This window comes from Ipomoea nil, unplaced genomic scaffold (assembly GCF_001879475.1).
Source record: "Ipomoea nil cultivar Tokyo-kokei standard unplaced genomic scaffold, Asagao_1.1 scaffold2926, whole genome shotgun sequence".
In the NCBI taxonomy this organism is placed as follows: Eukaryota; Viridiplantae; Streptophyta; class Magnoliopsida; order Solanales; family Convolvulaceae; genus Ipomoea; species Ipomoea nil.
Window position 1 is genome coordinate 2665053 of NW_017619354.1, and position 137131 is coordinate 2802183.

The window sequence follows — 137131 nt, forward strand, 5'->3', positions numbered from 1 at the left end:
ATAAATATTAGTCACAATAATAATTTATTTAGACACAATTTATTATCTCCCTAAGTTCTATAGTATATAATAAGACTGATATAGATAGCCTTCAAAAAAAGACTGATATAGATAATAAACACTTCAAATCCGTTACAATTTAATAAGACCGATATAGATAATAAGCACTTCAAATCCTAATCTCGTGTAGAATGTAATATAATGTAATATAACATGAACCTGATTAGAGCCATCACATGATGCTTTCCACTTATTGGAATTATGAATATACAGAGATGTGCTGTCTCCCACTTACTAGATTTGTACTTCAATGTACTCAAACTATGATATTATACTCTTTCCATAATTGAATATATCTAAACAAAATATCTTCTGATATTGTCATGTAAAAAAAATACAATAATTATTTTAAAAGTTAATAGTTTATAAATTTTCAACTACTTAATAGGACTAAAAAACAATCAAATTAATAAAACCAATCTCAACAAAGAAGGTCAATAAACCTCTCTAATAAGGAATTGCTTTTAAATTTTGTAATTATCATATTAATGAATCTGAATAATTTAACTGAGATTACCCTATACTAAAGTATATTTTAATTAAATATTTATAGAAGTTATATCATTAATAATTGAGATTGAGTGGATTAATAATTTGTAACGGTTTTATTATTTATAAATAAACGCGGTGTATTAATGTATTATTATAGAAATATGAGGCGTGTAAATGTGTAATATATAGGTAATAGGCGAGAGTAGAGTGGGACCAGAAAGCGGGAGAGGGGTCCACATGGTCAAGCAGCAGAGATTAATAAAAGAAACGTAAATAAAAAAGAAAAAGAGAAAAGAAAATGGGGGATTGGGAGACGCAAAATTGACATTAGGCATCAGCAGCAGCATCCAGCGCCCTCACCGACCACTGCAAAAGAGACACAAGAAGACACACACTGCCAGAGAGAGAGAGAGAGAGCTGTGCCGCACTGCCATTTTCTCTCTCTACAAAACCGTACCCTTTTATATTCTCTCTCCCTCTCGCCTGATTCCAAAAAGCATCAAAGACCCACACCCACCCCCCTTTGCTTTTTCTCTCTAGTCTCTGTTCAGAGTTTCACTACCCACTATCTCCTCTTCAGCTCCCATGAACACTTGAAGGTATATTCTTTTACATTCATCCCTTTCCGCTTCTCTATCTGTTTCCATCTGTAGCTGTTTCTGAAAAAAAAAAACAACATTGATATAGAGCAGACATTCTTGATTTTGCCACTTTTTTTTATTCTGCATTTGATACTGGCTCTCTCTCTCTCTTTCTTGTTATTATTATTATTTTTTAAAAAATTTATGGACAAGACATTCTTATTATTTTCTGTTTACCTACGTCTAAAGCAACATTTTTAAGCTGGTCTTTTCACTTCTTTTATTAAAAAAAAAAAAGAAAAAAGAAGCCCTCTGGGTTTCTAATGAGCTGCATTTTGCTTAGCGAAGTATAATCTCCATTTACTACAGCAATGTTCTTTGTCATTCTGTTCCTAGAGACCCATTGAAGTGTGTTGTTAAGTATGGGGTTACAACTTACAAGTTTGTTCTTTGTTGTTTTTGTTTTTTGGTTCACTGTTCTGTGTGGATTCTGTATTTTTTTTAGTGGGTTCCTTACCTCATTGATGTTACAGGTCTGGAGCCTTCAGATCTAACGTTTTGATAGGCTTTTGTGATTTTTCTTGTTATCACTGTATAAAGCTATCCTCTTTTCTTTTCTCCCAAACCTTATAAAATTTTGTCTGGCTAAGATCTTGGGTCTAATGTTGTTTAATTACTGAACATTTGGCTTAATTTTTTTGTTTTTGTTTGATCAGTGCGATAGAGATAATAACCTGAAGATGCAGAGGCCACAACATGAAGATTTTACTCTTAAGGAGACCAAACCCCACCTGGGTGGAGGGAAGGTCTCAGGTGATAAGCTTACTAGTACCTATGACCTTGTTGAGCAGATGCAATACCTCTATGTCCGGGTTGTGAAAGCCAAGGATTTGCCAGGGAAGGATGTTACAGGGAGTCTTGATCCTTATGTGGAGATTAGGCTGGGAAACTACAAGGGAACTACCCGCCATTTTGAGAAGAGGAGCAACCCTGAATGGAATCAGGTGTTTGCTTTCTCCAAGGACAGGATTCAGGCATCTGTGCTTGAGGTGTCTGTGAAGGATAAGGATTTTGTTAAGGATGATTTTGTTGGTCGGGTTTTGTTTGATCTGAATGAGGTTCCAAAGAGGGTTCCGCCCGATAGTCCTCTGGCACCGCAGTGGTATAGGCTGGAGGACAGGAAGGGGGATAAGGTTAGAGGAGGAGGGGAGCTGATGTTGGCTGTTTGGATGGGTACTCAGGCTGATGAGGCATTCCCCGAGGCATGGCATTCGGATGCAGCAGCTGTTAGCGGGGCTGATGGCCTCGCAAATATAAGGTCGAAGGTATACCTTTCGCCCAAGCTTTGGTACTTGAGAGTTAATGTAATCGAGGCTCAGGACTTGCTCCCGAACGATAAGAGCAGGTTTCCAGAAGTTTTTGTTAAGGCAATTCTGGGAAATCAGGCTCTGAGGTCCAGAGTTTCCATGAACAAATCTATCAATCCAATGTGGAACGAGGATCTAATGTTTGTCGTTGCAGAACCATTCGAGGAGCCTCTCATTTTGAGTGTGGAAGACAGGGTTGCACCCAACAAGGACGAGGTTCTGGGGAGGTGTGCTATTCCTTTACAGTTTGTGGACAGAAGGTTGGATCACAGGCCACTCAACTCCAGGTGGTATAATCTTGAGAAACATATAATCGTCGAGGGGGAAAAGAAGGAAATAAAATTTTCCAGCAGGCTTCACATGAGAATATGCCTGGAAGGCGGGTATCATGTTCTGGATGAATCAACACATCATAGCAGTGATCTTAGACCAACCGCAAAGCAGTTATGGAAACCCAATATCGGTGTTCTTGAAGTGGGTATTATTAGTGCTGGTGGGCTTTCGCCTATGAAGACAAAAGATGGGCGGGCGACAACAGATGCTTACTGTGTGGCGAAATATGGACAGAAGTGGGTTCGAACAAGGACAATAATCGACAGTTTTGGTCCAAAATGGAATGAACAATACACTTGGGAGGTTTTCGATCCTTGTACTGTTATAACTATTGGCGTGTTTGATAACTGTCATCTGCAGGGAGGAGAGAAATCTGGTGGGTCGAGGGACTCGAGAATTGGGAAGGTCAGGATTCGGCTTTCTACCCTGGAGACGGATCGTGTTTACACACATTCTTACCCGCTTCTGGTTTTGCATCCCACCGGGGTAAAGAAGATGGGCGAAATTCAATTGGCTGTTAGGTTTTCTTGCTCTTCCTTGCTTAATATGATGCATATGTACTCACAGCCCCTACTGCCCAAAATGCATTATATCCATCCCTTAACTGTTATTCAGCTCGACAGCTTGAGGCACCAGGCCACTCAGATCGTATGGACGAGGTTGAGTCGGGCTGAGCCGCCTTTAAGGAAAGAGGTAGTGGAGTATATGCTGGATGTTGGTTCCCACATGTGGAGTATGAGGAGGAGCAAGGCTAATTTTTTCAGGATTATGGGCGTTTTAAGCGGGCTAATTTCTGTCGGGAGATGGTTCGATCAAATATGCAACTGGAAAAACCCGATTACAACTGTTCTGATTCACATATTGTTCTTGATTCTAGTCTTGTACCCAGAGCTCATCCTCCCTACTGTGTTCCTCTACCTGTTCTTGATTGGAGTGTGGAACTACAGATGGAGGCCAAGGCATCCTCCCCACATGGACACGAGGCTCTCGTGTGCTGACAATGCCCATCCTGACGAGCTCGATGAGGAGTTCGATACGTTCCCCACCTCCCGCCCTCCCGATGTTGTGAGGATGCGATATGACCGCCTGAGAAGCATTGCGGGACGGGTTCAAACCGTGGTCGGGGATTTAGCTACTCAAGGGGAAAGGCTGCGGTCTCTGCTCAGCTGGAGAGACCCGAGAGCTACAGCGCTGTTCGTGCTCTTCTGCCTCGTGGCTGCCATTGTCCTCTATGTCACGCCCCTCCAAGTCGTCGTGCTTTTGATTGGATTCTACACCTTGAGACACCCGAGGTTCCGCTACAGGCTTCCCTCCGTGCCCCTTAATTTCTTCAGAAGGTTACCGGCTAGGACAGACTGCATGCTATGAATTGCATGCGTGCATGCCTTCATCTTTACATTCTAGTTCTTCTGTGTTAAGTTGTTGTTAGAAGTTGGGCAACTGATGCGAATCCAATCCATGTCTGTTTTTTATTTGTAGTGTTGTAGGTTGTTATGTCGTTTTCGGGAACCTTAATGTTATTTTAAGGGCTAAATGGCTAATAGCTTGAAAGAGTTATGTGCATCTGTGGTCAATTGCAGTTTTAGTCATATTTTACAATTTTTTTTTGAGTTCATTAAAAGTGATAATTGGACAAATTGCATGAAATAGATTAGTTTAGGGATTTAATTGTATTTTTTTTTTAAGTTCAGTGATCTAATTATATTATCGTGTATTCAGTTTAATGGTCTATTTGATTCTTAATCCAAAACAAAATGTATATATAAATTATTAGATGTTTTGGTAACTTAGTATTAAGTTCAGTGGTCTATTAGATGTATATATTCGTTCTCTGTTTTTTTTTGTTTAGAAAACTTGTTTACTAATACTTATCTTTTCAAAATTATTTTTTTGTTTAACGTTATAAAAGTAACACAATATTATTTTCGTGTGATTTTTAGATTTTAGATTTAATATATTTTTACATATGTTTGGTTTTATATTTAATATATTTTTACATATGTTTAGTTTAAATAAAATAAATTTATTTTTATTGTACTTTTATGTCTAATATATGTAAAATTTTTACATAAAAATTAATAAATATATTTGAACTAATAACTTACTTTTTTTTTTTAATACTACTGACTCTATTACAATGCAGTATCTGTTCATAACTATTTTCTCAACTTATTAAAGCACAAAGAGTCAATATCATAACGACTTTCTCAACTTATTAAAGCACAAAGAGTCAATATCGCCTCCACTGATGCTCGATCCCACAACCTCCCATATGGGGGAGTAACCCTAACCTATACTTAGTTCACTTAAAATTTAGTTTAGATAATATTAATATTTTTTTGAGCTAACATTTAAAATATTTTTTGGATATATTCATTTGAATGACATGTATATGAATATATAATTTTTACTTTGAATTCTAATATATGTGAGATTTTAATATCTCATATCTGGACCGAATTTGTATTACGATATAACATAATTAAAAATATCTTAACTAATAATCTATTGAGTTCTATCAAAATCTAAAACATTTTATAGAGTTCAATTCTTAATTTTGATAATATAAGTAATGCCTAACTTTAAAGTGTAAGCAAATAAGTTATGTTTAAATAAATAAAGTAAGTAGAAAAGATAGAAGATTGTGACAATTAAAAGAAGATGATAATAAATATAATCATAGTAATGTGGTTATAGTGACATATAACCAAATAGATGATAGATTATTCTGTTTTTCATTTAGAAAATTGTTTTTAAGAGTGTTCCTGTTTTTAAAATGAAAAACTGTGCTAGAAAATTTTCGGGACCCATTGAAACACAAAGAGTCAATACCTCCACTTGGGTTTGAACATGTGACTTCCTATTTGAGAGAGTCGCACTTATGTCACTCGACCATGTTTAAGAGTTTATGATTTAATTTATTTATTTTGTTTAATTTAGGGGTTTTTTTTTTTTTTAAATTTTGATTTAGAAATTCACTTTGAGTTTAATAGTTTAGTAGTCATAGTTATGATTTAAAGTGTGTAGTAACTCTATAAAATGCACATAGCAATAATATAAAGTATACTTAATAATGTTATAATAAAATATACCTAATAATGTTGTAATAAAGTGTAACTAATATGAAAGTAGAGTTCAACTTTAGTTTTTAATTCTGGGTTCACTCTATTCTAAAAAATGACATAAATGTGGGGCTTCGAATCTTATTGATGAAAGTTCCGCAAATTATGCCGTGGAAACGTGCTCACCATGCTTGGTGAACACGCTTCCAAACGACGTCGTTTTTGGCGTCGTTTAAAAAAAAAAAAAAAAAACACTGTTCTATTAACGGCGTTAGGAAGGCAGTTATGATCAGACAACTCTTTGCGTTTGATTATTTCCTATTCGCAAATCGCTGAAGGCAATTGTGATCCGACATTCGCGATTCTTTCCTATTCGTGATGGAGGAGACGATGGTTCGAGGAGAAGATTCAACCGATATGATTTCTGCGATTCCAGGTTGCGTTTGATTTTATGCGTTTGATTTCGTTTGATTTATGAGATCATGGATTGTTGAAGATTTAGTTATTTTTATTGATATTTGTTCAGTATCTATGCAGTTTGAATGTTCATAATGGCCGTAAATGTGTATTAGTTCCATGTTTCTGTTATGAATTTTACAAAATGCAATTATGTATTTTCTGTTACAGAGTTATGAATTTTGATACTCTGTTCATGCATGTGATATGAATATTCATAATGTAATAGTAATATGTCCATAACATATTAACTGGTGTGTTACACTGCTTGCATATACTCAGTGAATGAAGATTGTGTTGGTGATTCAATAAGCAATGATCAAGCAGAGTTAAACATTGACATTGATGGCTCGTCTTCAAGTCCAGGTTCTTTTTATTAGTTGGTGTATCATGAATGTTGTTTCTTGTAGGTGTAGGTACTGATTCATGGTGATTATATGCAAATTGAATGTTGTGATTGGTATTAATAATCTGTTCACGTTATGAATTTACAGTTTGAGGTTATGAATTTTCCGTTATGTTATTATGAATTTTCCATATGAGGTTATGAATTTTATGTTATGAGGTTATGCATTTAATGCCATGAGTATCTATGCAACTTTGAATGCTCATAATGTCACAAATGTTATTGATATCCGGTTTTTGTTATGAACTTTCTTATATGATGTTATGAATTTTATTCTTTGTGATTATGAATGTTCTCACATGAGATTATGAATTCTATAGTGTAGCATATTACATTCATTATAGGTGAAATCCACATTCATAGTTTAGTAGTTGGTATAGGTGTGGTTATATTTTTGTTGCAATTGCAGTTGATGAAGACTTGGTGGGTGTTGTAGTAAGAAATGTTGACGAAGCTTTTGAGTTATATAATGGATATGCATACAGAGTTGGTTTTAGTGTGAGGAAAGGCCAACAACGTTATAAGGCATCTACTAAGTCAATTCAGATGAAGAGGTTCTTCTGTGCTAAGGCTGGGTATAAGCAGAAACCAAACAGTGGTGTTAAGCTTTATTCAAAGATTGATATGAGGACTGGATGTGGTGCATTTGTTCAGTTTGATGTGGGGGGTGATGGGATGTGGACAGTTACAAAACACTTGAAAGAGCACAATCACGAGTTATGTTCATTTGGCAAGAGTCATCTGCTTCGGTCGCATAGAAGAGTGGGAAACAATCAGCTTGAATATTTAAAAGACATGAAGAGTAGTGGTGTTGCATTGGCGGATGGTATGAGGTTTTTGAAACATCAGTCAGGGGGCTCTCCATTGGTTGGCTTTACCAACCGCGATGCTTACAATTCGATGGCTTTTGTGAGTTTGAAGTGTTTGGATGGATCGGATTCAAATTCTTTGGTTGAGATATTCAGGAGGAGGCAATCTAATGAGGCTGATTTCTTTTTTGATTTCGAAGTTGATTTGGATGGAAGATTGTGTAGTTTTTTTTGGAGGGATGGTCAAATGAGAAGGGATTATGAGGTGTTTGGTGATCTGTTAGTGCATGATACAACATACCGCACTAACAAATATGATATGATTTGTGGTCCTTTTGTAGGGATGAACCATCATTGCATGAATGTAATGTTTGGTTGTGGTTTTTTGATGAATGAGAGGATAGAGTCATTTGCGTGGTTGTTTAGAGCGTTTTTAAGATCCATGGATGGCAAGTGTCCACAGACTATCATGACGGATCAATGTTCAGCTATGGCTGCTGGCATTTCCATGGTGTTTCCTACATCACGCCATCGTCTTTGCATATGGCATATTGGTGAGAATTCGAAGAAGCATATTAAGGCATTGAGGAATCATAAGGATTTTCTGGATATGTTTAATTGTGTGTTGAAATACACCGAGACTGAAGCTGAATTTGAGGTTTACTGGACAAGGTATGTTATTATGAATTTACATTATATAATTCTGAATTTTCTGTCATGTCATTATGGATTTTCTGTTATGTCATTATGTATTTTCTGTTATATGATTTATGAATTTTCTAATATGAGATTATGAATTCACAGTTATACAATTCTGGATTTCCTGTGTTATGTCATTATGTATTTTCTGTTATGTCATTATGTATTTTCTGTTATATGATTTATGAACTTTGTAATATGAGATTATGAATTCACAGTATTCAATTATGTATTTTCTGTTATGTCATTATGTATTTTCTGTTACATGATTATGAACTTTGTAATATGAGATTATGAATTTTCAGAATATGAGTAATAAACATGTGTTTTAACCTTTTCAGGATGGTTACAAAATATAATTGTCATAAGAATACATGGCTAGAGAAGCTTTATGACTGTAGGGAGAAGTGGTGTCCAGCGTTCAACAAGGATTATTTCTCCGGGGGTATTTTATCTTCGCAAAGGAGTGAAAGCACAAATCATGCAATTTCTAGGAGGCTGTCCAAGACTGCTGGTTTATGTGATTTTTATTCATCATTTGTGAGTGTTATATCTGAATGGAGAAGTAAGGAAAATGGCGAGGATTTCCGGTGTTCTCAAGGAGTACCCGCCATGATGTTGGATCATGTGAAACTCCTTTCACATGCTAGAGAGGTTTATACAATTGAGATATATTTTTTGTTCGAGGAACAATTTATGAAAGGTAGCTCTTGTTATCAAGAAATGGTGTTGAACGATGGTTGTATGTGCAAGTATCACGTGTGGCGACCAGACATAGATATCATAAGGCATGAAGTAACCTTTAAGGCAATCAATTTGGATATATGTTGTAGTTGCAAGCTGTTTTCAGAATTGGGAATACTTTGCTGCCACTGCTTACGTATACTTCATGTGCACTGTGTTTCCAGTATTCCCGATAAATACATTCTAAAAAGATGGACTAAAAAGGCTGTTGAGCGTACAAACGTGGACATTGCATCTGTGTTTTATAATGGTGGTGTCCCTTCTTCAATTTGGGCTGTTGAGATTAGTAGGAAATTTCAAAGGCTTATTGTTTCTAGCCAAGATAACAGTGTTGCTAGACAATTATGTGATGAAGCCGTTGAGAATGCAAGGAAAAACATTGAAGCTGAGATTGGGGATGTGAACACTGAGGAGGGTGCTGTGTCTTCGTCAAGTGGTATTGTCCAAGACCCCTCAAGCCGGAGGGGTAAAGGTGTGAGAAATAAAAGGAGTAGTAGTGTTATTGAGAAGAAGTACAATGCAGCAAGGGGAAGAAAGAGCGCTGCAAACAAGCTTGCTTCAATTACAAAGGGCTCTGTCCAATCATTGGTCTTGGAAAATATTTCAGAGATTGCTCGTGATGGATATCTTGTACATCCAAGCACCGGGGGTTCACAATTTGTTCATTTTAATAAGAATGTAGACCACGATGTAGCTATAGACTGAGATCATGTTAACAGTATGTACTTATGAATTTTATGATTTTTAGATATAGGTTGAGAATTATGTGTCAGATTATGAATTTTCCTTTGCCAGTTTATGAACTTTCATTTACCAGTTTATGAACTTTCCTTTACCAGTTTATGAATTTTCCTTTATGTGATTATAAATTTTCCTCTATGTCTCAGATTATGAATCTTCTTTTATCTGATTATGAATTTTCCTTTATGTGATTATGAATTTTCCTATATGTGATTATGAATTTAGAGTATGTGCTTATGTATTTTATGCTATTTAGATTTTATGAGAATTATGTGCCAGATTATGAATTTTCCGTTGCCAGTTTATGAACTTTCATTTACCAGTTTATGAACTTTCATTTACCAGTTTATGAATTTTCCTCTATGTGATTATGAATTTTCCTCTATGTCTCAGATTATGAATCTTCCTTTATCTGATTATGAATCTTCCTTTATGTGATTATGAATTTTCCTATATGTGATTATGAATTTAGAGTATGTGCTTATGTATTTTATGCTATTCAGATTTTATGAGAATTATGTGTCAGATTATGAATTTTCCTTTTGCCAGTTTATGAACTTTCATTTACCAGCAATAGATTGTGTATTCATAGGTGCAAAATATCTGTGCACATTACAAAATATCAACAGTCAAGATTTGCTTCATGTTCACAACATATTCAAACACCAAAAAGCGGTATAGTTTCACTTCTTCTTTGAGAGATCCTTGGCTGCCTTCATAACTCGCAATCTTTCAGTGTTCCTACCCCATGTGATAATGTTTGATGCGTATTTAGCTCTAAGCTCCCAAATGAAGTCAGCCTTCAAAAAAAAAAAAAAAAAGATGTTAAAAAACAAAACAAAAAAAAACAAAAAAAAGCAAATCTAAGTTGAAATTAATATATCTTATACTCTTACGTTTACATGGGTGCCTATCTTGAATCCACTGTCCCAATCTTGAACATTCCCCTTGTAGGACTCCATGTGTCGCATGACATATATGGCACAATCAATGACATTGTCAAGCTCCTTCCAAGGAATGGCCAAGTATGATACAGGAAGGTTTTGTATCTTACGGAGTAGGGGGGATTTTTCTGCAGTCAAGTACTCTTTCAAAGCATTCATCTGGACAAAAATGAAACTAGTGTGATTATGATTCACATGAAATGTATAACAAACGTTTGAAAGGTCAAGTTTAAGGTTAAGTTACCAGTAGATTTGGGCAATCTTCATACTTGTCAGCTTCAGTAACACCTTTCGGCAACATCTTGTTGTCAATGATTTCAACACTTTTTGAGATGGTGTTGATGCAGACAACAAAGTAGTGTTCGTGTCGAAGTACGGGGAAAAATAGCTAACATCAAAAGAAGTAGTTAGAATAGAGAAGAAATATGTAATTAATGAATAAATGTTGAAGGTGGGTAATTATAAATTACCAAATCAGCATCATTGACATCAAGATTTTCAAATTTTGAAATCTCATACTGTAATCGCTCATTGAAATTATCCTTCCGCTTTTGAAGCGGAAGATTCTTCATCCACTGTTCAGATGGGTCGAGTTGAAGCTAAGGGGAAAAAAATACGTATCAATGATAAGTTGTGCAATATGTAATGGCAGTCATACGTAATTCATGATATCATAACATAAAATCCATAATATTACAAAGAAAATACATAACAACAAAACAGAAAATTCATAATATCAAAGTTGTAATTTCATAACTCACAATAGAAAATTCATAATGCCATATGGGAAAATTCATAATCTCACATTAGAAAGTTCATAATATCAAAAATGTAACTTCATAAACTCACAATAGAAAATTCATAATATGATATGAGAAAATTCATAATCACACACAGAAAATACTTAAAATCCATAATATTACAAAGAAAATACATAACCACAGAACTGAAAATTCATAATATCAAAGTTGTAATTTCATAACTCACAAATAGAAAATTCATAATGCCATATGGGAAAATTCATAATTTCACACAGAAAATACATAATCTCACATCAGAAAGTTCATAATATCAAAAATGTATCTTTATAAACTCACAATAGAAAATTCATAATCACAAATATAAAATACATATTTACATGACATAAAATACAGAATGGTTTAACAGGAGATTCAGAAGTGAGCAGAGTAAAAATTGTTGTTATTAACTTACATGTACCAACGTGCTAAAATAGATACACTTTGGCTTCCCCAACGCCCGTTTTGTGTTGAGGAGTGTAAGCCTCAACGCCCATACATCTATGAATGTGTTAAAAATTTCACCGCTTCGGAGGGTGTGGAAATCTCCTCTTGTCATTGAGAAATCATCAAAGATAAACAGAGTTTCACTATATGAACAAAAAATTTTGATAAATAGGTAAATAAATTAATATATGGTTGTAAATGTGAAATATAAATGAAAATAAAAAGTTTTCTAAATGGTTAGAGTCAAACATACTCCACTGGATGATCTGTAGAAACATCCATGAAGGCGTAGTTTGATACGGCCCTCTCGGTCACACTGGCATTATGGACAAATGGCACATTCTTTGTCCAAAAAGGTGATCTCAAGTTTAACGGGATGTTTTTGTATTTCCGGACTGGTCTCTTTCGCCTGGTGACATCCTCGACATCAGATTCACTGTCCAGAAATGCACTGTAAACACACGAAGATAGTTAATATCATCATAGTTGCACAATTTCAGGTTAGAAAGTTCATAACTGCAGTACATAAAATTCATAAATACAGAACAGAAAATACATAACTGCATATCAGAAAGTTAATAATATCAAAAATGTAATTTAATACTCATAATAGAAAACTCATAATCTCATATGTGAAAATTAATAATATTTCAGAAGAAAAGTCATAATATAATATCAGAAAGTTCATAACACAATTTCATATTCTAATTAGTTTACCTATCAATATCGTCGAGGGTAGCAGGTAGTGTAGCAGCAGGCGTAGAAGTATTAGCAGCATCAGGGACATCTCTGGCGAATGGAACCTTGATCAATGGAGTTATTTCTCGTCTTTCAGAACTTGATGTAGCAGGGGTAGCAGCATATGCTTCAGAAGATGAAGCAGTAGGGGTAGCAGCAGTGGTAGGAACATGCGTAGGAGCAGGGAAAGCAGCAGGGGAAGAAACAGCCGTAGCACCAAGCGTATCAGTAGGGGTTGTAGCAGGGATAGCGGTAGGAGTAGTAGAGAGTGTAGCAGCATCAGCAGCACCGGGAGTGTCTTTCACAATGTTCTCAACAAGGGCATCCAATTCATCTTCATCCATTGCACTTTGCTCACGTGGTTCATCAACCAATGGTGCCGGGGTATAAGAGATCCCTAAATCAAATGAGGGAGGGTCAATCTCCATTTGCCGATTGGTCTTATGGAAGGCTTCAACCAAGGCATCAACAGCCTTTGTGAAAGACTCTTGGCCAAAGAAGATGTCGTCTAGTTGAGAGGAGGTTGGAGTTGGTGGTCTTTCTATTGTGCTTGCAACGCCAATCATGGTGGAAATTCCAGAAAATGCGGCCTTCATAACATCCACCGGTGCGTTTTGTCTGCCAACTTCAGCCATAGCCTCACCGAATTCCAAGACATCAGCAGCAAGGCGTTGTAGAACCCGCGTGACCCTATCAACACTAGACGGCGGCACAGAGATGGTTGGGACTGGTTGGGCGGAAGTAGAAGCGATACAATCAGCAGTAGGCTTTGCAATACGAGGGATAACTTTCCCTTTACCATATCCGCCCGACCTTTTCTCAGCGGAAACCCTTTGCCGTGCAAGTTTACTTGTCCATGCAGTAATGCTTGGATATGTTCTTTGAATGCTCATTCCTTTGAATTGGACCCGATCAAAGTAGAATAGCTACAATGTTGAACAAAAAGGTAAAATAAAAAAGTTATAATCACAGAATTCATAATTACACTACAGAAAATTCATAATATCATAATAGAAAATTCATAATCCATATGAACATTATATTCAACTATCATATTATGGATTTTATGTTATGCAATTATGAACTTTCTATTATGAGATTCATTATTGCATAATACTATAAGAACATTCATAATGATAACAAGGAAAATTCATAATTACATAAAGGAACATTCATAATCAAATAAAGGAAAATTCATAACCTGACAAATACAATTCTCACAAAATGTAAATAGCATAAAATTCATAAGTACATACTGTAAATTCATAATCACATAAAGGAAAATTCATAATATGACACATATAATTCTCATAAAATCTAAACAGCATAAGAGTCATAAGTACATACTCTAAATTCATAATCACATATAGGAAAATTCATAATCACATAAAGGAAAATTCATAATCAGATAAAGGAAGATTCATAATCTGAGACATAGAGGAAAATTCATAATCACATAGAGGAAAATTCATAAACTGGTAAAGGAAAGTTCATAAACTGGTAAATGAAAGTTCATAAACTGGTAAATGAAAGTTCATAAACTGGCAAAGGAAAATTCATAATCTGACACATAATTCTCATAAAATCTGAATAGCATAAAATACATAAGCACATACTCTAAATTCATAATCACATATAGGAAAATTCATAATCACATAAAGGAAGATTCATAATCAGATAAAGGAAGATTCATAATCTGAGACATAGAGGAAAATTCATAATCACATAGAGGAAAGTTCATAAACTGGTAAATGAAAGTTCATAATCTGGCAAAGGAAAATTCATAATCTGACACATAATTCTCATAAAATCTGAATAGCATAAAATACATAAGCACATACTCTAAATTCATAATCACATATAGGAAAACTCATAATCACATAAAGGAAAATTCATAATCAGATAAAGGAAGATTCATAATCTGAGACATAGAGGAAAGTTCATAATCACATAGAGAAAAATTCATAATCACATAGAGGAAAATTCATAATCTAACACATATAATCTACAATCTGAATATCATAAGATTCATAAGTGGAGCTAGAGCTTACCAATATGAATGTCATTGGTCCAGTAAAGAAGCTATTACTTTTCTTCCTGTACTGCTCGATGGACTTGATCAGAGAGTTGTAGGTGTAGCCACACCAGTTGTACTCCTTTATCTCGTCAACATTAATCAAGGAGTTGAGGATTCTGTTGTTGCAGTAGCGGTTCTGAAATCCCCTCATCATGCATGAAACAGTCAAGACCATGAAGTCTCTCTTAAAGTCATCTCCAGAATCTCCCCTCTGAACTATGACATCTCCCATCTGGGTAGTGACTGGGGAACCAAGCTTAATATTCCACCGTTCCCTCCAGCTTTTCAAGAGAGCCCTGTATTCTGGTGTCCCCTGTTCATCATATTTTGGGGCCTCAACAACCTTCTTTTCTCCTCTTGGAATGCCAAGAGTGTACTCAACGTCCTCTTCATCAACTGTGAGCTTGTCGTTCTCCAGCTTGAAATGTGTTTGGAAAACCTCAAAGTTGGCTATCAAATACTGAACTAATTGTGACTCATTTGCGCACAATTGAAGGTCCAACAGGGCTCCAAATCCAATATCACGGACATCTTGTTTTTGTTCTGGCAGTAGTTGTTGTACAAGCCTAAACATGGTCTTTGGTCCCATCCGTGTGCTGAAGTAGGGAGTAGAACTCCCCTCTGCACAATCACCTCCAATGTCTGTGTTGCCCCTATGTCTGTCATTTATTTGCTTTGACCTCTTTTCTCTAATAACTTCTTGCTCGAGCAGGTCATCAGAGTGCTGCTGGGATGGTTGAGCAGCCTGTGAGTCAAGTACAGCCCGTGTTGTTCTTTTTCTCTTGCTTTTTGTTGTAGGGGTGACTGCAGTGTTGTGTTCAGCCGCCGTCTGTGAGGGTTGTGATGGTTCTGCAGCTTGAGAGCTCAAGACTGCCTTTGTTTGTGAGCGTGTTGTCCTTCGTTGAGCAGTGTCCATTGCTTTTATTAAAAACGTTAGAAAGCAAGTAACTCATATACAACATATAATATAGATTGATGGAAGGAAAATATATTCCTTATTTCAGTAGAGGGGGGATGGGGAGTGCCGAATAAATCCAGCCATGCTCTACCGAAAAGAATATAATGTCCTTCAATAACAGTTACACATAATTGGTAATATAGTAACATAAAATTCATAATTTCACAAAGAAAATTCATAATACCAGAACAGAAAATTCATAACCTTAGAACAGAAAGTTCATAACTGCAATATAGATCAGAATCCATAATCTCATATGAGAAAATCCATAATTCCATATTGTCCATCAATAACAGTCACATATAATTGATAGTATAGTAACATACAATTCATAATATCTCACAAAGAAAATTCATAACCTCAGGACAGAAAATTCATAACTCCAAAACAGAAAGTTCATAACTGCAACATAGAAAATTCATAACTACAGAACATAAAATTGACAACTCACAATACAGAATTCATACTCTCATACGAGAAAATTCATAATCTCTAACAGAAAATACATAACCACATATAAGAAAGTTCATAACAGCAAAAATGTAATTTCATAGGCACAATAGAAAATTCATAATCTCACACAGAAAATACATATTTGCATGACATAAAATACATATTTGCATGACATAAAATACATAAGTGAATGGACGTTATGGACATTCAAAGCTTGCATAGAAAGTGAATAAACAGCAGTAAAAACCATATACGAATCAATTCATAATGGTTAATCTACACGTATATAATGCTACAGATATACATTCATAAGCTCATAACATTACATTCAAAACCCCATTTCAAAATTTCGAAATATGTACACAGAATACAAATACCCTAAATCATAAACACGAAAATACCTGTAATACAAGTGAAGGAACGTTGAGAATGAGCAATGGAGAGGCTGTATCCTTTGATAGCTACGTGAGAACGTCAAATTTTGTTTTACAAATGCGAGAACAAGGAATCCGAGAGCAGAGGTGAATGGCTGTGGAGCAGAGTGTTTGAGAGTGATCGAAGGAAATGGCTGGGGAAGATGAAGCGATAGAAGAGAGCTCGAGAGTGGTGTTCCAGAGAGCAGAGCGATGGAGGTTGCTTGGAGAGGAAGTGAAATGGCGTAGTGGAGAAGCGGAAATGCTATGGCGCGTTTAATTTTTAAAAAAAAAAAAAATGTGAGTGGTGGGAGTTAACGGTGCCACTTACGGGCACCGTTAGTCCCACTCACTCTAAACGGTGTCGTATGGAACCGTGTTCACCAACCATGGTGAACACGGTTCCATGGCATAACATCTCTGAAAGTTCCTTGTAGACTCAAATAACTCAATGTATAGATAAGGGTTGTGAACTAGGGGTGTAAATGAGCCGAGCCGAGCTCGAACTTGGGTAGGCTCATGCTCATGCTCGTGCTTGTTAATGGAGGTTCGGCTCGAGAACTGATGCTCGAGCTCGAGTTCGAGCTCGATTTTGACATTGAATTTGACATATTTAATACTTTTGATTTAAAATTCAAACTACTTTGTTTTACCAATACATAATTAATAAAAGGGAAAATGACACTTTTTTCCCCTGAGTTATATACTTATAGCACTTTTCCCCCCTGAATTATTTAAGTGGCTCTTTTCCCCCCTAAAATGTTAAATGGACATATTTACCCTTAAAATAAATATTTCATTTATTTTTCTTCTCCAACAAATTATTACTATAATTTGATTCAAACCAAACAGATATTATAGCAACCAAACCAAAATATTCCAATTACAATTTAGAATCAAAACGCGATATTTAGAGTTTATTAAAATCGCAAATCGAAATGGCCGGTTCATGTTCCGAACTGAAAAAATAAAATACATTTATTGTTGAATTTAGACTATTTTAAAATAAAAAATAAAATAAAATTTAAAATAAAGACGGTTCAAAATCACGAACCGGATCCGAAACCGCCGGTTCACGGTTCATGATCCAATTTTTTTGGTTCATAAATTTAATAAATTGAAATCTAAATATTGGATTCTAGATCTGAATCATAACCGGAAACTTTTAATTCGATTGCTATAGTGTCCGGTTCAGTTCGAACCGAACCGTGGTCATTGCTACATATACACAATAATTTGTTGGAGAAGTAAAATAAATAAAATATTTACTTTAAGGGTAGAAATGTCAATTTAATATATCAGGGAGAAAAACCACCACTTTTAAAATAATTGAGGGGGCTAATGTGCTTACATAAATAATTGAGGGGGAAAAAGTGCTATAAATATATAACTTAGGGGGAAAAAGTGCCATTTTCCCTTAATAAATTTTTTTTAGGAATTTTGAGTTTAAAATTTTAATTTCTAATTGTTATATATATATATATATATATATATATATATATATATATATATATATATATATATATATATATATATATATATATATGGTTCGCGAGCGGTTCGACGAGTCACGAGCCTAGAATATCTAGGCTCGGCTCGAGCTCGATTGCTAAACGAGCCGTTCGAGCTCGGCTCGAGCTTAATTTTGACCGAGCTCGAGCCGAGCTTTAACCGAGCCGCTCGCAAGCGGCTCGCGAGCTGCTCGGCTCATTTACACCCCTAGTGTGAACACACAAGTTATTGAGATTTATGATTAGTCGGCTATAATTGAATATATATATATATATATATATATATATATATATATATATATATATATATATATATATATATATATATATATAATGACTTAAAAATAGAGAATAGGTCCAGACGTCCAGTTGAACGTAAAACTCCGGGCAATGGAGTTGTGTGTTTATGCGCAGGTCAACGGTGTGCCACTGCCCAACTCCTAGCTCCCATTCTTCATCTCTCTATTATTTCCATTATCCGTTCTCCAGGCCGGCCGATTGAAGATTTCCTTTTCTACTGTATATCTATCTACGTACCTTCACTCACTGTAACACAAGCATGATCATCTAAATACTACAGACTAAATATATATCATATCCCTTCATTTCTCCTCCGATCCTCGATCAGTTTCAATTCCATCAAGCTCAGGTACACTTGTTTCTGCTTGCTCTCAATCTGTGAATAATTGTGCTAACAAAAATGTTCACTCTACATATCTACTGCTACGGATTGTTGCTAATTGCTAACCACATAATCAGGATCAAGAGATGGGCCCTTGCGCACTGAATTATTGATTGTTTATAACCAAAATGCATTCTGATTTTGTTTTATTTTTGCTTCTTACAGATTTACTGTTTTAAAAATCAAGATGGTCTTATTTGGTAATATAGTTAAACAGTTAATATAAATGTTTGATTAATTAGCTTTTTGTAACGCTCCAAAACGCTAAAATTCAAAAAGTTGCTTAAAACAGCTTTTTTTTTTGATAATCTTTTTGAGAAAGTCATTTTGTATGTAATCAGCTAATAGCTAATTTACCAAACATCTTTCTACAATCAGCTAATGCTATCAACTAGTCAAACTCACTAACTCAATCAGCTAACAACTATTTACCAAACACTCATATGTCTTTGCTTTATAAGAAATTAAGAACGAAAGATGCATAATTTATTTCTTTTTGGATTGCAGCCGATTTATTCTCTTTGATTTAGTATATTGACTTGGTTCTTTGTTACCCGCAAAGGTGAAATTCCCGCCCCACATCCCACACCCCAGCCTGGCTTGATAGGATAGTGGAGGCTAAATCAGGGTAACTTAGTAGGTGGGAGGACCAATGTGCGGTGCCCACAAGGAGTCCACGGGTGTAATTTTTAATTAAATTGTGGTAGCTAGTCTAACTTGATCCTATGTCTTAACCCACAATCTGCTACACAAGAGAGCTGCCCGTGCGGGCAACTTGATTCTTTGTTGATTATGTAGTTTATTGTTGGAGTTCTGTATTGTATTTAGCCTTTTTTGCTCGTTCTGTGTTTAATACTCTGCACTTGTTTGGGTAGAGAACAGAAAACCTTGAAATGCAGAGCACTTTAATTAAAGAGATCAAATCCAATGTTGGTGGAGGCAAGGTCACAGCTGGTGACACTGTTGAGGAGATGCAGTACCTGCATGTGTATGTTGTCAAAGCTAGAGATTTACCTGCTAAGGATATTACCGGAGATATTGATCCTTATGTTGAAATTAGGCTGGCTAGCTGTAATGCTATAACCCAACACATAGAAAAGAATAGCAATCCTGTGTGGAATCAGGTATTTTTGTTCTCCAAGGACGATCACATTCAGAGTTCTGTGCTAGAAGTGACCGTGAAAGATAAGGATTTTGTTGAGGATGATTTTGTTGGCTGGGTTTCATTTGATTTGAGTGAGATCCCATCTAGTATCCCCCGGGATGTTTCACTTGCACCGCAATGGTATAGATTGAAGGGCAGGAGGGGGGATAGGGCTGAAGGGGAGTTGATGTTGGCTGTTTGGATGGGTAGTGCTCAATTCAGTGACACATTCCCTGAGGCATCAAGTTCGCAACCTCGAGCTGTTAATGTTGCTGATGACTTTGTAAATACAAGGCCCAAGGTGTACTTCTCGCCCAGGCTTTGGTACTTGAGAGTGAATGTGATTGAGGCTCATGACTTGTTGCCAAATGATCAGAGCAGGCCCCTAGAAGTTTATGTTAAGGCAATTGTGGGATATCAGGTTGTGAGGACCAGAGTTTCTGCAAATAAATCCACCAATCCAATGTGGAATGAGGATCTAATGTTTGTAGTTCCAGAGCCATTTGAGGAGATTCTCATTTTGAGTGTGGAAGACAAGGATGAGGTTCTGGGAAGGTGTGCTATTCCTTTACAGTACGTCGACAGAAGGATGGATCATAGGCCAGTGAAATCCAAGTGGCATAATCTTGAGAAAGTTGCGGTAGAGAGGGAAAAGAAGGAAATAAAAATTTCCAGCAGGATTCGCGTGAGAATATGCCTGGAAGGAGGTTATCATGTTCTTGATGAACCAACACATTATAGCAGTGATCTTAGACCATCAGCTAAGCAGCTACAGAAATCTAATATTGGCATTCTGGAATTGGGTATTCTTAGTGCCCGCGACCTTTTACCTATGAAGAAACGTAGGCCATCAACTACAGATGCTTATTGTGTTGCTAAATATGGCGAGAAGTGGGTAAGAACCAAGACAGTAACAGATAGCCTTGCTCCCGAGTGGAATGAACAATATAGTTGGGAGGTGTTTGATCCTAACACAGTTATCACTATTGGTGTGTTTGATAACTGTAATCTGCAGAGTCCACAGGTTGGATATAGATCTTCTGCTTTGGCAAAAGACTCAAAAATTGGAAAGATCAGGATTCGCCTTTCCACTCTCGACACAGATCGTGTTTATGCATGTTTTTACCCACTTCTGGTTTTGCTTCCCAGTGGAGTGAAGAAGATGGGTGAAATTCAGTTGACTGTTAGGTTTACTTGCTCTTCCTTGCTTAATATAATGCGTATGTACTCACAGCCCTTGTTACCCAAAATGCACCATCTTCAACCCTTAACTGTTAGCCAGACCGACATCTTGAGGCACCAGGCCACTCAGATTGTATCAATGAGCTTGAGTCGAGCTGAGCCACCCGTGAGGAAAGAGGTAGTGGAGTATATGCTGGATGTTGGTTCCAGTATGTGGAGTATGAGGAAAAGCAAGGCCAACTTTTTTAGGATTATGAGTGTTTTGAGTGAGCTGATTTGGATATTGAGATGGTTTGATGGAATATGCAACTGGAAAAACCCGATTACAACTGTTGTGATACATATCCTGTTCTTGATTCTGGTAGTATATCCGCGAAATACCCTGGCTGTTATTTCCCTGTACATCCCCTTGTGTGTTGCCTACAACTACAGATGGAGGCCATGGCACCCTCCTGTTAACACTCTCATATCTCTCGATAATGTTCACCCTGATGAGCTGGATGAGGAATTTGATACGTTTCCAACTTCGCGGCCTGCTGATATAGTGAGGATGAGATATGACCGTCTGAGAAGCATAGCGGGAAGGCTTCAAACGGTAGCTGGCGATCTAGCAACTCAAGGAGAAAGGCTGGTAGGTTTAATGAGGTGGAGAGACCCCAGAGCTACGGTGCTGTTTTTGATTTTGTATTCTGTTGCTGGGATTGTGGTGTATTTCACACCCTTTCAAGTGGTGGCCACCCTTAGTGGATTGTTTGTGTTGAGACATCCGGTTTTTCGCCGCAAGCTTCCCTCTGCACCTGCTAATTTCATCAGAAGATTGCCATCCAGGACAGACGAAATGCTGTAGTACGTGAGGAATGCATGCATGGATATAATATGTAGAGACATACGAGGCTTTTGTTTATAGTATCTGGTGTCTAAGGTTGCCTTATTATATGCTTGTTGCTTTTGTAGGGGCCGGGGGATTGTTCAGTCTAAGGTTGTCAACTTGTCACACACGGGTGTTTAATTTCAAGCGTCAATTTTACACTTATTTTCGTTTTTTATTTATTTTAATTTTTACTCATGGTTAATGCGTCACACATAGATTGACTCGCACGGATTTGGGTCAATCATAAATATGAAAATCAAATCCACACAGCTTTGGATCCGAAAGAAAATGAAGAAGTATAGTATAGACCGTTAGGATATGATAAAACTTGTTATCAATATATAATGTTTTTCTTTGTACTAGTAAAATATATTTGTAATCTATTTTTATTTTCACGACGGTAAATCTTGTTTGTCTATTGTTTTAGCTATTACAAGGTTAGTTGGTGTTTATGGCCAACCTTAAAAATTGGTCGAAAAATTCTGATCATCAGTTACAATTGGTTAAAAAGTTGTAACAACTAATTTAAAATTTGAATTTAGTAAAATTATATATATAAGATCAAAAAAAAAAAAAAAAAAAAAACTTTTGGTCGGTTTCTTTGTCTCCATGGCCAGAGACGAAGAGTTTCTTCGTCACTCTTCGTCTCCGTCTATGGAGACGAAGCTTCGTCTAGACGGAGACGACGTTTCAATGGCTGGAGACGAGGAAACCCTTCGTCTCCGGCCATGAAAACAAAGAAACCGGCCGGAGACGGTTTCTTCGAGTTCTGTTTTTTTTTTTTTTTTTTTTTTTTAATTTTAATTTTAAATAATTATTTTTAAAAAATTATTTTTTAAAAAAAATAATTTAATTTGAGATGACCTGTTGAAAATCGACAAATTGGAGAAATTGCATGAATTTGATTAGTTTAGGGACCTAATTGTTATTTTTTAAATTCGGTGGTCTAATTGCATTATCGTGTGCAATTAGATAGCCTATTTGACCCTTATTCCTTAATTCAAAAACAATTTACTCAAAAAAAAAAAGTTCAAAATAATTCACAAACAATTAAGCATATACGTTTAAAGTTGTCCAATAAAAGCGAATTGAAATATCCTCCCTCTAGACTCTCACACTTCGACCTACAGAATAGTGGAGGGATAAATTACTATAACTCAATGGCTCGAAAGACCTGTCTGGTGTCTACAAGAAGCCCATTATATTGAGTATAACTCTTGCAGCTGTCACGCACAATCCTATATCATTGCCCTCTATCACCTAGGAACCAGATGAGGTGTATGTTACTTTTAAAGTTGCAGTAAGCTGTAAGCAATGTGAAGCATCATGCATACGCAGAAAACCTTAACAGTGCGTTCTGACATAACTGATGAATCTAATTAATTTGCAGCTAGCGATGAGGACAAGAGGGCAGTTTTCTGATGACGGAGAAGTTGGTATTCAACAGACAAGCTAGCTTAGGTTACAGTGCTGCATATATATATGTATATGCTAGCTTCCACTTCAGAATCTATCAGGCATATATTTCCCATCTTTTCAGGCCAACTGCACCCGCTCTGGCTTCACATTATATTCGCCGTTACTTTTCACTGCTTCCCAACTTGTCAAAACTTTTTAATTAAAATTTATACTCCGTATTTTTTTTTTTGTCATCCAGATAAGACATACATCCTCACATAAAACTTATCAAACCTAATATATGGATTACTAAAATTTATAGCCATTTGCACAAATTAAAAGTGATGTTAACTTCCCTACAATATATTTGTGTTTTTGGTTGAATTTTGGATGAAGCAATTGAATTTGAAGTCCTGCATGCTTGGAGCAGGTCAAAAATGCTACTCCGTATTATACGGAGTATTTAAGAGTATTGTTTTTTGAAAAAAAAAAAAAAAAGAAAAAAACTTTAAAAAGATTAGATCTCAACTAATCAGACTGACAAGACAACTTGCTACCGTGGACTGATGACGATGGACTAATTTTACGTGGCGCTTTGTCCCACGCAGGCACGCACTCTTAAAAAGACAACCAAAAAACAAGAGTCCTTTGCCATTTATAAGTGCAGTAAGTGTGCAGAAGCTTTCTGCATTAAATCGATCTGACTTTACGTCACGTACGTAATTAGTACTTCACGCATGCATGCTTGTACAAAGTTTCATGAAAGCGTTACGACTTGAATTGTAATGCGTAGTATGGTACTCCGTAGTTCATATGACGAGTTGACGACATTTTTTTTTTTTTTTTTGAGTCATAATCTACCAATTGATTAACAAACTCTAATATAATTGTGAGAAGCTAACTCGAAATACTAAATAGAACATTAGAACGTTGATAAGTTAATTAGTTTAGTAAAAATACATTTGATGATAAAACACAATGTAAAATGACTTCAAATGATTTTTTTTTTTTAATAATAACTTAAAAACATATGTTAATTTTAAATATAAATCTTATAAATTTATAATAACACGCGCACAAACATATTATATGGGAATTGGGATTATATGGGAGCTGGGAATGTTCATTTGATCTTGCCTATATGTGTGTGTGATAAGAGAAACTTGCGTTATATTGGTGTGTGTATCTTTGTTAAAATTTGGTGATTATTTATTTTATATTTTGCAAGGTTTATTAAAGGAGAGATCAGAGACAACAAGAGATTCACTAGCTAATTAAATTAATTCAAACAATTTATTAATAATGAGAATAACAGGAATTAATTAAAATTTATATTATGTTTATTATTTAAAAGTTACATTTATTGTTTTGTATTTACTTAATTTATAAAATTCTTCTATAAATTTGACTTTAATTTTTTGTTGAATATATTTCTTAATCAAGTTTTATAACATTTGAATTTTTTCCCTAACATTAAATTAATTACTCCCCTCTTGTATAAAATGGGACGGGGACTATAAAATATAAAACTATAAATAATTAGAGACAATTCTGATTAATTGATTATTAAATCAAAAACTTGAAATAAGAAAACTTTTATATTGCTGTATTCTATTAGGCATAATAATTATACAAGTGTAGTATCTACTATCTACTATCTAGTATATTATATAGTATACCATAAATATTAAAAGTAATTAACCGTATTTAATTAGTATTTGATATTTTGATTGTAAAATAATAATGAAATAATTAAGTAGTTGGGCCTTAGAAAACTTGGAAAATATTAGAGAGAGAAAGTGAAGAAGTAATCGATTCCATGCATTTGACCGAAAGAGGCCGGATGAGGCCTAAAGCTGTATACGTGTAAGCTCAGTACGCTGCATGAAAATTTCAAAGGTAAAAACTCGTAGAATACAAGGGTATTTGCGTCATTTAAATGCCAAGACTGAGATGGCCGGACAAGTAACCCTAGAATAGAAATGATATCTGTTTTCTCCGATTTGGACCCGGCCTGGTAATCATCTCTCTCTCTCTCTCTCTCTCTCTCTCTCTCTCTCTCTAACTTTTGTCTTCTTCCTTAAATGGGAGAGAGAGAGAGAGAGAGGGGTAGTTCCTGTGTTGGTATTCAAGTCTTGGGATATCCTAAAATTAAACAGGACTTATCTCCCCGTCGTCTTCAACTCGATAATCTTCCTTAAAAACAGCTATATTAATATTATCATCTTCAAAACCACCCATATATGATTTTGTTTCTTCGACTCGGTTCATTGTATTCAATTCAGTCCAACCCTCTTTAATTATCTCTTTCAAATTTACTGGATCCACCGTCTACCTCTCATCTGTACGTATTGATTATGGCGTTGGGCGTCCCCATCCGCCTATAAAACCCACACGCACGAACGCTCCCCTTAATTTCTTTAATTATCACATTCACAACAACAACATCATTTCCAGTTATTAGTAGCTTGCTAGTGCCTAGGGTTTAGTTGATAGATGATGGGTTCAGAGAATAATATTAATGGTAACGATGACAACAAGCTTTTGCTTGGGGTTGGGGTCCCTTTCATGGCCGCCGCTTCTGGTAGCAAAACCAATCAGGTCTCTGTTGCTCAGCCGCCGCCGTTTCAAGATCCGGCGGCGCTCAATAACCACACTTTTCTTGCAACTATGCAGTTACCCTCTTCATCTCCGCCTCCCGGGAATTCCATGTATATCTACATATATATATTGTATTAATCTCGATCTATATATCGTTTTGAATTGGTAGCTGATTTTTTTTTAATTTGCATTTGGCACAGGAACAAGGACAACAACGGAGCTTATGATCTGGGTGAGTTGGATCAAGAGTTTCTTCTTTTTCTCGGCGACGCTCAAGCTCAAGATCCCTCCTCATCAAGCCATGACCAACGACGACGTAAGCTCATCCTACTCTCTTTAATATTTCATATTTTCAACCAAAAAAACAAACTTCTTTTAGTTTTCTTTTTTATTTTAATTTTATATTAAATATTTCTGATATTAAAGGTGCAGAGAATTATGATGGGATGAGGCCACCAAATACTCTGAATATTTTCCCCTCACAGCCCATGCATGTCAACCCGTCATCAACTGCGGTAGTTAACTAGCTACTCTTTAAATCTTTCATTTTCTTGCTGTTAAAAATATAATTATATTAATTATGCATTATTTTATGTTGTTTGGTATATATAGGAGGCAATTGCTGGATTGGTCGTCTCTCCGGATACGCCCGAAGCTTCCAACAGACCATCCCTGCCGTTAATGGAACTTTCCAACCTTAAAAACAAAGCTGTTGTTGCTTCGGCTTCAGCTTCTGATCCTCCCAAACCTCTTAAGGTATCTTCCTACTTTTACCAATTCCTACGTATATATCATAATAATATTAATTTAACTCTATTAAAAAAACATATATAAACAAAATTCAACGTTTTGTTCTGTTCGCATTTCACTTTCATGACTATTTGCGTCATTTTCTTTGGTAGCTGGAAGCAAGTGGAAGTCGTAGAGGTTCGACTTCAAGCGGAGACCGTCACTGGAAGGTTGTTTTTCGGCTTTTTTTTTTCCTCCATTTTTATAAATAACTAAATCAGATATATAAAAGTGAGGAATAGAGTATTTGATATTACTTAATTTATGTAATAATATATTGTAACGTTTAATTACAGTATAGAATTTTTTACAATAATTAATCCCCGCTCTTCATTTGCAGACGTTAAGGAGGCTGGCGCAGAATAGGGAGGCAGCTAGGAGAAGCAGGCTTAGGAAGAAGGCATATATAATTATTTTTTTCACAAAATATTAATTAATTAATTTATTACTATTATTTTTTCTCTAATTTTTTTAATAAAAAATGTATTACTGCAGGCTTATATTCAACAGCTAGAGGAAAGCAGGATCACGCTCATACAATTGGAACAACAAGTGGCAAGAGCCATAGCTCGAGTAATATTATCCCAATATTATTTTATATATATTGTTTAATTCATCATTTTTCTTTTTATATATATTAATACACTCCATTTTTTTTTTTTAAAAAAAATATATTTAATTCAGGGAGTTCGTATTTCTGAAAATGGCAGTATAGTTGGGGCTCAACATGGGCATCCTCTTTCCATGACCAAAATAACCCCTGGTAGGACTTCAATTTCCATGACAAAAACCTTTTAAAAAAAGAAGAAGCTCTAATTGATGAGGATGCTGTAACGATTAATTAGTTAATTAATTAATTTGATGGAATAATATATATATAATTAGTATTATTATTATTATGTTGTGGAAATAGAAGCTGCAGCTTTCGAGATGGAGTATGGTCGGTGGGTAGAGGAGCAACATGGGATGATATGTGAGCTCCGAAACGCAGTTATTGATGAGCATGCGTCGGAGATTGATCTGAAGAGGTATGTGGATGCGTGTTTTGCACATTATGCAAAGATGACGCATCTCAAGTCCACGCTGGCAAAATCCGATGTTCTCTATCTCGTCTCCGGCATGTGCTGGACTCCCGTCGAACGCTGCTTCATATGGATCGCCGGTTTCCGCCCATCTCAACTTCTCAAGGTACCTACATTAACCTACCTACTTATAACACTATTTAATTTCTTCTTATTAATCGGTAATTTGAGTATATGTTATTAGGCGTTAGTTGATGGGTTACAAAACTAACAAAAGTAATATAATGCGTGTTTGGTATTAGCTGTTAGCTGATTGGGTTAATTAGAAGGTTGATAACATTAGCTGATTGTAGAATAATACTTATATATAGGTAATTATGAGGCAATTGGAGCTAGTGACAGAGCAACAAGTGTTGGGGATGATTGCACTGCAGCAATCAACCCAAGAAGCAGAAGAAGCCTTGTCACAAGGCATGGAAGCTCTGAATCAGACAATCTCTGATATTATTTCTTCTGATAATGCACTGTTCTACCCTTCCAATCTGGGTACCTGCATGGGCCAAATGGCTGCCGCCATCACCAATCTCTGTACTCTTGAGACTTTTGTTAGACAGGTACGTAATTACTATACATATGCATGCATGTCTACGTACCCTCATTTAATTTTACCTCTAACTCAATTTTAAAATTATGTATACACGCAAAGACACATATATTGAAATTCGTGATTGTTAATGATCGAGTATGTACAATCTGTCTAGTTGTAACGTGTACGCACTAAAATAGTCAACCTAATTTCTTGCATGTCCTTAAATAATGTACCTATACTTTATTCATTGACCAAACTCCGAACCAACGTAACCTAACTTAATAAACTTCAAAAACACCGGCCCATGTAAATAGTATTTGTGGGTGAGTGCAGGCTGATCATCTGAGGACCCAAACACTCCAAAGGCTGTATCAGATCTTGACAATCCGTCAAGTAGCAACCTGCTTTCTCATCATTGCTGATTATTTCCATCGTCTCCGAGCTCTCAGCTCGCTCTGGTTGGGTCGCCCTAGGTTGGACATTTGAGGATGATGCATGGATGTATATATATATGTTCATCATCCATATATCCGTCTATACATATCCCCGGATCATATGTATAGCAAAAAAAGAGAAAACTGTTGAGCTAGATAGTTATGTTGTTTTCTCTTTTGTTTTTGGTTGAATAGCCTCTGTATGTGTATGGGCTATAGTCTATAGATATAATAGACAGATATATAAATGAATTAGATGGAATATTAAACTCCAAGACCTCTCTTTAATTTTACAAGTTACAACTCGATCAATGTGTGCACTGTGGCATACATTTCAGGTGGTATTTGGTTGGGAGTGCCTATATATATACACGACTGGGAGAAGAAATTATATATATTAGGATCAAACAAAACAACACTTCTGGTAACAAGAACAATAAATATCAAATTATTAATTAAAGTACTTTAGGAATATTGCTTGCTCCCAAAAAATTTAATCATTTCTCAATGAAATATTACACCAACAAAGACATCCAGAAGACTTTTCCTTTGTTAAATCAACCACCATAGTCAACTCAATACTTTACATATTTAATTTGTATAGATTAAAAGAAAACAACTAATGAGCTTCGAAGACACTTTAAAGTGTGTCCTTTAAATATATTCCTAGATCAGAGAATAAGTGTGTTCATGCCTTGGCTAGAGCAATTCTTTCACAATCTGGTCCTTCTGTTTGGTTTTCTTCAGTTCCATCTTATATTCAACAGTTAGTTTAATAAAAGTTTGGATGTTTCCTTTCAAAAAATAAATAAATAAAACCAACTAATAATGTGAGTGTGTGCATTGCACGTGTCAAATAGGTGCGACAGAAGTGGTGAATAGTTATTTGTCATTTTCTTTTTTTTCTTCATTATTTTTATTTTAAGATACTATGTTAAATTGTTAAATCAACCATCATATAGTCAAATCATGTAAAGGTTTTAAAAAGGGAACTAATAATATGAGTGTGTTACTAGATCGAAATGAGCAAATTAAAGAGGGCAAAAAAAAAAAAAAAAAAAAAAAAATCTTCATGACTAAAAGCATAGCTATTTAAAAAAAAAAAAAAAATCATCTAGACAGATAACAGATTCAAACTCAAAATATGAAAGAGAATAAAATGTTGTCTTTTTTTTTTTTTTTTTTTTTTCTGTACTAAGATTTTCTACTGTAAAATCGAGCAATGAAAGGCTACAAATTAAAGATACAAAAAACCAAACAAATAATAATAAACGTAATTTTTTAACTAAGCTTTTCTGTAACAAACCTGGATATCTTTTCTTCATTCTTTGGATTTTCACCATCTTTAAACTTCGAACTCCTAAACCATTGACATTGAAGATGCCCTTTTATTCGTCACCGTACCCTGAGTTTGCTGAAAGTCGACGGCGCAAATAGATGAGATAATGCAAAGGGAATGTGGGTTTAATTAGGGCATTTCATATTTATATGCCATATTGTCTATAATTATAATTTGGCCCCAATAATTTATTATCATTTCAAATTCACCATCTTAATAACAATAACAATAACAATAACAATAACAATAACAACATCATCATCATCAACAACAACAATCAGAATCAACTAATTGTCAAACACCCCCTTAGATTATATGGGAGATAGAGAGAGTTTCTTTTTCTTGCATATTTCTTCTCTCTATCTTTGCAAAGGATGTATTACAACGATTAGATTTGATTGATCTAAAAGGTTTTGGTATTTAAAATTGAAAATCGAAAACGAATGATCAAGTTTTGCAAAATTTATTTGCCAAAATTCATATATTTTATAGCCACGAGTGTATGACTATCAAAAGAAATTTCTCTAGATGTAGATTTGGAGGAGAAACCCCGGCCCACTCTCAAGCTAGAAATGGGCAAAGAGGGCAAAAAAAAAAATATTTGCGGTAGATTTCAGGTATATGATAGCAAAAATAATTTCTCAAGATGTAGTTTTTGATCAAAGAACCATCTCTCTATGTAGAAATGAGCAAAGAGGGCAATAAATAAATAAATAAATCTTTGTGTTAGATTATGAGCATATGATTTTTAAAAAAAAATGTATAGATATAGATATATATTAAAGAGAGAACCCGCTTTTCGACTAGATCGAAACGGACAAAGAGGGCATTCAATTTTGCATGTTTGGTAAATGACTAGTCAATGAAAAATTAGCTAAATTGTCCAATTTTAGTTGTTAGTTTCACTTGATCAAACAACTAAAATTGGTGTTTGATAAATCGACTTATTGGGTCAGCCGATTGCACCAATTAGATGATTTATAAAACGCGGGTTACACCAATGTTTTTATAATCGCTGATAGTAATTTATGTTTTAAAGACAATTTTAGCCCAAAATCTTTTCTCATATTTCCATCTTCTCACAGGTAACCGTTTCTCTCATATTTTTACAGCAAGTTAAAAATTTTAGAAGAACAATGCCACTCTCTAAGTCATCATCTTGATTTACATCTCTAAAGTTCAGAGAACTACCAAAAGAGATGAAAATCATTTTTGTATTTGAGATTTCTATTCTAAAATTGAGCGATGGAAGCACAAAATGCAGAAATTCAAACCCAAAAAATGAAAGAGATCGAAGAAAACGCCTTTTTTATTTTTTGTACTAAGATTTTCTACTGCAAAATCAAGCAATGGAAGGCCACGAAGATATAGAAAACCAAACAAATAATAATAATCCTAGTAGGGTAGCAGTAGCAGCAGCAACAACAACAACAACAACAACAATACATAATTTTTATACTTAAATTTTCTGCAACAAACCTGGATATCTTTTCTTCTTTTTTCGGATCGATTTTCAGCATCGCTCAACTTCAAACCCCCAAACCATTGACGTCAAAGATGCCATTTTTTTCGCCACTCTGAGTTTGCTGAAAGTCGGTGGCGCAAATGGAGGAGATAATGGAAAGGGAAAGTAAGTTTAATTAGGGAATTTGGTTTTTATCTGTCATATTTTTTTAATTATAATTTGACCCCAATAATTTGTTTTAATTTCAAATTCACCCTCTTAACAACAACAACAACAACAATAATAATGACAATAATAATAACAATAACAATAACAATAATGCGCTTATAGGTCAATTTCACATGTAAGCCCTAGACTAGAAACGGGTTAAGAGGGCATCCAATTTTGAAAATGATTTAAACATAGCATTTATGCCATGATTGATAATTGACTAATTAACAAAAAATTAGCTGATTTGATCAATTTTAGCTATTTCATCACTTGGTCAACACAATTAACATTAGTGTTTGGTAAATCGACTAATTGGATCAGCTAATTGTACCAATAAGTTGATTTTCAAAACGTTAGTTGCACCAACATTTTCATATTCAATGGTAGCAAATCATTTCTAAAAGACAATTTTAACCCTAAATCTTCTTATCCTATTCTCATCTTCTCACAATTAAGCCAGACAATCGTTTCTCTAATAATTTTAGAGTAAATTGAAAAAACTGGAAAAACAACGCCACTCTCTAAGCCATCATCCTTATTTCCATCTCTAAAATTCAAAGAACTACCAAGAGAGATGATTTTATTATTATTATTATTATTTTTGTATTTTTGATTTCTATTGTAAAATTGAGCAACGGAAGCACAAAACGCAAAAATGTAAACCTAAAAAAATGAAAGAGAAGAAAATGTCTTTTTTTTTTTTTTTTTTTTTGGGTACTAGGATTTTCTACTACAAAATCAAGTAATGGAATGCCACAGAGATACAGAAAAACAAACAAAAAATAATAATAAATGTAAATTTTGTACTAAGATTTTCTGCAACTAACAAACTCGGATACCTTTTCTTCTTTCTTTGGATTTTTACCATCGCTCAACTTCAAACTCCCAAACCATTGACATTGAAGACGCCCGTTTTTTTTCTCCACTTTGAGTTTGTTGAAAGTCGATAGCGCAAATGTAGGAGATAATGGAAAAGGATGGTGAGTTTAAATAGGGCATTTGGTTTTTATATGCCATATTTTCTATAATTATAATTTAACCCAATAATTAGTTATCATTTCAAATTCACCTTTTTAATAATAATAATAATTACAATCACTACAAAAAACACCACAATAGCGACGGATGAATTCCGTCGCTAGGATAGTTTAAATACACATTTTTACATTTCTAGAGTTTGGTCATTTATTATAAATAAATACATGTGTTGTTGCCCTTCATTTGTGCATTGGAGTTAATAATTTATTTTTCATGAATTTCAACTAGCGCCTAGCGCCTACTGCAACCATGATTTTAGTTAAATATTGAGATCGTTTTTGATTTGTGTTGAATATCATGCATTAAATTTAGTCTTTTTAATTATTATTTCATAATTTTCTACATTTAAATGCACATATTTGCATTTATAAAGTTCTAGTGCACATTTTCCCTTCTTCTAGAGCACATTGTTGTGCCTTACAGTACACTACACATTGTTATGCCTTCAAACTTTATGATCGTAGATGTTATATGTATTTATTTTTAAAGAACATTTAATCTTGAATGAATTATTAATTACTAATTTTAGTTAAATATTGAGATCGTTTATGATTTGTACTAAAGATCTTGCATTAGATTTAGTATTTTAATGATTATTTCATAATGTTCTACATTTAAATGCACATTTCTGCATTTCTAGAGTTCCAGTGCACATTTTCCCTTCTTCTAGAGCACATTGTTGTGCATTACAGTGCACATTGTTATGACTTCAAACTTTATGAGCGTAGATGTCATATGTATTTATTTTTAAAGAACATTTGATCTTGAATGAATTATTAATTAGTAGTTTTAGTTAAATATTGAGATAGTTTATGATTTGTATTGACGAACATGCATTAATTAAATTTAGTCTTTTAATGATCATTTCATATAGTGAAAATCCAAAAATCCATTGCTAAAGTGTTTAGCGACGTCCGTCACAAAACCCCTCGTTGCTAGAATTTAGCGACAATTTTTTTTTCGTCGCTAGGTTTAGCGACGGAAATGTCCGTCGCAACACGAAATAAATCCATCGCTAGATTTCTTTCGAAGAGGAAATTTGTGAGCGAATAACGGCGGAATTTTCTGTCCCTACAATTAGCGAGCGACGGAAATTCCGTCGCTAAAACAAAAAATTATCCGTCGTTAATTTTCTACTACAACAATCCGGCGATGAGATTTGCAACGGCCTAGCTACGGAATTGATCCGTTGCTAAATCCGTCGCTATTCTCGCGTTTTTTTTGTAGTGAATAATAATAATAATAATAATAATAATAATAATAATTATTATTATTATTATTATTATTATTATTATTATTATAATTATAATTATAATTATAATGATAATTATAATTATAATTATAATTATAATTATAATAATTATTATTATTATTATTATAATAACAATAATAATAATAATAATAATAATAATAATAATAACAACAACAACAATATGAATGCTCTTATAGGTTATTTTTACATGTAATAAGCTAACAGTAAATAATTAATTTACCAAATACATTTCTATATATAACCAAGTAATACTTTTTGTTGGTCAAATCAACTAACACAATTAATTTGTGATCCACTGGTACCAAATTGCTCCCTTATGTAGGAGGTGGTGGATTTGAGTCTTGGTGGTGACAATTATGTTAAAAAACAATTAGCTAACATAATCAGCTTTCAATTAAACTTATCAGCTAAGAGTATGTATTATAACAATTAGGTTTGCTTGATCTAAAAACTTTTGGCATTGAAAATGAAAAATGGATGATCAAGTTTCAATGGAAAACAAAATATTGAAAATGAAAAGTGGATGATCAAGTTTTAATGGAAAACAAAATACTAAGAGATGAGTGAAAACTTTTTCTTTATTCTTTACAAAAACATTTTCTATTGAAATTTTTTTTCCTATAAGCAAACAGTGGAAAATATAATTTTCTTCAAAATCGGAAAAAAAAATTTCCATTTAACCAAACACTTCATAACTGTTAGGAACTTAAGACGGGATATTTTGAGATAGTATGACTTGATCGTGGTTAGCCCAAGCTAAGTGCAAATAGTGGACCGAGAAGGCATTGATCGACAATAAGTATAGGCCACAACCTAACCAAATTTGGAGCTTTTGACTAAAATCATACAAAATTGAAGTGAGTGGACAAAAATAAGATCATTTTAAAAGTTAGACAACTCAAAAAATTTCATTTGGGTTTGAGTTTCTAATAAAAAAAAAAAAACACAAATTCCAAATGAATTTGTCTCTTTTTCATCAAAAACATTAAGATAATTTAAAAATGTAACAAATTCAGTTAGGACTCACATTTTTTACTTAGAAACTCAAGTCCCAAACGAATTTTTCTTAATTTGACTAAGTTTTAAAATATCATATTTTTATCCGCTCACTTCAAATTTGTCTATTTTAGTAAAAACCCGGGTATCCAAATCCATGCCTGGAATCATCTCAATTGGCTTGAGATTGAAGACAATATATATATATATATATATATATATATATATATATATATATATATATATATATATATAGACAGCTCTAATCCAAAGTGCAGGTCACGTCACTGCGCAAAATATCAGAACGCAACTCTTCATCACAGTTCGCGCCTTTAGTCACTGCGTCTTCACAGTCCGCAGCGACAACCAGCAGTGCAGCAGCTTGGTTGACCGGCCGGCAGGTTCCAATCCTAACCCTAAATCCCTAAATATTATATGAGATTTGATTATTAGATTTGCACATTTTAATTTGTGAAATTCATTTACAATTCCTTAATTGTGTAATTCTGAATTTGTAAATTTGTTAAATTTATAATGTGTGCTAGAATTGTGATTGATAATTTGATATCAAATTGTGAAATTATTAATATATGAAATTGAATATATGAATTTCTAAATTTGTTAAATTTACGAGAGATAATTCCATTGAAATGTCCTTATCGATTTGGTTGATGTAGAAAAAAATGGTTATGTCACAATTATACTAGGACCAAAATGAGAGATTCGGATAAAAAAGAACTAAATGTGGACTGTTGGACTCTGACAAAAAATGGAATTAACTCAATTTATAATGTGTCCAGTTCGTCATATAATTTACTTTAACGTTTTATTTGTCTATAAAATATTAAAATTTTATAGTTGAACCCTTTTATTTGTGTTTGTCTTGAACATTTTTGAATTGCTCAAACTTACTGCGTACATGCATTGCTTCAGCAGTGCCTCTTTCACCTCACTACTCTCCGTCCAAACCTCAATGATAGCTACAGGTTGAGAGTCTCCTTTGGAGAAAATTAAGCCACCCTTTGAAGATTTCATAGTTGGAATCAGCTGTCACTCTGTTTGCAAGCTGATGCTCGAGGATTAGGTGTTTGACAAAATGTCTGAACAACCCAGAGATGAAGTGTAAATTTTTTATGCGATGGACACACAACCTCTGATTTCTGCCTAGTATTCTTCAGAAGCGACAGCTAGGATATAAAAAGAAATAAAAATGGAACTATCCTCTTTGTCTAAGTTTGGTTCACAAGCTCAAGGATGGGTGCTTATCATTTTCGGGTCGATTTCATTTTTGCTATTTGTATATGCTGCTGGTTTGTCCAAGTTTCTTCCAGCTTCTGGTAATCCTATAATAGCAGCCATTCAAAATGACAGGTAAATTTTCCTCATTTGATGTTAGATCGTTTTCATTGCTATGTTAATGAAATTGTGATTACCCTGCTTATACCAGTTCACTACCTATGGATTATCATTATAGTCTATATGTATACCATGTCACTGCAATTTTAAGTCCGAGTCATCAATTTTGATGGAACCCTGACATTGAAATGAAAAGGTTCTATGAATCTTTTTGTCAAGAAAGGCCCAAGTGGTGCATAAATGCCAACGGAAGATGTGAAGTTAGTACGGTTTAGGAAATTTCAGTTTGAAAAATGAGTTATATTGAATAGTAATTATATAGGGCTAGAAAAACTTTATTAAAGATTTGAAGTTGATCATTATACAACTTCAAACAATTGTCTTTCTAAGGTTATATAGTGAATCTCACTAAACTGAGTCTAACCTTGGGTTCCTTTTATTTCAGATACTACTGCTTTTTGGTTCCGTTAACACTTCCTGTCCTTCTTGTTGCTGTATATTTTCATTGGCTCAGCATGAAGCTCTTTAAGCATGCGTAATGTGTGATCAGTTACCAACCAAACGAGCCATCTGCCTACCGTAAAGGTGATTGTGTAAACCATGTTAGCTGATTGAGGATAATTGCCGTCATAGTTACTCATGCTAGTAGCCATTTCAACTCAAGAAACCTACCAAAGCTGGGATTTTCATAAACTTGTGCAGCATGGCAAAAGGTGCCTAAACCGTGAAGCAGAAAGACTGGTACATAGTAGTTACATGTGAAAAAGAAAACAGCATAAGTATATGTTCTGAAGCATTGCAGCCCCACTCCAATGGTTCCTTTTTTAGATTCTGAATCCACCAATAGGTAAAGAAATATGAAGAATCTTGATAAGGTTTAGAAATGGTCCTTCTTCCCCTGTTTTTAGCACCCTGCCTTCCTTAACATGGTGTGAACTCTTCAACAACCATCATAAAACAATAGTTTCTTGCTAAGGTGATATATCATAAGCATGCTTAACTACTAAGCTGGTAATTTGTTGGCTAGTTTCTATCTGCTTTAAAAAAGTAAAGAATGTTATGGCAGTAGTAGTTAGTTGGTCATCTTTTGTAGCCGTTGTATCATTTTCCCTCTGACTTTATATATTTTCTTAGACTTTGTGGGGAGTGTTGGTGCTAAAAATCAACAAAATTCATGATAAGTATAAAGTAGTGGTGAATAATCTATTAATCTATGATGTGCTCTCACTCTCACACACCCAACCCTGGCGGCCGGTTATTGAAAATTTTAATCAGCCATTGGAGACTTTTTAATTTCTTATCAATTGAAAATAAGATAATATTTAGTTTGTCAGCATATTTTGAAGTCAAAGTCATAATGGAAATCTGTACTTTTCTCCTCAAGTATATTATGTAGATATGATAGAATCACCTGGCGTCTCTATTCAAAATTATTGGAGTAACCATTGTATCATATACTAATTGGAATTCATTCAAAGGAGTAACCAATAGTTAACCAATTCTTCGAAAAAAAAGGTAGTTGGCTAGTTAAATTGGTTCTATTTGATTATAATAATAATAATAATTATTATTATTATTATAAAAAGTATCAAAACTTTTATTAAAAAAAAAAATAAAAGAACCTATCATCAATTCATCATACCATATTTGTAAAGCTGGTGGTAAAATTTTTGTCTAATCAACTCTTATTCTTCTTGGAATAATTTTAGGGATGAAAAAGAAGGAAATAAATAAAATTACAAAAATGATTATTTTCACTTCTGGACAAAATTCATTGATATGACAAATTTACAAGTGTAGTTAATAATACTCTATGATGGGTAAAAACAAATGTATGTTTGTTGAGGCCTTGAATACAAACCTATCTTTTAATGTTCATCACGATGTTAAAGCATCCCAGAAACAAACATGCAACTATGCAGCAATATAGAGTCAATAAATAACATAATATTTCACTATTTATCTGTCAATCAATCGCCAAGAAAAGAGAGGTAAGAGGCCTAATTATTGGGGCTAATTATTGTGAATAAAGAAGGCAAAATAAGTATTTTTCATGATTTTTTACAAGGTACTGTAATATTTATTTTATGTTTTCTCAAACATTTTCAGTCTAAAAAATTTAAGCCTTTACTAAATCAAACGAGTTTAAACCTGACCATGAAATAGTATGATAGTTGGCAACAAAATAAGTCATTGATTACAAAATTTCCACACGTCAAGAAATAGAGAGAAGACTGACAAGGAAGTCTTTTATAAAAGGAGAAAAGAAATACAAATTTTACGTTTACATTATCTTTGTATTCCTCTGTTTTCAGTTATCACCAATCCAAATCTTCTGTTGACCCTACAGATTCAGTATGTAATGTAAACACTTAAAAGAAGTTAGAATAAAATGGTATTGATCGGCTTGGCTCTTCATCCAAGTTTGTTAGCATATTCTATGGTTGTATGTATAGTTAACTGTTACTGCTGCTGCAGCTAGCCGAAGCCGGTATATAGTACTAGTTTTTCTCACCGGAGAAAATGGAGAAGCAGTCGTCGGATGAGGCCCGAAGACGGTGGAGGGAGGCTGTTACTCTCGTCCTAAATCGTCGCCGCCGCTTCCGTTACACCCCCAACTTTGAAAAACGCGACGAGGCTATGCAGATTATGCAGAAAACCAGAGTAAGGACTCACGTTTTACACATCTTATTTATTTATTTATTTTGTCTGTGAGAATTTCGGTTATTAACTTTAGTTGAATTTCCAATTTCCAATTCTCTGCGATAATAATGCTTCATTTGCTACATGTTCTTCAAGGAAAAACTTCGAGTTGGTTTTATGGCTTATTTGGCAGCTATCAAGTTCATTAATGGTGAGTAGATCATTTGTTATCTATGTTTCTACTCTTGCTTTTGCTTGCTTCTTCATATTTCACCTTTCTACTTTTGTACAGCCGGTGATCGTGCTAAGTCTCCAGAGGAGGTGGGAGATTTAGGAGATGAAATTGAAATTGAAATTGAAAGAGGGTTACTAGAAGTGGCCGGGGCAGCAAGCTTCAGAGTTCACCCAGATAAACTTGCAACTATTGTTGGCTCTTATGATATCAATGCCTTAAGGAAAATTGGAGGAGTTGAAGGCCTTGCAGCTAGGCTGGGAGTCTCCTTAAATGAAGGAATCCAATCTGGTGATGTGCCTATCAGACAAAGTGTATATGGATTCAACAAATTTACTGAAAAGCCTTTTCGGAGCTTTTGGACATTTGTGTGGGAGGCATTTCATGATTTAACACTCATAATCCTAATGGTGTGTGCTGTTGTCTCCATAGCTGTTGGCCTTGCCACTGAAGGGTGGCCAAGAGGCATGTATGATGGTTTAGGAATTATAGTTAGTATATTCCTTGTTGTAATTGTTACTGCCATAAGTGACTACCGACAGGCTTTGCAGTTTAAGGATTTGGATAAGGAGAAGAATAAGATATTAATCCAAGTTACTAGAGATGGATATAGACAGAAGGTGTACACGTATGACTTAGTTGTTGGAGATGTTGTTCATCTGTCGATTGGCGATCTGGTTCCAGCTGATGGAATATTCATATCTGGATACAGCTTGCTAGTCGATCAATCAAGCTTGTCCGGTGAGAGTGTTCCAGTGAACATACATGAAAGAAGGCCTTTTCTTTTGTCAGGAACCAAAGTGCAAGGCGGTTCTGCAAAGATGCTGGTGACTACAGTTGGTATGAGAACCGAGTGGGGTAAGTTGATGGGAACACTTAGTGAGGGAGGAGAAGATGAGACCCCGCTTCAGGTTAAGCTCAATGCAGTAGCTACAACTATAGGGAAAATAGGACTTGCATTTGCTATTTTGACATTTTTGGTGTTGATGGTCAGGTTTCTGGTGGAGAAAGGACTTAATCATCAACTTACCAATTGGTCTTCTGCTGATCTGCTAACACTTTTGAATTACTTTGCAACTGCAGTAACTATTATAGTTGTTGCAGTTCCAGAAGGACTTCCTCTAGCTGAAACACTGAGTCTTGCATTTGCAATGAAACAGTTAATGGACAACAAAGCACTGGTGAAGCATCTTTCTGCTTGTGAGACGATGGGATCTGCTACTTGTATTTGTACAGATAAAACTGGGACACTAACAACTAACCACATGGTGGTTAATAAGACATGGATTTGTGGGAAAGTTAACATGGTAAAAACTTGTCATGACAGGGGCAACATTAGTTCAGAGATTTCGGACAATGTGTTAGCCATTCTTCTGCAAGCAATATTCCACAATACAGAGTCTGAGGTGGTAAAGAATAAGGAAGGAAAGATATCCATTATGGGTACACCGACAGAATCAGCCATATTGGAATATGGATTGGGGCTGGGTGGTGATTTTGATGATCAACGGAAGGATTGCAAGCTTCTGAAAGTTGAACCTTTTAATTCTGAAAATAAAAAAATGTCTGTGCTAGTGGCTCTTCCAGATGGAACTATCCGAGCTTTCTGCAAAGGTGCAGCTGAGATTGTATTAAGAATGTGTGATAGGGCAATTGATGGCAATGGAGAATTTGTTCACTTGTCTGGAGGACAGGTGGAAAATATCACAAATGTCATTAACGAATTTGCCAGTGAAGCTTTACGTACTCTTTGCTTGGCTTTCAAAGACATTGAAGATGGTCGTCTTGAAAACAATATCCCTGATTACGGCTATACATTAATAGCAGTGGTGGGAATCAAGGATCCAGTTCGTCCAGGTGTCGAGGATGCAGTAAAGACCTGTCTTGCTGCTGGAATTAAAGTGCGAATGGTCACTGGTGATAATATTAACACAGCCAAAGCCATTGCTAAAGAATGTGGCATATTAACCGATGATGCCTTTGCCATTGAAGGATCTGAATTTCGCAGAAAAACTCCTGATGAGTTGAGGGAATTAATACCTAGAATTCAGGTGCACAACTGATCTTGTTATCTCACTATGTATGTGATGTTAATATATTGTTGCTAAACATTTAAACCGTCAATGCAGGTCTTGGCTCGGTCATCTCCCTTGGACAAACATGTGCTTGTAAAGAATTTGAGAGGCATGTTTAAGGAAGTGGTTGCAGTTACTGGTGATGGGACTAATGATGCCCCCGCCCTTCATGAGGCAGATATTGGTCTTGCTATGGGTATAGCTGGAACTGAGGTTGGTTTATGAAAATTCATGAACTATAGTTTGTTATAGTATTTTTTTTTTTAGCATACATAGTTATATTGCAAGATATTCTATTGAATTGTTTGCAAAGAGTTAAAACATACTGAAATCATCATCATTTTGTACCCTTGGCTAAATGACTTCATTAGGTGGCAAAAGAAAGTGCTGATGTAATTGTTCTGGACGACAATTTTACAACTATTCTTAAAGTGGCTAAGTGGGGGCGTGCTGTTTATTTAAACATCCAAAAGTTTGTGCAATTCCAGTTAACTGTCAATGTTGTCGCCCTCATGATCAATTTTCTTTCTGCATGTATCTCAGGTAAGCTGTACTTCTCTGGCTAGCTTATCTTACCATGAATGTCAGCTTATGCTAATAGAAGTGAAAAACACCTGTGGAATACTTCTAATCTTTTTAATTTTGATTTTGATTTTCAGGATCTGCTCCTCTTACTGCTGTGCAATTGCTTTGGGTCAACCTGATCATGGATACGTTAGGTGCACTCGCACTCGCTACTGAACCTCCCCATCAAGGAATGATGGAAAGGCCTCCTGTTGGGAGGGATGTAAGTTTTATTACAAAGGCCATGTGGAGAAACATTTTTGGTCAAAGTGTTTATCAACTGGTTATCCTTTTAGTCTTCAATTTCTCCGGCAAACAACTATTGAGACTTGAAGGAACAGATGCCCAGGCAGTCCTCAATACTTTTATATTTAATACCTTTGTGTTCTGTCAGGTATGTATATGATATCTCACTTGCCCCATATCTTGTTGGTTTCATTTGGAGAGTCATCATAACATATATTGCTGAAACAAAAACCCACCCTATTTCCTGGAACACTTATATTTGCAGAACTCCTGTGGGTTTCTTCTAACTATGTTTTCATTGGTTTCCTTTCAGGTCTTCAATGAAGTAAACAGCCGTGACATTGAGAAGTTGAATGTTTTCAGTGGCATAATTGGTAACTGGATATTTATAGGTGTCATGGTTTTCACAGTTATCTTCCAAGTTATCATCGTCGAGTTTCTGGGCACATTTGCTAGTACTATACCACTGAGCTGGCATCTATGGTTACTCAGCATCTTAATTGGCGCTTCAAGCATGATCGTCGGAGTGGTTTTGAAGTTGATCCCTATTACTGAAGGAACTGTTAAGCAACATGATGGCTATTCTCTATTGCCCAATGGTCCAGAACTGACTTAAGATGCAGGACTGAATATAAAGCCTTGATGATCATCAAATCATTATTGCCGGTGTAAGTCTATATACAGCAGATTTTGAAGTTTAGCATGTCCAGTACAGTTATCTTTTTCTGTTTCTTCATTAGTATTATTTTCTTGAACTGAATCTGTGTATCCTTTGTGTGATAAAGATCTTAACTTCAAATATTAATGAAATATTAAAATATCACTTTGAAACAACCACATTAGAATCTGTCACACACTGCTTACACATCCTATATGCAGGAAAAGTATAACGCTATAATGAAAAGTTATCCTCCACCTATAGTTTAACACCTATATATATATAACCCTACAAGGAGCTAGGAGGGATTACGCTTTAGCTGTACCTCCTCTTGGCTTCCCCATAAGCAACAACCCCCATAACTGTAATTGTATAGCCTGCAATTCCTATGAAGGTTACAGGGTTTTGGAAAATAAGTATTGAGATCACAACAGCAACTGCACCTTTTGCATTGCCTAAGACCTGCAGAGATTTAAGATGGAGAAAAATGTGTATAGTAGTTGGATGGTTGAATGAACTCAACACGTACTAAGCATTAAAGCAGTCTAAATTTAGAGCAGCTGCAAATTAAAACAGACCTGGAGTGTTAGTGCACTTGTATGCTTGGTGACCAGAAAGTTTAACAGGTTGGCTCCATATGCCATTGTGGAATTTACGAAAAGAAGCAACCACAGATGACTGTGGTTCGCCGCAAGTGATTGAATGACATCTATCACGTTGCGCTCCATCACAAGTGTTGCAGGCAATAGGACCAGAACTGCTATTGGTGACATGTAAAGAAGCAGGTTCATGGAGTTGAGCTTTTCCCTGAAAGGAAAAGCCAATTAAGTGATTTGTTTATGAGATAGATAGATGCAGAATATAGTGGTTGATAAATAGACAGTAGCAGCAGACAGATGAGAGCAATTATATTACTCTTCAGAGGAAAGGAGAACACCCTGAAGAACAGACTTGAAAGCTCTTGCAGAAGTTGATCCTATGCACATGATAAACCCATACCAATGGAAGCTCGGCTCACCCTGCCATTCAACAGATAAGTTAATGTTAAATCTTCCAAAACAAAAAAAAGTCCTAATAGCTAGTGGGAATTGAAATTAGATTTGTTTAGTAAAAGGGTTAGTTCCACTATTTTGTTCAACTTTCTTGTAGAAAATTGCAGATTTGAGGATTCCATCACAGCCAAAATCCTGCCTGAAAGTCTCTTCACACACACACACATTTCAATTCTTATATGTATCATGCAATGTATGTGCAGTGAATCAGTGACCTTTCAAATATAGACATCGACATCCGTGAATCAACAACTTTATTCTTCTTATGGCATGTTTGGTTTAGGGTATTTTATTCGTCAGAATCACAATTTCCCCTGTCTGTATCCGGAATAGGCATTCCCCAAGCTCCCATCACATGCATTACCATTACCATTACCAAACAAGGCACAGATGATGAGATAAGCATTCACAACATTTCCAGATCTGACGCCATTTAATTAATTTCACTTTTTTTAAAACTAGAAAAATGACAATATAGATAGATAGATAGATAGGGGTATAAAAAACATACTCCGCTGGCGATGACAACGCCGGCGACGACGGGGACGAGGGCGGTGTAGGTGACCCAGGCCTCCCTCTTACTAGTGATGAGGTAGGCAAAAAAAGCGGTGAAAAAAGGGGTGGTGGCGCCGACGGCCTGGTTGAAGGAGACAGGGAGGTAGCGGAGGGAGATGTTGCCGCCGACGACGGAGGCGCAGAAGACGACGCTGAGGGTGGAGATGCGGAGGAACTGGGAGCGGGACTTGATGTGCTGGAAATTGACGAGCTTGAGGAGGACAATGGAGACGTAGCTGAGGAGGGCGCAGGCTGTCATGTGGCACATGGTGAGGAAGATTGGGAAGGCGAAGCCATAATTGGAGAGGAGATATTTGTTGAGGAGGAGAACGCCGATGTTGGAGGAGTACCAGAGGAGGATGAGCGTCAACACCAAGAGGGCTTGCTTTCCTGAGTCGGAGGACGTGAAGAAGAAGACCATGGTGGATATATATATATATATATGGCAAGCTATCCTAGCTTAGCTCCTCCGTTACAGCCTTACAGGCGGCGGTGGTGGTGGTAATGGTAGGAAGCTCTCATGGATGGGAAGGTTTATTTAGTTTTTGGTTTATTAATTAGCTAGTGTATGTGCATGTGGAATTGATGTATGTGCATTGATCAGATCAGCTAGCTAGATGTAACATACATACATACATAACATACGTAGATACGTGAGTTATGTTGCATGCCAAAATATCCGATCCGATCCTAGCTAATATATGAAATTGCGGATTTGCCCGGGCACCTCAACTGGTCATAGAGGTGAAAGTTGAAAAGAATGACCAGGGATCGAGTCTCACCAGTCACAGATGAAAGGTCTAGTCTCTGTGCAGGGTTCATGTTCAGTTGAATTATCATGATTTACATCCTCCCAGATGCTCTGTCGGGCCGTAGGGACCTTAGGGTTGGGGTTCAACTTTTTGGAAAGAATAAAATTGCGGATTTCAAACATAAATCAAATTTTAAATTAGGCATTTATAGCTCACATGTGCTATTGCTATTGCTATTGCATCAACTACAATTACACATAATATTTTTTGTTTCACCAATATTACAAGGACAAGTGCATGCTAATGTACAAGTGTTTAGCAATTAGTGTGATTGTGTTGGTAGATAATTATACCAGTTGGTAATATCAGTGCTTATAAAAAATGTTTGGTAAATTAAATGTTTACATTCAGTTGACTAAATATGTAGTAAATTAGATGTTTATTTTCAGTCGGACGATAATATGTGAACCATTGAATCTATTGTTTTATTAATTGAAATATCTTTACATTATTTTATTATTTTAACTATTATTATTAATGTCATAATTAAAAAGAAGTAATTAATTATAATAATTTAACATTAAAATGTAAACTCAAATAAAAATTGAATACATATAAATATCACAACCAACAACTATTAAAGATAAAAATTAGACTTAAAAAAACAATTAGATAATACCAAAAGTTACTTCAACTATTTAATAACTTTTTCATTTTTTTGTATATATACTGTCATTAATTAATAAGCTTAGCTTAAAAAAAAAAAAAAAAAGGAGAGAGAGAGAGAGACTTTGTCTAACGCTTATTTTAGTTAGTCAAACAATTAAAGTTCATTAAATCAACTAAAATTTCATTGAAAAACTATATATCAAACACCCCTATCTAATACAAATATACAATCTATATACCATACATGATTACAGAAGACAATGGTGCAAAATAACACTAGAAATTCTGTAAAAAAAATAATATAAAATATTTAATCTTTATTTTCCTAAACTCATCACAATTTTAAAGTAATTAAGTATGTATTTATTATTTTAAAACTTATTGTTAACATTTAATTTACAAAAGTCATAACGGTTTTTAAGAAGTAGAATAGAGATATATAAAAGATAAAAGTTTATTAAATTTATATAAAAAGTATAATTATACATCTCAATTTAAAAATCTTACAAATATTAGACTTAAAAATAAAAGTTATATTTATTCCATTTAAACCAAACATATCCAAACTATTTTAAATGTAAGGTTTGAAAATCACTTGAAATTAAAATTGTGTTAATTTTATAACATTAATAAAAAAAATTAAATTTAAAAAAATAAATGTTATTAAACAAGTTTTCTAAACAAAAAATAGAAAATAGGAAACTGAAAAATTAAAAAATCACATAAAAACAGTTTTTGTTAATAAACCGGTTATATTCCATTGCCTTATCTTGATTTTTATATAATCAGTCAAGAGTAAGAATCAAAAGGGAGTTGATGATGAAATCTTGACATATTCTCAAGTAAGGTATTTTGGGAAGGTTTTTGAACTTTCAGGAATTTAAGTTTGAAAATAATTATAGTGATTTTTTATAATCTTCAAAATTCAAATGTGTGTGATGGAAGGATTTGACAAAATTATACTCCGTAATATCTTTCAAGAGAATTAATTATATTCGTTCACTCAAGGATATATAATCTATTTATTACGGTGGGTACTATACTTTGACTTTAAAGAAATCATCCTATCTTGTCTTTTTTAGAATGGAAGTTGCTTTTAATTTGAATGCCATAGGATTTTTGCAACATGGGTGAGTTGTGTTCTCACTTCTCACTGCTGAGACAGCAATAGTAAGATGTTGATTTCTTCAAACTAAGTCATTAACTTGCAGATAAGGAGGATTTAATTAGCATATTTTTGCAAGGTCATAAGATTAAAGCATAAATTACCAGAGTGCAGATAGAAACTACTGCACAAACTTCTTATATTGAATAAAAAATGCACATTATTTTAACAACCAGGGATCTGCCTGCTTAAACATAGTATATATGGTATCACATATCGAAACAGAGACACACACAAGATCGAGTAAGACGTGACTGAACTGTGGTTATAATAAATAAATTCAGTATACAAGATTTAGATTGTTGTTCAGAATGCAGCCATCCATCCATGGAAGACAATCTGTACATTTGTTGTTCTAAATCCGGTACCTCAAGGCTGTCCCAGGAGCGAAGGCCTGTAAAATGCATGGCTTTGTGCAATCTCTATTCGATCACGGGGATCGTTCAAGTTTTCATCCCTCAGTGCTTGGAGAATAGCCTGCACCCCTTGTTCCCTGGAATCCGAGAACTAACACTTTAGGTCATCTAGCCATCTAAGGAGCTGAAATTCAAAGCCGAATGAATTGAAGGACTTACCGTGTTATAAGCACTTTATATAATGTCTTCAAAATCGGGCAGAGCTCAACTGGAGCAACTGGTTTGTGCTCTCCTGGATGCAATACACTTAAACTCGATTGACTCAGAAGTTCATAAAATGCTCCAACAGCCGAAACTCCCTGTAAGGGTAGAAAAAAAAAAAAGCATAACAATCTTAAGATGAGTTATAATTCTGCATTTCGAGCTATAACAGACTGGGAAAATGGCACGAACTTTCGAAATAATTGAAGTTGTTCAGCAACGCTATCCTACATATCGAAACGAATACCTGAATTGTCCCTTTGCCAATAATGCTGTCACCCAAATCCAGGCTCAGTTCTCCCTTGGCTATCATTTGGCCATACCATGCATTACGACCTTTCAGTAAGGTCACGTAAGTGTCAGCTAGCAGAGGCCCTGCAAGCTTTTCGGGTTCTTCAGTTAACAGATGGGTGATAAATATCATTTCCGATGTGCAGTGAGCAAAATATACGGATTTGCTAGTAGCGCTCTCATTAGTCAATGCAGCTACCATTCCTGGGAATTAACGAAGCGTTTCAGAATTCACAATGAAATTAAATTATGATAAGTTATATCGTCTGATTCTATGGTGTGAGAATTGAAGCATGTACTCCATGGGTTATATGCTCAACACGTCCCCTCACGTGTGCGGTGGGTTCCAAGCAACACGTGGACCATAGTCGCTTATCGGGTGATGCCAAATTGAAGCATGTACTCCATCTCAACTAAAAGCTTAAGCTGATAGTTGGATTGCACATTAATGGTTATATGCTCAACAGTGAGAGTGTATGTAACTAAGAAACTCAGTGAATAATAGGTCTCGAATATTGCAAATCGAGATAAAATTTTAGCTTACCAGCTCCAATGGCATAAACATTTTTCAGACCTCCCATAACTTCGTGAGTCACCAAGTCACTATTGTCCCAGACAATAAAATGAGGTTGTCTCAAGAACTTTGCAAGTGGCTTTCTCCATTTTTCAGATCCACAGATCCGGGCGTTAGCATATTCCTTATTGTAAATCTCCGAGGCAATATTTGGACCGCCAAGATATAGGATATTCTCTATAGGCACTCCAGCTGCGATACAAATTAGACAGTCAAGAAACTGGAATATGCATCACAATTCACAACATTCTAGTGGCCTATATAGATTCTTTAAGGAAGTAACTTTTAGTTATAGATCAACTAGAGGCAACGAATAGTGAGAAAAAGATAATGGCTTACTTGCCCGATTAATCATCTGCGTGGGGGTAATTATATGGGGAGCTGGTACGAGTTCAGCCTCGATACCCTTTGCCAACGAGATGATGATTGGGACGGTCAATCTCTCTTTCCAATACTTACTGATCTCTCGAAACACATCTCGTGTTTCGGTTGAAGGTAGCCCGTTCACCACAATGTCAGCGTCCCAAACAGCCTCCTGCAAGTTGGTGACAACCTTCAAAGGACAAAGGGGCGTGTCGATCATGTTTAAGCAGAAGCCGTCTTTCAAAATCTCGTCAGCATAGAGGGTACGGTCGCCCAACCTTGCCTCGACATACTTGAGATAGGCACAACGCCTGATCAGCCTCCTCAACACGTCCTCCCTAGAATTGATCACCTCGAATAAGTGTTCTGCTGTCGCCCTGTCAACACCTCTTCCCGGCCTCCTCCAAATCCTGATTTGAACCTTATCTCGAAACTGGCCATAGCTATCCTGAAGCAAAGCTGCAAACACAGTGCCCCAAGCACCAGCTCCAATGCCAACAATCCTCAGCAAATCACCATCAACCTTGCCAAGAATTCGTCGAAGTTCATCCAGCTTCTCCTCTGAACCATTGTGGCCATTTATGCCCCCATTAGCATACACAGTATTCCCATTTTTCACCTCAATACTACCAACCATCTTGTCTCAAAACTCAAAACTACAAGGGCTCTACCAGGAAAATCTTTCTCAAAAACCAGAAAGACTAAATTTTTCCTCACAAGATCGCCCCCGAAACGAGCTAGAATCCCACTATGCTCAAATCTCAAACAGTAAATCAAAAAACCAATCTTGATTAGACAAACTCCCAGTTCCCAGAGGAATCAATTTATACCAAATGCCTTCAAAATATTGGTATTTTTTTAATTCCTTTCTTTCATTTCCGTAGAACCATATGTTTCCTTGCAAGTTAAGATCACTACAGAACAGAAATCTTTTTACTAGTAGAATTTTCACCTAAACTTGAACTAATCTCCCAACTTCTCTCTCTCTCTCGACCCACTTTGTTTCTCAAACCCACCAATTACAGTATTACCTCTCTCCCTCCTCCTAAAAATCCAAGAAATAAACGACAAATTGCAGTAAAAGATGATGGGTATAGCAACAAAACAAGCGAAGTACTATTATAAGCTATTATATGTTGATGTATTTAAGGATCAGAACCTGAATCAGCAGCTTTGTAATGTCCGTCTAAGGTTGTTCATCCACCCAACAGATAAAAATCCCAGAATAAATTAAGGAGAAAAGGGCAAAATTTTCCAGAAACCAAACAAACAAACCTTTGCGTGTGTGGAACAACAAAAAACTGAGTCAAAATCTCAGGAACAACCCCCCAAAGCAAAGGTTGTACAGAAACGCAGAGTGGCTGCCAAGTGTCAAAAAGAGTACAAGAATGAGAAATGCATGCACAGATGAGACCCAAATTCAAGGAAGTTGTTCGCAGTTGTCTGTGAATACTGAATAATGGGTGGTATGTATATTATATATAGGTGTTGGGGGGGAGCTATAAGGCTATAACTATAAGTGATTGAGTGAATATGCATAGTTGGAGACAGTTGTGCTTTGATGATGAGTAGAGGGTAACGTGCCATGCCAAAACTGCATTAATGAGTCGTTGTGGCGCTGCCAACCTCCTCATCGGCCATTAATTTGCAGGAAGGGAGGTGCTATGCTTCCATTTGCTCCTCCTTTACATTATAGATTTATGTCTTCAATTCTTGATATCATATGAAAAATGTTTTCCCTCTTCACTTATCTCTTCCGTAAGTAATAATCAAAACAAAGATCAAATATAAAAGTATAAAATCATCTGCTTTCAGAGAAAGTGAAGCATGACTCTTGTAAATACATATTAATGTACTATTAACATTATTAATGTAATATCTGTTCGTATATATCGACTAAATGGCTGAAAGATTTATTTTTAAAAGTAGAAGAGTATTTTAGAATTTAAAAAATCTAAAAAATGAAAATTGGGACCAATTTGTGATCTACGATTATGACCATGGGGAACACGTTGGGAAGAGGATAAGATTATGAAAGAGAAATTTGAAGTGTGATGAGTGTTCATTTACAAAGACAATGACGCCTACTCATACCTGCATGTACTCCTCATTGATTAGGACTTTCTTTTTAAATTACTACGGAGTATTTTTTACAAACAAAATTTGGTCTGACTTCATGTAAGAAAACAATTTCCGACCATGACATTAGTTTGCTAACCAAACAATTACAATCTTTCATAGAGAATTGTCTGACCCCGCTAAGAAGGTTTTAATCATATTATCTTTTAAGTACTTATTGTAAATTAATCTATCGTGTTTTGCTTGAGAAATATAATCTTAGCATTCATGTAATCTATCGTGGTTGGCTTAATCATGTTTTGGAAGCTCAAATTATGTGGGCAGAATTTCGTGAACAATTCAACACCAGGTGATGGTTGGAAATCATTAAAAAAAAAAAAATAGCTTTTTTAATTGTTTGTTGTTCCATATTGGTTTCACAACTTATTTTTCTCTCTTATAAAACAATCTTTCTAAGTTCTTTAAACCTTATAAAAAGGAAAGAAAGAGGAACCATGTGTGTGCCGCTCACCTTGCACGAGTATGAGGTGTGGTGTGGCAATATTTTGTTCAACGCTTTATTATTTCTGTCCTTTTTCTCAAAATTTTCCTCTTCCTTGTCCGCTAATTATTTTCATGATTGTGGACGTATTCAAGATCCACTTCCTACTAATTTCGTGCGATTTTGTAGCCTAAATGGAGAAGGATGTTGAGCTCGATGCTATAAATAGTCGTTCTCACCTTGCCCAAGATACACTACATTTTTACCGAGCTTCTTTCTTGTCTGCTTCCCCTACTTCTTCTGTGCTAGCATAATAGTCAAGTTCGTCTGTGTTACCCGTCAGAAGCGTGCCGAAAATCTCTAACTGCCCGCACCATCACCGGTAAAAAAAAAATACTTTTAATGTAGTGCTGCTAGTTGCTACAACACGACATTGAATCATGTTCTCCATCTTCCGTTCCCCGCATTATTATTTCCAAGTGTTCTTCGGTGTTGCTTAAGTTTTTCAACAGTGACTAGAGAATTGTTGAGTAGAGCTTGAAGAGCCAAGTCCAACACCATACTTCCCAAAAATGTGACAATATAAAGAAATAAAGTTTAGTTTCCACTTTCCACTACTAGCTATAATTTTGGCATAATAGTAAACGTTTGATTCTAACAAGTGATTTTAGAACAAAGTTGCGAGTTTGAGTCCCATCAAGGTAAAGACGTATCTGAACAATCATGTATACTTTTGAATTATATTCAGTATAATTTCAAAATATCATGTGCAAATCAATACTGGTGTGAGTTGGCTATTGCAGACTTTCATCTCCTACACCACTACACACTAGACCAGGCAGCGGCCATAGCTTCCAGTTGTGGCCAGCCAGCAAGCAAGCTTGCCAACCACAAGGAGGAGCTTGGTGTCAACTGTCAAGGACTTCAAAATCACACCCTGCTTCATCAAATGTTAAAGTGCTAAGAACATTTTATATCCATTTCACTGGAAAAAAATACCAGTAGCAGTAGAAGTGCAATAAATCAATAATTATAATTTTCCAATTTAAGAAAGGCTAAATGGCAGCAAAAACTACCATTGTGTATCTGTGCTGTTGCAGATCTCATGTATTGAATGATATAAATATATAATCCTAGGCAAAACAAAACCATTCCCTAAACTTAAATTTGGACACACTCCAGAATCCCCTAAAAAACTACTAGCATTAATTTTACAAAATCAGTAAAGTACATGGCACACACATTATAATCAAGCATCAAGCTCTCGCCTCTATGTGTGTGATTGTGGGGATGAGTAACTTCCGATACATCTCTATCAGTTCAGGAGCTTCCTTCTTGTAATGTTCAACAAACTTCTCTACGAATTGTGCTTCAGAAACCTTCAACATCTTAGCGAGCAGATTGAGATCCTTACGGATTAAGCCCTTTGCTAACAGAGTTTGATAAACCAAACCTCTAGGAATAATTCTCTTTTCCAAAGAATACAAAACAACCATAGGCTTTTTCAAGATTGCAGAAGATTCAAATCCCATTTTATTCACGAAAAAATCCATTGCTGACAGTACCTTTTCTTGCGAAGCAATCATAAACCAAGGATTCCTACTAAAAGCTTCAAAAATCTCGTTCTCAGCAAGCCCCCACTTCCTATAGCCCTCCATCTTCTTTTCCCATGTCAATTTACTCATGCAAGCAAGTGCATGGAATGCCACAAGAAAATTTTTCCTGGTTGGGTCAATTCCCAACTCCTTAAGTTCCTCCAAAATCTTTCTAAACTTATCTCTATACATCATGAATGTCAAAGGCTGGTTTGTTAAAAAATATACAATTTTGTGTTCAGGAACTCCCATCTCCTTCAAAAGCTGAACATTAGGTTCCAAATGAGCTTTGAGGTCCATAGAGAGAATATTAGGGTACCGCCTCACGGCCACTCTCATACTCTCTCGTGATAAGAGCAAGTTCTCAAGGAAACCGATAGTTGGTAAGAGTCGTCTCTCCAAACTGCTCCTTAAAGCAGAAGGAGCTACACATAGAATGTGAGTCAAATGTTCACCTGGGAAACCTAAAGACTTTAAAAATTCAAGCTTGGGTAAAAAGGATTTCTCAGGATTATATGTCAATATTGTAGGATCCCTTCTAACAATTTTTAAGGCCTGAGTTTCAGAGAATCCATGATTTTTCAAGAATGACAGCACAGATTCTGCTCTGTTTGGGGTTTTGAAGTTGATGTATTTGGAAGCTGATAGAGCCTTTTTTGGAGTAAACCCACATCTATTTATGAGGTATGAGACCGTGAATGAATCTCTTTTAGCATTGTTTGAGGTGGATTCGACACTAGCATTTGTTCCATACAGATTATAGGTGAGCGTAAATCTAACATAAGAATACCTCAAATGGGGTAAAGATTTGCATCTGAAATTCAACATTTTGATGCATTTCCAACCAAATGAAGGGAGAAACACTCACCTGTAAGGGAAAAATGCAAAATAAATCATCTCCCCGGAGTACTGGAATCCCTCGTTTGCTGCGATGAAGAAGACAACCCGAGAATGGAGCCGTTTATTTATTACGGAGTATTTATTCGGGAAAATTGCATCTTTCTCTATACCCAAATTCTGATCAATTCTTGGGAGGGCTTGGTTGGCATGAAATGCAATTCAATGAAATGATAAACTACATTGTTTGGTGGGAGGGATTGCAATTCCCTCACAGCAAGTTTGGTTCACATAATGAATTTTGAGGTAATAGGAATATTATTCCATAGGAATGGAATAGGCAAGGAATAGAATATAAATTGTATTCTATTGTTTGGTTCGCAGAAGGAATAGACTTAGGAATTATATTACAGTGTTTGGTTGATTTGAGGAATAGAAATGAAATATGTTTTAAAAGACATAAATACCCTTATAAAAATATGTGATGTCGATGGTGGTGGTGGTAGCGATGGTGGTGGCGGTGGTGGTGATGGTGGTGGTAGCGGTGGTGGTGGTTCTGGGGTGGTAGTGGTGGTGGTGGTGGCGGTGGTGCTGCTGGGGTGGTAGTGGTGGTGGTGGCGGTGGCAGTGGTGGAGGCGGCAGTGGTGGTGGGGGTGGCGATGGTGGTGGTGGCGGCGGCGGTGGTGATGGTGGTAGTGGCGACGACGATGGTGAAATATGATAAATTTATATATAGGATAAAAAAAATTAAGTTAAAGAAAGGGGTAAAAAAGAAAATAGATTCTAAAATATATTCCTGAGCGTTCAGTAATAGGCTAATACCAGGGGGCCCTAGTAATAGCTATTACCTTATTTGAGGTAATAAGCTATTACTAGGAATATTATTCCTAGTAATAGAAATAGTTACCAAACAAAATAATAGGCCTATTACTGGGAATGTTATGCCATTCCCGGCCTATTCCGTGAACCATACGGGCCTCAATTCATTGAATTGTAATTCAATGAATTCATTCATACAATGAAAAGGGAAAATGAATGAAATGACATATTTGCCCTTGAATGTTATTATTAATATTATTATACAATGGTATTTTAGTTTTATATCACTTCTTTCGTTTCCATTATTCCTCCCTACCAAACAATGTAATTGTAATTTCTACTACCTTATTCTTTTTCCACCGAATTACAATTCCTTTCATCTTTAATTCATTCATTCCAACCAAACACCCTGTCAGTGACTATATTTATTTTTAACCCTTGGACTATAAACAAAGTGACAAGTTTGATCTCAGACAATAAATTTTGCCTCAACTTAACAGAAATTTGGAATAAAGATTACAATTAGGTTATTCAATTCAAAAAAAAAATATAATTAGATTATTGAACAGTACAAATTCAAATAATTGAATCTAAAGTAACATATTGACTAGATAATTAGATGATGTGGCGTTTTAAAAATAATTTTAATAATTAAAAAAAAAAAAACATCTAGCCACCCCTCTTCCCCCCCCCTCCCGCCCCTCGTCTCCAGGGGAGATGAAGAGATACGAATTCTTCATTTGCGACAGAGATGAAGGTGGGGGAAGGGGAGTGGCCGATGGAGTTTTCCTTCTTTTTTTTTGTTTTTTTTTTTTTTTCAAAGCTTTTTATTTAAAATTCATTAAAATAATTTTTTTAAGAAAAAAATTAATTTGGTAATCGTCACGTCATCTAATTACTAGGTCAATAGGTCACTTTAGATTCAACTGTTTGAATTTGCGTGGTTCAGAGATTCAATTGTAATTATTTTGAGTTGGATGACCTACTTGCAATTTGGTGTATAATTCGATAGCATATTTGACGTTTATTCATATAAAATTCAAAAAATCATATTATTAGAGAGGTAAAGTGACAATTTTACATTTTATTTTCCTTATATTGAAACCACCTTTGCAGTATTATTTTCTACTTGAGTATCTTTCTTATATTGAAATTATTTTCGCAACATTATTTTATACTTTTCAAAGTTGGAATAATTCAAAGTAATCTAAGATTACCTAAAAAAACAATTGTAATCACATTACCGCCACATCAGCTTTGATGTAATATAACATTATCATGTAATCTCATAACTTGAACCAAACAAGGTAATATAATATTAGCAGATTCAAATTACTTAGATAATCTAATATAATTTGACTCAAACACCCCTTTAAAGTTTGCAATTAAACTCATTAACATATTATTTTATTCATCACTAGAGTTTTAAAGAGACTCAAGTAATACTCCGACTACTAAACTGGGCAAACGGTCAATCGGTCGGTGGTCACTTGATTTAGTGGTCAGAGGATCACCAAAGTCTCCCTAAAGGCCCAAATCACTAAATAAAAGATTTTTGAGTTTCAAGAAAATAAAATTTGAAAGCCTAATTGATCTTTTTATAGAAAGTTAACATATTTATTTTACCATTTTCTTTTAATTTTTTGTTCTCAGGAGAGCACCCTATTAATTTTTTTCTTAAAAAAAAAAAGGTTCTCTATATTAAATTTAATAACAGATAATAGATATATTTAATTAAAGATTAATCACGTGTCAGTGTGTCACCACAGTGCATATGTATTATTTGGATTGCATCAAATATTCATAATATCCCTAGCATCATTCTGCGGTCTCACCCCAAACCTTTCACTCTGTACTGTGAAGTGTGTCGGCGATACGGTGGAGATGGAGACGAAGCCTTCAGAAATCAGCAGCTCGAAGATGTTTGGAGGGTTCAACAAGAGATACAAGCACTACAGCCCAACTCTTGGATGCTCCATGACATTCCACATCTACTTCCCTCCTTCTCCTTCACCTTCCAACAAATTCCCTGTAAATCGTCTTCCTTTTTCTGTTATTTCAATTCCTCACTAATTGACGGGATTCATCAAGTTTCAATTTTTATTTCATTTTCAACATCTTATTTTCTGTAAGTGCCCGATGAAAGAGTTGAATTTTACTTTATTCGGTTAAGCCATTCTACTTGCACTGGATTGTGTATTATACTATTATTGCTTGGTTTATTGAATTCAAATATAATTTAGCATTTCAAAGATTCCCATTAGTGGGATCATCTCACTAAATTTTCGTTATTTTTCATCATTTATCATGTGTCAGTGATCTGTTTGTAAAGCTATGCTGGAAGCTTAATTTGCTTGTTGAGTTATTGTCCATAATGAACCAACAATTCAATCTGAATTTTGGATTGGGGGAAAGCGATTTTGTTTCTTGAGTTACCCAATACTTGAACATGCATAATGGTACCTTGAACAATGCTTTTAGGTACTCTACTGGCTCTCCGGCCTAACATGCACAGATGAGAACTTTATCGCTAAATCTGGTGCCCAACGTGTTGCTTCAAGTGAGGGCGTTGCACTGATTGCACCAGATACATCTCCAAGTGAGTCGATTTCTGAATGTGGCATTGTTTAATTTCTGTTTTCTGACTCGTTAGAGAAAATTTTTCATACTTATTTAAGTGGTTTACTTTGACCATTAATATTTTAAAATGCTTCTCAATAAATTGGATTTTTAAACTGCAACTTGTGTTTTGGTAAGCCTTGAGAGGAGGTGATGTCATTTCAGAATCCATTATTATTATTATTATGCTTTACAACAGAGATATATGATTCATGTATAGCAGTATAGGCATATTCAATTTCATTATGATCAACTAGAAGGGATTTTCTTGAGCTCTTTTTGGATCTAAAAGCTGTAGTCCTTACTACATATTTCCTGTTTTTGCTACAGGAGGGCTGAATGTTGAAGGAGAGTCTGATAGCTGGGATTTTGGTGTTGGTAAGCAAAATTTGTGTTCTTTAATGTCAATTAAGCAGTACGTAAATGAGAAGTGCTTTGTGTTTGACCTATTAGGTCTTGCCAAAAAGTAAATAAATTGAAGTAGGCACCTCACTCACTCACTGTTTGCAATCTACACTAATAGTACCAACGTGTGTTTAGACATGTCTATCTCAAGATCATACATTCAAATGTGAATTTGAATGCAAGCTTCATTGACCCCTGTGATCAAGTATTAATGGATTTAATGGAGTAGGTGCTGGATTTTATCTGAATGCAACCCAAGAGAAGTGGAAGAACTGGCGTATGTATGACTATGTTGTTAAGGAGTTGCCAGGACTTCTTTCTGAACACTTTCCACAGCTTGATACATCAAGGGCATCCATCTTTGGTCACTCAATGGGTGGACATGGAGCACTAACAATCTACCTCAAAAACTTGGACAAGTACAAGGTAAGTTAATTTCATGTTCTTGAACAAAAGATATGGTTACTCATTTCCTTTCCAACAAAACCTGTTATAGCTACGTGCCTATGAGTTAATCATAGTTTTGAAACATCTTCACTGCATTTACATGGTGTGTGTGATCGTAATTTCATGAGGAAGGGAATGACTCCAGTGCCCATGAAATTGTGTATAGTTTTTCATGGTTAAGATGCCCCAAATGGTTAAACCAACATTATCTGTTCTAAGAAAGAGATTTAGACACATTTGGATTCCTTTTATTGATACATTACTTTTGTTTATTTTCCAGTCAGTGTCAGCATTTGCTCCAATTGTGAATCCTGTGAACTGTCCTTGGGGCCAGAAGGCTTTCACAAACTACTTGGGTGAAAATAAAGCTGATTGGGAGGTATGATCTTGCGAGACCACATTAACTAGTTATCTTTAACATGCTTGTAGGAGTATTGAACTGATATGTGAGATGATATTAGTATTTTACGTGTGCAGCAATACGATGCTACCTGCCTTATATCAAGCGGTGCCAATCTCTCCGCCACCATTTTAATTGATCAGGTAAAATGCTCAATATGTGTAGTTCATGATTGCTATTATGGGCTAATCCTTACTTTGAGGTGAAACTAGAATGGGTACCTCTTCACGTATATATTGTTTTCGAGGTGTAGCTCTTGTTCTGTCTAGATACACATGCTTGTAATTGAGGTTTCATATCATTGCATATACCAACACGTGCTCTTTCTGCTGGCTTCTTATAACCTACGCAAATGTTGTAGGGAGAAGATGACAAATTCTTGAAGGATCAACTTTTGCCACATAAATTCGAAGAGGCATGTAGAAAAGCCAGCGTTCCTCTCCTCCTGCGATTGCAGCCTGGATATGATCACTCCTACTTTTTCATTTCCACCTTCGTCGATGATCACATCCGCCATCACTCCCAAGCCCTTCAGCTGTAACTGGGCAAAGCATTTACTTAATCTCAGAGATGCTTCAGGAGTGGTGTTCATATAGAATCTGTGTCCTACTGGGAGAAAGTAAGACAGAAATGTCGCGAGAGTAGTTCTCGTAATAAAGCCATTTGTGGTTGTGTGAATTGTACGTTATGAAGGTTGAGTATTTACAAGGTTTAATGGTTTCTGAGAACTGTGGATTATTGGAAGTATTTGGCAATGTGCTTCGGCTGGGCATCTTGTTAATCATCATAAGTAGCATATACTGGTAATCTCTAGTACTGCTCCAAATTGTGTCCATTTTTACAAACCAACCAACCAAAAAAGAGAGTATAACTTTGTTACTTTCTTGTGCTCTTTTACAGCATGTTTTGTTCACGGAATGAATTTTGAGGTAATAGGAACCAAACACGCTGTTAGTGTTTTATTTATTATTTTAACCTAAATAAAACAAGCCACTAAATATTCCTTGTTTTATTTCTTAAAAATTATAACCATCTTCATAGGCACCTATATTAGTATGGTGGTGTTTAATTTTATTTTATATCATTAATTAAATTTACATACATTATTCGGTGGTTTAGTAGACAATATTTAAGGGAAGTGACTAAGGTTCGAAACTTGTCAATGCTCCGGCATTTGACCATGTTTTGTGACCCACTATATTTTAATAATTAATTTGTTTCATTTTTATGTGAGTTGCAACGTTTATTGTTAGCAATAAGCTAGATATACAGAAACACTAGTAGTTTTCTAAGAAATATGTGTTTTCTTGCATAAATTTTGCCTATTGATTAAAGCACCTATTCGGATCTTCTTGATCATGGTTTTGGACTGCTTTCTCTAATTTATGTTGTGTGTAGTACTGCCAAAATAGACTGAAGAAGAAGATGTTTTTTTTTTTCAAATCCTCAATTTACCCTTTTGGGTTGATCGACAAATTACATTGATGTCCAATTCGGGTTAAAAACTAAAAAGGCATAGTCGGGGATCAAATTGAACAATTTTAGTAGTCAAAGATCAAATTAGTGAAATTCTCATAATCGAAGGACTAAATCGGCTTTTAACAATTCAAGAGACTAATCAAGTTTTTATATTTTACATATATTTTATATACAATATTACAAATTTATCTATTATTATTATTTTTAAATATTTAAATGTGTACATTATAAATGGTCATAATCAAAGATGTAATATTTTGTTTGTTATGATATTTGGTTGTAAAATAATTATTAATACGATTTATTTTTTTTGTGTAAACAATATTTATTGAGTTTATTTGAATTGAGTCAAGTTTAAATAATTAAAGTTTAAGTTGAGTCAAACTCAAACTCAAACTCAAATAAAATTTTTGATCCAATTTTACTGGGAGATTTTTTTGTGTAAACAATATTTATTGAGTTTATTTGAATTGAGTCAAGTTCGCATAACTAAAGTTTAAGTTGAGTCAAATTCAAACTCAAGTAAATTTTTTGACCCAATTTTACTGGGAGAAGAGGAAAAGTGCAATTAAAACCGGAAAAATTGCCCCCATGCAGGATCGAACTACAGACCTTCAGTTTACAAGACTGACGCTCTACCACTGAGCTATAGGGGCACGCGCGAAATGTTTCCAAATAATCTATTTAGATGTAATTAGGCGGTCATAAGATTACACGGCCTACTCCTGAAAGGAAACGAAACCCTAGTCGCATCCTTTTATCTTCTTTATCCTTGAACGCTAAAGCTGAACTGCCAATCTCCAGAGCGCAAGTATGGCGGCGAAGTATGATCTGACGCCGCGCATAGCTCCGCAACTCGATCGGCACCTGGTGTTCCCCTTGCTGGAATTCCTGCAAGAGCGTCAACTCTACGCCGATGAGGATATTCTCAAGGCTAAGATTGAGCTCCTCAACGATACCAACATGGTTGATTATGCTATGGACATACACAAATCCCTCTATCACACTGAAGATGTCCCACAAGGTACCCCTCATTCCCTTCTGCCTAAATATTTAATATTTATATGTTTGCTATGCTTGATAGTCAGTTAGATGTTCTACCTTTCCTGCAGCTAATTTGGTAGTGTTTTTGACCGTCTGTGCAATTTACTTTTGAATTTGTTGAATTCACGAAATCAGATTTTGTTGTTTTCTAATGTTTGCTTAAAAGTTCTGGTCTTCTTTATACGTCGCTATTTTTTCCCTGCTTTGCTTGCAACGGGCTACATAGTAACACATTAGGGTTCTGATGTTCTTTTTTCGGTTTCAATAAATTGTTACTCCGTATTTTAGATTCATTGATAATGAACAATCAGATGTGTTTCTTGGTGTCTTGGTCCCAATATTATACATCTGATTTATTATTTTGCTTAAAGAGTGTGTTTTGATGAATAAATCTGAAATCAATGTCATGAATTATGGCAGATTAGCCCTTTTCATATGTTTATTATATTTGGCAGTTGGCAAAATGCTTCAAGCTTCTAATAATTACATATGTGTTTGATTTAGGACTGTATGGTTTTGATTTTTTAGTGATTTTTTATACAAAGCTTACGTTGCTGACATCTGTCTGTACTTGTCCTGAGAATAATAAAATGCATGTTAGTGAGCAAACATAGCTTTATATTCTATTCTGATAGATGTGTGTTTCTATACAGAAATGGTGGATCGAAGAGTTGAGGTTGTTGCAAGGTTGAAGGCACTAGAGGAGGCCGCTGCCCCATTGGTTCAATTTTTGCAGAATGCAAATGCAGTTCAAGAGTTAAGAGCTGACAAACAGCACAATCTTCAATTACTCAATGATCGGTATCAGGTACATAGGATTGAATATGGAAAATTTGATTCAGCAGTTAATTTATAGTTTAGGTTTTTTTGATGTTTGAGACTATCTGTCTATGATATCAATTTATCAATGCTTTCAGATTGAATCTCTGCAAGGGAGTATGTAAACTTGTTGAGGAATTTTATTTTTCATTTTTTTTTTTTTATGATTGAAAAAAAAAGGTGGAAGCATATAATTTAGATGCCCTCATTTGAACCAGTTAAACAATGAATATAAATTTTCTGTTCTCATGATCATTGTCATATGTGAAAGCATTAAATTCACATGTGTCTCATGATAAATTTATAAACCAATTATTCAGTAAAGCTCCTATATTTCCAGCCACCATTAATGTGTAAAATTGTTTCTGTCAGATTGGTCCAGAGCAGATAGAGGCATTGTATCAGTATGCCAAATTTCAGTTTGAATGTGGTAATTATTCTGGTGCTGCTGATTATCTGTATCAATACCGGGCTCTTTGCACAAACAGTGACAGAAGCCTGAGTGCATTGTGGGGAAAGTTAGCTGCTGAGATATTAATGCAGAATTGGGATATTGCCCTTGAGGAACTAAATCGCTTGAAGGAAATTATTGACTCAAAGGTAATATCTTATCTTGATTTTTAAATGTTTCATAGATGTTTTCTTTATGACTTGGTTAGTCTTCTGTTGAGAAGGTGAATTTACAAATTGTGGTCTCGCAGAGTTTCTCAACACCGCTACATCAAGTTCAAAGCAGAATTTGGTTAATGCATTGGAGTCTGTTTATCTTCTTCAACCATGACAATGGAAGGACCCAGATCATTGACCTGTTTAACCAGGACAAGTATGCTCACTTGGTTTATCTGTTCCCTTTTCCAAGTCGCTGGACTTATTTATTCTTGCCTCTTATCTGCTTTACACACAAACATCTTTTACTTTCTGACCCTGTTAGATACTTAGATTTGTGTTATACTTAATCAGCATGCCTTTAGGAATTTGGTATATATTGCTAAATGTGTTGCTTAGTTTTACCTAAAGTTGAAATTCTTTTAGACTATTTGAATCCAGACCTAAAATTTGATAATCAAGTTTTCCTCTGCCTCTATAATTGACAAGCTTCCAATTTGTGTATAAACCTAGAATGCTATAGATGGCTTTAAATATTTATCTAATATGAAAAAATCACTTCTAGGTACTTAAATGCCATTCAAACAAATGCTCCTCATCTACTGCGTTATCTGGCAACTGCATTCATTGTCAACAAAAGAAGACGACCTCAGTTTAAAGATTTTATAAAGGTTATTCAGCCAGAGCAGTACTCTTATGCAGACCCCATCACTGAGTTTTTGGCCTGTGTTTATGTCAATTATGACTTCGATGCAGCACAGCAAAAGATGAAAGAGTGTGAAGAGGTGAAATATTCAATTTGGATGTTTGATTTTTATCTTGAATTTATATTTATTAATAATCCTTCTAATATATTTTCCTTTTCATTTATGTTGCCAGGTAATTTTGAATGATCCATTCTTGGGCAAAAGAGTTGAAGAGGGCAATTTTTCAACTGTGCCATTGAGGGATGAATTCCTAGAAAATGCTCGCCTTTTTATCTTTGAGACCTACTGCCGCATTCATCAGCGCATTGATATGGGGTATGTACCAAATACTTCTGTTACATCACTTAAAACTCCTTTGCAATCATCATCTCTGCTCCACCAAACATTATCGATCGCATTAAGCACTAGACAAGCTCTTAAATGCTGGAAATCTCAATGTGTGTTTATAAACCAAAACTAGATAGATATTCTGGAGCTATTATTTTATAAATATTACTTCCCTTTTATTAACTCTTTATTTATACTCCTTGCCATTCTAATAATAGTACATGGGACATAATACTTGACATTATTTGTTACAGGGTTCTTGCTGAGAAACTAAATTTGAATTATGAGGATGCGGAGAGATGGATTGTGAATCTTATCAGGACTTCCAAGCTTGATGCTAAGATTGATTCCGAAACAGGAACTGTTATAATGGAACCTACTCATCCCAATGTGTAAGTTCGATAGGAAAAAGTAGAGATAGTGATTCGATTCATATTAACCTACTAACAATTCTATGATTGTTTCTTATTGGTTTTTTTTGGGAATCATACAGTTATGAGCAGCTAATTGATCATACAAAAGGTCTTTCTGGACGTACATACAAGTTGGTGAGTCAGCTTCTTGAGCATGCCCAGTCACAAGCACAGCCTACCAGATAGTTTTGGTATTGAAGCCAAAGGATTTTTTGGTAGTCAATACTTTTCGAAGAGTTTTGTTTTGGTTTAGTTACTTATTTTAATGCTTTGTATTGTGTTAGTTTTATGGAATTCCAACTTTTTAAGATTGATGGATTTTATCATGGTACTATTTATCATTCAGTAATCTGTAGTGCAGTGTTCATAAATGGGTTTCTAATTCTTTGATTATGCGAAAAATCTGCTATTTAAGTTCCGTATCATATTGAACTCCTAACAAATTCCATGTTCTTTTAGTCAATTAGAACTTGGTAATTTTAAATCTCAAGATCAGCTTCACTCTTGGTTCTGACAATTCAACAAGGGATTAGTTAATATCTCTAATTAGAGCTCAGAGCAGCATTATACTGAACTGGAACTCATGTTCCAGCCATAGCTATTGTCTTTCATCACTTAACATATATGACCAAAAGTAGAGTTATGTACAACCAAACACTGCACCCCTTGCAAAAACAACCAAATAATGCTATCAAGAAAAAGTGTTGGGATGGTGTATGGTGTTTTAGAGGGTGGTTGAACCTCCAGAAAAAGAAAGCTGAGGGAGAGGATGAGTTATGAGAGTTTAGAAAGAAGAGATTAAATCAACAATTTATACTGCATGCACATATAACGACTCCCTGAATTGTCATTACTTGTTTGCACTATTGGCAACAATAATAACAGAAATGGAAAAAATGGTTTGCAGTATAGAATAGTCAAATATATAAATCTGCATGCATGTCTAACTAATTGCAACCTTCATCAGCAAATTAAACATAATCTCGTAGCCTGAGTGGAGCCGTAATCTGTCTCTTGGTCTTCCCTCCATGTTAAACAAAAAGCCAAAGACATATCTCTAAAAGTAAGGCTATATCACTCCCCCCTGGTTTCTTCTTCAAGATTGTACTCTTTGCGCTGCACGCACATGGAAACATAACATCAACTTCACGCATTGGATGGTATTCAGGCAAGCAGAAGTTAAAACTAAAGATGATGAGCTTTGGCATTGCTCGGCCACCCCCACGAAGTACCATACCATTCTAAAGCAAAGCAGATAGAAGGAACAATATAATGCAACTGATTACACGGCACAAGCATACCTTGGCAGTGTCGGAGAGAACATCATATGCTTTTCCTATCATTTTGAAAAGATTGTCAGCGTCCTTCTTAACTTTCTCGCAGATATCCTTCCACAATTGCCGATCATTCAATCTCACACTTCTTTTCAAAAGCTGAGCGACCTACATCAGCATAGACTACCAAACGTGAATATAACACATATTTTGACTTACTATTAAACTATATACAACTTATTTAAAATCTCGAGACCTTGTCAGAATGATTTATTAAGGCTGCTTTCTTGTATGCTTTCTTGATGACAGATCCATCATCGGATGATTTAGTTCCCCTGCCAGATAGAAGTGGTGAGTATTAATATGTCAATGAAAAGAAGCCAGACAGATCACAACTTCAAGTGCTTTTCCCCCTTTCTTTTTCTCTTTAGGGAGGTTAAGATGAAAGTTTTGGTTGAAAGTCAATGAGGAGATATGAACTCACAGTATGAGATAAAGATCCAAAGGAATTTCACTTTTTGCCTTCTCCTCAACTGAGGAGAGGCGTTCGCGAGCTTTTCTTAATTCTTTCGAACTACTGCCTTGTGCTTCATTTTCTAGTAGGGATATAAGCCTCTGAAGATCAGTAGCTGCATCCACATAGTCTCTAATCATCTCATACAAAGTAGCCCTCCTTGAAGTTGCCTGCAAGAGACTCGGATTATATTTTGATAGATTCTATGACCAGAATAAATGAGAGCACGAAATGTGCTTTGGTACCTCACATGAAACAACAATAGTGAGATGGAAAGGAATCTCAACTCCTATCATCAACTATTTTCTTTCCATGATTGATACCAGATGTTTCTTTCTTATATTTTGGTTTGGTATTCCTGGAGGTATGTGGTGCAAGTTGACTTCCATGGTGAGGATGGATGTCAAGTTCCCTAGTAAATTTGTTTGTATATACAAAAGCTAATCCAGCATTAACATAATTATGATGAAAATGTCAGGAACTGATAGAGTACGCAAGAACGAAAGGTCAATGGAAATGCTGAAGCACACACAAAAGAGAGATGGCTACAATGAACAAGAGAGGGCAATTATTTGACATGAAATGGAGTTCGAGTTTAAAGGAAAATTAACCTTTGCGTAATTTTCGTCTAGAGCCATGGATACATTGCAATCAGCAATGGCATCAATAATCTGTCCCAAACCTTGATGGGCTGCAGCACGGTTGCAGAAGCAGATGGCTGCAAAAGGCTGTGATTCAACACTTTTTGATATAGCAGCATTATAATGATCCAATCCTTCTGCAAATTTTCCAGATTGGAAAGCTTTATTTCCTGCTTGCTGTTTGAGAACATTATAAACATTGCAGTAAAATATTGGCTCAATAGCGGTACACATTACACCACAGTAAGAACTCAAAACGGAAGCTAGCATACCCTGTGGGCTAAAAGTTCACGTATAGTAGTCTCTAAAGGAATCAATGACTCCTGAGATTTGCTTCCAGATCTAAACAAAGAAAGGTGAGAGCATCATTAATACATCAACCAAAACAATTTATTTTTGCTAAAAGGACAACAATTTCTAAAACAGAATAGGAAGAGAGATTTACCCATCATTGACAGAAATTACTTGCTTTTGCTTCTCGATCAGATCAAGAGCTTCCTCAAGCTTCCCAAGATGGTAGTAGGATTTTGACATAATGTGACATCTCCACAGCCTTACGGAATCATTAGCAAAGTTCTTTTCAGCAAAATCAAGAGTCTGCTCACACAGCTTAATTGCCTCATCATACTTCTGCAACTGTAAAACATGATAATAAAATTATAGATATTGTCTGACTAAAGAAAGCAGAAAGGACAAAATAATACACAGGAATTGAAGCTCCTACTTATATAATCTGTAATCATCACAGACCTTGCATAAACATTCTCCTTTCATTTCAAGTAACTTTTCTGAATATCTGCTTATCGACAATGCGTCGTCAATAATTTCTAGAGCACTTCTTGCAGCATCACAAGTTTGCTGTTTTAAGAGTTCAGCAGACCTATGCGAACTCTCAGCCACTTTCTGCCAGAAATAACGATTATATAATGATAATGCAAACAACAAAAGGGGTTCCTGCATCTACAATATATATAAATGAAACACAAAATGTAAGTAACAGTAAGTTACCTCTGCCTTTTGTAGACCATTTGAAGCTTTAATTACAATTCCCCTATCCAAGCACACGCCCTCCCCTGATTTGATGCAGCGTTGGTAATACTGCATTGCTGTTTCCACTTCTCCCAGCAGAAGGTAACACCTAGGGATAGTAATAATAAGAAATAAATAAATAAACAAGTACTACTTGTTTTTGCATATTATATAAATAAATGCAATACATTTTCAACAATCATAAGTAACATACATATGAAATTGGTGGTGAAAGTAAGATGAAGAAGAACCCTACTCTGCAACTCTATACTTTTCGCTGATCAAGCTAAGGTCCAAAGCAATCGAGCACTTTAAATCATTGATGGCATCCCTCTTCCTACCAAGCGACTCGCGTACGGTGGCACGCTTGCTAAAGCAATCTGACAATGTCTTATTGCCGTGATCTATGGCTTCAGTATACAAGTTCTCAGCTTCGGATGCATCGCCAGCCTTAAAAGCTTGGTTTCCCCTGAAAAATGTCAGATATATAGTCATATATAGCCCAAAGTAAAGGCGTAATATATATAAAGGTGTGAGCTTTGGAGTGAATATAATGGTTCTCATCTCATTTTTATCAATTCATATGAAAATCTTCTCATTCCAAGTCTTTCACCATATATATATAACAGTAAGTAAAAGTTGCAGAAGAATTATTGAAGACTATAGTGAAATGTAAAGAAGCTAGCACCCACGCCACCTGTTTCGCAATCCCTCACATGATTCATCCTCAGCAAACTCTTGCTTGGACTCAGCATTCACCATCTCGATCTATTCCTGCGTTTTTCTGAGGAGACCTGGCCTTAAACGATTTTGCGAGGGAAGTGTAATACCCAGGCCACTTTATTAGAAATGCAATTATACTTACGTTTATTATAAGTAACAATATCAAAATGATTTTATACTGAGTTTCTTACTCTTGTCTCCTTGACAAGCTTCTTCATCTTGTCTCTTTGACAAGTTATTTTGGTTGTTTAGCAGTTTATTGTGGGTGCTTTTACACCTGTGTACTTTTGTTGGTGGAGTATTTACTCCTGTTGAAGTGGCGATGGTAGATGTTGCTGGAATTGCATTTGTTCGAGTGTGTATTTACTGTTGTTTGATGGTTCTTGGAACGCGGCTAAGAACAAGTTGCTGGATTTGCATTTATTCCATTGATAGTGAGGTGTTTGTTAATCTCTATGGCCCTGAGCTGAGAGCTGCAAGAAGAAGTTGTATCACTCAAGGAAACCGTTGACTCCTCTCACAACTTCCAACTCGTTCAGCGCCGGAGACAGAACGGACGGTCGGACCCCTAAAACCCTAACAAAATCCCCTGAATAACAGAACAACCCATCCCTCTCTCTCCTCTCTCCTCCAACACATCATTTTTTCTTGGGGGGAATCCTTCGCCAAGAATTTCAGGAAACGAATCGGTTTTTGGAGCAAGAGAATGGAGAATCTGAAGGGGAGGATGGACCACCGTGGCTGTGCTTTGTTCAAAGAGGCCCAGTTCTACCATCTTAAAGCCATCCAACACCAAAAACACTTATTGGAGACAGCGAGCTAAAGAATTTTGGCTCAGAGGTGGTGATCAGAATTCTACTTTCTTCAACAATTCTGTGCAAAGAAGAAGACAACAAAACCGTATTGACAAACTAAAGATGGACAATGGCGATTGGGCAGAAAGAGGTAATGCTCTCAATTCTCTCATGACAAATTATTTCACTAATTTGTACCAAAGTGAGCAGATCCGAAAGTGACCCATTCCAGAATGCCTGCTTGAGTAAAAAATTTACCTCTGAGGAAATTAAGAAAGCCTTGTTCGAGATGAAGCCGGAAAAATCGCCGGGGCCTGACGACCTTCTTTCGGAATTTTTCCAGCATTACTGGGATATTGTGGGAAGTGATGTGGTGGAGTTCTATGAGAATTTTAGACAATCCAAAGTCCTTCCCCTGGGTGTTAACAAAGCACACATTGTTCTTATCCCTAAAGTAGCCAAACCCCTAAAACCATGGCTGACTTGAGACCGATTGCTCTCTGCAATGTTCTTATCCAAAGCCTTGGCTAATAGAATGAAACCCCTGCTTATCAACCTTATATCTGATTCCCAGTGTGCTTTCGTTCCCGGTAGACTTATCACGGATAATCTTTTTCTAGCTTATGAGGTGCAACACTATTTGAGGAGGAAAATTCAGGGGAATATTAGCTGGGTTGGTATGGAGTTGGACATGAGCAAGGTTTATAACCGAGTTAATTGGGATTTGGTTGAAGGTGTGCTTGCTAAATTGGGGTTTAACAGTGAGCTTGTCAATATCATGGTTGCAGTAGGCCCTAGGCGCTAGTTGAGCGGACAGGCAGCGCCTAGCACCTAGGCGGAATCTAGGCGGCGTTAGGCGGGCACTAAAAAAATTAAAAAAAATAGTAACAGACTTGTAGTTTGACAATTTTAATGAGATTGTTTTCAACATTCAATCAAATAACACATCCAAATAAATGAAATAATGATAATTTATAAGTCATAACGTCATAATAATATTAAAATCAATAATTAATGAAAGACAAAATCGGTCAAAATCGAATCAAATCGGTCAAAATCGGTCGACTCGGTCGAGTTGGCCGACTCGGCCGAGTTGGCCGCCTAAGCGGTCGACCGAGTTTTGGCCGTCTTTAGGCCAAAACGGCAAGGCTTGGTGCCGCCTAGCTCCTGGGCGGTCGAGTTTTGCAACCCTGGTCAATATGATTTCCAGGTGCATCAGATCACCCCATTATTCTATTCTCCAGGAGGATAGGGAGATTGGCACTATTATGCCTCATAGGGGTCTTAGGCAGGGAGATCCTATCTCCCCCCTACCTTTTTATTCTTACAATGGAATGCTTAAGTGGTCTCATTAGGAAAGAAGTTCAGCGGAATTCCCTCCATGGTATATCAATTGCTAGGGGCCCCCCATTATTTCTCACTTGTTCTTTGCAGACGATTGCTTCCTATTTTGTAGGGCTAATTTCTTGGAGGCAAACATTATGAAAAATATTTTGTCTGAGTTTACTGCAGCTTCTGGATAGTCTCTAAATCTGGGAAAATCATCCCTTATCTTCAGCAGTAATGTGGATAATGCTTCTAGAGAAGTGGTTTCTAATACTATGGGCATTTTTGAAGGTTCTATACAAAGCAAATATTTGGGTCTTCCTTCGCTGGTGGAGGGGGGAGAAAAATTGAAATTTTAGGCTTCATCAAAGAGAAAGTTTTAGGAAAAATCAATAGCTGGAACAACCAATTCCTTTCTCGAGCAGGACACGAAGTTTTAATTAAAAATGTCCTGCAGTCCATTCCCACCTATGCAATGAGTATCTTCTTACTCCCGGTTGACATTTGCAATAAGATTGAACTGGCTCTTAATAGATTTTGGTGGATGGAACATTTGGTCGATGGCAAAGGTATTAGATGGAAAAGATTGGATGGCCTATGCAAACCTAAGGCTGTAGGCGGAATGAGCTTTCGAAGAATCAGAGACTTTAACTTGACTTTGTTAGGAAAACAAGCCTAGCGGCTTATTTGGGCCAAATATTATCCTAATTCCTCCTTTTGTGAAGCTAATCTTAGTGGTAGCCCATCCTTTGTTTGGAGGAGTATCTTACAAACACAAGAACTTATTCGATCCAACTGTTCATGGCAAGTCGGAAATGGAAAAGCTATCAAAGTGTGGGAGGATCCTTGACTACACGACAATTCATCCCTTTTGTGAGGACTCCTGCATATGAACACCTAATTGGAACCAGAGTTCAGTCACTATTTGAAACCAACCGTAGATAGTGGGATGTTGAGCTTATTGATGATTTATTTGAGGATACAGACAAAGACCTGATTCTTAGCATCCCGATCTCCCAGGGTGATCACGAGGACAAGCTGATTTGGAGTCCTGAAGAAAAATATAGTTATATTCCAACTCATACATTATTTTATAAATATTTAAAATTAATTATTTTTTATCACTAATATATTACATTAATATACAAAATAAATAATTAAAAACATGTTGACATCAAATGTCAAAATTTTAGACATACTAATTTAATATATTGACGATAAAAATAATTAATTTTAAAGATTTCTAATCTAATCTAATCTAAAAACATGATAAATGTAAATGAAAGTTATACCCTTCATTTATGTCCCTTTTTTTCCGTTAAATTTTTATATACATTATATTATAAATGTTGTACTTTATGATATTTTGGACAAACATACCCCTACCGTCATAATTTCCGTTATCTTTTTATCATTGTTACTCTGCACATGCATCCACCATATATTTTCTTACCTTCTTTAATAATAATAATAATAATAATAATAATAATAATAATAATAATATATACATATTATATATTGGAATTATATGTTATTTATTTTCTAAAATATAAATATCAAATTTATAAAAATGTTTTACATTATTATTATTATTATTATTTATAATAATTTAAATATCTAAAATCTAAATAAATTTAAAATTTTAATATAAAGTACTAATATTAAGCACATATTTTTTGCACATCACACATAAAAAATACTAATATAAAATAATATATGAATAAGAATATAAATATCATGATACTTGACCCAATTTGAATGGAAGAAGGGGAAGCGGCAATTAAAACCCAAAAATTGCCCTCATGCAGGATGGTAGAGCTATAGGAGAAAGCGCGAAATTTTTTCCAAATAATTTATTTAGAATATAATTAGACGGTTATAAGATTATACAGCCGACTTCTGAAACAAAACTAAACCTTTTTTAGTTCTTTATCCTTGGAACGCTGAAGCTGAACTGCCAATCTCCAGAGCTCAAGTATGGCCGCTAAGTACGATCTGACACCGCGCATAGCACCGCAACTTGATCGGCACCTGGTGTTCCCCTTGCTGGAGTTCCTGCAAGAGCAGCAACTCTACGCCGATGAGGATATTCTCAAGGCCAAGATTGAGCTGCTCAACGATACCAACATGGTTGATTATGCTATGGACATACACAAGTCCCTCTATCACACTGAAGATGTCCCACAAGGTATCCCTTATTCCCTTCTGCCTAAATATTTAATATGTATATGTTCGCTATGCTTGATAGTCAGTTAGATGTTCTACCTTTTCTCTAGCTAATTTGGTAGTTTTTTTTGACCGTCTGTGCAATTTACTTTTAAATTTGTTGAATTCACGAAATCAGATTTTGTTGTTTTTTCCTAATGTTTGCTTAAAAGTTCTGGTCTGCTTGATATGTCGCTATTTTTTCGCTGCTTTACTTGCAACGGGCTACGTAGTAACACATTAGGGTTCTGATGTTCTTTTTCGGTTGTATTTTAGATTCATTGATAATGAACAATCAGATGTGTTTTTTGGTGTCTTGGTCCCAATATTATACATCTGATTTATTATTTTGCTTAAATAGTGTTTTGATGAATAAATCTGAAATCAATATCATGAATTAAGGCAGATTAGCCCCTTTCCTATGTTTATTATATTTGGCAGTTGGCAAAATTCTTCAAGCTTCTAATAATTACACATGTGTTTTGATTTAGGACTGTATGGTTTTGACTTTTAGGGATTTTTTATACAAAGATTATGTTGCTGACATCTGTCTGTACTTGTCCTGAGAATAATAAAATGCATGTTAGTTAGCAAACATAGCTTTATTCTATTCTGATAGATGGGTGTTTCTATACAGAAATGGTGGATCGAAGAGCTGAGGTTGTTGCAAGGTTGAAGGCACTAGAGGAGGCCGCTGCCCCATTGGTTAAATTTTTGCAGAATGCAAATGCAGTTCAAGAGTTAAGAGCTGACAAACAGCACAATCTTCAATTACTCAATGATCGATATCAGGTACATAGGATTTAATATGGAAAATTTGATTTGAAGTACCATCAGTTAATTTATAGATTAGGTCTTTTTTGAGGTTTGAGACTACCTGTCTATGATATCAAGTTATCAATGCTGTCAGATTGAACCTCTGCAAGGGAGTATGTTGAAGAATTTTATTTTTCATTTTTAGATGCCCACATTTGAACCAGTTAAACAATGAATATAAATTTTCTGTTCTCATGATCATTGTCATATGTGAAAGCATTAAATTCTCACGTGTCTCGTGATAAATTTATAAACCAATTATTATTCAGTAAAGCTCCTATATTTCCTGACACCATTAATGTGTACAATTGTTTTTCTCAGATTGGTCCAGAGCAGATAGAGGCATTGTATCAGTATGCCAAATTTCAGTTTGAATGTGGTAATTATTCTGGTGCTGCTGATTATCTGTATCAATACCGGGCTCTTTGCACAAACAGTGACAGAAGCCTGAGTGCGTTGTGGGGCAAGCTAGCTGCTGAGATATTAATGCAGAATTGGGATATTGCCCTTGAGGAACTAAATCGCTTGAAGGAAATTATTGACTCAAAGGTAATATCTTATCTTGATTTTATTTTCTATAAAAGTTTCATAGAGGTTTTCTTTATCACTTGTTAGTTTTCTGGTGAGAAGGTGAATTTACAAATTGTGGTCTCGCAGAGTTTCTCAACACCGTTACATCAAGTTCAAAGCAGAGTTTGGTTAATGCATTGGAGTCTGTTCATCTTCTTCAACCATGACAATGGAAGGACCCAGATCATTGACCTGTTTAACCAGGACAAGTATGCTCACTTGGTTTATCTGTTCCCTTTTTCAAGTCACTGGACTTATTTATTCTTGCCTCTTATACTGAATCAGCATGCCTTTAGGAATTTGGTATATATTGCTAAATGTGCTGCCTGCTTAGTTTTACCTAAAGTTGAAACTCTTTTAGACTAATCAATTCCAGACCTAAAATTTGATAATCAAGTTTTCATCTGTCTCTGTAATTGACAAGCTTCCAATTTGTGTATAAACTTAGAATGCTACGGATGGCTTTTAATATTTATCTAATATGAAAAAATTACTTCTAGGTACTTGAATGCCATTCAAACAAATGCTCCTCATCTACTGCGTTATCTGGCAACTGCATTCATTGTCAACAAAAGAAGACGACCTCAGTTTAAAGATTTTATAAAGGTTATTCAGCCAGAGCAGTACTCTTATGCAGACCCCATCACTGAGTTTTTGGCCTGTGTTTATGTCAATTATGACTTCGATGCAGCACAGCAAAAGATGAAAGAGTGTGAAGAGGTGAAATATTCAATTTGGATGTTTGATTTTTATCTTGAATTTATATTTATTAATAATCCTTCTAATATATTTTCCTTTTCATTTATGTTGCCAGGTAATTTTGAATGATCCATTCTTGGGCAAAAGAGTTGAAGAGGGCAATTTTTCAACTGTGCCATTGAGGGATGAATTCCTTGAAAATGCTCGCCTTTTTATCTTTGAGACCTACTGCCGCATTCATCAGCGCATTGACATGGGGTATGTAACAAATACTTCTGTTCCATCACTTAAAACTCCTTTGCAATCATCATCTCTGCTCCATCAAACATGATCGATCGCATTAAGCACTAGAGCTCTTAAATGCTGGAAATCTCATGTGTTTTTATCAACCAAATTTAAATAGATATTCGGGGAGCTATTATTTTATAAATATTACATCCCTTTTATAAACTCTTTATACTCTTTGTCATTCTAATAATAGTACATGGGGCATAATACTTGACATTATTTGTTACAGAGTTCTTGCTGAGAAACTAAATTTGAATTATGAGGATGCGGAGAGATGGATTGTGAATCTTATCAGGACTTCCAAGCTCGATGCTAAGATTGATTCTGAAACTGGAACTGTTATAATGGAACCTACTCATCCCAATGTGTAAGTTTGATAGGAAAAAGTAGATAGTGATTCGATTCATATTAACCTACTAACAATTCTATGATTGTTTCTTATTGGCTTTTTTGTTTTTGGGAATCATACGCAGTTATGAGCAGCTAATTGATCATACAAAAGGTCTTTCTGGACGTACATACAAGTTGGTGAGTCAGCTTCTTGAGCATGCCCAGTCACAAGCACAGCCGACCAGATAGTTTTGGTATTGAAGCCAAAGGATTGCTTGGTAGTCAATACTCTTTGAAGAGTTTTGTTTTGGTTTAGTTATTTTAATGCTCTTGTATTGTGTTAGTTTTATGGAATTCCAATTTTTTTAGATTAATTATTTTGATTATTCGAGTTAGTGAAAAATCTGCTATTGAAGTTCCGGGTCATATTGAACTGCTCTAACAAATTCCATGTTCCTTTAATCGTTTAGAACTTGCTTACTTTAAATCTTCAGGCTAGCTTCACCTTTAGAAGTGCTTACAATTCAATGAGAGAATTAGTCAGCATTTCTAATTGAGATACAACACCTTCATTTTAACCTTTAATTTGACGTATTGAAATAACAACACATTCAACATTCTCATTCCATTTATTTATTTTATATATGTCATTCAATTAACAAGATTTGATTTAAACTATTTACAATTTAAAATTTTCCATTCATTTTATGTATGCCATTCAATTAACAATATTTGATTTGAATTTTTAATATTCAATTCAGTATTATTGTTTTAGAAACTAATTACTTTATGATTTGATATAAAGAAAAAAAACTATAGAGCTCAGAGCAGCATTGATTGATGCAGTACTGAACTGGAACTACTCATCTTCCAGGCATAGCTATTGTCTTTCATCACTTCGAACATATGACCAAAAGTAGTGTTATGTACAAGCAAACACCCCTTGCAAAACAACCAAAATCAAATAAAGTTATCAAGAAACACCAAAGACATATCTCTAAAGTAAGGCTATATCACTCCTCCCTTGTCTGAGATTGCCTGATTTCTTCTTCACGATTGTACTTTTTGCGCTGCACGCACATAGAAACATAACATCAACTTCACGCGTTGGATGGTATTCAGGCAAGCAGAAGTTAAGACTAAAGATGAGCTTTGGCATTTGCTAGGCCACCATCACGAAGTTACATATCATTCTAAAGCAAAGCAGATAGAAGGAACAATATAATGCAACTGATTACATGGCACAAGCATACCTGGGCAGTGTCAGAGAGAACACCATATGCTTCTCCTATCATTTTGAAAACACTGTCAGCGTCCTTCTTAACTTTTTCGCAGATATCCTTCTGCAATCGCTCATCATTCAGCCTCACACTTCTTGCCAAAAGCTGAACGACCTACATCACCATAGACTACCAAACGTGAATACACTACATAACTATATACATCTTATTTAAAATCTCAAGACCTTGTCGGGATGATGCTTTAAGGCTGCTTTCTTGTATGCCTTCTTGATGACAGATCCAGAATCGGATGATTTAATTCCCCTGCCAGATAGAAGTGGTGAGGATTAATATGCAGTAACTAAATTGAATGCATTGATCTCTTTTCTTTCAATGAAAAAGAAGCCAGACAGATTACAACTTCCAAGTGATTCTTTTTCTCTTTATTAGGGAGGTTGAAGATGATGAAGGTTTTTTCTTGCAAGTCAATGAGGAGATATGAACTCACAGTATGAGATAAAGATCCAAAGGAATTTCACTTTTTGCCTTCTCCTCAACTGAGGAGAGACGTTCGCGGGCTTTTCTTAATACTTTCGAAATACTGCCAGCCTTTTCTTGTGCTTCATTTTCTAGTAGGGATATAAGCCTCTGAAGATCAGTAACTGCATCCACATAGTCTCTAATCATCTCATGCAAAGTAGCCCTCCTTGAAGCTGCCTGCAACAGACTCGACCAGATTATATTTTGATAGATTCTATGACCAGAATAAATGAGAGCACGAAATGAAATGGAGTTCGAGTCTAAAGGAAAACCTTTGCGTAATTTTCGTCTAGAGCCATGGCTACACTGCAATCAGCAATGGCATCAATAATCTGTCCCAAACCTTGATAAGCTGCAGCACGGTTGCAGAAGCAGATGGCTGCAAAAGGCTGTGATTCAACACTTTTTGATATAGCACCATTATAATGATCCAATGCTTCTGCAAACTTTCCAGCTTGGAAAGCTTTATTTCCGGCTTCCTATTTGAGAGGACATTATAAACATTGCAGTAAAATATTAGCTCAATAGCGGTACACATTACAATCATAGTAAGAACTCAAAACAGAAGCTAGCATACCCTTTGGGCTAAAAGGAATCAATGACTCCTGAGATTTGTTTCCAGATCTAAACAAAGAAAGGCGAGAGCATCATTAATACATCAACCAAAACAATTTTTTTTGCTAAAAGGACAACAATTTCTAAAACAGAATAGGAAGAGAGATTTACCCATCATTGACAAAAATTACTTGCTCTTGCTTCTTGATCAGATGAAGAGCTTCCTTAAGCTTCCCAAGATGGTAGTAGGATTTTGACATAATGCGCCATCTCCACAGCCTTACGGAATCATTAGCAAAGTTGTTTTCAGCAAAATCAAGAGTCTGCTCACACAGCTTAATTGCCTCATCATACTTCTGCAACTGTAAAACATCGTAATAAAATTATAGATATTGTCTGACTAGAGCAGAAAGGACAAAATAATAATCAGGAAGCTCCGATCCTACTTATATAATCTGTAATCATCACAGACCTTGCATAAACTTTCTCCTTTCATTTCAAGTAACTTTTCTGAATAGATGCTTATAGACAATGCATCGGCAATAATTTCTAGAGCACTTCTTGCAGCATCACAAGTTTGCTGTTTTAAGAGTTCAGCAGACCTATGCAAACTCTCAGCCACTTTCTGCCAGAAATAATGATTACAGAATCAAGTGCTGTGCCAGAGAGACGAATAGAAAATGATAATGCAAACAACAAAAGGGGTTCCTGCATCTACAATATATATAGATCAAACACAAAATGTAAGTAACAGTAAGTCACCTCTGCCTTTTGTAGACCATCTGCAGCTTCAATTGCAATTCTCCTATCCAAGCACATGCCCATTCTCGATTCCATGCAGCTTTTGTAATACTGCATTGCTTCTTGCACTTCTCCCAGCAGCAGGTAACACCTGGTAATAAAATTTAAAAAAAAAAAAAAAAAAAAAACAAGTACTTATTCATTTGCATATTATATAATTAAATAATTGCAATAAACATCCACCATTAGATGTGTAAGCAATTAAGAAAGATCACTAATTTCTACTTCAATTTTCAACATTAATCATAAGTAACCTAAATATGAAATCAGTCAAGGCAACTCCAGTCAAGTTGATCAAGCTATTAACTTGAGGGCAATAAGGTTACAAGTTAGACTTCCTACAAGAGCATCATATTGATCTTCTTAGTTTGAACCGAACAGCTATGGATAATCTAGAGTAGTTTACCTTCCAGGATCACAAAGCAAGATTTTTCATGTTTACTCACTGCATACCCTGTGTAGTGGGGCAGATTTCCTCGTCACTCAAAAAAAAAAAAAAAAAAAGAGTACTACTACTTCCATTTTCAAGTTTCAACAATGATAATAACCTACATATGAAATTGGTGGTGGTTTTAGGGCGCAACTAAAAAGCAAGATGAAGAAGAAAAGAGATGCATGGCCTACGTACGTTGCAGTTCTAAGCTTTGCTTTGAGAAAGCTAGGGTCCAAAGCAAGGGCGACGGCCAAATCGTTGATGGCTTCCCTAATCCTACAAAGCGACATCAGTGCGGCGGCACGATTGCTATAGCATAATAACAGAGGCTGAATGCAGCACTCTATGCCTTCAGTATACAAGTTCTCAGCTTTGGATACATCACCAGCCTTAAAAGCTTGGTTTCCCCTGAAAAACGTCAGATAGCTATATATATATATATAGCCGAAAGTAAAGGCGTAATATAAAGGTGTGAGCTTTGGAGTGAATATCATGCGAATGCTTTGGAAGTTGTATATATGCATGATATGATGATTATATATATATAGCAGTAAGCAAAAGTTGCAGAAGAATTATTGAAGAATATTGTGAAATGTAAAGAAGCTAAGCTAGCACCCAGGCCAGGCCACCTGATTCGCCATCTCACACATGATTCGTACTCAGCACCCTCCTGACTCCTCATCTCTATTCATGCGTTTTCTGGGCGCAGTCAGCGATAGAACGAAGAAGACCTTACTTAATGGATTTTGCAAGGAACAAGCTAATTAAGAAAGAAGAAAGAAGAGTTAGCCCTCATGAGTCATGAGTTTTTTGTGGCCTTGGAGAATAAATAAAGCAAATTATACTTAAGAGACTTATTTGACAACTTTTTTTAGCTTATCATGAGAAAACTAGTTTTAGATCAACGGTTTAATTACCTCATCAATGCATGTATTTATGACAGCCATATATATATATATATATATATATATATATCATATCATATCATGGCTTCAATCGGCACAGAATTAAGAAGGTTAAAGAATGTGAAGAGGCAAACTTTTATTTCGAATTTATTATCGAGCTTTATGATTGATATATGTTAATTTGTTTTAAATTTTGAATTTACATTTGATCATCCCGTAAAAGTTTCTTCTTCTCCCGTAGACGTTTCTGTACTCTGTTAGATGTTTTTTTTTAATGCTACTGATTCTGTTATATTGTAATGTTTTTTTTTTTTAAATGCTACCGACTCTATTACATTGTAATATATGTTTAAACATACTTTTTCAACCTACGGAAGCACACAGAGTCAACCAATACGAGCTCTAGAAGAGTCACAAAATTATTATACAAGATATTCACTCTAGTGACAATCCAGAAGATTTAACTAATCCATTTCTACAATTTTGGATATATATTTAATGTATGGGAATTAAAGATTATTTCTTGAAGATTGGGTCTTGACGAAGCTGTACTATTTTCCTTAGTTAAGTTTTTTTCACGAGGTTAAATCTAAAGTTTTTAATGAGGCAGCGAGCTAATCTAAAACAAGAATACACATACATGCACTCTTTTCCTCAACTAATTGATTATGCAGATTGTGCCAGGGTTTTCTTAAGTTAGGTTTTTAATGGGCGACCAATACAATATATGTTTTTACATATATCATGTACTCTTTTCTTCAACTATCCTAGGTTTCTCTCACGCGGTTTTCCTAGTTAAGTTTTCAATGAGGCATGATTATATTTTCTATTGTACTCTTTTCTTGTCTAGGTTTCCCCCACAAGTTTTCCTAACAAGTTTTTTATGACAAAAAAATGTCCCAAGGGAGAGTGTTGTAAAACCTTATGTTGTGGACATTATTCTGGTTTTATATTGATGATAGGATTCTCAATACTATAGGATTTTTAATGCTGTAAGAGTCCTAAAGGTACGATAGAGATTATATATATCATTGTAATGTTGTACAGATGGTTGATGAATAAGAGATGATTCTCCTTTCTCTTTGCCTATTCTGAATATTCTTTCAACATCTTAGAATTATATTTAGTTTGTTAGAATTATTTTATTAATTTTGTTTATCTAATTAGTTTGTTAGGATTAGTTTATCATATTATTAATGATTTATCTTATTCACGTGGTTATAGTATGCTTTTAATGAGCATGATACGCAATGCAGTGGAATAGAGAATTCAAGATGAATTTTTTAGATTGAAAACTGAGATAGTTTTTTTTGAATTTGAGATGACTTTAGTCATGATGAGTTGATCATGACACTCTTGATTTTTTTTTTTTTGAAAAATGGCGTAACCAATATATTAATTCAAGAACTGAACGATAGAGTCAGGAGGGATCAAATTCCAATACATGGAGTGATCCTGATCATAAGCTAATCTAGCTAATGCATGCGCATGTAAATTTAACGTTCTAATAATAAAACTGAGCGAACAATAATTAAAACTACCGATAGCTGGCTTACATTGATCTACGATGATTCCAACGTAAGATAAATTCGGCGTAGATACTGAGTTTACGGCATTCTTCAATACAAGACAATCCGTCAGAACATCCACCAAGTGTAAATTAAAACTTGACTTGTGAACCATTCTAACATCTGGCTTGGGGGAGAAACCCAAAAAGAAACCCCTTACCCAACTTAAATTGAACCTACAAACTGAATACACTAGCCTAATATATAAACCACCCTAAAATATCATTTTTAATTAGAGTACCCTTTACCCAACCTAACTTGAACCTACAATCTGAACTGATTACACCCAACCTAATAAATTAAACTATTCTAAAATATCTTTTTCAATTAGAGTATGTAGAATCTTTTTCAATTAGAGTATGAAGAGAAGATTTGAAGGTGGCAATTTTTCAACTGTGCTTGATATCAAATTAGTTTTCTACTTTTTGTTTTGACTTTTGAAGCCAGCCGATATCAAATTAGTTTTCTGCTTGATTTTAATTTTAAATTTTGAATTGACATTTTTACATATTCCTCAACTGACCTATAAATTTCCAGTTCAACTTTAGTAGATATAGTCACATGATTCCAATGTGAAGTTTCCTTTCGGTAATGGAAAATTTTGCCTGAAGATAATCAAGTAAAATTTACTCCAGTAATAAAAAGATGATTTCATCTCATCCTAGTACTAATCACATTCACAGAAGGAAATACATATCCAGAAGGGCGGGCAGCGTCCTCACTTCTGAATTTTCATTTCCACTAATCACTTTATGATTTAATTAATATTAACAATAAGTATAGAGCTAGCTAGTTCACAGCACTAAAAGTTCGTCCAATCAGGCAGGCCAACCGTCTTGGTTAGCAGCGTTGAACTGGACTCTGGCTCGGGCTCCCCACCCATAGCTTTCCACTTTCAACATTGTTTATGTCCTTCAAAATGTTGGTCTCCATGAAACCAAATTCCCAGGCTGGTTATTCATATCTGGGCTGAGACAGGCCATATCTCTAAGGCTCGAAGATTTTACCCGAACTAGCTATCTCACTCAAAACCTTGATCCCAGCCAAGCAAAAGACCTGCAGCAAACTCCTTTTACCAATCGGAATGAGAATTTCCATGTGTTCTCCACGACTCTTGCCCATAACGCCTATTACTGCTTCGTCGAAATGGAGGACTGTAAAACTCTGACCATCTCTGAGCCCTCTCAAAAGGCGAGTTGTTAGATTCAGATGATTTGTCACGGGTATAGTTCCATTTGTTTTGTTTGCGGGCAGCCCTGATTTCTTCTTCATAATTGTACTTTGAGCGCTGCACAAAGATGAAAAAGATACTTCATGCACTCATTCTAAACCAGGGAGAGCAGTAGCACTAATTTTACATAGAACAAGCATACCTTCTCAGAATCTGAGAGAACAGCATATGCTTCCCCAATCATCTTGAAAAGACGGTCAGCATCCTTCTGAACTTTCTCACAGATATCCTTCCACAACTGTCCATCATCCATGCTCTCACTTCTTGCCAAAAACTGAACAGCCTACATCACCATAGACCACCAAACATGAGTATATATAGTACATACATTGACAATCTATTCAACCATATACAACTGATTTATAATCTCAATACTTTGTCAGGATGATGCTTTAAGGCTGCTTTCTTGTATGCCTTCTTGATGTCTGATTCAGGATCAGATGCTTTGATTCCCCTGCCAAATAGAACTGGAGATGATTAATACTGAGTAGCTTGAATGCATCTATGGAGTTTTTTTTATGCATCTATGGAGTTTTTTTTTTTTTTTTTTCCTTTTCAATTAAAAAGAAGCTCGACAAAATCACAACATTAAGGGCTTTTTCCCTTAGTTTGTCTCTTTAGGAAGATTAAAGATGAAAGCTTTTTATGCATATCAGTAAGGAGACATCAACTCACAATATGAGATAAAGATCCAAGGGAATTTCACTTTTTGCCTTCTCTTCCATTGAGGAGAGACGTTGGCGAGCTATTTTTAGTTCTTTCAAATTGCTACCCTTAGATCTATCTTGTGATCCAGCTTGATGATCCATTTCTTGTGATTGATTTTCTAGCAGGGATATAAGCCTCTGAAGATCAGTAGCTGCATGCTCATAGTCTCTAATCATCTCATGCAAAGTAGCCCTCCTTGATGCTGCCTGCCAGAATAAATGAGACTCAGATTGACAGATTTCAACTACAGAATCTGACCAGAATAAATGACCAATTAAACAAGCTTTGATGCCTCACATGAAACATCAATAGTGAGAAGCAAAGTGATCTCCACTCCAATCACCAACTATTTCTTTCTATGATTGACATAAAATGCATCTTTCTAATATTTTTGTTTTGTTTTCCTAGAGATATAGGGTGCAAGATGATTTTCACAGTGAGGATGGATGTCAACTTCCTGAGTAGATTTGTTCGTAAATAGGTCACAAATAGTCATGCTTTTACTAAAATTCTACATATACCAGAAAATTACAAAGGAGATGTCCCTAGAAGCAACAGCACAAACCTATAGGACAAATATGAAACAGATAATACACCACCTATGACCTACCTATCCTACTTACAGCTATGTTGCTGCAAACTGTTGCAACAAATGCAAGGTTACCTGGCATGCACATACAACAGCAAGCACTAAGCAAACAGAGTGCAGATTCATTAAATGCTACACTGGCAGAAAACTACTCACTCTTCTGGCTTATCCGCCATTAACACCATTTTAACAAAAATGTCAAGAAGTGATAAAATACTCAAGAAAGAAAGAACAATAATTTGCTGAAACGCACACAAAGAGAGATTGTTACACTGCACACAAGGAAACATACATGAGAAATTATTTATTTGACATAAAATAAAGTTTGTTTATGAAGGAAAACCTTTGTGTAATTTTTGTCTAGAGCCATGGCTACACTGCAATCAGCAACAGCATCAATAATTTGTCCCAAACTTTGATGGACTGCAGCACGGTTGCAGAAACAGATGGCTGCAAAAGGCAGTGATTCAACACTGCATGATATAGCAGTATTATAATGATCCAGAGCTTCTGCAAACTTTCCAGATTGGAAAGCTTCATTTCCTGCTTTCTATTTGAAAGAATAAAGAATCAGAGTAAAAAGATTGACAATGCAGTAAAATATTGGCTCAATAAGACTACAGATTACTACCACAGTAAGAACACAAAATGGAAACTAGTGTACCTTCCGGGCTAAAAGTTCACGTATAGTAGTGCCTAAAGGAAGTGATGACTCCTGAGAACTGTTTCCACATCTAAACAAAGAAAGATGAGAGCATCATTAATATCAACAAAAATATTTTTTTTAAAACAGAACAGAAAGAGAGATTTACCCATCTTTGACAAAAACTACTTGCTCTTGCTTCTCAATCAGATGAAGAGCTGCCTCAAGCTTCCCAAGATGATAGTAGGATTTTGACATAATGCGCCATCTCCACAGCTTTACAGAATTATTCATGTTTTCCATGTTATGGCAAGCAAAGTTCTTTTCAGCAAAATCAAGAGTCTGCTCACACAGCTTAATTGCCTCATCATACATACGCAACTGTAAATTGTAAAACATCATAATAATTATAGATATTGTCTAAATGGAGTAGAAAGGACACCAAATAGTAAAAGGATGTCTTGTACTTATTATATAAGCTGTAATAGCACAGACCTTGCATAGACCCTCTCCTTTCATTTCAAGTAACTTTTCTGAATAGCAGCTTATAGACAATGCCTTAGCAATAATTTCCAGAGCACTTCTTGCAGCATCAAAAGTTTTCTGTTGCAAGAGTTCAGCAGACTGACGCAAATTCTCAGCCACTTTCTGCTAGCAATAAAAATTACAGAATCAAAAACAAAATGAACAAATAAACAAATTCCCACTAAGATCTCAGTAGTGGGAATGGTTAAAATGATTGGCTAAAGAACAAAGAGGTTTCCTCAAACCCAATCAGGTATAAATTTAACAATAAGTCACCTCTGCCTTTTGCAGACCCTCTGCAGCTTCAATAGTAATTCTCCTATCCAAGCATACATCTCTTGATTCCAAGCAGCTGTTGTAATACTGCATGGCTTCTTGCACTTCTCCCAGTAACAGGTAACAACTAGTAATTCAAAAATTATTAAGAAATATGTATATATGGATGTGCACGTTATATAAATATATGCAACAATATCCATCATTAGATGTGTAAGCATAAATGTAAGACTAGAATACCACTCAACCTTTATGTTCAACAATCACAACGGAGCTACATATGAATTCTGTAAGGTTTTAGGAGGAAATGATAGTAACCTACCCACCAATTTGGTGCAAGTGCTTATTTTGATATTCTGTGGATTTCTTAAGGAGAAGGGTTTAGAGTGGAAAGTTTCTTCAGGGCCAGAAGAAGATATGCAAGAGGGGTGCAGGTTTAACATGCTCCTTGCTCTAGCTAAGTGCATTTGTTTGGAAATTAGTGCTAGAGTGCTCCAAAGGCAAACAATTTTGTGTCAGGAGAAGACATTTAAAACAAGAGCTTTTCTTCTTTTTACAAGATCAGAGGGCTGCTCATGGTCAGCATATTGCATCAAGTACTTTACTTTGCAGTGGGGCTAGGCCCCTCCAATGCCTGTAACTGTCCTAGCCAGGCATTACCTCTTCAACTGATGGTACTATATAAAAATGCAGGCAATATGATTATCCAAAATGTAGGCACAACTAAAAAGCAAAGATGAAGAAAAAAAAAAAAAAGAAAAAAAAAAGACAAGATGTTAAGGCCTTACTTTGCAGCTCTTAGCTTTACTTTGAGAAAAGTAGGGTCTAGAGCAGCTGCATTTGCACAGTCATTGATTGCTTCCCTCATCCTACAAAGTGACATCCGTGTGGCAGCACGGTTGCTATAGCATAACAACAGAGGCTTAATACAGCACTCTGGAATGTTTGACTGTGAAACAGATTTTATGCCCTTGCCATAGAAATCCTCAGCTTTGTGTAGATCACCAGCCTTATAAACTTGGTTTCCCCTGAAAAATGTCATATGAAAGTGACCATCAGTAGAGTTATTTTAATCAAGACGAGGAATATGATAGTTATAGCATTAAAGAAAACTTGCAGAAAAATATGGAAAGATTTTAAACATGATTCATTCAAATGAGAATCAATAAGGAAATTTGAATAATTTGCTCAAAAGTAAGAAGCACCTGCTTCGCCATCTCTCACATGCTTCATACTCAGGAATTTCTTGCTTGGCATGCCCCTCATCAGTATTGAATAGATGAACCCCATTTTCTTGAGCACTGGAAGTAGCTCCCCTTTGGACCTCTGGTGAATGATTATTACCCAGGGGGGGAAATTGGACAGCAGGAGAAGCAGAGCCGGGTTTCTGTTGATTGATTTGGTTTGATCTATTACAAACCTTTGTCTTATACTTTTTCTTGTACTGGCGCCTTATTCTTGATAATCCATCTACAGAAGATGGCACAGTGGAGAAAGCAACATTTTTCTGATCACCCAAGTGATTCCCTGAGTCAACATCAAGATTATTCTCACTAGGCCCTGGACATTTCTTCTCAGCTACAGAGGTTTCAGCAAATGGTGCAGAGTTAGTATCCTGATATGGTGAAAAATCCATGGGTGAAGCACAGTCAGGAGACTCATTATTTTGGGGCTCAACCTGCTTTTTCATCAGGTTACGTTGCCTCAATGTCTTTTTCTTTTTTGACATTTTATCCCTCATAGATTTACTGCTGTCATAAACAATCTTCTTGCTCGAGCCAGAACATAAATCAACATTAAAAGAAAAGGCTTCACTAGAACTAGATGCATTGAACTCTGTAAAGATGTTCCCTATACCAAATGGCAAACTTGTAAAGCTAGCTTCATCTTTCTTTTCATCTTTATTAACAGAAGGTGATACAGGGGAACTGCCATATAGCTGGATACCAGTATCTTCAGGTGAAAATGATGGTATGGAAAAAGCATTTCTGTCAACACCACTGTCGCGTTGGAAACAAAATTGGCTCCCATCAGAAATTTTGTCATTTAAATTAATTGGCTTGTTCTCCTTCCCATATATTCCAGCAGAAGATCTCCAGGAATTTATTTGTTCACTGCAATTAACAAACTCTGTGTTCTTATCCAGAGATTCAGCCACATTTTGAGTACTCACTCCAAAAGAACTAGCTCTCTTTCCATCAATACCAGATGTACAATACTTTCCAGTACAGGTGACATTAGTTTTTTCAACCTTACCAACAGCATCATCATTTCCTGGTACCCTTGAATTCACATTCTTATACTGATTGTTGAAATTCAAGCCAGCACTACCACATTCAGTAGAAAAACCAGAAGTCTTTTGATTACTTCCAAAAACAAACACATTTTGTATATTGTCATGTGGCTTACCACATAAATTATTATCACCACCGAAACTCATTGAATTAAACTCATCAGAGAGTTTAGAAACATTGCTCTTATGAAAATCAGTATCTAAAGCACCCTGACTACTAAAAACAAACATGTGATTATCTTGAATATGTGCATTCTTACTATTCATTGAATTATGCTTGTCCTCATCAAACTTGCCACTTTCCTCACACCTGATGTTCGCTATTTCACTATTTCCTCTAAACACAAAAACTTTATTAGAATTTCCCTTCTGAGACTCCACTTCTGAATCTGCTTTGACCCCCTGAAATTTTCCAAAAGGTTCCTTTGCTTTTGTATTAGCAAATGATGAAGAATTGTTTAAATTAGCACCAAAAACAAAACCTGTGAAATCATTTTTAGTTGAAAAACTATAGTCAGATCCAAAAGCAAAGGCTGCAGTCTCATTCATTTCAGGGACAGATGTTCCACCACCTACACTAGATTCTTTCTTTCCAGAACTCAAATTTTTCAAATTTTTCAATGAAGCTTTCTGATTTGAGCCAAATTCCCCATTATTTAAACTAAAATCCAATCCTGAAGTACTCATATTAGCACCAAAACTATTATTTGGATTAATGGACTTGCTATGCTCATTAGAACCCAAGTTATTAGGTTGCAAAGCACTTCCATTAGCAGTAAAAACTGAAGCAACACCACCAAATTTCTCAAACTCGAAGGTACCTGAATGTCGCTCACCATTGTTAGAAACTTTTTGCTCCAAATTTGAATGTAAATTTGCTAAATTTTCGAATTTCAAATTTGAGACCGAGCTACTCCCGGTAGCTTCAGGTACAGTGCCGCCCATTTCCGCACTAAAAACGGATCTTGGTTTGTTCTGATTAGCTCCAAACACAGGTCCCACATTCACTGAACTTGAGTCACTCTTATTACCACTAAAAACAAAATGAAAATTCCCAAACTTATTGCCGCCCATTTGTTTTACGTTTTCACTACGCTCCTTACTCCCCTGGTTCATGACCGATCCAGAATCATCACTGCCACCACGAAATACAAAGGATCCGTTCACATTATGAGTACTAGCAGCAGCAGGACGATCAGCCTGACCCAAGCTCTTAGGATCCAGCTTAAACGAATCAAACCCCAAACCATCCCCAGCAGACTCTGACATTTTCGACTGTTTCCTAATCTTCACCATCCTGGGCTTAGGCCTCGAACTCCTGGTGCCAATTTCTGAAACATTCGAACAATTGAATCCGCCATTAGTTGAAGAAGCAAGGTTGACACTGCCAGTTGCAGGCGGATGTCCCAGATTGGTCTGCGAAACAGGAATTGCGGGAGAGATGCCAGATGGAGTGCTCGGAGATCTGAAATCCATCGCCGCATGCGACATCGCAATGATCGATTAATTGGGAATTTGAATTGCCGACGAAATGGGGAAGTAGGGTTTTTTCCGAGAGTTTCTGTAATTTAAATCTTTGCTTTGTAAGAAAGGAATCGGGCATGAAGAAAATAAGAGATTTATACTTCCTACCGGCTACCACTGTCACTGTCCGGTAAATCTTCAAGAAACGTAGCGAACTGTAATGGCAAATTATAGGAGGGTTTACTCTAAATTTTTTGGAAATAGGAGAATAAAAAAATAAAAAGCATAAAATATGTTTATTAGCATAATTTTTTATTACTCCGTATGAAAATGGGCAGGGTCGTTTACCAAAATGGAAAAATGGAGAATTTTTTGAAAAAATGAAGAATTGGAGAAGTAGAAGAATGGAAAATGGAAAACTTGTTTACTAAAATCAATTCTCAAATATAATTTTCTATCTCCATTCTTCCATTTCTTTAAGATTTTGGAGAAAGAAAATTCTATGTTCTCCATTTGGAGAATTGGCAAAGACACGCGTGAACAGTAGGTTGTTTGAGTAGAGGTCCTGGGTTTGAATCTTACCTTGCACTTGTTCTTTGCATTTCGCTTGGCTCCACTTCTTCAATTTTTTGTCTTCTTCAATTATTATTATTATTATGTTTTTCTTCAGTTTTCTCTTATACGCCTCATCTTCAGTTTTTCTTCTTCAATTATTATTATTATTATTATTATTATTATTATTATTCTTCAATAATAATAATAATAATAATTATTATTATTATTATTATTATTATTATGTTTTTTTCCTTATTATTATTATTATTATTATTATTTATTACCTTTGTTGTAGAAATGTACAAATGTTATATGAGATAATTGTATTTAATAAAATCAGAAAATTAGAGAATTTAAAAACTGGAGGAATGGGGAATGAAAATTAGAAAATTGGAGAAATGGAAAACTGGAGGAATGGAGAAGGAAAAAGGAAAAAATGGAGAAATGGAAAACTGGAAATGGAAAAACAGAAAAATGAAGTAAACGACCCCGAAACTTTCTAAAGGTCCGTTTGTTTCAGGAAATTGTCATTTATATTTTATTTTTTATTTTCTATTTTTTGTTTAAAATTTTTATTTATTAAAATTTGATTTTTAAATTAATTTTTAGACTAGTGTTATAAAATTAACATAAATTTAATTTTGAGTGATTTTTAAACTTTATATTTAAAATATTTTTGAATAAATTTGGTTTAAATAGAATAAAAATATTTTTGAAGTCTAATACATGTAACATTTCATATTCGAACCAAATTTACATTTGTATATAACACTAATAACCTTATTAAGTTCTCCTAAAATTTAATTTAGATAATATTAATATTTTTGAGCTATATTTAAAATATTTTTTAATATATTCATTTTTTGAATTATATGTAAATATAATTTTTACTTTGAAGTCTAATATATGTGAAATTTCACTATCTTATAGAGGGGTGTAAACGAATCGAATCGAGTCAAATATCTCACTATTCGATTCGAATTCGACTATATATTTGAATATTCGTATTCGTATTCGTTTAATATTCAAATCTCAAATTTGATTCGAATTCGATTTGACTAGTTTATGGGAATATATTCGATTCAACTCGAATATTTAAATTTGAAATGCCTAACTTAATTTTTTACAAAATTCTCCAATAAATTAAGATAAAATATAATAAAAATTTATATTTAAATAACATAAAATATTCGAATACTATTCAAATCGAATACACTCTAATTCGTATTCGTATTCGAAAAATATTCGAATTGAAAAAAAATATTTGAATTCGAATTCGTATTCGAAATATTCGAATTCGAATCACGAATCTAATTTGTTTTAGGAAAATACTTAGTGTACTCTCATTTTATACTCTCAACTTGTACTCTCTCTCACATGTTCTTGATGTAGACACATTTTTGTGGACCCACATAATGAAAATTAACCAATCTTTGTTTGCCACCTCAGAAAATACAAGCAAGGGAGTAGAATTTGAAAGTTTGTATAGTATAACTCTTTGTTTTATTTGATTTGTTTACACCCCTAATCCTATATCCGGATCAAACTTATATTCATTTAAAAAGATTTGTGAATCTCCGACTTTTTCAAAAATAAAAAATAAAAAAAAATAAAATCAGAGTATCCTCAATGATATTAGATATTTGTAAGTCAACAGATTTTGACGTCCCAATCCTCAATATTTCATCTCAGACTTCACAGTATGAGTATGTACACGATAATCAATCATATCATATTCCCGTCTAAGATATTGATTGAGTTTCATGGTTCGTTTGATACAACAAATTACAAATATATTTCCAGTGCTGTAGATGTAAACAGCTTTTCCTCTTTATGTGAAGAGAGGATGAATAATCATGAAGAGCTCAAGACAACTTCACTATGTAGACTGCCATCTTCCATCCGAATCCAAGATTTTAGAGAGAAAGGTTGGTGGCTTATCTCCAGAATCCTAGCCCCTCTACCCCAATTCCCATATCCACCATAGCCGGTATGACGAGCATAGCACAGCCACAGGTTCTTGTGAGGACAGCACCAGTCCAGTCCATGGTTATGCCCAACAAACACAGCCTGTCCAAATTAAAGGACCTCACACTTCACACTTTAAACTAAACAGGGTTATGATATGGGGTCTCTTATCTACTATATTGAGAGATTGTAGAATATAATAGACAATTATGTTATTATTCAGTCCTTACCATCACAGAAGATCTTCCTTCAAGGAGCTTCATAATCCCCATTTCAGCTTCCTGGGCAGCAACTTTCTCGGTGAACATTGAACCCACGCAATTCTTGTCCAGAACAGACTTTGGAGCCGCGTGCTTATACTCCTGACTAGGTATATGCCAAAATATTAGCTCGGGAACCCTGTTACAATTCATCGATTTTCACTTCATTTGGAAGAAAGTCGCTAAAGAGTTCAATTTAGAACACTACCATCCTTGCCATTTGTGTTGGATGATAAGAAACAAGAACTACCAACATGGTTTTCCCATCATTCATAAGCAATCAGTAGCATGAGTGACAAACCACACATCATCCAAAACCTCCTGCCTAAGTGAAACTATGCAATTGATACATATATACCTTGCATCGGGGTTAACCTCTTGAGATGTGCGGTTGAACCATTGAGCCTGAGCGTACGAGACAACCTCTGGGTATGAACCACCACCAGAGTCTAGGAAGTACATATACGCTACAGGGTCATTCGACGATGCGAGTTTAAGAACATAATTGGATACACTAGGCCACAAATCCTTGGGACCAGTTGTAGAGTATGATAGCCGTGTGTTATGCTCTACTTCATTTTTCATCAGCTCCAAACGTGTTGTTCCCCTGAAGCTGCAATATTCACCTTCTGAAGTAGCTAGAAGGCAATCAAAGTTAAAAAGGTTTAATTTTCATTCCCAGAACACATCACATTGAACATATATAGATAGATCACCAACTAACCTGCAGGGTATGAGACATTATTTTGTGGACATAAGAGTGGAGGGACTCCAGAGGTTGAAAACCATTCCATTGGCCACTCGAATGGCATATCATCATGGTTACCAAACACACTAGCCCATGGAATCCCCCTAGCTCTAGTAGGAGAGATTGCTTGGTCCCAATACAAGCTAGCATTTTTAATAGGGATATTGTTGGCCGTGATCACATCTCCAAGATAAACTACAAAGTCTGCCAAGAAATTGAATGTCTTACTAGAGAAATCACAGACCCACTCAACTGACTCAAGTATAAAGCTCCTGACCTGGGAGTTCTTGATCGAGGACGGTAGACATGACTTTTACTAAATTTATATCCTGGCGTGGGCCCCAGTCTGTCCAGGCGTCCTCTCCAAAATGCAGGTCGGCGAACAGCGCGATCTTAAACGGTGACCCCGGCGGCACGTGCAGAGAATCTTCCGGTTCGGTCCGCAGAGGGATTTGGAGACGGGATTGATGGAGGTTAGATTGGAAGTCTTGTGAATGGACGATGAGGATGAATCGGGAGAGCAGGGAGAGGAGGATGGGCAGTGCAGTTAAACGTCGTCGCATGTTGGCTGTGTGGGAGATACTTGTTGGCGAAGATGGTGAGTTATGGGCATTTCCGGCATACCTGTATTTTGTCTTCATTGCACATTTACAACTACACAAGCTTGAGGAATATGCCAAGTGAAATATTCTTTATCTTAACACGTACCATAAAAGATTAATGATTATACTTAACTAAGTAGTAATTTCATTAATATACTTGTGCATTCAACAACCACATTGTAAAGAACATGGCAATTGGCTAAGTCTTGAAAACCACTCAACAAAATCGTTGTGCAAATACAGTGGCTCCATTCTACCATAAACCAACAACCCTTGACTCTTATGTCCGCAATCTTTACTTTAAACCTAATCCACCAAATTCTTTTGCTCAGCTAAAGTACTCTATTAAGAATTTTCACCTAATAATTACGTGTTAGCACATGAATCAGAGGCTCTCTGCAAACTGAGAGGCTCCAAGATCAAGTTGTTGTTTCATGATGCAGTTCATGAACCACTCACTACTGAATGTCCTTATCCCTTTCTCTGCAGCTGACAGTGCTTCATCCGTGTCCTCCTCGCATGCCACAAACACGGTTTTCTTCGCATCATTCACCTCCTCCAATCCACCAAGAACCTAAAGATTAACATTTGTCAAAGCATTGCTTAAACAAACTCAAGATGACATAGCAATTAGGAACATTGCAGATGTTATTCCTCAACTAAATACCATAATGTGTATGTGCATTTCTTTTAAGCAAAATTTCTTGAAATTTGACTTACATTCCCTCCGGCAGATTTCACAATTGCAGATAACATACTGGCAGGAGGTTGAACATGAGCTGCAAGGCATATGTCATAACCATTAAGTAAACTTTGAGGGCGTGCTTTAGCCCTAAGAACTGCAGATTTTAGCTCAGTTGTGTACTTGAGTTCATAGTCTTCATCCTTCAAAATGAAAGGCATTTCATCTGGACAACATGGAAGCCAATCATATATCAAAATATGTTAATGGTTTCCATAATATATCAAACTTAGATCTTGTAACATACCCACGAATCTGCCTTTCCGAAAGCTTTCTTTCAACCAACTGGGTGATATTATCCAAGACCTGGGTAGCATTGTGTATACATTTTAAAATCAATGTCAAAGGTGAATAATAACAAGCAGATACTAGTAAAAACTTAAATTTATGTTAAAATCTCAGAATGAAATGGAGTATTATTCTTAAATACAGAGTAAATAACTAGAATGTAAAAATTAAAAATTCTGAAAACTGATGATGAGCAATGGATCTCATGCCTCTGTCCCTTTTCAGGGATTTACTTCAGGAACCACAGCGCTTATCTTGAAGGATAAAGAATGATATATACTAGTTATACGAGTAGTATCAATTTTTAGTTGTTAAAGTGTATTCTGGCCAAGATATAATGAAGTAGTTCACTAGTTCGTAGGAAATACTGACCCTGAGCATAAAGCTTTGCAAAAATTCAGCGTTTTCCTTACTTTCCCTGTTACCACATGCGTACATTCACTTCCATCAGAAGTAACAAGTCCACCAAGGTCTTCAATTATCTGCACAAGCACCATCAAGTGTCAGGAAGTGGTAGAAGACTGTCATATGGCCTCTTTCATCATTCAGTCAATTAATTGTTTTGCTGACTAATTTTCGTAAAGACATTCAGCCAAAAGTCAGAAACAGTGATTAAAAAGAGTAAAAAGTAAGTTGCTAGTATTGGATATCATCAATACATAGGATGACTAGTGAATACCTTAGTTAGATGTGCTTTCTTATTATCATCAGCTATATTCATCAGCATAATTCTGAAGTGTTTTCCCAAGGGAGGAATGCCCAGGTTGCTATTACTTTTGGATGTCACATCAAGTGCTCTGTATTCTTCATAATACTTGGAGCTGCATGTTAAAGGATCTTTATGATGATCATGCCCTAGAAATGCACTTTCAGAAGCTGCCAAGGAACCACCGTTTTTATGCATAGTCGTCTTTCCATTGTTTTCTAAAAGGAAGTTGTTAGAATGTAAGTGGCAATCAGCTACATAGCCTCCCTTCACTTTTTTTGAGTTCAAAGAGGTAAGTGAGGCTTCCCACATCCTTTTTTTTGTTCCTGGTGCCGAACATGAACATAGTTCCGGATAAGGTTCAAGTTCACATTCATTTACTCCTGCACAGTTGGCATCATATCCACAATTTATAGTTTCCGCTGTGTCTGCAACTTGACAATTTAGATTCAAACAAACAGATTAGTAGATATTTATCATACACATAGTTCTGAAAGAATCCTCTCAGTCATTTATAAGAAAAAGGCACTTAATGAGTCATAGAAGAATGAATACACTGTTAATAACCTCACCCTGCACTTGCTCACACTTGATCATTATGCATTCTCAATTTTCAAACCCAATGAAATGAAAGAAATGAAAAATTTATGCAGCAGCTTCACATACCATAATGTTGAGTATCATCTGTGCTGATATGTTGATTTACTCCATTGGAAAAGTGATTCCCTTCTGGTACACTTTTATCTCGTTTCTGAGAGATAGGGTATGAACAATGTTTATCTGGAGAATTTGGTGCTACTGTCATCATTAGATTCTCTGGGGAATTTGTTAAACTTTCCTTGTTAAGATGAGAAACCAAGAGAGTTGAGCCACCAGGAAAACACAACGCTCTACGGATATCAGTCCTTATAGGAAGCCTACGAGCTTTGCCTTTTGCATCTACCTGACCAATTACTACAAATCCCTGCAGATTTAGCTTATGTATTTAGTGACTCGAGCAAAATAAAAATAAACTGGAACATGTTTACATCAAGCCCATGGCAAGTATTCACCAGGTACATAAATGAAGCCATTTTGTAAGCCCATTTTTGTGTTTTGCATCCATGTGTTTAGCAAAGACACCAGTCAGATTAAATTCAATATAATACACAACTACGAAACTTATACACTATTCTTCTCAGGCTACTCAGAAAAAATTGTTAAACTATTAGAAAGCATATCATAAAATCAGATTTTTCCTGCTAAAGCTTGTGACCACTTTACTCATTGGATACACCACCCAAATGAATATATGTAGAAAAACAAAAACATTAACAGCAAATGAATAAATCACTTCAATCTCATATTAGCCACCATTTAAGGTATACCTGCTTAAGCCAAAATCCTTCGGACTCCTTATCTCCCCAACAAAACACTGTCCTAATACCCACATTCTGCAATCTCCTTCTCAGTTCCATGTATAATATACGACCTATACCCTGTAAGAACCTGGGCCTAGTCAATTACTATCAGAAGCAGGAAACAAATCTGAAGCTATTTGCAAGCATACAATCGAGATGATATAACAGTTACTGAAATAAAATAATAATAATCTTTATATTTCCATAAATAAATAAATGCTACAGTATGTAAAGGAGTAAAATAAAGTTTACAAGGGATGCATCTCTGAATTGACATCATACACAGGGAACCAGTTTACTTCCACTTGTAACTTAATTGAATAGCAAGCTGGAGCCAAGGACTGAAAATTCTAGCATCAGCGGGTTTGAATCCACTTCTAATAGCTTTTTGCATTAGATATCTAAAAAGGCCTGTGTTGGGTTTCTAAGCAGTAATTGAATGAGGTCTGAACTCTTTCAATAGTGATTGGTGTACATTGTTTCTTGCCATGAACATCATGCAGAAAAATGAAATAAGCAGTTTCATATAAAAGGGAAGCTACACTTTCATCTGATACTGTCAACTGCAGCCATATCCTTTAGATGAAACCCTAAAAAGAACCCTAAAGAGTAGCCTCATTTGCTAAGGTCATATACCAGTCTATTTATAAAAGTAAACCTGAAATCATAAAAAAATAATTTGGCAAAACAAACACTAGACCTTGTGTTGATATTGTGATCTAACAGCTGCAAGAGGAATCTCAGCATACTGTGTGTCAGCAGAGATTAACTGATAAGTAGTTGCTGCAACAACCTGTTCAATAATGAGCAAGATCAAAGAGATATTATGGAACCCCTGATTAGTCACCAAAAAATTATAAAGAGTAAAGAGCACTTCAATTTGTTAAAGGAGTATGCATGCTAAATATAACCCAATAAAATTGAATCTATCCTACAAATGTAAGCATATACACAAACATATGCACACAAACTCTTTTTGCTTATGATATTCCAAGGGCTGTGCTCTACAAGGATATGAATTTGATCTTAGGAGGCATCAGCTAACACCACACCTTCTACATTGATACATATAAAAGCAACTAGTCAACTACTGCAAGCATACCTCTCCATGGTGTTCACCCTGTTTAATCCTCAAAATCAAAGTGCAGTATTTCCTGCAATAGCAGTCATTAGCCAATTCCTCAAACTTTAGAATCTTGATTGAGGTGATAGCATTCAGGCCATAAATCAAATGTTCATTACATATATAATTCTAGACACATTTAACAGAATGTCATAAGAGATATTGATGAGACTGAAGTCCTAAAATAAAATTGAAGGGACTGTATAAGTTTCAATAACATACCCACTTGATACACATTTATCAAGGAACAATGATTGCTTTCCAGTGTTTGCAGCATATTTCATTGCTGGCAGTTCCTTAACATAAATGTTTAGCACATCCTACAACAAGAAATACAACTAAGCACCACATATGTAAAGTGATAGAGAGAGGCAGAGAGTTATAGAGATGGAAAAGAAATGTAGATTACCTGAACCAAACACTTGGTTTTACCATCTGCATCCTTGGGATTAATGAGCTCAAAACAGTAATTACCTAATCCTAAGAGGAAATAAATCATTATTAAATTCTGACATCTAATCGGATAATCACAAGAAAGCAAATACAATAGAAAAATTATTGGAGAAAATTCAAAACGAAACATTACCATTTTCCTCATTCTCAGAACCCTGAGGACCAAAATTCACAATTTCGCAATTCCTGTTCTCCATGACTGTCTCAAGTAGTAACAAAAACAATAAGAACTCTAGAACAAATTCCGATAGTTCTGACAGATATAAAGTAAATAGTAGAAATCTGAATTCAGAAATATCAAAATTTTGAAATTGAATTACTAAAGGGCCTTATTGCCTGAAATTTTGATATTGGCATCTTTCGAGAAAGTGATTCGGAGGCTGTTTTCAGTCGACTCGGATGCAAAGTTTTTGGCTTCGACCCGCACATGGCAATTTCCTGCAAATAAATATATTTTCTAACAGAATTCTTAAATTGATTATGACTTTTGAAGGAATAGGCGGGGTGAGAGTATTACCTATTGGAATCGGGGGTGGCGAAGGTATAGAAGATGCCTTCTTGGGTGCCATAGCTTGGGTTTCTGCTCGTAACTTTTGCGGAAGTGAAAAACAGTGGGAATTTTGCAGAGCTGAATATTTACAGGTTCACTATGGCGGGAATAGGGTAATGGTTTTTTGAATTTTTACCGAAAACGTGATTCCTTCGTGCCTTTTGTAGTGTTTAATGTGGTATTCTGGTATATATAATAGAGCAATTTTTTATTTTTTTTTTTGAAATAAACACTATAATATAGCAATAATATAAATCTATAAATTTCTCTTTTTGTTCCATCTTATATGACATGGAAATTGCAAATACGTTTGATTCATGAAATGTTAGATTATCATAGTAAATGTTAGATTGTTAAGAATATTATATTACTATTAAATATTTGATTAATGTGTTTAATTTAAAAGTGAGGTATATAACATAATCATGTTTGGTCGATTTTTTTTTTATATTATAATGATTATTTTACTTTGTCAATAATATAGTGATTTAGTGGCATAAAGTGAGTCTTCCTAATGAAAAGGGTCATGGAGTTGAGTCTTAGTAAGGGAGGTATTAAATTTTTGTGTTTCAGTACGTTAAGAAATTAGCTATGAATAAGTGACACAGGGTCTGTAGTATTAAACCAAAAAAAAAAAAAAAAATTTACTTTAATATCATTAACCTATTTTTATGTCTTTCAAAAAAAAAAAACTATTTTTATGTATTTAAATAAATTTTCAAATTAAAATAAATAAATAAAAGAATTGCAAAATATATAAGTAACTGATTTTAAATTAATCAACAAAGAGTTTGAGCTTAAGAAATATTGTATGTGACTCTTGAGATGGGAATAAAAACAAATGATTTAAATTGCAAAATTAGTAATAAGACAAAGGGAATGTGAGAATATATGATAAAGGAAAGTGCATCTCACGTTCCGTTCAAATAGCTATTAGAGATAATAAAAGAATAAGCTATCAACAACTTGATGGTTATAAAAGAATAAGCATATTGTGCTCAGATGGCACCCAGGTTAGATTCTCATATGAGAGATTGTGAGTTCAAACCTAAACGTTATTTGCTCTTTATGCAGTTATATTCTAATAGAGTTAGTAGCATGTAATTTAGTACACAGATGTAAACATCATCATGTTGTCCTATATATAAATATAATATAATTTTTAGAAAATTAATTCCAATCAAATTGTACGGACTCAAAATATATTTATATAAAATAAATAAAAATGAAAAAAGATGATTTTATAAATTAGAATATAAACCCAGCGATGAAGAATGGAGAAAATCGAGTTGTGTGCACTGTAACACACATTTTCTTAAAAACCTCCCGATGGTATTTGGATCGTTGTAGCATTAGTCTTTCAAGATAAAAAATAATCCAAAAGTTTTTTTTTTTTTTTTCTAGATGTGTAACCCCGAGAGATAGCATTTATTCTTAACATTAGTCTAAAAGAGTTTGTATATATATTGGTGCAAAACTGCAAATCCACTTCCAAACGTGGGACAAGTAGTCATGATCACGGTTTGATTCGAACCGAATCGTGCACGATAGACAGACCTACATGATAAAAGATTTTATCTTTATTTGTCATGTTAGGGAGTAAAAGTGACGGAATAAAATTTGAGAATACATATAGGCCCTTTTTGGTAAAATAGTTAACCTATAGGTCAATTTTGACTTATTTTATCATTATTAGCTTTTTTATTTGGTTAAAACAAATCAATATAAATATTTAGTTAATTAGTTTTTTTGTAACTCTAAAATGCTAAAAAGAAAAAAGTTGCTGAAAACAATTTTTTCAATTAATTTTTTTTTTTAAAGAAAATTATACCAAAAAGCTATCAGCTAACACATAATATACCAAACACTTTATGCAGTTAGATTATCAACTACCAATCGTTATGCTGTGGACTCGTGCCCAGCGTGCATCATGGGCACGGTAACGGTGCCGTCAGTGGCACCGTTATCTTCCTTTTTCTTTCTTTTTTTTTTTATTATAAATTTCAGACCGCTTCGTTATAGGAGCATATATTCACAGCTCTGTGTTCATAATTTCATAACTGTACATTCATAATTCTATAACTGTACATTCATAATTCAATAACTGTAAATTCATAATTTTCGAAGCTCTATGTTCATAATTGTAAGTTCATAATGTCAGAGTTCTGTGTTCATAATTTCATAACTGTACATTCATAATTTCATAACTGTACCTTCATAATTTCATAACTGTACATTCATAATTCCATACTGTATATTCATAATTTCATACTGTACATTCATAATTTTCGAAGCTCTATGTTCATAATTATAAGTACATTCATAATTCTATAATTGTACATTCATAATTTCATAACGAATACGTTGTTAACACCGTTAATGACCTTTCAAACAATTTTATTTTATTTGTAGTTAGGACAGAAAAAATGACGCTATTTTAGAGACACGCACACCTTGGAAGGTGCGCACGTGCGCATAGCATAATTTGCCATCAACTACCCTTTATATTTTTAATAGAGCTAAAAGTAATTTACCAAAGAGGCCTTATTCTCGAAAAATGTCTTCCTTTTTCAGTTTTGGTGGGCCCATTTTCCGGGAACAAAAACATATTCTGCATTGGTTAAGCTTCACTCTGCGCAGACATCATCCTCCATTCATCTTCTTCTCCCGTTGCCTCCCTCGCATGTCTGAACGCTCTCTCCTCTATCGATCACTTCTCCAGTCACAAGAACAAACGGTTTCGACCTCCGTTCATACTCGTCTAGCCATTAATCTAACATCTTTTACGACGCTCATATGAGAATCGGTAGCCAAGGTTGAAGGAACCAGACAGCACTACTTGATCTTGCTTTCCTGGTATGCTTTTGTCTTTAATGGGGATACAGTGACTTGCTTCTCCTATCATTTTCATTTTTATGTTTGGTGGTGGCTGGACAGTAGTGCTTTTACTTTGAAATGTTTGTAGAAATCAACCCTCGTGCTAAAACAATTATTATAGGGATTATTGTAATTACCTCTAATCCTTCAAATTGTTTAGTAATTTTTGTTGATCTCATAATAGATGCAAGTAACTCTACCATTGATGTTTCTAGAATTGTATTTTCCTATGTATTGCAGGATAGTTTTGGGAGATTGCATGAAAGAAGCAAAGAGACACCCAAGACTGTGAAACTGCTCACTCCCCTTGTCGCCTATTCCCAAACAAAGTGACCATTCAGCTTCCTCAGGTAAGTTTATGTTTCATGTCTGCCCTATTGAGGTTTATCAGGTCACTTAGGCTAGATTAATTAGGCTATAAATACTGAACCACTGTATAAGATAGGAGCATACAGAATCGTATAATCTGAATTACCAGCAATACCATTACTTGATTACTTGTCTTGTTTACTTTTGCTTTACATTCTTAAACATACTCAGGTAACATTGTTACGCGGTCATAGTGTTCTTCTAATCATCTGATGAATTTTTTGGATCATAAGGTCAACGCTTCTAGCTTTGGTGTGAATTGATGAAACACAATGTGTATAGCTGCATTCCAATGGAAAGCTCATCCGATCTACCCCTTTCTTCTGTTCCTCAACCGGGACGAATACTATGATCGGTACCTTGGCGTAAATCTTACAAGTTCAATTTCTTATGTTTTAGCTGAATTATTATTATGCTTCTTCTTAATTAATGGATTGTTTGAGATTGAAAGGCCGACGAAGGCTTTGGCGTGGTGGGAGGATGGTGTGATTCTTGGAGGAAGAGACGTTCTCGCCGGTGGGACTTGGCTAGGCTGTAACCTCAAGGGAAAAATCGCTTTCCTTACCAATGTCCGGGAGGTCGTCGATTTGCCGTCTTCTCATACCAAGAGCAGAGGAGACCTTCCTGTTCGCTTCTTACGGGTACCAACTACCTGTTTGTTTAAATGTCTACATGAATTTTCTACATTATCAAAATGCCCACCCCCAGGCCCGGCTCTTTCTTTCACGGACTTGTGATACAATAGTGCCTCCAACTCCTCCAAGATAGCAAAATATTATACATTTACTTAATTTGGTTGTTATTTAATTCGTATCTCAGAAGTTTGTTTCCTCCAAAATTTGGTTGCTTAATTACATTATCATTGAAGTAATTGTCATAAATGCTAGCTCGTGGTTGCAGAGCAATAAGAGCCCTCGTGATTTCGCGGAGGAACTTATGGCAGAAGCTGACCATTTTGGTGGGTTTAACCTGATAGTAGTTGATATCTGTTCCATGACCATGTTTTATATAACCAACAGACCAAAAGACAGAGGTGTATCAGTGACAGAGGTATCGCCTGGTATTCATGTCTTGACAAATGCATCACTAGACTCTCCGTGGCCTAAGGTAACTAAAAAAACTTACTTTTAGCTAGCTAGCGTTCTCCTTACCAAATTATTAATTTAGCATGCATGAAGAAATTAAAGCCTATCTAGCATTTTTCCTTCAGCCGTTTAGCGTGCATGTGTTGGCAAGATAACACGGCTTATGTTTATGTTGTTTTTTGGAGGCTCAACGGTTACAAAAAGGTTTCAAGTTGGTGTTGGAAGAATATGGTGAATCTGAAATTCCATTGGAGTCAGTGGGGAAACAATTGATGAAAGACACAACAAAAGATGAGGAAAGGAACCTTCTTCCTGGCATCTATGCACCTGAAAGGGAGTACCAATATAGTTCCATATTTGTTGAAGCAGAAGAAGATTTGGTACTCTCTCTTCTCTCCCTAATATAATGCGCAGAAGCACACGCACAAATGCACAATTAATTATCTATAACTCTCTAATGATCTCGGTGCTATCCTCTATATAAGGGGTTATGGCTAGTTGAGTTAATGCTGTGAATACTTTACTTCCATATATAGGTGGGGCGTTATGGCACTAGAAGTACTTCTGCATTGGCTATCAAGAATTCCCTAGAGGTCAACTTCTATGAGATGTGTCTTGAGAATGATTTGTGGAAGGAACAAACCATTTCCTTCAAGATTGAGAAATCTCCAACCCCGGCCCATAAATTCTATGATTCTGTTTAAACTTACTTGGATTTGTGTTGTATTGCTATTATGATCATTTTCTTCTCTTGATAATTTCAGGTGTTTGATGGCAATCCTTAAAAAAAGGTTTCTATCAATTTTTTGTGCATGTGTCTATATACTAAGCTTTGCCTATCCCACGGAATCACCCCCTTTCTCCAAAACAAATGAAAAGACAAATAAATAGTTATCCAAATCTCAATTCATAAATATAAAAAATGGAAGAAGTTCACAATTTACAATGGACAACACATTCGTTTTCTACCTTGCATAACCCTAAGACAATTCAATTTTTCATGAAATGAAGCTTTAAAATAGTAAAAAGGAAAGTAATGATTAATCACATCTTGTGTTTTTAATGCCAAAACCTCATTCTCTAAGAACATTCTGAATTTTGTGACTTGCTCTTTAGGTATTAATGTATGAAAATATGTTCTTTAATGTAAGAACTTGTATGTTTGTAGTGGGACTTGGAGAACATGAGTCTCTCAAAATGTTTTGAAAATGTGGATAGATAGATGAAGGTTATTTTTTTTTTTATCTGTATATTAATTATAAACAATAAAACAATCATCGGAAAACAAAAATAGTTATTACTATCGAGATGTTTGCAATATATAATTAATAAATATTAAATAATAAAATATTTAAATAGTTACTCCCTCGTCCTATTTTATTGTATACTTATTATTGATGGATTAAACAAACTCTTTTTATTTGTTTATTTTTTTTAGTATTTTTTATTTATTTTTAGATTTGATTTTTTTTTTTTTTGTGTTTAATAGTACTTTTAGTATAGTTTCTAAACATATAAACTTTGTTACTAATACTATTTTTTTTTTTAGTACTATTGACTATTACAAGGTAGTATCTGTTCTATACTTTCTCTATCTGTTGTAGTTCAAAGAGTCAATATTCCACCATCGAAGTTCGATCGTGTAACCTTCCCTCAAGGAGAGTCACAGAGGTGTCATTTGAGCACAAAATGATTGACTAATACTAAATTTAATATTATAAAAAATTAAATTAAAAATAACTTTAGTTAAGTTTCTTGACACATAGAAGGAGACAAATAGAGTTTTTTTTTTTTTTTTTTTTTTTTTTTTTTTTGTCAAGCAAAGGCTGCAAAGCACATTAGAAAATGCAAAATAAAATAACTTTAGTCAAGTTTCTCGTTAGCTTAGCTGTAATATAATTATAAAATATTTTAATTTTTTTTAATAAATTAAACTAAATAGTTAATTGATTGGCAAGCAAATCATAAATAATATGTCATTATATGCAAAATTACATCGTTTTTTGTAAACGAAAAAATTAGATTATTTTTTCTTTATCAAAATGCTTCTGCTGGAGTGCTGGATAGATAGATAGATAGATTTGCAGTCTCTTCCGTATACAAAGGTACACGAATTTGCAAGTTTGCACTCTCTCAATAGATCTTTACACTTTAGTACGGAAATTTTGGGGAAGAATCATAATTTCCTAAACTGATGGGAAAGAAACTTAAGAAAGGTATTGCCATGACATTTGATGTAAAGAGACATATGTACACTTCCGTTACCCACCATCATCCCATGTGAATAGCACGGATATTACGGGATTGGGCCGCCTGACTGGACCCTACACTAATCATTTTGACCAAAGCAGTTAATTTGCACCGCAGGATGAAAGCCAACCAAGGCTGTTAACCATCGGATCTCCATACCTGTCCCGCAATCATTAAAAGGCTCAAGCTAATTATATGCGCGGTGGGTCCAGCCATCGCACTCCCGTTGCGAAAGATAATTGTACACGCGTATTAGTTACCGGCTGCTGACCTGTTATACCCCGCTTCTCCTTATCGAATAATACAACACATATCATCTTGGACAAAAATAAATTCCAATTATGCATTGTATTCTGGCCCCCAAAAAAAATTCTTTATTTTATCTTTAATGCTTATCTTCATTCTACATTAAAAAAAATAAAAAATTACAATATCACATAAAAATATAAATACTACAGGGTAATCCGTATGGACAACTCAACTGATTATAGAGGTGAAAAGTTAAAAGAATGACCAGGGATCGAATCCTAAATGCTCTGTCGGGTTGAGGTTCAACCATTTGAAAGAATAAATACTACAGGGTAAAATTAAGAGAAATATTATTATTATTATAATATTAAAATGATATAATGTATTAAAAGACATTGGCTCAAGTATGAATGATTTAAATTATTTGTTAATTTTTATTTATATTATTTAGTGAGTAGAATGAATTTTTGTCGTGGTAAAACATGGATGATATTTTAATTGGACAAATACGGAAATTCCGAAAACGTGTCTTCTCGAAGGTCAATCAGTGGGCAGGCCTAGTCTTCACCGGGCTTGCGGCTCGGTTCCGAACCATCGAGCCTCGTCCCTCCGGCCTATAAATATCCGTCTTCCACAAAATATCAATCATCATACGCGTCCGATAAGGAAGACATTTTGACATTTGAAGGTAAAGTTAGAGCGCATCTAAATTTCTCATCGGTTTTCAGTTCTCGAATTCTTGAATTTCGATTCGGTTTCTTGTTGGCGATGCATGGATCTACTGTATGTGCTAAATGTTTTTTCTCGGGAGTGATTGATTGCGTTGTGATTTTGCGTTTTCGGGGGATTATTTTTCATCGTTGTTGCTCATGAATAATTTCTATGGTGGATCAAAGTGGTTGAACTCTGACTTGATTATCTGATGGGTTAAATTCTGTTAGGTTGAAAATTTATTCATCGTCCTAAGTAATTAACCAAATCCTGACCTTACTAGGATGATCACCTGTTCTTAGGTAATTCTCGACCGGAGAAATGATTTTTTTTTAATAGCATAAATCACTGGTGAATCATTAGCAGGTGTAAGTGACCAGAGATGAAACTGCCTTTGATTTGTTGTTGAATTGTTCTTTATTCATTTTTCAGCTAGTTGTTTGATATGGAACTTCAATACTGACAGCACTAATTTATCATTTGATGAGCCATGTGATTCTTAATTTGCAGAAAACTACAATCATTTCTTGACTGATGTGTTACATGTTTCTCTTGCGATGACAGATAGTTATTTGAATAGGAAGCATGGCCTTAGTTTCTGGAAGGAGGTCAACTCTGAATCCAAACGCTGCACCTTTTGTTCCTGCGTCTGTACGCCAAGTGGAGGACTTCTCACCGGAATGGTGGGACTTGGCAACCAACTCAACATGGTTCCATGATTACTGGGTAGGCCAGAAGGAGGGATCAGAATATGGCTGCAATGAGGCTGGATTTGGTGATGATGATATTGCTGATTTGCTGCCAGATAACATTGATCTTGATGTTGATGATGACATTTTGAACATGGAAGATCAATACGAAGAATTTCTCCAATCAATTGAAACAGGGCAAGGAAACAATGGTTTTGTCAACAGCATCAAGGGGGTGTCAGAATCAGGTTATCTCTCTACCTCTCTTGGTAGTATTACAATGATCTAATTGAGAGACTTGTGTTTGTGCGATTTACTTTTGTTACTAATTGGTGATTTCAGATTTAACCATGTACCTAATTTAGTAAGTTGTTACAATCTTGAAGCTTTTATTATTTCTTTCCCAAATAATGAGTGACTGGCTTTAGCTCAGGAGTCTCTTTTAGATAATAATTCCGCATTTGTGTATTTAGTGTTGGTGATTGAAAAACACAAAAATGTCCACTCTCTGCCCGGTGCACATTTCTGATTGCAAGCTGTTTGCTTCAGTAATCATGGCTGATAGATGGAATTGTTTTTTCCCCTTGATATAACAGGTTCAGCAAAGCATCCTGATGCACTGGTTAAAAGTCTGAACTTGACAAAGGAGAGAGGTTCAAAATCCCTTGTGTCACCCAGGTACTTTGAGAAGCCAGCAAAGGTTGTTAGCCCGAAATGCAGCCTTCGCCGCATCCAACAACCTCGCTGAATGTTTTCCTAGCAGGAGTCGCTTTATGTCTGCAGTCGTAATTTGGAATTACTCTTGGTGAAGCAGTGTGAGTCTTTGTAATTAGTTTCTTGTAGCTTCTGTGTAGAGCAAGGTAGGTTGCCGCTGTTGTATCTAGCCTTGTTCATATCCGAACATTGTGCTTTGTTCAGTTCGATGAAAACAAATGAAACTGGAAAAGATGCAGAAATCTGCCCAGGAAAAAAAATGTAAAGAGTGTAGTTGTCTTTTTGTTGATATTGAAGGCAAAATGTTGATCAATCTGCACTTACCCATTGTAGTGTTAAAATTATTGAGTCTTACCAAAACCAGTAGGCCTCGCAAATTTCATGGAATTGTTAAAGAAAAGGACACTAAAACCAGATTACATAGCACAATAACAGTATAAGCATACAGACCTGAATCCTGGTATGCAAACCCCAAATGTTTTTGAATATTTTTAATGAGTTACTTTCGATTCTTTTTTTGAAAACTTCCACGATTCTTGTGATAATGTGTAATTGTCTATCCAATATGTTCCCACACACCTGCTCGACAGTTGTGGAGGGATAAATTATAGTGGTTCAATTAACTAATAAAGACTAGATTTTTGCTGTTCCTCCTATTTTAAGAGATTGCTCCTATATTACATCTTTGATCTCTCGTTATAAATTTCACCTCTATTATCGCTGTTGAGACTTGATATTTTATCTCTTGTGACAAATTTCACTTCTCAACCAGCTGCCCATACGGACAAACTCTCTCAATTCTTGTGTTTGTGAAGAGCGGGCATGGAGAGATTAGGAAGAGACAGACTCGAAAATAGCAGCCTTGGCTCTGGAGTTTGGGCTGATCTGCATTTTGGTTTGGGCTGTTACAAAACAAAAACAAAATCTGTTCGGGAGAAGTACTGCAGACCTGCCATTAAAATTTCTGTGCATATTTGTTTTCTTGATGGTGCATAGTGTTGTGGGCTATTTTTCATGAGCTTCGATTAGGTTGAGAGATGGGTGTTATCAAAGGGTGGATTTAGAGAATGATTTCCCTCATGCTATTTGGAGGATTCATAACACGAGAAGACCAGCTATATAACACGAGGGGACTCTAGGAATTACAATTTTATACTTAGAAGGAATTGCAATTCACTTCAACCAAATAATTAAATAAAAACTCTATAAAATTTAGTAGGAATATAATTACAATTTTATCATACCAAACACACTCAATCAATTCATGACTCTGTCTAACCCAAACTACCAGTTAGGAAAAAACAAATATTATAACATTTACACAGTTTTATGTACCACAAAAACAGAAAATGAAAAACATTAAAATGACACTTTAAAAAACCAAAAAAATTGAATTGAAACGTGTACATATATAAATATATGACACAAATTTGGGCTCTAATATTAGCAAGAACATTAATGTCTTCTGGGAGACAAATTAATATGAATAAAAATTTAAGTTTTTAAACATGTTTGGGTTATTATTATTAGGGAAAATGACACTTTTTCCCCCTGAGTTATATACCTATAGCATTTTTTCCCCCTAAATTATTGAAGTGGCTGTTTTCCCCCCTGAAATGTTAAATGGACATATTTACCCTTAAACTAAATATTTAATTTATTTTTTTTCTCCAACAAATTATGACCATAATTTGGTTCAAACCAAACAAACACTATAGCAACCAAACCGAAATATTCCAATTACAATTTAGAATCGAAATCCGATATTTAGAGTTTATTAAAATCGTGAACCAAAATGGACGGTTCATGTTCCGAACTGAAAAAATAAAATACATATATTGTTGAATTTATACTATTTTAAAATAAAAATAAAATTTTAAAATAAATACGGTTAAAAATCGCGAATCGGATCCAGAACCGCCAATTCACGGTTCAAGATTCAATTTTTTTGATACATAATTTTAATAAATTGACATTTAAATATTTGATTCTAGATCTGAATTATAACCGAAAACTATTAATTCGATTGCTATAGTATCCGGTTCAATTGGTTCAATTCAAACCGTGGTTATCCCTACGTATACGCAATAATTTGTTGGAGAAGTAAAATAAATAAAATATTTACTTTAAGGGTATAAATGTCAATTGAATATATCAGAGGGGGAAAAAGCACCACTTTTAGAATAACTGAGGGGGCTAATGCATTTACCTAAATAATTGAGGGGGAAAAAGTGCTATAAGTATATAATTCAGGGGTAAAAAGTGTCATTTTCCCTTATTATTATTATTTTTTTTGAAAGGATGTTTGGAGTTAATTTGTTCCTTTGAAACATGCTGTCATTTGCAGGATTCACAACTTGAGTAGAGAAATTTTTCATTTATCATAGGTTATATTAGAAAAATACGAATATGTATGACTTAACTTAAAATCAAGAAATATATATAAATCTTAAAGTGAAAATCACATAATGTGAGGATTGCAGAGTAGTGAAAATGAAACATAAATCGTTTTTCTTAACGAAAATTTTTACGTTTTATGGAAAAAATTATTAAGATAGGCAACAAGGCGTCACTTTTTAGGGGAACTAATATTTAATTTAAGACGTAATTAATTGTCTTAATTGAGCCATTATGTTTCCCAATGTTCTGTAATCTGTACCATTCAGCCATTCCCCAACTCATCATTATTTTCTTCTCCTATTACTTCGTCTTCTTTGGCAATTGGCAGAGGAGTTCAATTCATCTTTGTCTTCTTCTTCATCAAGGAGGAGTTCCAGCTGGTCCACGTAGATTCTAGATTCTGGCACAGCTTCAGCCAAAAATCAACAAGGAATAAGGACTATCCGATGAGGTTGTTTCAAATTATTTTTTTTCCACTTTAAATCTTTAATTTTACCTGTGTAAAGTGTTTGTTCCTCGTTGGAGTATTGTTGTTTGGTTTCAATTGCTGAATTGCATTTGTAGAGCGGAGCCACAAAAATCTAAAATCGGCCTGGCTTGGCCCATAGATAAATGGAAAACTTGAAAATATATATTGCCCTTATTCTGGTAAACAAAAGTCTTTTTTATTTATAACAATACTACTATTATTCATCATCAACAGCCGATATGATGATCTAACTTTGTATTTGCAGAGACCTTTACAAAACCAGTAGGCCTCACAAACTCGATAATCAAAGTATGTATACAGAAGAAAAATGGACACATGCAATATATATTAATGACCTGATGGCCGGATCGGATCTGATGATCTCCAAATATTTTGGAGAATCCGATCCTTAAATGATATGATTACGCCTGATCCTTGTGTTTCTTCTGCAACGGAGGCAAGGCGAGAGACGATGAAGAAACAGCCTTGGTGTTGATGGCGACGGCGATGGCTTTGGTGGGCTGCGCCTTTGGCTTTATCGACGACTCCTCAATTTCATCACTGATCTTCTTCGCCTTCACCAGAGGAATCTGCTGCGGGGCGTTGTCTTTGGTAATCGTCTGCTGTCGAGGGAAGAAGAAATCCGTTGGGAAGAAGTTGTATTGCAGACCTGCCATTAAAATTTCAGTTGCGATGAATTTATTTCTTCTCAACTTTTCATGCTTTGGGCGGCTGCTCTCCTCTTGTTTATAGTATGTATCAGGTTACACCAAAGGTTACCTAACTGCGATCAAAGTATCTATGAGGTCCCTGTACTATAATGTTTTGTTCAATTTAGTCCTTCTACCTTAATTTTGTTCAATTTAATCTCTATATTTTTAAAAGTGAAATAATTAAGGACAATAGCTGATGTGACGCGAACAATTAATTTAAATATTTATAAAATAATATATGAATTGGCATGTAAGTATGATGACGTGAGTACGTGACAGATATAATGCCCATGAACTAAATTGAACAAAATTAAATTATAAGGACTAAATTGGACAAAAGAGACCTCATAGGTACTTTGACTCCTAACTGCGCTCCAGCTCAAATAAAAATAATAAATAAATAATTACGTAATTACAAATTTTACGAAATATTTGTCTTACATTATATTATAATATGATATCACGCACGTTGTAATTATTTTTCTGAAAAAGTAATTTATTTTGCTAAATTGTATTCCTTATTTGCATTGGAGGCACATAGACATTTTGATCATCGGGTTCATCGGTATATTTGAGAGAATTAATTTTTTATTTCTGTTAATTTATTATATGTTAAAAAAAATAAATTATTTTGGATGCTCTTCGTGATATCCCTAGAATATTCCATGCACTAAGATACCTACCCAAGGAAAGAATTGAATTGGGAAGCTACTATACCAATCCTACCCTTCAAACTTGACTTTTCAATAAAGTATAGGGAATAGTATAGTAAAGAGAGCAAGTTTAGTGGTAAAGAGATGCATGGAAATTGAGAGAATCAACGTGTTGACTGTTGAACATGTGGAGGTGATACACTCCACCCCTCTATTACTTCAAGGGGTAGTTGGTATATATGAGAAAAATAAAGCATGATACAGACCACCACTTCCATGTGAGCCTTAGATTCAAGTTTGTTTTAAAAAAAAAAATCTAGGAATCAAGTGATACATATATTATTGAGTAATAAAATTTGTATTTTGCATAGACAATTCAATTGGTCACAAAAGTGAAGTTTGAGAACAATGATCTGAAATCGAATCTCACCAGCGACAGTATAAGAGTAATAACCTCTCAGGGTGAACAACAACAAGAATTTCGTTAATGATATATGGTCATGTAAGAGAGTATTGATTATTGAGTAGTTAATTTAAATATAAAATGGTTGTTAATTAATGTCATAATGTGGAAAGAAGAAATTAATAATACAGTAAATGAATAGAGTGGGCGGCAATGAAAGCTCCAACCACTTGTTATATATTTGGAAGTCCACAATAGCAAGCTCACATGAAGAACTAAGAAGGGAATATCCACATTCATTTTATAACTTGTGATCATCAGCTGGTCAACGTTTCACATGCAATATTACATCATTTTCTAAACCATTATATATAAAATAATTATAATCACCATTGAATTTTTAAAATAGAATTTCATTGGTTACTCTTTTTTTTGTTCATTAATAACTAAGAAGACTAAATCCCAGTGACTCAACAACTTTCGAAGTGGAAAAATCCGTGTTTGGTGCTCATAACGAGTCCACCACATACGCTGGATGTAACTCTCAAATTGCAACTTCCAAATCTCCATTTTACATCTTTACCAATAATTTATTACTTAAGTAACAACGGGACATTCGTAAAGACAAGAATTATATATTAATATATCTCTCTCTTATTGGCCTGGGAAGGCAATTGAATAAATGTATGCATGATTGATTATGCCAATTGAAAAGTCCAACAACTTATCAGCCGGCAGAAGTATATACACCACCAAATATTATATGAGCTTCATAATTGACAGACATTGTTACAAATAAAAAAAAAATCTGGCTACTTCAATGATGTCAAGCTGCACTCTTTGTTTGACCAAATTAATTTTTATATATTTGTAGTACGTTGCTCATGTGCTATGCTTTCTTCTCCATGTGGAAGTTGATCGAGTAAATTTAGAATGATGTAAACAAAAGTGAAAACATGAATCATTATTAAGTTTATTTTTCCTAGTTAGAAATCACAATTTTGATTCATATGGCTTTGGAATTTCATCTCATTTCAGTTAATTTTTCTTTTAAAAAAATAATAGTCGACCGTAAGTCATAAATCATGAATGTGTACTTTTCACGTGAAGCACTTAATAATTTTAGTAGAAATTATAATATTGTTTTTATAGAATTTTAAAATTACACATTTTACTTAGTAGTAGTAGTGAAGAAACATACATGTTGTGTACAAAATAACTACAAACATACAGTGTTCTTAACCATAAATAAGAATCCTTTTGTGCTTGCCTTAATGTTAAGTCTCACCAAAACACAAATGCATGAACTTCATATCATATATAATTCTTGGACTTAAATTTCTGGAAACGGAACAACTGCTTCAAAAGCTTCAACTAGCATTGCCACCCTTCTTTTCCTTGCTGGGGTTAATTTACTCACAATATGCTGCACTGCATAATCAAGCATCCATTGTTCAGCCTTCTTCCTCTCATCCATCATCTGGTGTCTTAGATCAACTCTTTCTGCTTCTGTATTAGGCATCAATGGCAGATGTTGTGGTTGTCGCAGCAATTTCAGCTTCCTTGCATTTTCCATGGCCATGATTGATCTCTTTAGAAGGAGCAGATTTTTCAGCTTGCTCCACTTCTTCGATTTTGGCACTTCACCCTTGCCTTTAGCTTCAGAAACTTCTCTGCTTTCATCATTTGCAATCACATTATCAGCTGTCTCTTTCCTGTTCAATTGATCTGACTTTGTATCAACAGAATCAGTATCTTGAGACTGTGTTACGAGGATCTCGTTAACTGCCTCTCTAACGAGTTTGATGGCGTCGTCTCTGTTAAAATTTCTCCTGTAACCAAGATCATCGTCACGAGAGCCAGGGGGTTTTGTTTCTTCAGCTCCATCAAGAAGCTCACTTCCAATTTTTGATGCAATACCTGACAGCACATGCTGAGATACCATGTGCCACATACTGATGTAATTTTCTCTGCCTGTTCCATCTTTAGGGTATCCTCCTCCATGGAATTCATCAGTTTGTTGCTCAGAAGATTGAGTATTATCATTGGCCTTACTGATTGTTTCATTTTTTTCTGAAACAAAGCTATCATCTTTAGCATTGGATTTGAGATTGGGAAATGAGAATTGAAAATGCTGATCTTCCTGAGGAGGCACCATTGTTTCGAATGCCTTTACAAGCATTTCCACTTTTCTTTTCTGGGTTGGGGCGAGTTGGCTTATTGCTTGCTGAAGTGCATAATCAAGCATCCATTCTTCTCCTCGTTTCCTCTCCTCCACGATTTGTTGTCTCAAATGAACATTTTCTGGTTCAGGATCAGTCTCCAGCTGCAAATTCCTTGGCTTCCTTGGGTTTATCTTTATCTTCCTCACTTTTTCCATTTCCTTGATGAATCGTTGCAGCAGAATCCATTTCTTCAGATTGCTCCAGTGTTTTGGTGCTTTCCTCTCAGATTCATTTGCAACCTCTCTTGTTGTCTTCTCTATATTTTGACCATCATGATTCTTTTCTAAGGGTGTTTGGTCTGGTGCAGTGTCACTTGTAATTGATAGATCATCAGATGATTGGTCAGGAACCTCTGGGAGAAGAATCTTCTCTATCGCTTCTCGAACGAGCTTAACAGCAAGAAGCTTCATATCCTGATCTGCAGCACTACTTAATCCAGAACTTTCTGGTGCAGATAATTTGCTGGAATCATCATCAGCAAGATTTTCGTCGTAAGCTTCATGGTTCGTTTTGTTCTTGGATTCTGCAACAAGGCCTGAATGCAAATTCCTACGTATAAGGTGCCACATTCTCATATTCTTCTCTTTCTCAGCAGAAGCTTTGGAGTCAGAATCCACATTGCTGTCTTCTGTGACAGAAAGGGCTGTATTCGAGTTCCTTTTTATGCTTTTCTTTGATTTCAATGATTTTCTTCTCATATAAAAGCGCTTTGGAGGGTTCGACGAATCATGAGAATGGCCATGGAGAGAACAATGATGGTATGAGCAAACTTTATACATGTCTAGTCTATCTGATTCAGTTTGCCGAGTTTTCAGTCCAGGATTTTCAGTGAACTTTGAGTTCTTAATGGTGGAAGAACAAGTAGGTTTACCCACAGTTTTGACCTTAGGAACTTGAGAACACCTAAAAGAAGGCCTCTTCTTGGACTTGAAACTAGCCCTCATAGTCCTCAAACTAGTTGTCCTCATTAAAGTTTGCAAAGATTTTTGACCAGATAATCCTAAATTTTCCTGAGAATGAACACTATTGTGACTTGCCTGGGAAATGCCCTTTTTGCCTTGGTTCTTGATGTGAGGTGTGGATGATTCTGGTGGGGTTGCTCCTTCATCAGACAAAGGATTAGTTGGTTTCATGATCTTTGATCTTCCTTTTCTCCTGAATGATCTTGTGCTTCTGAAATTCTTCAAGTTGTTAATTTTGCCCTCCTGCTTCAATGATCTTGAAGATGAAGAATCAGCAGGAATCACTTCCTTCCCTTGAATCTTTCCCTGGTAATGAAACACAGATTTGAAGAAAACCAGGAAAAAGGTTTTTGCTTTAGGACTTGGTCTTACCTTGTTGCCTATCTTGTTGTATTTATTTATTCATTTATATTTTCCATGATGATGACATCTTGGAATCAGTCCATTACTCTAATCTTAACCAGTTCTTCACAACATTCAGAAGCAAAACAAATTAAAGGACATTCTAACATAGTAAAATTCACCTGAGAAGTGTCTGTCATTTGAACTGCACTTTGTTTCTCTGGGATTAAGCTACCACCGGAGCTAGATGGATCCAAATCAACACAGAAAAATCGAGATTTCGATAGCAAATTCTTCGACTTTGAAGATGATGGAGCAACAGATAGAGTGTTGGCAACCTGCAGATCACTGATCTTTGCTGCTTTTCTTCTTGACCTCTTCTGTCTCTGAAAGGTTTGATTCAGGTGTCATTCCCACCTCCTGCAATAAATGGAAAATCCTATTATTCTGTAATATTCTAATTTCCCTAAATTATATCGGATGGAAATCATCCTTTTTCTTTTTTAAAAAATGGAATTATAATATAGGGATGGTAATTCTATCTCATTTTGTAAATATTATATATTTTTCTAAAAAACGAAATCTCTTGTTTCGGGATCCACACCGTGACCCGATAAGATTTGTGGAAGTGGTAATTACTCCGTATTATATTTCTTTATTACTTTATTGCTGTCAAGTATGGATTCGAAAGGTTGGGATTGGAGTGATTGACTTTTCTGGGACAAAGATAGGTGTGTCTTGACCTTGGCTTTGCTGGCATCTTCAAATATAACATGTCAAGGCAAATAAAGTAAAAAATAAAAATAAATGTAATCATATTAAAAAGGTCATAACCTAGATTTTGCCCCCAACTTAGGGCAAATTATATTATGCACCGCAGTGCATAATCGATTATGCACCGCGCGTCTTTTGTTTAAAATGAAAATTAATAGTGTTTATTTTCGCCGTTTCGTACACTTTTGCAAAAAGTAACTCTGTTATTCAGTGTCATTTTGTATACACTGCAGTTTCAGTTCAACACAACTACAGTTTCATTTCGATATAACTATAGTTTCATTCGATATTTATAGACTCAAATATGTGAAAATGTTATTTAATTTTATTTTATATACACTATAGTTTTATTAAAACACAACTACATGATCATTTTGATATAATTACAGCTTCATTGTACAATATACACTCAAATATGTGAAATGTTATTCAGTTTCAGTTTATATACACTGCAGTTTCATTTCACTATAACTACAGTATCATTTTGATATACTGTAGTGTCAGTTGGTGTTTAATACACCAAACAAACGGACTCCGTTAACTCTAACGGCGGACAGTTTCTTTACTTAAAGAAACGGCGCCGTATATGGGCCGCGGTGCATAATCGATTATGCACCGCGGTCTATAATATAACAACTGCCCAACTTAGTACCCCTCAAATTTATTGATAAATTACGAATGTGTCTCAAGTGATCAAGGTTCGAAACTTGTTCACTGTGCACAATAAAATCTATTATATACTAATTACAAGCCCAATCACTTAAAGAGTGAAGGATGAGATAAATGTAATATTACACTATGCATTTTGTTGTATCAACTCTTATGTTTTAACAAACATAAAATGATAAATTTTATTTTTTAAATAGTTGGCACCATGTTCAAATTAATATCATCTTTTAAAATATTTTAATATTCCATATAACACTGCTTAAAAAACATAATTGTAATTAGAAATTTAGAATACACTCCCCCTCCATTTTGAACCAAAAATAAATTAGAATACAAAATGTTATATAAGTAAAATAAAATATTTATTTTATAAAAGTTCTACAATGTCATATTTCCAATATGAAAAGTGTAATATATTTATAACTATATAAGTTGTCAAGTGGTTGAGCATGTACTATTCCCTATTTTCGTACGACAATTTCATGCCTTTATTTTAGCAATTCCTTTCATTTCATTACTGTGGTTTCATAGTTTTTTTTTTTTTTTTTTTTTTTTTTGCTTTAATATTATAAAATTATTTGATTTTAATTATAAAAAATATTGATTGCTTAATATTTATTAATGCAGTATATCATTCAGGATATTTTGCCAAGTACCATGTAGTGTGATGGTATTCCAATTACCATTCCAAATAGATGGTCATAATTTCAAAACCCGGATTATAAGGATTAAAAAAGAATCACGAGTATTTAAAAAGAAATTCAAGACATCTTTAGTAATGTTATTTTTTTAGTTTGACGTGTGGAAATTCACAAATAACAAATGATAATATTTTATTCTAAGATGACATTATTATTATTATTAATTAATTAATTCGGGTACAACAAATTATTAGGTTGACATTTCTTGAACGTGGTGGTTTGTGGGCAACATGTTACATGCTATTCCTAAATAATATTCACAGCCAGATAAAACAGCCCTAGTTTTTAGAAATTAATTAGTGCATCCTTTTAAGGAAATCCGGCCGCCCATATCGCTAGCTGGTTCATATTTTATACTTATCATGCTTAAAAAATTATCTTCATTACTATATTAGAATATAATAATAATAAATTCTCTCTTTCTATTAATTTGTCAATATAACTTTCTAAAAAAATTTACAATTCATTCATTATTAACAAAAATATATCATTTAGTCAATATATTAAAAACTCTCCTAAATATGGTTTGTATGCTTTTCTTTTCGAAACAAAGGGAGTATTCCCAACATTAATTAATTTTTAATATAAAGATGGTAATTTTTCTTACCTTTTGATAATTAATCTTAAGAAAAATGTTCAAATTGGCCATTAAACTGAACAAAAAAATGTAATTAGGCTATTAAAAAAAAAATATAATTGAATCCCTCAACTATCCAAATATGTTTAAGAGCAAATACCAATTTTGGTCCCACGAGTATTAATAAAATGACAATTTTTGTTCACATGTTTAATTCCTACCAATTTTCATCCACAACTATTGTTTTACTACCAATTTTTATCCACGACTATTGTTTTAGTGCCAAAATTCATCATGCCGGTCACCCCTTCGTTTAATACATGCCGAAATATGAAATTATGAAGGATATTTTCGTCCTTTTCAAATTAAGATCCCTATTTGAGCATGAATAAAGAAATTTAAGCCCTAAGATCGATCCAAATTCACAGTTCTCCTCATTAAGTTAAGGTAGGATGAGGAGGAGAATTGCGAATTGAGATCGATCTTAGGACTTAAATCTCTTTATTCATGCTCAATTTGGGATCTTAAGTTGAAAAGGACGAATATATCCTTAATAATTTTAGATTTCGGCATGTCTTAAACGGATGGATGACCGGTGTGATAAATTTTGGCACTAAAACAATAGTTGTGGATGAAAATTGGTACTAAAATAATAGTCAAATTGGTATGAATTAAACATGTGGACCAAAATTGTCATTTTGTTAATACTCGTGGGACCAAAATTGGTATTTACTCTATGTTTAATTATACCAAATAGCATGTTAATCCCTTCTTCAACATGTTACGATGTCATGTGGCACCTATGTGATATTAAATTAAATATATTTTTAAATTAAACATTATTACTTTTATTATTAGTATCCCCAAATTACAAGCATGTTTTCCCCAAAATTTCTCATTTTCTGTTTGCAATGACAAATCTGTGATTCATTTTCTGTCGGCTACATACAATGCAACTTGCGAACCTTAGAACCTTGTGAGCGAGGAGCAATCAATATTTTTTTTTTTTTTTTTTTGTTTAACATCGGCATTTATGTACGAAATTAATTAGTCATTCTGAACTATGTAATGACAATGAACTTGTTTTTTGGACATTGTTTATAATCTGTTTTGTGTATTATTGTTCACATGCAGGTTCGTTGCTTATTTGCTGTTTCATGTATTAGTATTATGCTTCACAGGTTCTTGAGATTTTGGAGAAAATATACCTGTAGTTTGAGATTTGAAGAATGAAGATGGTCGTAAATATTGCAAAAATTGCAACCGATTAAATTCAGTCGTAAATATTGTAAAGAAATGTAATTAATTTGTTATGGGAAACTCATTCTGAACATTGTAACTGATTGAAATCCGTTACTATATTTGCAACGGAGTAGGTACGAAAAAATTATTGCAACGGAATTTAATTTGTTACAAAATGTGCAACGTGCGTTTTATCAATGGAATGCCCAGAATTATTTCTGTTGTAACTAAGATTTTTTCTAGTAGTGTTATAAATAGTGAAAGTAAGAAAAATATCCGATTTACACCATGGTTACCCGCCGTGCATGGATTCATGGCTTTATTTACCTCGTGTAATAATTAAGAAATAAGTATAAACAAAACAATATTAATTCTTAAACCAGTGTATCAACTTCTCTTATGAGTGACTCACTTGGACTCGGAGCACATGAATTTGTCATCACCTACACATGCATTTCACGACTTTATCAAGATTTATTGAAATGAAAACAACAATTAATCAATCAGAATTAAGGAAACATGAATCTATATCGTCACCTGCACATGCATTGCACGAGTTTATCAAAGTGTAGAGTTGTTTAGAGTCGCCCCCAATATGGACTCTAGGAGGGTTTGTAAGCATGAAAATAAACACATACATTTATGCAATATTGTATATGTAATAAATAGGAACTAACCTCCAGCTATAGTTGTCCTTTAGTAAAATGTCTTGTACGTAGTTGCTGTAGTTTGCCTTGATTGTTGCTGTAGTTATTTTTGGCGGAGTGTCTCCCACTTTTTCTCTGGTTCAATAGAGATGGTGTATGTATTGTCAAAAGAAAACTATCAATATAGGCTTTGTAACGGTTACCGTTATAACCGTTACAATACTTAATGGAACCACTTAATGGGCCATTTAAGGGCACTCATAACTTGCACCATTATTACATTTTCTAAATAGAAAATGTTACATTTTCTCACTTAATTGGTGCAAGTACAAACTCAAAGAAACAAAAAACATGAATTATATATAGAGATAGGTCCTCTTAATACGAGTAATGTCTACTATAATCACAATGCAACTTGTTTTCTAAGTACTTTATGTTGTAACCAAAATCTTAATGAATAAACCTTATCTTTATTGCTGGTCCAAAAGATATATATTTTCTCAACGATAAATTATGTGCACAATACAATATAATAATGGACATATGATTAAGTCTTTTAAAAATAATAATAATAATAATAATAGACATATGATTACTTAAATCTCTATAACGTTAGTTTAGACTTTCTACACTTGGGGTAAGACTTTCTACACATGGTTGACAATTCAAAAAAAAAAAAATAAATAAACACATACGATTGTGTGCTATCCAGATAGTAACTAAGTTGCATCAATAATATAAGAACATATGCAATATCTTTACTAGTTAATTAACGTGCGTTTTTTTTTTTTTCGCCCATAAATTCATATAGAGACAGAATTTTGTAAAAATACTGCATTTAGGTGAGTATTTTTACAAATTTTGTTAGTAAATAAGTAGATTACTATATTTTATTTTGATATCTAGATTATAACAGCATTTTCAATTATACTTAGTTGTTTTAATTTGCCTATCTATAAATTCAAATAAATAATATATGATATCATATCATAATTCTATAATGTGAATTGTAAGATGTATGCGTATCAGTCCATGAATAATACTATGATGAATTCTACAATGACTTCAAAAAATAAAAATAAAATAAAAAATACAAACTACTCAAACATTGCCCAAATTTAAAACAAAATGATCCAATGAATACATGAGCCCATATCATTGGGCCTAGGTTTCTTTTTGGGAACGTTATGCTATGGAACCGTGCCCACTTTACAAGGTGGAGACAGTTCTAAATTCATAATTTTAAATTGTAAATTCATAATTTATATATCCTATAGTCATAATTTCTATATTGCATATTCATAATATCTGTACTGTAGATTCATAATTTCTAAATTGTATAGTTATCAAATTATGAACATATAGTTCTGTGATTTGTGAATACAAAGTTCAACAATTGGGAATATAAAAAATTATGAACATATAGCTCTATCACATGTTCACAAACCTAATATTGTAGATTCATAATTTCTATACTGTATATTCATAATTTCTAAACTGTAGATTCATAATTTATACACTGTAGATTCATACTGAAGACAATACAATGCGATTGCGAAGAGAAAAACGCCGTTAACGACAAGCGAAAAAACAATATATAATTTTTTAATTATAAAAATTATGAATCTACAGTATAGAAATTATGAATCTGGAATCAATCGCAAGGTGGGCACGTTTTCACAGCATAATTTGTCTCTTTTTGTTTTTGTTTTTGTTTTTTGTTTTTAACACTAATGATTCTTTACGACAAATTATTGTGTGGACCATGGTTCACACAATGTTATGTGAACCATAACAAAAGGTACATTTTTAATATACTAAAAGTACATTATTTGTGTATTAAATGTATATTATACAAAATAATGTACTTCCAGTACTCAAATAATGTACTTTCCATGAATAGAATGTATATTTTTAATATATTAAAAGTATATTATTTGTGTATTGAATGTACATTATTTGATAGTATTATGTGGACCATGGTTCACACAATAATGGTTGATTCTTTACCAGGTAGTATCTGTTTTACTATTTTTTTCAATTCTTTTGCGCCCAAAGCACAGTTGTTCAATTCTGTGGCCATACATTTAAAATAGTAATAGAGGTGTCATCACATCATATATTAATTGACGATTACTTTTTGTTAATTAGTATTGTTTATCAAACTTATGATCATTCAAATACAAAAATTATGTTTCACTTACTCAACCAGCTCTTAAAATACACAAAAATTTTGAAAACCTTATAAACATTGAACCATAAATAGTCCCATATCTACTATTGATTCGTAAGTGCATAAGAAATAGTTGTAAGAGTTAATACCCAAAATGGTGCTTCGACTATGTCATAATTACCAATTTGGTCCTCAACTACTATTCTTACCCAATTAAGTCCTCAACTATGTAACTTTTACTCAATTAAGTCCTCAACTATACAATTCTTACCCAATTTAGTCCTCAACTATACAATTCTTACCCAATTTAGTCCTATGTATTAATTTGACTGTTTGTTGACTGTCAAAAGTCGGTATTATTTACAAGATTTCTCCTTCCTCTCCATTTAGCAGCGCCAAACCATGCAGCAATACACTCCGATCAGATTTCGATCGTCAAAAAATCGTTGGAAATCAAATTCATGGGCTATCCGATGCATAACCACTACTTCGATACTGACAGGTTTAGAACCCAGCCGGAGCTTATTGCTACATGGTTTGGCGCTGCTAAATGAGGAGGAAGGAGAAAACTTGTAAAATTACAACTTTATTTCCACTTTTGACAGTCAACAAACAGTCAAATTGACAAAGGACTAAATTGGGTAAAAATTGTATAGTTGAGGACTTAATTGGGTAAGAATGATAGTCGAGGACCAAATTGGTAATTACGACATAGTCGAGGGACTATTTTGGGTATTAACTCTAGTTGTAATATGAAGTTAGTCGTAACAGGTAGCACTGAGCTAGCAAAGCAATGTTAGTTATAGATCTGACAAGTCTTTACTCTCCAGCCTCCCATTTTGCAGAAAGCCTGTGTGGCCATTAAAAACTCTTCGTGCAACACCACTCTTTAATCTCTAACCACACAACATAAAAATCAGTACTTTTAAAGTACTATATGTATATGATAAACATAAAATAATATTATAAAATTTTGTATTTTCGTTCTTTTTCTTTTTCTTTTTATTTTTATTTATAGAAGTAATGAAACACATACTTCATTGTTGAGAGTAGCTTAAGAATAATTTATAAACTTTAATAACACATTTGGTTTGTAAAATGAAAAGAGATAGAATCGGAATTGGATTCAACCAACTAAGGGACAAATTAAAAACCAAAAAAAACAAAAAAAAAAAAAAAAAAAAAACAAAAAACAAAACAAAAGAAAAAAGAAAAAAGGAAAGGGAATATAATTTCATGATTTGGGTTGCAAAGAAAAGAATAATGAAATTTTATAATTATTAAATGTCCATTTTAAAAAAATTAATGATTTCTTTTTTTTTTGTTTGCATACGGTATTTGATAACCTCACCATTATAATTAATTTGAACTTAGTATGGGTCACGCCCACAAAGTTTGACTTTTATTTTTAATTGATTATTGTTCTCGGGTTGAGAATACCTGTTGTGCACAACGTACTATTCTTAGCCTCTTAGTCAATAGTGATATTTTGAGAGAGTACGCACAACTCCAATCAAGTTGGTTGAACGGTAGCAGTTACGGCTCACCATGAAGAAATAATCCGCATGAGGAGCTCGATGGATCATCAGTGGTCCTTAAACCTCTAGCATAAATAAAATCTAATTTTAAAAAATAATAATAAAGATTCAATGAAAACAATTAATGTATTTAAATGATCTAATTGTTCTTCCAAATGAGGCTAAAACAAATAAAACAATGGCTATCTTTGATTCTTTGTTGGAGAACAATGGTGGAAGGCTCATAGGATGAGACGAGCAATGATGGTATTTTTGTCTTGAAAATAGTGACAATTCATTGGTCATAACGAATAATTTTTTTTGGAAGGAATGACTTTGGAATGCGAATTCCTTTTTCAAAGCAAAAAGCTATGTGAAATTAACTCTGAATTACTAATTAATTTGGTAGATGAACCTATAACAAATAACAATTTCAATTCCTCAAATTTTCACCAACCAAACCTGTGTTAGAGGCCTAGAGCCAATTAGTATAAAAGGTAGACATAAGATAAAATCATAAAAATGAAGGAAACATGTCAATTTCTATTTTCAACACTCCAGCCAAATTTGATCATTTTGTTACTTGTGTTTACCATGTATTCAAATATATCAAGTTTTAATTTTTTTTTTTTTTTCTGAAAGCTATTGGTTCTATTACATAGATAAAGAATCAATAACGTCTCCACTAAGACTCGAACTCATAATCTTCCAAATAAAAGTCCAACCCGGGTACCATTAGACCACATATGTAGTTTTAATTTAATCATCCATTGCTTTCATTTTTTTTTTTTTGTCTAGTCACAAGTTTCGACTTGTCAACAAAGACCACACACCAAGCTAGACTAATCATGATTATTCAAAACTTTAGAGTTAATTCCATTAGAGGTCTTTGTCTTTGGTGACAATTCTAAATTTAGTCCCAGACTATCGTTTTTGTCATTTAACATCTTAGACTATTAGTTTTTGGATACTTTTAGTCATTCTCATGACTTTTCCTATTTTTATTAAGGGTATTTTTGTCTTTTCATGTTTTCTTTTGTTAATTTTTTAGTTTCAAACTGTTTAATTGGTTTAGGACTTTAGGTAGCCTCTGATTTTTAGTAATCATATTTTTCAATCGATTTTTAATAAAGTCCTAAACTAATTAGACCGGATTGAAACTTGAAAAATAAGAAAAGAAAAATATGAAGTGACAAAGATGCCTTTACTAAAAATAGAAAAAGTCATAAGAAGGAAAGTGCCCAAAAAATAATAGTCTGACATGTTAAAAGGTAAAAACAATAGTCTAGGACTAAATTTGAAATTGTCACAAAAAACAAGAAACATCTGATGGAATTAACTCCAAAACTTTATAACTTTGAATAGAGAGCAAACCTCTTTGTTCACCAAGATTATTGACACATATGACTCGTCTAAAATGAAAAAGTGTGGCAAAACTATAATCCTTATATACAACCTTGGTGATGGAAATGTCCAAGCATCACCTTCGAGAATGGGTCAAAGCAATAGAGAGAATGTTCGATATTCCTTGGATGATCAAAGATTTATTGAGAAATAGGTGAAGCCTCCAATGGGTGCTCAAAGCTCAACATCGATGAAGCGATTTATGAAGTTGGCATAAAAATAGGTTTTAGTTGGGTGCATAGATATGAGAATGATAGTTTTAAAGCAGCCAATCTACAGTTCGTGGAGGGGTTTGTTCTCCCCTGAAAGGGGACGAGTATTTTGCAATTATGAAGTCCAAAGTTGGTTGAAGGAGAAGAATATTGATTTTACCCATGTCAAAACATGTATATGCTCATCAAGTTGTTCAGGGGATGAATTATGCATTTGGAGACTCTTCTTTCAATCTTATTTTGTTAGATATAAAGATATGTTGCATCAGGCCGGGGATGAATTATGCATTTGGAGACTCTTCTTTCAATCTTATTTTGTTAGATATAAAGATATGTTGCATCAGTTTACTAATGTCTTTATCTCTTTCACGAAAGGTCTAATGAATCGAATTACTTATTTGTTAGCTTAAGAGTCCATTTCTGAGTCTGTTAGCATAGAATAATTAGTCTAGATCATAGTTAATGTTATTGTTTCATTTTGTTAAAAAAATTGATGAATTACAAATTTGATGATATATCACTCCATACCAGGCTAGCCAGGTTACCAAAGTCATTTTTTAAAGTAGAAAAAAGATTTGGGACACAAATTAATATTTTCTTCTTCCAAAAGGTTGAATCCGCAACCCTAAGAGCCCCTCACATGATATAAATCATGGTAACTCAATGATTCAGCAGACAGTGCGCACAAGAAATCTGTCTAACTTTGGACATAATTTTCACACTGCCGCCGCCAAAATTCGAACGTTGACTCTTTTTTTTAAATAATGTACATTAAACCATTAAACTAAACTCCAAAAATTAATATTTTGACCTGGGCTTAGGATGCCAAAAGAGGGGGTAAGAAAAATTCTCCTTTTATCTCCAATAGAATTGGAAACCAAACCCCGAGACCAACAATAAATACTCTTTCAAAGCCGTCTCTTTCTCCCCTTACGAAACTTCCCAGAAGCTCACTATGTTTCCCTATTCCCCTAATACTCTCTCCCATTTAACCCTCTCTTCTTCTCCCCAATTCTCATCCCTGCTTCTCCATTACCATGAAGCTCATCAAAACCATCTCTAACCCTAAGAAGCTCTTCAAGTCCAGATTTGCCCGCTTCGTTTCCAGATCCGATGATCCATCGACTCACAGCTCATCAGGATCCGCCTCCGATTCCTCCGACTCTCATAACGGCTCCAAGAAGCCCGGCGACGGCTCCTCCACTCCCACCAGCATCCTCCCTGCGCGTCCCGGCGCCGACGACGTTTACGCCGAGTTGGTCCAGGCGTTCAAGCTGATCGACAGAGACGGCGACGGCAAGATTCAGAAGGAGGAGCTGGAGGCTCTGTTGAGCCTGGTGGGAGCCGAGCCCCCCAGCGAGGAGGAGATCGATACGATGATGAGCGAGGTTGACAGGGACGGCGACGGCTGTATAAGCTTCGAGGAGTTCGCCGCGCTCAGCTCGGCTTTCGCGCCGCCGTCTTGCCACTCCGAGGTGAGGGACACTTTCGACTTCTTCGATACGGATCGCGACGGGAAGATAACGGCGGAGGAGCTGTTCAACGTGTTTCAAACCATCGGGGGCGGTAGGTGCACGTTAGAGGACTGCCGGCGCATGATAAGGGGAGTGGACAAGAACAGGGATGGGTTCGTATGCTTCGAGGACTTCAGCCGTATGATGGAGCAGCAGATATGATTGATTGATACATAACAAACCATCATCATCATGATCAAGCTGTTCTTGATTAGCATAAAATTGGTTTTCTTTTTTTTCGTCATCTTATAAATTCATCATTTACATTTTTTTTTTGGGATTTGATCTTTATTTAAAAATCGGATTTTAGGATAGCGAACAGATGGAATCAATAAATGGTTATGATTTCATCGTGGTTGAGTTGCTTCGTATGTGATGCGTATACATGGATAACAGAATTCATGGATTCCAACATTCTTGGAGATTACGTAACAAGAAACATCTGATAATACTTTGACCGACAAACACAACCCGAGACGCTGCCTTCCAATTTAATAATGTTTTGGTGTGGGCTGGAACTTGCAACCCATTACTCATTTTATAATTAATAAAAGGGATAAGGTAAAAATGCAAATTATATCATCAATAGTTATGTCGTGAAATCGTGTTCACTATGTGCATGATGAACACGGGATAGATCAAATAGATCCATAATTTTTAATTTGTAGATTCATAACATGTATACGGTAGATAACATCTATATTGTAGATTTTGAAATTGTACTGTAGATTCATAATTTTTACAACATAGAAATTATAGATCTATCCCTATGTGTTCACCAGGTTCATGGTGAATACGTTTTCACATCATAATTTGCCTTATATCATGCACTAGGTCCAAACTCCAAATAGCATTTGGATTCGATTAAAATGAAGTACATAATTCATACTCCTAAGATATAAAATTTTATAACATTAAATACACAAAAAATCACAACATAAAACTGCATGCTATATATGTATTTATTTTTTAAATTTTATTTTAGGTACATAATATGTGTTGGCACAAATCTCATTTAGGTACATAATTTGTGTTTATATGCACAAATCTCATTTAGACATACAATTTATGTTCATAAGCACATAATTTCACAACACAAGACATAAAAATTGATAACATAAACACAATTACTAATACAGAATTCATACTTACAGAATTTTATAACATAAACACGCAAAAATTACTAATAATTTTTTGTAGTTTGATGATTTAAATACACTTTTTTTTTCCAAATAGTTCATGGTTTATTTGATATTTATATTTTAATAAAATAAATTAATTTTTTTTAATAATAAGTGACCACAACTTCCAACTAATATCTAATGGATGGCACTAGCATTATTTTGGTATGATAAAGGCCAACAGCTTAGGGTCGGACATTAGGTAACCAGTCCCAAATTCTCAATTACGTACTCCAAAAGACTGATTCACCTTATTTCAATTTTCTAATTTTCTTTGTGTCTAATTTATTTCTCTGGACAATAAAATCTTGCATCTCATCACCAACTTGACCTAACATATATTCATCTTGCACTCCAACACTGTAAACCTCTTACGAGCAGTTTCCAGGAAACTTCAAACTCTTTAATTGTACGTATTGAATGGGGACAAATGACGGGAAAAAAAATCTTGAATTGGATGGAACTTTTTAGCGACGTGAAAGTATGAACATGCTTTGTTTGGGAAACATCAAGTTGAAGACGTGCATGCAACTTCATCGAAACTTCCTACTTAGTTGGCTTCTAATCTTATGTAGTGGTTGGCATGACCGGTTTTTAGATTTTTGTGGCCTCAAAATCTGTAAAACTAATATCCTAATTTTTTCTAATCTATACTATTCTAATGGGATATCAACCAAGGAAAAGCAGGGGAGACTGCTTCTCTCTAATGTAGAAACGGTCACCCATGTTCGTTTTTGCTCATACAAAAAAATTCACTAGTGTTCTGCATTGCTACGTATTCACACGTATTTGAATGAATATTTAGCAAATTTTGAAAGGATTAAAGAAATAGTAACAATTTTATTATCTAAATATATAATAAAAAATTTTATAAGTACATCGCACGTGCACTGCACGGATAATTAGGCAATTATTTGCTCGAATTCAAGCAAGGATAACATCAAAAAACATAATCGATACAACTCATTTCATCAATTGCAATATATAATATTCGTTGTTATAATTTATATTTGTATATTCATCAAAATATTCTTAAAGATTATAACAAATATATTCCATGCAACGCACGGATAAAAATACTAGTAATAATAATAGTAATAAGGTGATAAAATGTTACGGTGCACAAAGAAAAAACCAAAAGACATATTATGGAACAAATTACAATTATAACAACAACAACAACAACAACAACAACAACAATAATAATAATAATAATAATAATAATAATAATAATATACATTACAATTATAACAATAATAATAGTGTGCACAAGTTTTGAATCTTAGACCTCCAAATTAAAATACAATAAACACATATTTCTATCATTTCTTTATGAAGTATTTTAAATTTAATTGAAAATTTAGTTTTTATTTCTAAACTAACTAGGTAAAAATAAAATATCAAGCTTCTAAAATTTAGGACTCCTCTAAAATTTGAAGCCTTGTGCAATAGCCTAACTTGCACAGGTCAAAATACGGCCCTGGTGGTTGAGAGTTGCCATAAAAGTACTAACAAAAAACCTTGCCAACAAATTTTAAACTTTTGTTTGATTTGCTTTGCTTTAATTTGCAGGGCGTATACCGCGAAACGTTTAGGTTAATCCACGTAATATATTCCTTAGACATTTGTCTTTATTCATCGCCAATATTCTTTATGTTTTATTCCCATCTTTTGAATGATAATGTCAACTGTTATTATAAATAAAAAGAGACAAATATTGAGATTTTTACAAATTTATTACTCCTATTTTTTAAAAAACTTATTTATAATAGCTGACTTTGTAAAAAATTTCATAGATTATAAGCAAAATAATAATTACTTCAAATTTAATTCTATAGCCTAAAATCTCAGTCGTAATTCGAAATTTATTCTCAGTAATCCGTTTTTATTCTTTTCTTTATGGAATTTAAATCACTCCTCAAACTTCTTTTCTGTGAACAAAACAAAGTACAATACATGGCAAATTATTCCGTGAGTCCGAGCTCCACCTTACAAGGTGAACCAAAGTTTAAATTTCACAATTTACCTTTTAAAAATTCACGATTTTGTATACTACGAACACACAATATTAACAATATTGCAGTCACACATCTTGTATTGTATTAACAAATTTTCTTATACAATTGTTGTGTTTTTTACTTAGAAACATAATTTATATTCTAAAAGTTCACAATTCAAATATTATACTTTGTTTTGTATTCACAAGTTTCCTTCAAATATTGCAGTCACACACACCATGTATTGCATTCACAAATTTCCTTCTACAAATGTTATGTACTTTAACTTAGAAACACAATTTATATTCTAAAAGTTTAGGGTCCGTTTACTAACAGAAAAATGTTTTCTGTTTTCATTTTCTAATTTTTCAGTTTTCATTCTCTGTTTTCAATTCTCTGTTTTCTGTTTAGAAAACTTGTTTACTTAACATAAAATTGTTCTCTGTTTTCTGTTTTCTAATTTTTTTAGTTTTCACCTAAAATTTAGTTTATTGAGTTCAATCAAAATCTAAAACATTATATAGAGTTTAATTCTTAATTTTGATAATGTAAATAATGTCTAACTTTAAAGTATAAGGAAATAAATTATGTTTAAATAAGTAAGGTAAATAGAAAAGATAGAAGATAGTGATAAGTAAAATAAGATGATAATGAATGTAATCATAGTAATGTGGTTATAGTGACATATAACTAAATAGATGATAGATGATTCTGTTTTCTATTTTGAAAACAGTTTTTAAGTGTGTTTCAGTTTTCCGGAAATTTTCAGAAATTATTTTCAGTTTTGAAAATGAAAACTGTATTAGTAAACATGTTTTCTGTTTTCTATTTTCCAGTTTCCGGAAATTCCCAGAAATTTCCAGTTAGTAAACGGCCCCTTACAATTCCAATACTAAACATACACAATTTATACGTCGTTTAAGACCATAGTCCATCTTGCAAGGTAAACCCTGATCCATGGTATGACAATGCACAATTCATTATGAATAGACTTGGAATGGAATTACTATACTATACCTTACATGCTATAGTTCATAGAAAATGAGAAGTGAATTCCAACTCTTGCCATGTGTCTTAATTTTATTGGAGAAAGATGAAAAGAAAGAAAAAAAAAATAGTGGCTCACATTTTTTTTTGAATGAATCAAAGTATGCCATGTAAGCAGGGAATATAAAATGGAGTAAAAAGTGAGAGTACGTGTAGTATTACTGCTAAGAAACAACCCCCAAATTAAAACCAGTGTTCAGAAGTAAAAACTTCAAGGGCTGCTAAATTATTTGAGTAGAGGTGTATATGAAGTAGAATCATGAGGTTAACAGTTTAGCAGCAACATGCTCTGCAATTGCCATGCTTGAAGTAAGGCCTGGTGATTCTATACCAAATAGGTTCACAAGGCCAGATATGCCATGAATGTTCTCTCCCTACAAAACAAGTAGACAAAATTTTCATACCAAATAGGTTCCATCTAAACATCACCATTTCATTGCCAATGCTACAAGTAGACAAAAGAATGGTCAAATTTTCAATATCATTCAACAAAACACCACTTAACCAAAGTAAGCACAAGTTGCAATCATCACAATCAAAATTTTAATTTTAATTTTGCAACACCCAATTTATGACTTACTAGAATCCCCCTCACAAACAAAGTCATTCTCTCTCTCTCTCTCGTTTTGGTTCCCTTTCTTTCTTTATTTTATTTCTTTTTACGGAGTAATAAATAAATTTGGGTTAAGGATCGTCAAGTCATCATGCCATTCGCGCACTGCATGCTGTCATGAAATGTAGACTAAATATACAGCTCTTGCAAAATACAAATCATGCTAACAACAAAGACATTGTTCTATTTGCAATAGCAATACTCCAGTTTATGTGCTGTTTATCCAAACATTGCCTATAATTACTGGGTTTGCAAAACATGAAGCAGTAACTAAGTAAATAAATAGCTCTTGAAGTGTGGCAGTTTCATGCTGTGGCCAAGATTTTGTAGTACAGCCATGTAGGTGCAACAATGGATGCATACAACCAAATAAGAGATTAATCCCCCCCTAGCCAAGTTGGTCGGGCTGTTGGCTTGGTAACCACAAAGTTCCAAGTTTGACTTGTAGTGGGAGCGGCCTATTGGCCTTCTTGGTTTGAGTCAGTCAGTTATGGACGACCTAGGCTGGTTTACCTCCTTGTAGTCCTTTGCCGGCTAGGGTCACAAGGCGGGGTTTACTCCGTGCATACCCCGGGGTAGTGGCTATGGGTTTCCCTTGTCACCCCCCCCCCCCAAAAAAAAAAAAAAAAAAAGAGATTAATCCTAGCTAGGCAATGGCAAATTAGGTATACTGAGCAGTTCAGCCCACTAAAGAATAAGATATCTCATACCTGCACTACAAAATCGGTAAACCCTACTTCTGGCCCAGAAAGTTTGGGTCGAATTCCAGCATAACCAGGCTCAAGAGATCCATCCTTCAGGCCAGGATAATATTTCCTTATTGCTGGGTAAAATAGCTTTGCACGGTCTTCACATACAGAATAATCAAACCTAAAAATGCACTTCATGAATCTAACTCTTCCATTTAAATACAACAGACTACTCAAAAAGGGTAATGATCTATAGGTAATGTAATAATAAGTATTTCAGAACATGGATACAATACAAGTGGGTACCTTATAAAGTATTTCAAGTAATTGAAGAAAACTTACATATTTAGGAAGTTTGAAACATCATCAATGCCTTCTATCCATTCAACATCAGGGCCAAACTTGACTCGACCATTTAAATCCAGAGTTACATGCACACCAAGACCACCAACTTCAGGTATGGGATAAATCAAATGTGTGAAAGGAGTCCTGGCGTTTGAGAGAGTAAAATAGCAACCACGGGCATAATAGGCATCGGGAATCACTCCACTATTAAGGCCACTGAATTGCTTTGCCACAGCTGTTGCACTCAGGCCTGCAGAGTTCACTACCAATCTGGGAATAAGTATAAGATCTGGGTAGAGTGGAGAATTTATTTGCCGGTTTGTAAGAGTGCTGCTTTCAGAAACGTGAATATGAATTTGATTTCCATCAAGATGGCCACCAATAACAGCAGTATTGTAAGTGAAAGTTGTACCATGACTTTCAGCTTCCCCCTAGACCCATTTGGTGTGACATCCCTGTCAATATACATATATAACTCTAAAATGGTAAACGAAATAACAGAAGTATAGCTCCTTTAGATACACGTAACACGCCTGAAGTTAAGTACTGAGTTTGAGAGTGATACAGTTTAATTTCCATTAAGATCAGAGTGTTATCAATTCTAGTTGGAATGGAAGCTTGAGGTAGTAAAAGACCATACCACTAGTGACAGCATTAGGGAATGGGTATCAACTATTCCTGATGTAGGTGACCATAAAGCTTTAATACACTGCAGTTCTGGTTCTAATCTTCTAGCCTCATAAGCCTCAATCATTCTGAGACCATCAACCCCATTCTCAATTCCTCTAGTCATCAGAGCACTCAACTTTGGGATCTCAGAAGATCCAGTAGCAACAATAAGCTTCCCAATCTCCCTATGAGGAACTTCATGATCCTTGCAGTACTTGTACAGCAGCTCTTTCCCTCTGACACAAAATCTTGCCTGCTAGGTGATTTGGAATGGAAAAGTTACAATTCAATTCTTCATTTAACAAAAATATACAGTTCATAGCACCTGGAACATATAATCCCATACATATTATTACCATTTACCAACACCTGCAAACATAAACAGAATACAAATCCAGAAAAGAAAATGACACACTTTGGCTGCTTTAACATAAAAAGACTTGGACCAACTTCATGAATTCCCTAAAATTTCCAAACAATCTTTATTCCCATCATCATTCCTAGAATTTCCATTCTTCCTAGGCAAGAACAACTCAAATTAAAAGATGGAAAAAGAAAAATAAAATTGGTGTGTAACACATCAACCTTTAACATTTTATTTCCCATCAGCTGCTAACTTTACCATCAATCACTGTTTTAAAAAATTTAAATTTCCGACTTCCACAAATTCCTTTCTAGGTTCAACATCCACCATGACCTCTAAGTGAAAAGAAAGGGAAAAACTTTGCATACATCTCTTAGCCTTTGAATAGCAATTATTCCATATGCTTTTACATCTTGAATTTCAACTGTTCATGGTCTTACATTCTTGCAGATAGTATCATAGATTCATAGCAAGTATAGAGTAAAACTTGACAAAGAAAAAATGGAAGTAGCAGAAACAAGATAAAGTGGACCTTGAGAGAATTTGGAGGGTAGTAGATGCCAGCATGGATGACCTCACTGTTGCGGGAGCTAGTGCCGGTACCGAAAGTGGGCGCAGAGTCGATTACCAGGACATCTCTGCCATGCTTCACGGCCAGTTCTCGCGCCACCGCTATGCCCACTATGCCTGCCCCTACTACCACAACGTCCACCCTTTCTCTGGGCACTGATTTGTATCGTTCGCCGGACGACAGTGATGTCATGGTTCTCCTATAATTCCTAGTCTCGATTAGAAGCCGGAAGATCTTATCGGCGATTGAATTCACGTGCTTCATTTTCCCCCTTCCGGCGACGGGCAATCCTGCAGAGCGATTGCCGATGTGGAATTATAGCGGAAGCGGCAGTCAGTTGATCGCAAACTTTGGGGACCTTTGATTCATAAAGATGTTATTTTTGTGATTTTGTCCTTTTCTTTTTAATAATCGGTTTAAGTTTTAACTATTTATGTCTTCTTTTTTAATATGCCCTATGCTTAAAAATCTATACTCAATATTAGTATTTTATATGGAGAGTATTAAAATTTTAGATTTATTTAGTTTTTAGATATTTATATTAGTTATATTATTGTATAATAATAACGATAATAATGTAAATTATTTTTATAAATTTGATATTTATATTTTATGAAATAATTTATATACTATTTCAATATATAATGTCTATATATTAGTACGTTGAAGAAGATAATAAAATATATGGTGAATGTATGTGTATACCAACAATCGTTGGAAAATATAACAGAAGTTATAGTGATAAATGTATTTTTGACCAAAATATTATATAATACAACCCTTATAGCATAATGTATATAAAAAAAATAACAGAAAAAACAAATATAAATGAATGGTATAAGTTTCATTTACACTTGACACTACAACCACTATGTTACATGTTCATAACATATTGTATTTATCTTTAGAAAATTCAAAGCTTGATGTTTATAAACACATTTGGAGTAAATTTTTCAAAAAATGCAATGGCACACAATTAATCAGCAAATTATATCGTGCATCGCGGTGCATAATCGATTATGCACCGCATATCAAAACGACGTCATTTTGTTTAATGAAAAGAAACGTCATCCGTTTCCCACTCTTTCGCACCCTTTCGCAAAAAGTAACTTTGTTATTCAATTTCATTTTGTATACACTGCAGTTTCAGTTCAATATAACTACAGTTTCATTTCGATATAACTATAGCTTCATTCGATATTTATAGACTCAAATATGTGAAAATGTTATTTAATTTTATTTTATATACACTATAGTTTTATTAAAACAAAATTACATGATCATTTTGATATAATTACAGCTTCATTGTACAATATCAGTGTTGCAAAAATCACGCCTAGGCGCTCTAGGCGGTCCCCAAGCGCCTAGAGGGCGCCTAAACGATTTTTTCAACATTATACAATATACACTCAAATATGTGAAATGTTATTCAATTTCATTTTATATACACTACAGTTTCATTTCACCACAACTACAATATTATTTTGATATAACAGCAGTTTTATCTGATAATATAAAAATAATACGTGAGACAGTGTCAGTTTTGATATACTGTAGTATCAGTTAATTCATACAAAAAAATTCACACTCTGTTAACACTAACGGCACGCCGTTTATTTACTTAAAGAAACAACGCCGTTTTAACATGCACCGCGCTCCACGATATAACGGACCCAATTACTCCTGATAGTTGAAATGTTGTCGATCATACCAGAACGATTGAAAGCCTTCTTTTGGTAAGATGTAGCTGGGTTTTATATAATCGGCCCAATTAACTTAAGCCCAATTCTTCATTGAATAAAAATTAAAAACGGAAAAAACGAATTTCAGACTGCCTCAAAAATCATAATCTGAGCTGCACCGATTTGGATCTCTCGATCTATCTCACTATAAGCAAGATATGCTTAGCTTCTGCAACTCAGAGCTTTCTGTACAATGAGTTAATACTTCAACTTTGAGTATTCATATATATTGGTGTAGAGAGAAATGGGGGGAGGAGGGTCATTGATAAACATGAGGGCATTCGATTGGAAGGCGGGGCAGACGATAATGGTGTCTCTTTTGGTAATGATTGGATCTTTCTACACCGGCACTCTCTTCAGCACCACCGATTCTTCTTCTCCCCTCTATACGCTTCAGCAACAGCCGCAACAAGAACAGCAAATTGCAGTCTCTTCCAATCCCAACTCATCACAAACCCCCTCTGGTTAGTTCACTGTCAAAGATTTCATATTCCTTCTTTTTGAGTTATTTTGGGGGAGTGAATTCTTGGAAAATGATAGTTCAATAAGGGATTTCTAGCTTAAAGCAAGTGTAGAAAAGAACTGTACTTAAAGATGGAAATTTTGGTTCTTGATATGTGGATGATTCTATTCATTACTATGCTATTTGGAAGCATTTCCCGGTTTGCAAGTAGCTTTCAATGTGTTAGTGCACATTCAATTTGTTAAAAAGGGAATCTTTTAGTTACTCCAACTAACACTTAAGTACTTCCCAATGGACTATTTGCAATATATCTGCAAGTTTGAGAAATTAGGCTATAGTTATGAAGTAAGTCAGATGTTATACCTTGAAGAGGGACAAAAGAGATCTGCCCATGCCAATTTGTTTTGAGATTCTGCAGATAGAATCAGGAACTCTTTGAGGTTTAAGCTTCTCTACCCAACCTATGAAAAGATGTGCGTACTGGATAATATGTTTCTGTAGGTAGTTTTTTAATATACAGAAGGTAATTGGCTTCAGATCTTGC

At 34.8% G+C, this 137131-nt stretch overlaps 22 protein-coding genes, 1 long non-coding RNA gene and 1 other non-coding gene across 44 annotated transcripts in view; 13 read left to right on the plus strand and 11 right to left on the minus strand.

The window, feature by feature from the left end:
- The first annotated feature begins 876 nt into the window (after window positions 1-876).
- LOC109162176 (FT-interacting protein 1-like) lies at window positions 877-4418 on the plus strand. Of its 4 annotated transcripts, none has more exons than XM_019310904.1 (2): window positions 877-1151; window positions 1850-4418. In XM_019310904.1, the coding sequence occupies exon 2, from the start codon at window positions 1874-1876 to the stop codon at window positions 4199-4201; it is 2328 nt and encodes a 775-aa protein (XP_019166449.1). In that variant the 5' UTR covers window positions 877-1151; window positions 1850-1873; the 3' UTR covers window positions 4202-4418. The 4 variants fall into 4 exon arrangements, with proteins under 4 accessions (XP_019166449.1, XP_019166450.1, XP_019166453.1 ...); XM_019310905.1 differs by having other exon boundaries at window positions 877-1148; window positions 1848-4418; XM_019310908.1 differs by lacking the exon at window positions 877-1151 and adding an exon at window positions 1478-1553.
- A 2359-nt stretch (window positions 4419-6777) lies between these two features.
- Window positions 6778-9714, plus strand: LOC109161685 (protein FAR1-RELATED SEQUENCE 4-like). The gene is made up of 5 exons (XM_019310176.1): window positions 6778-6811; window positions 7167-7728; window positions 7993-8238; window positions 8607-8919; window positions 9019-9714. The coding sequence occupies exons 1-5, from the start codon at window positions 6778-6780 to the stop codon at window positions 9712-9714; spliced, it is 1851 nt and encodes a 616-aa protein (XP_019165721.1).
- An 8759-nt stretch (window positions 9715-18473) lies between these two features.
- Window positions 18474-22127, plus strand: LOC109161610 (FT-interacting protein 1-like). Of its 2 annotated transcripts, none has more exons than XM_019310086.1 (2): window positions 18474-18737; window positions 19646-22127. In XM_019310086.1, the coding sequence occupies exon 2, from the start codon at window positions 19664-19666 to the stop codon at window positions 21941-21943; it is 2280 nt and encodes a 759-aa protein (XP_019165631.1). In that variant the 5' UTR covers window positions 18474-18737; window positions 19646-19663; the 3' UTR covers window positions 21944-22127. The 2 variants fall into 2 exon arrangements, with proteins under 2 accessions (XP_019165631.1, XP_019165632.1); XM_019310087.1 differs by having other exon boundaries at window positions 19653-22127.
- A 3683-nt stretch (window positions 22128-25810) lies between these two features.
- On the plus strand, window positions 25811-29045 carry LOC109161762 (transcription factor TGA2.2-like). The gene is made up of 11 exons (XM_019310265.1): window positions 25811-26076; window positions 26167-26282; window positions 26393-26481; window positions 26579-26722; window positions 26869-26925; window positions 27096-27155; window positions 27251-27328; window positions 27440-27518; window positions 27669-27943; window positions 28149-28391; window positions 28700-29045. The coding sequence occupies exons 1-11, from the start codon at window positions 25862-25864 to the stop codon at window positions 28850-28852; spliced, it is 1509 nt and encodes a 502-aa protein (XP_019165810.1). The 5' UTR covers window positions 25811-25861; the 3' UTR covers window positions 28853-29045.
- A 6319-nt stretch (window positions 29046-35364) lies between these two features.
- On the plus strand, window positions 35365-37631 carry LOC109161788. The gene is made up of 3 exons (XR_002050957.1): window positions 35365-35522; window positions 36055-36492; window positions 36923-37631. It is a non-coding gene; the product is annotated as an uncharacterized LOC109161788 (long non-coding RNA).
- Window positions 37632-38745: 1114 nt separating this feature from the next.
- Window positions 38746-43005, plus strand: LOC109161778 (putative calcium-transporting ATPase 11, plasma membrane-type). 2 transcript variants are annotated; one of them, XM_019310281.1, is made up of 8 exons: window positions 38746-38832; window positions 38956-39141; window positions 39277-39331; window positions 39413-41403; window positions 41482-41640; window positions 41799-41970; window positions 42087-42385; window positions 42551-42997. In XM_019310281.1, exons 2-8 carry the CDS (start codon window positions 39001-39003, stop codon window positions 42851-42853), a joined length of 3120 nt encoding a protein of 1039 aa, XP_019165826.1. In that variant the 5' UTR covers window positions 38746-38832; window positions 38956-39000; the 3' UTR covers window positions 42854-42997. The 2 variants fall into 2 exon arrangements, with proteins under 2 accessions (XP_019165826.1, XP_019165827.1); XM_019310282.1 differs by lacking the exon at window positions 38746-38832 and having other exon boundaries at window positions 38894-39141; window positions 42551-43005.
- LOC109161785 (probable sugar phosphate/phosphate translocator At5g04160) lies at window positions 42960-45056 on the minus strand. The gene is made up of 4 exons (XM_019310293.1): window positions 44459-45056; window positions 43811-43914; window positions 43474-43702; window positions 42960-43357 (listed from the first exon to the last, which is right to left on the minus strand). Exons 1-4 carry the CDS (start codon window positions 44921-44923, stop codon window positions 43211-43213), a joined length of 945 nt encoding a protein of 314 aa, XP_019165838.1. The 5' UTR covers window positions 44924-45056; the 3' UTR covers window positions 42960-43210.
- A 2160-nt stretch (window positions 45057-47216) lies between these two features.
- Window positions 47217-49683, minus strand: LOC109161781 (probable glycerol-3-phosphate dehydrogenase [NAD(+)] 1, cytosolic). The gene is made up of 5 exons (XM_019310288.1): window positions 48910-49683; window positions 48541-48762; window positions 47953-48200; window positions 47664-47803; window positions 47217-47581 (listed from the first exon to the last, which is right to left on the minus strand). Exons 1-5 carry the CDS (start codon window positions 49568-49570, stop codon window positions 47458-47460), a joined length of 1395 nt encoding a protein of 464 aa, XP_019165833.1. The 5' UTR covers window positions 49571-49683; the 3' UTR covers window positions 47217-47457.
- Window positions 49684-52569: 2886 nt separating this feature from the next.
- On the minus strand, window positions 52570-54084 carry LOC109161784 (transcription termination factor MTERF5, chloroplastic-like). The gene is made up of 2 exons (XM_019310292.1): window positions 53957-54084; window positions 52570-53824 (listed from the first exon to the last, which is right to left on the minus strand). The coding sequence occupies exons 1-2, from the start codon at window positions 53983-53985 to the stop codon at window positions 52750-52752; spliced, it is 1104 nt and encodes a 367-aa protein (XP_019165837.1). The 5' UTR covers window positions 53986-54084; the 3' UTR covers window positions 52570-52749.
- A 2477-nt stretch (window positions 54085-56561) lies between these two features.
- LOC109161786 (S-formylglutathione hydrolase) lies at window positions 56562-59422 on the plus strand. The gene is made up of 7 exons (XM_019310294.1): window positions 56562-56775; window positions 57226-57343; window positions 57694-57741; window positions 57998-58194; window positions 58496-58594; window positions 58693-58758; window positions 58977-59422. Exons 1-7 carry the CDS (start codon window positions 56629-56631, stop codon window positions 59154-59156), a joined length of 855 nt encoding a protein of 284 aa, XP_019165839.1. The 5' UTR covers window positions 56562-56628; the 3' UTR covers window positions 59157-59422.
- A 1256-nt stretch (window positions 59423-60678) lies between these two features.
- TRNAT-UGU lies at window positions 60679-60750 on the minus strand. Its single transcript has one exon. It is a non-coding gene; the product is annotated as a tRNA-Thr (tRNA).
- Window positions 60751-60844: 94 nt separating this feature from the next.
- LOC109161783 (eukaryotic translation initiation factor 3 subunit E) lies at window positions 60845-64359 on the plus strand. Its single transcript, XM_019310291.1, has 8 exons — window positions 60845-61118; window positions 61792-61946; window positions 62330-62557; window positions 62659-62780; window positions 63129-63348; window positions 63443-63585; window positions 63852-63989; window positions 64091-64359. Exons 1-8 carry the CDS (start codon window positions 60908-60910, stop codon window positions 64194-64196), a joined length of 1323 nt encoding a protein of 440 aa, XP_019165836.1. The 5' UTR covers window positions 60845-60907; the 3' UTR covers window positions 64197-64359.
- Window positions 64360-64787: 428 nt separating this feature from the next.
- Window positions 64788-69546, minus strand: LOC109161779 (dnaJ homolog subfamily C member 7-like). 5 transcript variants are annotated; one of them, XM_019310284.1, is made up of 12 exons: window positions 69244-69546; window positions 68166-69064; window positions 67725-67937; window positions 67448-67577; window positions 67190-67342; window positions 66885-67075; window positions 66712-66781; window positions 66410-66616; window positions 65769-65968; window positions 65541-65619; window positions 65312-65452; window positions 64788-65126 (listed from the first exon to the last, which is right to left on the minus strand). In XM_019310284.1, the coding sequence occupies exons 2-12, from the start codon at window positions 68228-68230 to the stop codon at window positions 65085-65087; spliced, it is 1491 nt and encodes a 496-aa protein (XP_019165829.1). In that variant the 5' UTR covers window positions 68231-69064; window positions 69244-69546; the 3' UTR covers window positions 64788-65084. The 5 variants fall into 5 exon arrangements, with proteins under 5 accessions (XP_019165829.1, XP_019165830.1, XP_019165831.1 ...); XM_019310285.1 differs by lacking the exon at window positions 69244-69546 and having other exon boundaries at window positions 68166-68262; window positions 68383-69209; XM_019310286.1 differs by lacking the exon at window positions 69244-69546 and having other exon boundaries at window positions 68166-68267; window positions 68383-69209.
- A 2673-nt stretch (window positions 69547-72219) lies between these two features.
- Window positions 72220-75600, plus strand: LOC109161782 (eukaryotic translation initiation factor 3 subunit E-like). Of its 2 annotated transcripts, XR_002050956.1 has the most exons (9): window positions 72220-72499; window positions 73154-73308; window positions 73654-73881; window positions 73990-74111; window positions 74403-74622; window positions 74717-74859; window positions 75119-75256; window positions 75363-75534; window positions 75589-75600. XR_002050956.1 is itself a non-coding variant. In XM_019310290.1 (8 exons), exons 1-8 carry the CDS (start codon window positions 72289-72291, stop codon window positions 75466-75468), a joined length of 1323 nt encoding a protein of 440 aa, XP_019165835.1. In that variant the 5' UTR covers window positions 72220-72288; the 3' UTR covers window positions 75469-75585. The 2 variants fall into 2 exon arrangements, 1 of the variants encoding a protein (XP_019165835.1); XM_019310290.1 differs by lacking the exon at window positions 75589-75600 and having other exon boundaries at window positions 75363-75585.
- Window positions 75601-77342: 1742 nt separating this feature from the next.
- Window positions 77343-79525, minus strand: LOC109161787 (dnaJ homolog subfamily C member 7 homolog). The gene is made up of 7 exons (XM_019310295.1): window positions 79398-79525; window positions 78964-79176; window positions 78297-78426; window positions 78007-78159; window positions 77706-77896; window positions 77557-77603; window positions 77343-77458 (listed from the first exon to the last, which is right to left on the minus strand). The coding sequence occupies exons 1-7, from the start codon at window positions 79448-79450 to the stop codon at window positions 77445-77447; spliced, it is 801 nt and encodes a 266-aa protein (XP_019165840.1). The 5' UTR covers window positions 79451-79525; the 3' UTR covers window positions 77343-77444.
- A 2322-nt stretch (window positions 79526-81847) lies between these two features.
- LOC109161777 lies at window positions 81848-89147 on the minus strand. Of its 3 annotated transcripts, XM_019310280.1 has the most exons (12): window positions 88559-89146; window positions 86419-88522; window positions 86002-86241; window positions 85214-85340; window positions 84908-85060; window positions 84582-84793; window positions 84434-84503; window positions 84113-84319; window positions 83148-83386; window positions 82848-82926; window positions 82615-82755; window positions 81848-82529 (listed from the first exon to the last, which is right to left on the minus strand). In XM_019310280.1, exons 1-12 carry the CDS (start codon window positions 88995-88997, stop codon window positions 82314-82316), a joined length of 4227 nt encoding a protein of 1408 aa, XP_019165825.1. In that variant the 5' UTR covers window positions 88998-89146; the 3' UTR covers window positions 81848-82313. The 3 variants fall into 3 exon arrangements, with proteins under 3 accessions (XP_019165825.1, XP_019165824.1, XP_019165823.1); XM_019310279.1 differs by having other exon boundaries at window positions 84434-84500; window positions 86419-89147; XM_019310278.1 differs by having other exon boundaries at window positions 86419-89146.
- A 2036-nt stretch (window positions 89148-91183) lies between these two features.
- On the minus strand, window positions 91184-93190 carry LOC109162130 (probable inactive purple acid phosphatase 16). 3 transcript variants are annotated; one of them, XM_019310837.1, is made up of 5 exons: window positions 92779-93190; window positions 92478-92705; window positions 92112-92379; window positions 91724-91892; window positions 91184-91595 (listed from the first exon to the last, which is right to left on the minus strand). In XM_019310837.1, the coding sequence occupies exons 1-5, from the start codon at window positions 93140-93142 to the stop codon at window positions 91380-91382; spliced, it is 1245 nt and encodes a 414-aa protein (XP_019166382.1). In that variant the 5' UTR covers window positions 93143-93190; the 3' UTR covers window positions 91184-91379. The 3 variants fall into 3 exon arrangements, with proteins under 3 accessions (XP_019166382.1, XP_019166381.1, XP_019166380.1); XM_019310836.1 differs by having other exon boundaries at window positions 92112-92382; XM_019310835.1 differs by having other exon boundaries at window positions 92112-92391.
- LOC109162132 (transport and Golgi organization protein 2 homolog) lies at window positions 91808-103486 on the plus strand. Of its 7 annotated transcripts, none has more exons than XM_019310844.1 (7): window positions 100974-101221; window positions 101483-101592; window positions 101783-101966; window positions 102063-102252; window positions 102512-102718; window positions 102882-103076; window positions 103233-103486. In XM_019310844.1, the coding sequence occupies exons 3-7, from the start codon at window positions 101884-101886 to the stop codon at window positions 103398-103400; spliced, it is 843 nt and encodes a 280-aa protein (XP_019166389.1). In that variant the 5' UTR covers window positions 100974-101221; window positions 101483-101592; window positions 101783-101883; the 3' UTR covers window positions 103401-103486. The 7 variants fall into 7 exon arrangements, with proteins under 7 accessions (XP_019166386.1, XP_019166389.1, XP_019166390.1 ...); XM_019310845.1 differs by having other exon boundaries at window positions 101845-101966; XM_019310841.1 differs by lacking the exons at window positions 100974-101221; window positions 101483-101592 and adding exons at window positions 91808-91819; window positions 98387-98391 and having other exon boundaries at window positions 101845-102252.
- LOC109162129 lies at window positions 93282-98462 on the minus strand. The gene is made up of 14 exons (XM_019310834.1): window positions 98333-98462; window positions 98152-98253; window positions 97949-98014; window positions 97772-97842; window positions 97585-97682; window positions 97342-97393; window positions 96940-97032; window positions 96207-96317; window positions 95506-95803; window positions 94813-95267; window positions 94506-94615; window positions 94093-94151; window positions 93824-94011; window positions 93282-93677 (listed from the first exon to the last, which is right to left on the minus strand). The coding sequence occupies exons 1-14, from the start codon at window positions 98382-98384 to the stop codon at window positions 93489-93491; spliced, it is 1944 nt and encodes a 647-aa protein (XP_019166379.1). The 5' UTR covers window positions 98385-98462; the 3' UTR covers window positions 93282-93488.
- Window positions 103487-105779: 2293 nt separating the features above from the next.
- Window positions 105780-107628, plus strand: LOC109162106 (protein EARLY RESPONSIVE TO DEHYDRATION 15-like). The gene is made up of 3 exons (XM_019310797.1): window positions 105780-105883; window positions 106471-106843; window positions 107192-107628. Exons 2-3 carry the CDS (start codon window positions 106492-106494, stop codon window positions 107341-107343), a joined length of 504 nt encoding a protein of 167 aa, XP_019166342.1. The 5' UTR covers window positions 105780-105883; window positions 106471-106491; the 3' UTR covers window positions 107344-107628.
- A 5495-nt stretch (window positions 107629-113123) lies between these two features.
- Window positions 113124-115875, minus strand: LOC109161572. Its single transcript, XM_019310026.1, has 2 exons — window positions 115659-115875; window positions 113124-115440 (listed from the first exon to the last, which is right to left on the minus strand). The coding sequence occupies exons 1-2, from the start codon at window positions 115674-115676 to the stop codon at window positions 113281-113283; spliced, it is 2178 nt and encodes a 725-aa protein (XP_019165571.1). The 5' UTR covers window positions 115677-115875; the 3' UTR covers window positions 113124-113280.
- Window positions 115876-126322: 10447 nt separating this feature from the next.
- Window positions 126323-127256, plus strand: LOC109161583 (probable calcium-binding protein CML36). Its single transcript, XM_019310047.1, has one exon. The coding sequence runs from the start codon at window positions 126430-126432 to the stop codon at window positions 127066-127068; it is 639 nt and encodes a 212-aa protein (XP_019165592.1). The 5' UTR covers window positions 126323-126429; the 3' UTR covers window positions 127069-127256.
- Window positions 127257-131199: 3943 nt separating this feature from the next.
- Window positions 131200-134746, minus strand: LOC109162108 (L-2-hydroxyglutarate dehydrogenase, mitochondrial). The gene is made up of 6 exons (XM_019310799.1): window positions 134344-134746; window positions 133419-133700; window positions 132776-133209; window positions 132455-132614; window positions 131384-131505; window positions 131200-131347 (listed from the first exon to the last, which is right to left on the minus strand). The coding sequence occupies exons 1-5, from the start codon at window positions 134644-134646 to the stop codon at window positions 131389-131391; spliced, it is 1296 nt and encodes a 431-aa protein (XP_019166344.1). The 5' UTR covers window positions 134647-134746; the 3' UTR covers window positions 131200-131347; window positions 131384-131388.
- A 1436-nt stretch (window positions 134747-136182) lies between these two features.
- LOC109162107 (probable methyltransferase PMT7) overlaps window positions 136183-137131 on the plus strand; it is a 5925-nt gene continuing 4976 nt past the window's right edge. The window contains exon 1 of the mRNA XM_019310798.1: window positions 136183-136588. Within this exon, the coding sequence (XP_019166343.1) occupies window positions 136369-136588 (220 nt within the window). The 5' untranslated portion in view covers window positions 136183-136368. The remainder of the gene's footprint in view (window positions 136589-137131) is intronic.

Coding starts and splice junctions, on each gene's coding strand:
- LOC109161785 (XM_019310293.1), bottom strand. CDS start 44,923: ATGGTCTTCTTCTTCACGTCCTCCGACTCAGGAAAGCAAGCCCTCTTG. Junction 43,915..44,458: donor GCGTTGTCATCGCCAGCGGA/GTATGTTTTTTA, acceptor GTTGAATGGCAG/GGTGAGCCGAGCTTCCATTG. Junction 43,703..43,810: donor GTTCTCCTTTCCTCTGAAGA/GTAATATAATTG, acceptor TTTTCCTTTCAG/GGAAAAGCTCAACTCCATGA.
- LOC109161782 (XM_019310290.1), top strand. CDS start 72,289: ATGGCCGCTAAGTACGATCTGACACCGCGCATAGCACCGCAACTTGAT. Junction 74,112..74,402: donor GACCTGTTTAACCAGGACAA/GTATGCTCACTT, acceptor AATTACTTCTAG/GTACTTGAATGCCATTCAAA. Junction 74,860..75,118: donor CATCAGCGCATTGACATGGG/GTATGTAACAAA, acceptor TATTTGTTACAG/AGTTCTTGCTGAGAAACTAA.
- LOC109161786 (XM_019310294.1), top strand. CDS start 56,629: ATGGAGACGAAGCCTTCAGAAATCAGCAGCTCGAAGATGTTTGGAGGG. Junction 57,742..57,997: donor TAGCTGGGATTTTGGTGTTG/GTAAGCAAAATT, acceptor TTAATGGAGTAG/GTGCTGGATTTTATCTGAAT. Junction 58,195..58,495: donor AAAACTTGGACAAGTACAAG/GTAAGTTAATTT, acceptor TTTATTTTCCAG/TCAGTGTCAGCATTTGCTCC.
- LOC109161784 (XM_019310292.1), bottom strand. CDS start 53,985: ATGATTTATTTTGCATTTTTCCCTTACAG. Junction 53,825..53,956: donor TTTGCATTTTTCCCTTACAG/GTGAGTGTTTCT, acceptor AACAAATGCTAG/TGTCGAATCCACCTCAAACA.
- LOC109161777 (XM_019310278.1), bottom strand. CDS start 88,997: ATGTCGCATGCGGCGATGGATTTCAGATCTCCGAGCACTCCATCTGGC. Junction 86,242..86,418: donor TGTGAGAGATGGCGAAGCAG/GTGCTTCTTACT, acceptor GACATTTTTCAG/GGGAAACCAAGTTTATAAGG. Junction 85,341..86,001: donor GTAAAGCTAAGAGCTGCAAA/GTAAGGCCTTAA, acceptor TTGAATTACTAG/TTGTTACCTGTTACTGGGAG.
- LOC109161762 (XM_019310265.1), top strand. CDS start 25,862: ATGATGGGTTCAGAGAATAATATTAATGGTAACGATGACAACAAGCTT. Junction 26,723..26,868: donor ATCCTCCCAAACCTCTTAAG/GTATCTTCCTAC, acceptor TTTCTTTGGTAG/CTGGAAGCAAGTGGAAGTCG. Junction 27,944..28,148: donor GCCCATCTCAACTTCTCAAG/GTACCTACATTA, acceptor ACTTATATATAG/GTAATTATGAGGCAATTGGA.
- LOC109162106 (XM_019310797.1), top strand. CDS start 106,492: ATGGCCTTAGTTTCTGGAAGGAGGTCAACTCTGAATCCAAACGCTGCA. Junction 106,844..107,191: donor CAAGGGGGTGTCAGAATCAG/GTTATCTCTCTA, acceptor TTGATATAACAG/GTTCAGCAAAGCATCCTGAT.
- LOC109162130 (XM_019310835.1), bottom strand. CDS start 93,142: ATGAAGACAAAATACAGGTATGCCGGAAATGCCCATAACTCACCATCT. Junction 92,706..92,778: donor CCTCGATCAAGAACTCCCAG/GTCAGGAGCTTT, acceptor ATTTCTTGGCAG/ACTTTGTAGTTTATCTTGGA. Junction 92,392..92,477: donor TAATGTCTCATACCCTGCAG/GTTAGTTGGTGA, acceptor ATTGCCTTCTAG/CTACTTCAGAAGGTGAATAT.
- LOC109161610 (XM_019310086.1), top strand. CDS start 19,664: ATGCAGAGCACTTTAATTAAAGAGATCAAATCCAATGTTGGTGGAGGC.
- LOC109162108 (XM_019310799.1), bottom strand. CDS start 134,646: ATGAAGCACGTGAATTCAATCGCCGATAAGATCTTCCGGCTTCTAATC. Junction 132,615..132,775: donor GTTTCAAACTTCCTAAATAT/GTAAGTTTTCTT, acceptor GTGCATTTTTAG/GTTTGATTATTCTGTATGTG. Junction 131,506..132,454: donor TTACCGATTTTGTAGTGCAG/GTATGAGATATC, acceptor CTTGTTTTGTAG/GGAGAGAACATTCATGGCAT.
- LOC109161583 (XM_019310047.1), top strand. CDS start 126,430: ATGAAGCTCATCAAAACCATCTCTAACCCTAAGAAGCTCTTCAAGTCC.
- LOC109161778 (XM_019310281.1), top strand. CDS start 39,001: ATGGAGAAGCAGTCGTCGGATGAGGCCCGAAGACGGTGGAGGGAGGCT. Junction 39,332..39,412: donor AGCTATCAAGTTCATTAATG/GTGAGTAGATCA, acceptor ACTTTTGTACAG/CCGGTGATCGTGCTAAGTCT. Junction 41,971..42,086: donor TCTTTCTGCATGTATCTCAG/GTAAGCTGTACT, acceptor TTTGATTTTCAG/GATCTGCTCCTCTTACTGCT.
- LOC109161787 (XM_019310295.1), bottom strand. CDS start 79,450: ATGAGGAGTCAGGAGGGTGCTGAGTACGAATCATGTGTGAGATGGCGA. Junction 78,427..78,963: donor GCAAAGCTTAGAACTGCAAC/GTACGTAGGCCA, acceptor TTTTATTACCAG/GTGTTACCTGCTGCTGGGAG. Junction 77,604..77,705: donor GTAATTTTTGTCAATGATGG/GTAAATCTCTCT, acceptor TTCTTTGTTTAG/ATCTGGAAACAAATCTCAGG.
- LOC109162132 (XM_019310841.1), top strand. CDS start 101,884: ATGTGTATAGCTGCATTCCAATGGAAAGCTCATCCGATCTACCCCTTT. Junction 102,719..102,881: donor TAGACTCTCCGTGGCCTAAG/GTAACTAAAAAA, acceptor TGTTTTTTGGAG/GCTCAACGGTTACAAAAAGG. Junction 103,077..103,232: donor TTGAAGCAGAAGAAGATTTG/GTACTCTCTCTT, acceptor TTCCATATATAG/GTGGGGCGTTATGGCACTAG.
- LOC109162129 (XM_019310834.1), bottom strand. CDS start 98,384: ATGGCACCCAAGAAGGCATCTTCTATACCTTCGCCACCCCCGATTCCA. Junction 97,683..97,771: donor AAACCAAGTGTTTGGTTCAG/GTAATCTACATT, acceptor TTCTTGTTGTAG/GATGTGCTAAACATTTATGT. Junction 94,012..94,092: donor TCGGAAAGGCAGATTCGTGG/GTATGTTACAAG, acceptor CATGTTGTCCAG/ATGAAATGCCTTTCATTTTG.
- LOC109161779 (XM_019310284.1), bottom strand. CDS start 68,230: ATGGTGAATGCTGAGTCCAAGCAAGAGTTTGCTGAGGATGAATCATGT. Junction 67,343..67,447: donor ATGGTCTACAAAAGGCAGAG/GTAACTTACTGT, acceptor TATTTCTGGCAG/AAAGTGGCTGAGAGTTCGCA. Junction 65,453..65,540: donor TAATAAATCATTCTGACAAG/GTCTCGAGATTT, acceptor ATGCTGATGTAG/GTCGCTCAGCTTTTGAAAAG.
- LOC109161781 (XM_019310288.1), bottom strand. CDS start 49,570: ATGGTTGGTAGTATTGAGGTGAAAAATGGGAATACTGTGTATGCTAAT. Junction 47,804..47,952: donor TTGGCAAAGGGACAATTCAG/GTATTCGTTTCG, acceptor CTACCCTTACAG/GGAGTTTCGGCTGTTGGAGC. Junction 47,582..47,663: donor TATAAAGTGCTTATAACACG/GTAAGTCCTTCA, acceptor CTCGGATTCCAG/GGAACAAGGGGTGCAGGCTA.
- LOC109162176 (XM_019310904.1), top strand. CDS start 1,874: ATGCAGAGGCCACAACATGAAGATTTTACTCTTAAGGAGACCAAACCC.
- LOC109161783 (XM_019310291.1), top strand. CDS start 60,908: ATGGCGGCGAAGTATGATCTGACGCCGCGCATAGCTCCGCAACTCGAT. Junction 61,947..62,329: donor TACTCAATGATCGGTATCAG/GTACATAGGATT, acceptor TGTTTCTGTCAG/ATTGGTCCAGAGCAGATAGA. Junction 63,349..63,442: donor AGATGAAAGAGTGTGAAGAG/GTGAAATATTCA, acceptor TTATGTTGCCAG/GTAATTTTGAATGATCCATT.
- LOC109161685 (XM_019310176.1), top strand. CDS start 6,778: ATGGTGATTATATGCAAATTGAATGTTGTGATTG. Junction 6,812..7,166: donor CAAATTGAATGTTGTGATTG/GTATTAATAATC, acceptor TTGCAATTGCAG/TTGATGAAGACTTGGTGGGT. Junction 7,729..7,992: donor GTTGAGATATTCAGGAGGAG/GCAATCTAATGA, acceptor GTGGTTGTTTAG/AGCGTTTTTAAGATCCATGG.